Genomic DNA, 144,179 nt, shown 5'->3' on the forward strand with positions numbered 1-144,179 from the left:
CAAATGCTGATTACCTTTTAAAAACATGCTTTAGAGCGGTGACATCGACAATCTTCATTTCAATGCCATACAGCAATAACACTCCCAACTGGATGCCCGTCAAATGCACAACAGCTCCACCTGACCGATATCCTATGTGTGCATACCCGAATCCTGCAAGTGTCACGACTATGTTGCCATTTACAGCCATCTTATAAGTAAATTATTGTATTCTCAGAAGAAAGATGTTGAATTTACGTTATTCAATTTTTAATGTGTAAACTAAAACATATTTATAAGACTCCTGTTTTACTTCTATGACGAATATAACCAAAGTAGTCAACCCACAGGCATACTCCCTGCCTTGTAAGCGTGTACACTAAAGATACAACCTTACCCTTTCTCGCCTGTTAATACTTAAGGTAGTGATTTATAGTTATTTTCTAACTGTTGGGTTTTATTCAGAGTCACTAACCATACAGTTTAGAAAACCTACTCGCCGATACGTCGTCTTGAACTGTTAATCTCGAAGTTTTCGTCTACAATAAATTATTGCGGCTTCTTCCATTGAACAGCACTTGCCCGCGAACAATCTCTTACTGGGATGTTAGCGTATGTTTTTACTTCAGTACATAAGATTGACCTTCAACTCTTATTGATTTCTTGTGGAAAGATGCAAGCCGGTTTAAAACATATTCTTTGTCCTTTGAGACCAGAAACCACACCAGTCCATTTGTCTATTGGAACCACTTGAATCCGATTAACATATACTTGTCACTCTATGGCCCCGCCAATCGATATATGAAACTCTGTACTGCCACATGTCAATTCCTGTCAGATCACCTCTCAATTCAAAACAAATATTTGTTTGAGTTGAAGGATTTTATTAATATTTTAAGTGAAAGAGACACTTATTTTAAGTTAAATTGATTTATATGTAGTTTTAAATGTTTAGAGCACTGTTTCTTGTGAGAAATTTAGAGAGATTTCGAGAGCTTTGTCCCTGCAATTTGTGGCAAGGAGCGTGTCTTAGGCCTAGAGGTAGGCGGAGCTGAATGTTTTTTCTTTTACAAATGGCTGACACAGATAAGTCTTATGGCGACAATGAGATAGGAAAGGGCTAGGAGTGGGAAGAAAACGGCCGTGACCTTGATTAAGGTCCACTCCTAGCATTTGCCTGGTGTAAAAATGGGAAACCATGGACAACCATCTTCAGGGTGACGAGTGTGTTTAAACCCATTATCTCCCGAATGCTGAATGTTGTTTGTGCCGAGTATGCAAATAGCCAACCACTGGCCTTCTCCACTCCGTAAATAACTTATATGTCAACAAGCGACTAGAGCGTTCATTTCTTTCATTTCTACCGAGGTCTATTTTGATAAAGGAGGCAAATTCTGGCATTGTATGTAGCGGTAAGTACATGAATAAGTAGGCTAAGTACAGAAACAGACGGCTACTGTAGGTGTAGGTACGTCGTTACCACTCAATAATTTATCAGACCGCATATTCAATATCCATTCGACCAGTGCTTGTGTTTACCGACATTATGCTGATGAAGGAAATTTTCATTACAATGTTATAGGATATTCGCTTCATAATTAGGTACTTCGGCATATGATGGTGCGATGTGTAATTGTACGTGAAAACTTTCAGATGATGTCCGAAATGCAACGTAAGTCATAAATGTGGGATTATTTAGAAGAGATGCCACATAGCACAGTCCGCTGCGTTGTTTGTTGAAAAGAAAAATAATACGTCAGCAGAAATACTTTTGGGGTGATCCGGCGCTTAGAAACACAGATCACTGAAAGGGAAGTCACAGAGAACACCTCTGGCTCGGCCTGCATCACAAGAAATGACCCTGTTGACAACAACTGCGAGGTATCCAGGTAGGTGCACATCCTATCTGCAGTTATTCTCAAATTATGCAGGGTTATTCAGATAAGATGTCCAACTCAGATAACTCGTGAACTGTTTATGATACTGACATTCTGTTTTCATTTTCGTTAATGTTATTAAGGGGCCTCATAGTTAAACATGCAGTACTTTTTCAGGCTTTTGACAAAATTTATCGGCACACACGTTTCCATATGTGAACGTTATTTATAACCGCTGATGACATACTATCAAGCTTACGCTCGCAGCATAGGAGAATCGGTCTCGAGATCTGTGATGTCAGTCTAGAGAGTTTCGAGCGAAAACATTGCCCATCACAAGGTGTGGGCACTGGGAAAATGCAGGGTTCCCTTTAAAAACTAATTGTTACGACAGTTTAGCTCAGACAAACATTTACAGTAGAGACTCAAAAGAATGTAGTTTACAATCATTGACTTCATATTTACCTTACAGTCTACTGATAAAGAAGAGACCTTTCCCATTTTATACGGAATTAAAGTGACGTTTTCGTATTTGCATGTGTTATTACACAAGGCAATAAAAACTGGGGTAAGTATTGCCTCAGAAATTTTGAGTGGAAAAACCGGGAACGATAGTTCAAAGATTCATTTAACACAACTCCCAGGTTAATGGGACGATTAGTACATTGGCGTGTTTAGTCATCCGTTACTTGGTCGCACGCACCATGCGCTCCCACTCCTGATGTTATGCGTTCACTTTCACTTCGCTCAATTCAGTCTAGTTTAGTGCTGTTATCATCTGATTTTTAAAACTTAACTTCTTTCCTTCGATTCAAACTGCACCGTACCATGCTGCTGCACCATGCAATATTGTATTTCGAAGTGACAGTGAGTCAAGTAATTACAAATAGTAAGAGGTTTCAAGGTGTTGAAAGAATGATAGGAATCCTAACCAGATGATGTCAACATGCATATCAGTGAAAAAGGTGGTGATTTATAATGTCAAACTATATAAGGAAATGTCGTATAATGATACATATATCTGCTAGAATTCAGCAGAAATTTAAGTATGTATGCTCTCAAGCAGAAAGATGTCAGAGTCAGACTATTTCAAACTCTACAGAAAGAAAAAAGAAACACTGATTTGGGCTGATTCATACATACAAAGAAGGCGGGGATCATTACCTTCAAAGATATAGACTATCATTTCCATCTTGACAACTTTAAAACTTCACAAGCTAGAACAAAATGAAGTTAGGCTTACAGGGATCTATACCACGCATGGAGGTCAGCAACATGCGAAGAAAAGGTGGTTTATACGACATATCAAGGTCAGCATCAAGGAGTTAACCCGACAGCGTGGAGTGACGTGTAGCACACATCATGCAGTAGCCGTCTGCTGCTGTGGAGTGACGTGTCTGACACCCATTGCGCCACATCTGCATTGTCATTCGACCTCGCATGTTTCCTTCGAACTATGTCCGAACTCTCTTCACAGCCATCTAGATAAAGCTTCATTCTTTCGTTTCATATATATCTATCAATTCATTTTAATGACTTTTCACCTCGATATCGATGTGTAAAATTCATGGACTATTTGCTTGTGTTGTCGTGTACTCTTCCCGCAATGACGTCGGTAAACAAGGGTAATTTTTCTAGCGATGCTATACAAGGCATATTAAATGAATGTTTTAGTGATTTTGAGGATAGTAGTTATAATTTTGGCGATGATTCTGATGACAGTGATGTTGATATTGGCAAATTAGACCATGATGAGGCTGAAATGATACAGAAGAGACGGTTGTTTCCGACAATATTCATGCTAGATGTGGTAGTGCTGCGTGTAATTTTTTACTGGGATGACATGGATAATTACGTAAGAAATAAACATTCTGTAAGGTCTTTACACCCCAACATTTAACTGTACAACTAGTAAAGTCTTTCAAACTATTTTTTCACTTGAACTCGTCCAGCTGAGTGTAATGGAAACAAATCACTACACTTTTAGAGGTACTGTACATTAAGTCCCAGGAATGTTATTTCCATTTTGATCTAGGGTAAGGGAATTGATTCCTGTCAATTAAAATGAGATGTATGTTATCCTAAGCCCTCTTAACGTTGATGGGAATAGTACAAAACTAAATTTTAGGTCTTACTCTTGAAAAGTTGTACCCCTTATTGATTCATACCTTTAGACGAATTTGAATCCATATGCAAATTACCCGGCTGTTGCCATTTCTTGATGGATGCAGTATTTTTGTATCCGTGTCTTGGCACAGGCCAGAGCAAAGTGTAGCTTCCACCAAAGTCCCAGTCTCATCCATCGCTGTGACAATATGGAAGCTGCTGGGGTATGGGTGGTGCTGAGTACTGACATTTGGAGCACAACTTGTGTCGAGTGTTAGGAAAGGTGTTGCTCATAGGATCAGTCGTGCTACAGTAGCACCTTCTGGTCCAGTGAGGAAAGTAATGCCAAACTACCTCACTCCTCATCTTGCCTAGTATGCCTCATCTGGGCTCTGCCATTGGTTTTTGCGGTTTCCCTATAACTGCATAGCCTTCGGTGGTGCTATTTGAGGATCCAACCAGCCTCTGGGCTGATGACTTAACAGGCAGACAGATGCAAATTACCTCACTTAAACGACGAGACGAAACACACTATATATGCTACACCAAAGCTATTTCCAATATAATCAAAACTGGTTTGAAATTAACAGATATATGATATCATAAAATAGTTTGGTCCACAGGTATGCTAGCTTTTAAATACCCAGTGAAAGCTCCTCCAGCATCCAGTGAAGACTAGATTTTTAAATGCTCTCGCACAAAAGGGTTAATTGTTTAGTCAATCATTGCCATCAGACGATTCAGATTCATCGTTACTTATTTCTTTGTCAATGCCTTTGTAGACAGCATTGTCTTCTGCGCTGTCAAGTGCTTTGGAGATTGATCACCTTTTAAACGCATGACGATTTTTCATGTAATGTTTGGAGACAATGCTAGAATTCCAAAAGCTTCAGTTTCTAGAATTGTTAGCAGAGTTTCTGCAGTGAAAGTATCCATGAGAAGATTACTTAGCATTTCCTTCAGTGGAAGAACGTGAGCAAACTATCCACGACTTCTATGAAATATGCCGCTTTGCTGGTGTTTAAGATGCAATACAAAGTACACTTGCAAGATCTGGAATATCTGCAATCAGAAAGGATACTATTATCTACTAATACTCAAGTGACTAATGAACCTAACCTCCAAATCAAGGCATAGTTATGGCCAGGTTCTATAAACGACACTATAATATTTGGTAACTCCCATATCTGAGCACAGCTTGAAGTGGGGATAAGTTACAAAGGGATCCTCAATAGTGTGGAGAGGATGACAGAGGTCTGTAAAAGATAGTTTCCCATTCGTAGCTGGGGATTGCCATTCAAAATATTCAAATGTTCAGACTTGTTTATGCTGACTTCATGCACCATGTTTTACAGCTGTATTCAAAGACAAACAAAACTGCATCGGAAAGCACTCGAAAGCCGCTTGGTTCCACCACTGTCTTGCAGATTCGCACTGCTTGTAACTCTTGCGAGAGTTAACATGTTATATGGGTAAGATTTTTCAGGAAAAGTTAGAAAAAGGTAAGAATCTTAAAAAAACATTGTTTAATTTTTGACACTGTGTTAAAATGATTGATTGAACTAACAACTTGTATATATTTAACAATTGTTCATGAAACTGGATCTCAATCTACAAGATGGCAAAAATTTACTTATGGCAGCTTCTGGCGTTATTTTTCAGAACTTTTCCTATTGCATAGGTGTTGTCATCTTTACCAGCCGTGTTAATGATGCTGATTCTAAGCTGAGGGGCATTTTTGATGGGAAGAACAGGATATATTCCCACACTCAAAGAACAAGCAAGGAGCTACCTGGCGGGAGACAACAGCTTCTTTGTCCCATCCTCCATCCTGTAAGGCTCAGTCGTCAGTAGAGCTTTGTATTTGTGCTAGTGAGACACATGATTTAGTTGACATGCTAGGAGACTGATTTTAAATGCACAGAAGTAATTATCTATCATGGGTAAGTACACCAGTGAGGGTTTATTTTCAAAATATATCTGTAAAACAAAATCATATGATAGGTGTGTGCAGAAGTATTGCAAACTATTTCCAGAAAGTTCTATACCATCAAAACAATATGTCCATGTTTAGTTTGAAAAGTGGCGTGCAACTAGATCTGTCTTAACACATTGCCAATAGGCCTTGAACGGAGGCTGCTGTTCCATGTAGAGCGGATAGTTCAAGCCGCCGAGAAAGAATTACAATGCTGCACTCAAACTACTGTAACTTGAAAAGTATTCAAGATATCGACCTCTTGGAACATGTACTCACTAGGTTGCTTAATAGTCTGTATGGTGTGATACCTTTCAAAGCAGTACCATTTATGGCTTCATTTAAATGCCCTGTTTGTGCACTTCATGTACTTATTGTATTCAAGTATCCAAGGATTTCTCTCTACTTTTTTTTTTTTTTTTTTTGCTAGTTGCTTTACGTCGCATCGACACAGATAGGTCTTATGGCGACGATGGGACAGGAAAGGGCTAGGAGTGGGAAGTGGCCGTGGCCTTAATTAAGGTACAGCCCCAGCATTTGCCTGGTGTAAAAATGGGAAACCACAGAAAACCATTTTTAGGGCTGCCGACAGTGGGGTTCGAACCTACTATCTCCCGAATACTGGATACTGGCCGCACTTAAGCGACTGCAGCTATCGAGCTTGGTGATTTCTCTTTACGTTTACACCCCGTTCATCATAAGAAATATCCAATTCGCTGTCTCTTGATACCTATGATAACCGATCTGCCCGATCAGCAACTGATGCACCGTGCCATGTTGACATCAGCACTGGAGCTCCAGGGAATAGCTCTACATATCCGATATTATTTTGTTGCTGAGGGTCCAACCAGCCCTACACATGAAAGAAAGAAAGAAAGAAAGAAAGAAAGAAACAAAGAAAGAAAGAAAGAAAGAAGCAGCAATAGCACTAGTTTATACTTCATGACTACACAGTTTGGAACTTGCTCATGATTATATCAATGATCAGGGATATTGTTATCGTCGGTCACTACTCGTTCCCAAGAACAAGTTTTACTCCTGCAATTCTTCTTAAAGTCTGTTGGCTTTGTGGAGATGTCGCTGATGACTGATCAAGCCAATCTTCACATGAAACATGACGCCACACAGGTCAGATCTAAAGGTGGATGGAGGAAGCAGTTGGATCTGACATAGTTTTCGTTTTTCATGGATTTCAATTTCTTGTCTGCGATGTGCGTGCTCAAACAGTGAGACATCTTCTGGAGTAGCTTTGTGACAAAGAACACGGTTTTGTGCAGTTGTTGCCCAGGTGTTAGCATTTATGTTGATGCTATTCATAGTCTTCTTAAGCTGGCATATCTGCCAACTTTACAAAACCAAAAATCAGGAGATTTCGATATGAAAATCAGGAGGTACAATTGGGAAAAACTGATTTTTCTACATGTCTTGCACAATGCAGGAGTACTATGGTATATAACACTTATTGTCTCAAAACCCGAATGTTGGTATACAAGTTTACAAGGCTAAAAAGTACACATCTCTATTCCTTCAAAAGAAGTACGCGAGTGAAACGATCGGTCTCTGATAAGCCTTCTCATGCTCCACGCGTGTGAATCAGTCATGCACTCGGATACCATTACTTAGCAAATGCATAGATTAATATATTACATCACGTGACTGCATGATTATGCGAAGCACAATGCTATTTTTAACAAGTAATAAATTCAAATTCTCCAGAACTGTCTCCAAATGGCTCCTAAAATCTCTAGAAAAATCTTTGAAATTCTGTCACTTAATTATTAAAACAGACTCCAAATCTAGCAACTAGTCTCTATAGAATCGACTAGAATGATGTGAACGAAAACAAACAGAGCACGCGAAATGGAGAGATTTACAATCGATATACGCTTCATGTTATACAGGTTTCAAAAAATACTGCACATTCACACGCACTTCTCGTATTAATAAATGTCGATATATCATTTGAAAGCAGCCATTGAGCGAAGGACTTCTGGCCACTGGTGTACGAAGCTGAAATGGCAGGATTTTAGAACAAAGGTTTGAAGTTCACCAAAAAATAAACTAAAAAAGGAAAAAATAATAGAATAATCGGGGGGGGGGAAACTGTCGAAAATCGGGAGTCTCTCGTCTAAATCAGGAAAGTTGGCAGGTATGAACTGGTCTTTATGAAGTTTCGAAGGAGCACCTTGAGGCCTTTTGCCATGACCAACTGGTCAAGGATATGCGACGTGCATAAAAACAAGAATTCTCGTACCTATTGCCAGTTGAGAAACTATGAGAATTCTCATGGCTCGTCACCCATATGGCACATCAGATAATGAACTTGCTTATAAATGTTGAAATATTTTGTCGTCACACAAGGCATGCTGCCATCTTGACAATTGTCTCCAGGCATGTGTGGAAGATCACCTGTGTATATAGGTTGCTTTCATGATTACTATGATTATACAAGTGGAAAAAACTATCGGCACTAACATCAATGATCGCACTACTCCATGACATGATGGCAAATAGTTCAAACTCTAGCTAACAGACAGTGCAACAAACTGAAAACCAAGCCAGTACATAAAAACGGAGATCGCCGGGGCCGGTCTTCAATGTATTAAATAGAAAAAGGCATTACCTTAAGTGATGATAAGCTTTAAGGTATGCAAGCCAGAATTCAGGTTAGCTCTCCTAAACTGCCCAGCCATTTAGCACAAGAGTGTGATATCTCACCCACCTCAATGACAATATTTTTGTAGTGCACAAGTTAAATGTTGCAGGTCCCGCCATTCATGTTAACTTCTGCTGGTGGGTGCTACTTTTTACAATCTGTTTCACGTTGCACCGACACAGATAGGTCTTATGGCGACAATGGGATAGGAAAGGGCTGGGAGTGGGAAGGAAGCGGCCGTGGCCTTAATTAAGAAACATATGACTTGACTAACCTCCTCCCCTTCACAAGTAAGGAACTAAAAGTTTTAAAGAAATACTCTTTGGCAAGTTTATATCCCTCCCTTTTGAAACAGTTCAGCTGCTTGTATAGGAGTCAGACGGACTACTGCGTATGAATAACTCACAGCTGGATCATTTTCAACAGCTTGCAATTGCTGTTGCCTCCTTTCCATCTTTTCTTTTCTTCTTTTTCCTCACTGCCTCTTCTTCTTCCCCTGCTCCTCTATTGTTTTCCCAACACTTTAAACGTGTTTCTTGAACCTCCGAGTTCTTCACAGATATAACTTCACCCTTAGTGTTTTTCACCCAACCTTTAATCGCTTCTTTGGACAGTATCCAGTCGGCTGACACGGCAGCCTCAGATAAACGTTCTTTTTCACTTCTGTCATCGTCAACTCTCTTCACTGGTTTCAGTCTTTTCTGCTTTTTAGGTGGTTCTTCTTCCACTGAAAGTAGCACTCTGGAAGCTCTCAATAATCTAACACCACCATCTTCTTGGGCTTTCCTAGTGGCTGCCAGTCCTTCATCAGTGGCTGTTACTTCATGAATCTGACTGTAACAAAACAAAACAAAAAATAAAAAAAATAAACACGAGAATATTAGGAGATTTTGAAGAAAATAAGACAAAAAGAAGATTCATCAAAAGTTATAATCAGAGAACAATAACTACAGGCAAATATATTTTAAAAAATCAATAAAATCTGGATGATGATCAGTAGGGCCTGAATTTTTACATAGTATCAAAATTTGAAATATGTAATTAAATAATTAATATTCATAAAACATTAATAAAATATGTAACAGCATTAACTCTTTCCTGCGGGTTTCATAGTAGAGCATAGTCAACTTTCAAGCAGACTTCCTCTGCCATCTGTCTGCTAAATATGTAACTACTTGGAACCAGTGAATTCCATACACTTCCTAGATACAATCAACATGCATGGAATGTTAAAATAAAGTGTTTTTTATACGTTTTCAAAACTTAGGGATGATAATGGACAAAACCTTAGTTGGAACGATCATGTAATAGGTATAGGTCAGTGAGTGTTTTATTCCTTACATTCCCTTAAGAAACTCATGGATTTACTCTGCCAAAATGTAAGAAAACTGCTTATCCAAAGTATGGTAATGCCAATATTCGACTACTGTGATGCAGTATACAGTAACCTGAACGCCTCACTTTCCATCAAGCTCCAAAAGGCACATAACGCATGTCTTCGATTTATTTCAGGTATACCGTATTTCTTCTGCATTTGATAGACTTTCATGGCTCCGCTTAAGAGAGCAATGAAATTTACACACTGTTTCTCTGTTACATCGTATACTGAACCTTAACACTCCTGAATACCTTGCCATACAATTCCATTACCTAGCAACACCTTCTAGTATTCTTACCAGATCATCATCCGCCTCAGTACTAAGCATTCCACTTCACCGCTCAACTAGCTACAGTAGATTGTTTGTAATCACCGCCAGTCGAATTTGGAATTCCCTACCTGCTGAAATTAGGAGCGTGTTAAACCACCTCCGCTTGAAGAAACTCTGCCAAACCTCTTTATCATCATCATTTTACAGTTCCAGTTTCCTGGGTACTGTTGGCGAGCCTCTTTCATTCTGTCTTATTGAGATACATTCTGTTGTTAATGACGTCCTTCAGTGTCCTTCCCCGATCTGCAATGTCCATTTTTATTATGTCCATCCAGTGGGTTCTTGGTCTTCCCACCATCCGTTTCCCTGCCACATGTCACTCCACGTTAACATATGCTGTCCTTGTTGACTCCATCGTCATTACATGCCCAAACCACCTCAGTATGGACATGCTGATCCGATCTAACAATGATGTAAAAATCCCAACTTCCTTCCTAACCACATCATTCCTCAACTTGTCCAGTTTGGTTTTTTGAATTGTGGACCTAAGGAACTTCAACTTGGATGCCTGCAACCTTGATGAGTCTTTCTTAGTGAGGGTGCAGGTTTCAATACCATAGGTTAAATATATGTTGTAATAAACTACAACAATTTTGTATTGAAAAGGTGGACCGTTTTAAGTTTCCTATCTTCCATAGGTTAAGACTGGTATGAAGTACTGACTGAACATCACCAGCTTTGATTTTGTTGGTACTTTGGGATCTCAGAGAAGTGTTCGTACTTGCTGGTAAAAGTGAGAGCTCTTCTGCACTCTATTTGCCACCTCCTTTGTGGCTAGTGTATCTCGAGATATTACACTGCCGAGGTATGTAAAACTATCCAGACTTTCTATTGGATGGTTTCCTAGCATGATGGTCGCTGGTCGTCTCTCTCTGTTTATTGCCATCACTACTGTTTTGAGTTTGCTTATCTTGAGATTGAACTCCTGGAACTTAATCTTCCATTCATTGAGTCTCGACTGTACTTGTTCCTCAGTTTCTCCCCAGAACATAACATCATCAGCAAAGGCCAGAGGTTTTCTTGACGTTCTTCATTATGTCGTCCATGATGGTGACAATAATGGGGACAGTGCACTGCCTTGCTGGACTCCACTTTCAGTCTTGAACCAGGATGAATGTCCGTCACCCAATCGCACACAGCTGGTACAGTTCTCATACAGCATCTGAACTTTCCTCACCAGTCCCTCTGGCACATTCCTTTTTCTCAGGCATTCCCATATCTTCTCTCTTGCAATGCTGTCATAAGCCTTCTCAATATCAAGGAAAACCATAAACAGATCTTTGCCATTTTCCCAATATTTTTCCATTAACATATGGACACTGGAGATTAGGTCTGTTGTGGACCTGTTAGGCCTGAAGCTACACTCACAATCTGTTCTCTAAGATTTTCTCAAGAATCTTAAGCCCATGAGAAATGAGTGTTATTCCCCGGTAGTTGAAGCATTTTCAGCGATTTCCTTTCTTAAACAGGCGGATAATAACACGCTTGCTCCAAATCAGTAGGTATCTAGCCATCTTTCCAAACTGCATTGAGCATTCTGCGTAGCCACTGTAAATCCTGGACTCCTGCTGCTTTAATCATATTCATGCTGAATTCATCGATTCCTGGGGATTTCCCTTGAGGCATCTTCTTGAGGGCTCCTTCTGTTTCTGCCCATGTAATGGGAGGTACCTCTGTGCAGGTTTCAACAGCTGGTTCTTTTGTTCTCTGATCTGCTTCTGTCCTGTTCAATAGGAGATCAAAATTATTCCTCAGAACCTCTCTGATGTCTTCTCCTTTCCAGGCCAGGTTTCCATTAGGATTCTCAATTGCTTTCATGGTTTCAACTTAACTCCTTTTGTTTTTGATCACTCTGAACAATAGTTTCATACTGCCTCTGCTGTCTTCCTTCAGTTTTTGAGTAAATTTCTCTCAGCACTTTATCTTCTCCTCATCTAGTACTCTTTTAACTCTCAATTTCTTGTCCCGGTAAACTTGCTTGAGGTCTCTGATCTTCCCCTGTTCTGGCTTGGATTTCTCTCTATCTCATTCTTTTTGTGCCATGTTCCTTTCCTTTATTGAGGATCTTATTCTCTCATTCCACCAGGGTGTCTCTTTTTCCCTTACTCTTGCACTTGACTTCCCGCAAACCTCTATTGCTTCTTTTATCAAGGTGTTTTTAAATCTTGTCCACTCTACCTCACCACTTTCCACTTCTTTTTTTTTTTTTTTTTTTTTTTTTTTGCTATTGGCTTTACATCGCACCGACACAGATAGGTCTTATGGCGACGATAGGATAGGAAAGGGCGGAGTGGGAAGGAAGCGGCCGTGGCCTTAATTAAGGTACAGCCCCAGCATTTGCTTGGTGTGAAAATGGGAAACAATGGAAAACCATCTTCAGGGCTGCTGACAGTGGGGTTCGAACCCACTATCTCCCGAATACTGGATACTGGCCGCACTTAAGCGACTGCAGCTATCGAGCTCGGTACTTTCCACTTCTTCCGTAGGCAGTTGTCCTCTTATACGGCCCTGATAGACGGTCCTTTTTCCAATTTGTTGTAGTTCCCACACCTTAATCTTAGGTAATTTCCTGGTTGTTATCTTTGGTACATTAATATCTTTCAGATCTGCTATTAATAATCAGTGGTCGCTATTGAGGTTCTCACTTGGAATCACCTTGACATCAGTCACAAGTCTACTTCGTTCTTTATCTGTAATGACATAGTCAATGACCTCTTGCTCTTTCCATCCCGGCTGTAACGGGTAATCTTGTGACTAACTCTTTAGATGAACCAACTGTTTTTAATTTCCAAACAGTTTCTCATGCAGAAGTCTAGGAGATGTTTGCCTTCCAAATTCCTTCTCCCATAGCCATGTGGTCCCATCACCTTGTCATAGCCATTCCTGTCTGTCCCGAGCTGTGCATTGAGGTCCCCGATGATGATTGTACTCTCTTCAATGATGATCTCTTCTAGGTCTTCAAGAAACTTGTTCTTTTCATCTTGACTGCAACCCATCTGAGGGGCATACACTTCCACCAGTGTCAGCTTAACTTTCCCAAGGTAAACTGTTGCCTTTACAATCCTCTCATTGACGTACTGGATCTCTGTAATACCATCTAACTCTTAAGACAATATCAATCCTACTCCATTCCTCATCTCTCTGTTGTTACCATTTCAATAGAGGGTATAGTTTCTCCTCAACTCTTTCTTCCCTTTACTTTTCCATTTAGTTTTCACTCAGCCCTAGGATTGATATTTTCCTTCTCTCCATGATATCCACTAAGTCTTCACATTTCCCAGTCAAACTCAGTACACTGATTGTTCCTATTTGAGTATATTGTCTTCTCTGGTGTTGTTGCACAATCGCAACACCCCATTTATACTTTATTCTTTGTTAAAAACCTCTTATTATGTATATTCCTTGTATTATTAACTATTACCATAACATCTCATGTCACTTGTTATTCTTTAAAATAATATTGTCTTAGGATTTCGCCACAAATGATCTTTGCTTCAATACGGCTGATGATGACCCCTAGATGGGTCGAAACTAGTACCGTATAATTTTGTAAATTTGTGAATATATTGTATTGAAAAGGTGGAAACATTTAAGTTATTATTATTATTACCTATCATCAGGCTGTAAGCCATCATACCTGGCGTGGGTCTGCGGGTGCTGTTGTCTATTCCAAGTTCTTTGTTTGCATCCAAGGCTCGTATAAGTGTTGAAAGCAATTGTAGTTACTCTCCAACTGGCTTGCTAGGCCTAACGTTAAAGAAGATTTTCTGTCAGGGTTATCCCCCTTAGCCTTTAGCAGTCGCCTGCCACATCTGCACAGCAGCAGCTTCCAGTTGAATTAATGTGTCATTTCCTACACAATGGCTTGAACAAGCCTCCTAAGGGTGAACTCCTCTGCCCATAACCATTGGTTCTCCCTTAGTTTGTCAGGTATGGTAATAGCCGCCCAACCCTTGGCCAGACAGTCGCAGGTAGTACCGTCTACTGTCGCATACGGTAGCAGGATGTACGGTTATCACGCTGGCCTTTGGTCCAAAGAGTGCCAGGTTCAATTCCCAACAGGGTCGGGCATTTTAACCTTAATCGGTTAATTCCAATGGCTCAGGGGCTTGATTTGTGTGTTGTCTTAAGCATTAAAAATCATCCTAGGTAAGGCTCCATACTCACAGTTGCACAGGTCACCTATGCGGCATCAACTCGAAATATCTGCACCAGGCCTCGCCGAAGGCCACACACCATTATTATTATTACTTATTCAATCCCATGTATTTTTCACTTAGTCAAGTTTTACAACCTAAAGTTCTTCAACAATATCAGAAGTTAAGAAACTACAAGAAAACAAAACAAACAGTACAAGTTTTGACTCTCTGAGACATCTTCAGCTGCAAGAAATTGAAGAGGAAGTGTACATTCATATTTCAATGAAACAACAAATTTTACTAAAAATTTAAAACACACTTAAAAATTATAAAATGTTCATGTTGTAAAAATTAAAAGATTAAATGTAAAATATTATTTGTTTCTCTCATCTTTTCATTCTTTCTATAATTTTTCTATACAATTTGTACACAAATTTTATATTCATTTCTCTTTTTAGACATTAAGAAAGATGACCATTTGATGTTAACCTATAAGACTCAACATCAATTACATACAGAAGGTAAAATGGACTGTATCATTATTGACTGGGCAGATCATGGGAAATTACTGACAAAAATGACATCTATTGGGCTAGACAAAAAGAGTGGTTGAATTTGTGGCTACATTTCTCGAAAATAGAACTAAGAGAATCAGAGTAGATGAAGCGTTATCTGATTCTGTAATGATTAACGGGGCAGGAGGGGTCTCAAAGGGCAGTATTACTCTGAGTGGCCAAAAGTCACGGGAAGGGGTGTCCCATTAGAAAATGTGCCGTGTATGACCCCTGAGCATTGCGGCTAGCTGAACAGTCTGTCACAAACACCAGTATCATGAAGATGGCAACAGGTCACAAGTAAACCGACTTCGAACGTGGCATGGGTCATAGCATTGCAGAGATTATATGCAAATTCGGGTTTCCGAGGTCAACAGTGTCGAGAGTGGATCTGCAACACCACAGAGAGAATGTTACTACCCGCGCAAACTGCCACACGGGTAGACCACAGGTGTTTAACGAATGGACATCACATCGCCTCTGCAAAACCATACTGGGCACTCGACGGGCTATTGTGCGTCAAATCACTGCCCAATCGAATGCTGGGAGTCAGGAACCCATTTCCACTAGGACTGTAAGGAGGCAACTGCACCACATAGGCTTCAACAGCCGACGATCAACTCGTGTCCCTTTGACGACACCTCGACACAGGGTTCAAAGTGTGCATGACCTCGCGAACATCAACAATGGACCATGGAACAGTGGAGGCGTGTAGTAAGGTCCGATGAATCCTGTTTCCAGCTGTATCGAGCTGATGGGCGAGTGATAGTGTGGCGTATGCCCCATGAAGCTATGGATCCTGTATGTCAACAAGATTGTGTCCAGATGGGACGTGGTTCAGTTCTGGTCTGTGCGGAGTTTTCATGGTCGCAATTAAGCCCCGCTGACCAGCTTCGGGGAGCACTGACAGGTTCACGTTATTTGGACACTCTTTCAGACCATCTGCATCCCTTTCTGGCCCTAGAGTTCACTGATGGAGATGCCATGTTTCAACAAGACAATGTGCCAAGTCACCGCTCTGTGGTGACACACAGATGGCTGGAGGAGCTCTCCAGTGAAGTTACGACCGTGTATTGGCTCTCCAGATCCCCCAATCTTAAGGTTACAGATATTTATGGGATGCTTTTGATGCTGGTGTACGCTCCATGAACCCCGCACCAATTACACAAGACCAATTGTGGGTAGCAGTACATGATGCATGGGTCCAGATCCCTCCAGAACAATTCCAACACCTTGTAGAATAGATGCCTCGCCGTATTGCTGCTGTTTTGAGGGCTCGGGGAGGAGCAACTCGTTAACATCACATTCAGTGTCTTCTCATTACTTTTGGCCACTCAGCGTGTATATATACATATAAGTAAAGAACTGGAATCACATATAAGGGCTTTTTGTGGATGATGTTTTATTGTATAGAGTAGAAAATGAGTTGCAGGATTGTGAGCAACTGCAGGGTGATCTTGACAAAGTTGTGAGATGGAAAGAAGACAATAGGCCTAGTATGATGTTAAACGATTTGAAAAGTCAGATTGTAAGTTTCAATAAGAGGAAACGTCCTTACAATTTTAATTACTACATTGATGGGGTGATAGTAACCCATGGGGATCAATGTAAGTAACTAAATGTCAACTCCTTCCCAGTGTCAGCTAGTAACCCATGGGGATCAATGTAAGTAACTAGATGTCAACTCCTTCCCAGCGTCAGCCGCTTATAAGCATCACGGTAATTATTCGCAAGTTATGTGTACCCCTTCTAAGCGTCATCCAAGTTCGAGTGTTTATTACGGAGTGCGTCAACTGCTTATAAGCGTCAGAAGTTTATTCTGACATCTATTGTCCTTATTTTGCAACAAAGTACTACATTTTATTTTCTTGGAATATCATATTCCATGTAGAATTCATGCGGCTATGCACACGTTTTCCGTGTGGTCAGCAGTTGAAGCAATATGGCTTCCGCGCTAAAATCTACGAGTGTAAACAAACAAAGTAATTTAGCACACAGTGATATGGAGCGAATGTTCTTACTTTATGATGAAAGTGACAATTATTCTTCCAAATCGAGTGATAAATTCCATGACAACAGGCACGAATGTGAAGCAGTTGATAAGTTAATTTGGAGGGCCATGCAACAGATTCGATTTTACTGGCAACAGTGGGATTCTTGCAACTTTGGAGATAATCCTGAACCATTGACAATATTTGAACATTTTCTTAGTAATGAAAAATTATCTGAATTTAAAAAGAAAAAGAAAATATGCAACATATGGAAAATTAATATTCAGTTAAGGAATTCATATAAGGAATGATCTTCACTGGGGTAATCATATTAATGAGGTTGTTAAGAAAGGTTACAATTATCTTCACATTGTTATGAAGGTATTTAGGGGTTATAGTAAGGGTGTAAGGGAGAGAAGCAGAGAGAGACCAAGACGCCGGTGGTTAGATTTTTTAAATTTTATACAATATGCTTTACGTCACACCAACACAGATAGGTCTTACAGTGACAATGGGGTAGGAAAGGACTAGGAGTGGGAAAGAAGCGACTGTGGTCTTAACAAGGTACAGCCCCAGTATTTGCCTGGTGTGAAAATGGGAAACCACGGAAAACCATCTTCAGGGCTGCCGACAGTGGAGTTCGAACCCATAATCAGACTCTGTTTCTAATGAGTAACAGATAAGATGTTTGGAACTAAATAGGGCCATAGAACTAGTTTCAAATAGAGGATTGTGAAGGCGTTTAGTAAATTCACAGAGGCTTGCAGACTGAATGCTTAAAGGCATAACAGTCTATGTATGTAGTCTATTTCAATTATGTATTATTATTCTTTATTCACAACTTTACTGGTAATATAGCTCGTTTTTGATATTTTACATATAAGAAATAGAACTTAAACATAATTTTCTTTCATTTACAATTTATGACTTCATAATTCTTTTCGCTATAGATGTTCCAGCTTTTCCTATAAGTGATCCGTATTGAGCATTCGGGAATGTTCTGACAATATTGCAGATCTTCAAAACTGCAGCCTTTTGTGCCACACTGTGAGTGTAGATGGAGAGCTGTAGTGTCTTTAAGCTTTCTGGAAATGATTTAGGTGTGAAACCAGTGAGAGAAAGGAAAAAAGGAAGAATTGTCACTCTGTCTTGTTGCCAGATTCTGGCTACTTTCATAGCCAAAGGAGTATATTTGTAAATCTTCTCCCTGTATTTTTGTTTCATATTGTGATCATTCAGGATAGCAATGTCAATGAGATATGTGTGTTAAATCCTTTTCTTTGTTAATGTAGAGTTGTGTAGAGTTGTTTCATCTGTTTGTATCGTTCGATCCCAATACAGTTTAAAATTTTCATTTTCCGGTACACTTCGTGGGGAGTATCTGTAGTAAAGCACCCTGTTCTGGATCAAAGATCGGATCAGGACAATTTCTTGATGTATAACTTAGGCTACATCATTATGTCTGTCAGTGTACAATGTTGGCACTAGTAACCTGCAGTTGCTGATGATGTGCTCAATGGTTTCTGGGCTGCTGTTGCATTTCCTGCACTCGTCATTCTTAGTAGAGGGATCATTATTCATTATTATTATTATTATTATTACGCAAGTTCCCAGTCACGTATAAAAAGAAAAATTAACACCATCATCCCTATAAATTTCAATTTGATTATACAATTAAGGCAGAAACATTTCAATGATAAAAATGTTTAATTTCCTGATATTTCAATCACTTACCTATCAATGATCTTCATCAAGTGTTTAGCGACATGTTTCTGAAAGTCAGGTGTAACTCCCAGCACGTTTGGATCATCTTTCTTCCGGTCAGGTCGAAGAGATGGGAGCTTCGGTACTGATGATGGAACTGTCTTTTCACTTACTAGAAAGAAGAAAATGAACTACACATTAGACAGATGTACGATCTTATACACTGAGTGGCCAAAAGTCACAGGAAGGGGTGGGCCATTACAAAATGTACCGTGTAAGACCCCTGAGCGTGCGGCCAGCTGCAGCATAGCTGAGCAGTCTGTCACAGACACCAATGTCATGAAGAAGGCAACACGTCGCGAGTTAATCGACTATGAACGTGGGATAATTATCAGCACATGGGTCATAACATTAAGGAGATTACACGTGAATTCGGGTATCCGAGGTCAACATTGTCAAAGGTGGATCTTTAATATCTCAAGAGAGAATGTTACCTACATAAACCGCCGCACGGGAAGACCACAGATGTTTAACGAATGGATATCACGTTGCGTCCGCAGAACCATATTGGGCGCTCGACGGGCTACTGAGAGTCAGATCACAGCCTAGTTCAACGCTGGGAGTCAGGAACCCATTTCTACCAGGACTGTAAGGAAGCAACTGCACCGCATAGGCTTTATCAGCAGACAACCAACATGTGTCCCTTTGCTGACACCTCGACGCAGAGGTCAACGACTTGCATGGGAGCACGAACATGGAGAATGGACCATGGAACATTTGCGGCGTATAGTATGGTCCGATGAATCCCGGTTCCAGTTATATCGAGCTGATGGGCGTGTGACAGTGTGGCATATGTCCCATGAAGCTATGGGTCCTGCGCGTCAACGAGGATGTATCCCGGCGGGATCTGGTTCAGTTATGGTCTTGGCCGCATTCTTGTAGTTGTAATTAGGCCCCACTGTCCGGTTGCAGGGAACATTGACAGGTGTACATTATGTGGACATTCTTTCAGACCATCTGCATCCCTTTCTGGCCCTAGAGTACCCTGAAGGAGATGCCATGTTTCAACAGGACAATGCGCCATGTCACCACTCCGTGGTGGCACGCAGGTGGTTGGAAGAGCTCTCCAGTGAAGTTATGATCATGGATTGGCCCTCCAGATCCCCTGACCTTAATCCAACCAAGCATTTATGGGATGCCGTTGATGCTGGTGTACGCTCCATGAGCCCTGCACCAACTACACAAGACCAATTGTGGGTAGGAATGCTGGATGCGTGGGACCAGATCCCTCCAGAACGACTCCAACACCTTGTAGAGTCGATGCATCACCATACTGCTGCCATTTTGAGGGCTAGCGGAGGAGAAACTCGTTATTAACATCGCATTCAGTGTCTTCCCACGACTTTTGGCCACTCAATATATTTCCGTTATTAGTGTTTCAGATAAAGTGTTAACAGCTGTTTACAGCCACAATAGGAAGGCAAATGTGATTAGCGATAAAGAACAAGAAAGATGAGAACTAGAACAGTTTAGGACCATGTCACAGTTGTTAGGGCCCTATTTTCGGTATTCATCACGTAACTGAGAAATGTTACATGAGCACTTCAATTACAAGAAATCATATTCCTATTGGTCCGTACTGACTATTTTTTCATAAATAATCTTTTCAGATTATGTATGTGTATGTTCAGTCTTCAGCCCTACGGCTGGTTGGATCCTCAGCAGCTCTTCCATCAGCTGTCATAGTTGGCCTAGGCATCACTGAAGAGGCGTACTAGGGAAATGAGGAGTGAGGTAGTTTCCCGTTGCTTTCCTCTTTCAGATTATAGTGTCGTGTATTCATTAGGTGGTTAAAACTACATGTTTTTCCTCAAGAACACTTGAATGTTAATGGGAGTACGAGGGATGGCAAAAGTCATCGCCACTTTATTTTTTTCTTGCAGATATGTGAGCGGATCACAAACTGCTATTTGTCGCATGGAAGCTATGCGGGCATAGTGTGTGTTCACAACAACAGATGGCTCTGTGATTGCTGGTAGTAGCACAAAGAGCGTTGTGAAATCAGTTGTATAGCGAGCGTCATGAGAGATAGAAGTAACCCGTGTTGAGCAGTGCGCATACATCATAATAGGCGTACTCCGGGGGAGAAATGCGAGATAATGTCACGGTGAATTGGTGGTGGAAGCCCTAGGAAATACTGACCTCCCATACTGTACGGTAGCATGGTGGGTAAGGAAGTTTCTGCAAGGACACGTGGCAACCAGTGATCAACAATGCTCGGGACTACCTGTGTGCTCGGGAGAAACGTCCGGATATTGTGGACAGTACAATCATACTACACGACAACGCAAAACCACATAAAGCAGAGTGTGTACGGCGGCAACTGTGACGCTGGCGATGGGAAGAACTGAAGCACCCACCGTACTCTCCTGACCTTTCGCCCTGTTATTTTTATCTCATACGCAAGGCAAAGAAACAGTGGTGGTTATTGTTTTAAAAGGAAGTACAACTAAGCAATCATCCTCTATTTAACGCTAACTTAATCAGAGAGAAAAAATGGAAGGGATCCAACACTTCGATAAATGAAGATATCGGCCAAAGAAAGACAAGGGCCACGTACGGCATGAAAATGAAAGGCCCCCTAGGCGTCGAGTGCCCTAATACCACTCTCAGTTCAATACGGATCAATTATGAAGTTTTTAACTTTAAATGCTCTAATACCGATGGGGTTGGAAGAGAACAAGAGTTGACCAAGGGAGGTCGGATAGGATAGATGAAAGTGAGGAGCCAGACACAAGTAAGTGGAAGCAATGCCAGGACTCAGCTGAGGGGCCCGTGGTCGCCAACTGACGCTCTGAAGTTAAGAGCCCTTAGGGTAAAGGAACCACTATTTGGTAGGCGGTTTGCGACACGTGAGTGCATTGCCAATGCTGTGGACAACAGATGACCCGATTCACATGTGGCGCGGCAAATGAGGACACAGGCGGTATTCAGTGCCCCCCACATCGTTGGCATTGTGTGGTGAAAGTTGCACGGGACTACTTTGAGGGCCTTTAGACCTAATTTTGTCATGTCAACTGTATGTGTGCTGTGCTGTAATGTAGGAGGTGTGCTTAGCTGTAAACCAGTATTGTCCTGTACACTACCGTAATAAATATGGGAGGTACGATGTTTGCGTGGTTCTTCAATGTCCATACACGTAGTTCCCACCTCGTCCTTTCATCTGTATATGTTGTGTTTTCCAACTGGGCTGGTATCTGCAAGAAAGAAAATGGCTGCAATGACTTTATTCTTTTTCCAAGTTGCATTACGTCGCACCGACGCAGGTAGGTCTTATGGCGATGATGGGACAGGGCTAGGAATGGGAAGGAAGCAGCCGTGACCTTATTTCCTTATTTTAAGGTACAGTCCCAGCACTTGCCTGGTGCAATGACTTTTGCCCCAACCCTCGTACTGATGATGATGATGATGCTTATTGTTTAAAGGGGCCTAACATCTAGGTCACTGGTCCAATGGAAATATTAAAAATGTTCATGGTAACATGGTAATGGGCACATAACAGTACAAACATGACAGACATCATAAGGTCAGGGAAAAGGCCAAGACTTGAAAAGTAGCAGCTGTAGTATTCATTCTGGTAATCACAGTATTTGCCAGGTCTGAAAATGGGAAACCATAGAAAACCCAGCCTCAGGACTGCTGAAGGTGGGGTTCCAACACAAACTCCCAAACGCAAGCTTACAGGTTGGTAAATACTTAGGTTTTCTCTGCCACAAACACACCTGAAACCTGGACAGGAGGCAGACTGAAGCAATGAAAATGTGGGTGTACCGCCGAGTCCTAAGAGTAGCCTATCCTGGACCGAGCATCGGATGAATGCTTCTAGAAGAACTCAAGATCTAGGACAGGCTCGTGAAGAAGATTAGCCAAACCTGTTTGTGATACTTTGGCCACATATCAAGGACGGCTGGAGCTATGGAAAAGCTGATCATAGAGGGCAAAGTGTACGGAACAAGGACCCAAGGAAGAGCTCCAGCAAGGTGGATCGACCAGACAAAGGAAATGGTTGGGAGGTCTCCACATCAAGCAACTCATCTAGCGCCGGAAAAAAGAGCATGGGAAAATCTCTGCAACCACAGCCTGTGAAGGGTACATGGACAGGAGAGAGAGAGTTCAAAATATGATGCCATGCCAGGAATTACTGTTTGATAGGTTCTTTTATTTCTTTACAACTATCTTAACATCTCACTGTTTTTAGGTCTTTTGGCGACGAGGGGGAAAGCGAGGAAGGAAGTGGCTAAGGTCTAATATTCAGCCCCAGCATTTGCCTGATGTGAACATGGGAAACCACAGGTAACCATCTTCAGGGCTGCCGACAATCTCCCAAATGCAAGTTCACAGTTACATGACCCAAACTGTGCAGCCAAACTCGCTTGGTGTTCTGTCCCAGGCACAGTTAGTGTGCTAAATGTATAACTGCTCAGTTAGTCAGTCAGTCCTTGGTATGACAGCGATTCCTTTTGCTCTCATGTTCTTTTATCAGTCATGATCCAAAATTTGCTAGTCCTTGAGTGATCAACATACAGTCCATTCTGAAAATGCCCTATTGTTCTTGCATTTTAAACACACTCAATTTCTTCTCTAAAACTGACCTTGTCCTGTTGATTATGCGAGACTCATGTGATGACGATATTCGGTCCACTGCTGCACCGCTTCTAGTCCCACTGTCATTTATCAATTGTGATAAACAAACATTAGCGCCTCAATGCCCGTGTGCAATAGTATTTTGAAGAGGCCTACATAAACTCCGCTTGTATAAATGCTTACCTTTGGTTTTTATATCACAAATATACGCAGGAGGGAAATACAAACTTGATTTCATTTTACCTCCAGAGTGTTGACAAATTAAATATCTCGTATAAATTCTCACTTTATTAATATAACTTAGAGTAACTCAAATACTAACTCAATAAGGGGTGGGGATTGTTCCCAACGAAATCTGATGGGAAATAGACCTCTGTTAGAAGCGCAGTAAATTATGTATTTCTTTTTCAATTTGCTTTATGTCGCACCGACACAGATAGGTCTTATGATGACGGAGTGGAAAGGAAGCAACCATGGCCTTACTTACGGTACAGCCTCAGCATTTGCCCAGTGTGAAAATGGGAAGCCATCTTCAGGGCTGCTGACATTGGGGTTTGAATCCACTGTCTGCTGAATGCAAGCTGATAGTTATGTGACCCAAACCATATAGCCACTTGGTCGGTGCAATTGTATTTTGAATACATAACAACTCCACGTGTATAAGTGCCTGATTTTCGTTTTCACATCAAAAATTTAAGAAGGGGAACATAATTTATTTCACCTCGTGAGTCTTGACTGATTAAATATCTCTTATAAAATCTCACTTCATTAATAAAACTCAAGTCTTAACTCAATAAGGGGTGGGGATTGTTCCCAATGAAACCTGATGGGAACGTAAGTAAAAAAATGTGCTCACGAGCACAAATGCTCCTGAGGTTCTTCTGGTAAAATGCAAGAAAGTTGTTGTTCAATATTATATGGGCTAACCCCCCTTTCAATTTAATTGGATGTAATCATAAAGGTTATTTAAGATAATAACATGGGTGCTCGTGTGGAATTTAAATTGATATACAGTCAAAATCGGTTATAATGATCCTGGAGGAACCGCCAATTAAAGGTCTTATAACCAATAATCGCACAAACCAATTGCTAAAAATGTAATATATCTAAGTTTTCGGCTGCACACTTACATGGTTAGTCAGTTGTGAGGAACTTCATTGGTTTTTGCTTGAAGAAGAGGTCCACTGCTCGACACATCATTTGTTGTTTTCTGCTTAACCCATCTAAGTCAGGCATCGTCAATCGAGAGCGCAATGCCTTCGGAGCCAGTTTGCTCCCCGCTCTCAAGGAAAGAGAGCAGCTTAGCGAGCAAGTAGGGGAAGTGCATGACGTAGTACGTACCACAGGTCAGTGCCGCAAAGGTATAGCGCTTCTTTCTGGACAGGTTAGATTGTGACGATACGCGTGAACTCATGAGAGGTGACACTAGTGTGTTTCCGTCTTTATCCTCACACCACATGACGTTCAACTCTTGTCAGTTAATGTTGCATTTACTATGGAAGAGATTTCAGCACAGCGTAAACCATCGATGCCAACAAGTTTGAAACCTTCTTGGGAAGAAGAGTATTTAATAGTTTAAGAAAATAACACAGCAAAATATGTAATACTGTATGTAATGAAATATGGAATCACATTTAAAAAACATTAGAAGAATATAAAGAGGTTTTAATGTCACTATGATGGTAGGTCTCACGATATTCAGGCGTTAGAAAAGGATCTGCAGGTGTTCGCTATGCCCTTCTCAGTGGATGAGCAAACTGTTAGACCAGAACTGCAGTTAGAACTGATTGATTTACAGTACGATACATAAATGAAAGGAAGGTTTGCAAACACAAAGAGTTTGACTGAATTTTATCTTCGTTTTCCACGGGAGAGATTTCATAGTGTGTACACATTTAACGCTCATATTGTAAGTATATTCGGATCAACTTATTTATGTGAACATATGTTTGCATTAATAAGATTTGTAAATCTGGACACAGAAGTAGGCTCACCGATGAAAACTTGAAATGTGTTTTGCGACTTGCCAGTACACAAATGATAGTACCAAACATTGACACACTACTATCTAAACGAGCCCAAAGGCAGTGGCGGCCGGTCAGTACGTGCTACCGGGCTCCAGCACGTAGCTTGGAACTGTAAGGAATATTATTTATGTACAGTACAATTATCCTGGTGCCTTTTCGTTGTTTTGAGTACGATATGAATTTGTGTTTTGTGCAAATCAGGACGAGATCTGTCGAACACCTAGCGCCGTTTTCCCGGGGAACAAGGCTCGTGCTCATGTGAAGTGAGCCCTTGCCTGTAGCCTGAAGGAAGCAGTACGCAGGCGCAGCCAAGCTTGCAACACTCCCCCTAGCCGGCGGAGTATACCGTAAACCGGGATCAACTTTCACTGATCCCGTTTGTAGTTACTTCCTCTCCCGCAAGGGGGTAGATTTACTCGATGTCTCCTGCTACCCGGAGCGCAGCGAGGGATCCAGTCGGCCGTGCTTATGTTGAACGTGGTAAGCGAATCTGCCACTAGAGAGTAGCATCGTCTGGGTTCGAAAGTAAAGCGTAAGTGGAGGCAATCTATCTCACACATGCTTATTAAAATATCCATCTTCCTTTTGTGTCAAAAATAAGGAATTCGTAGGTGAGTCAAAGAATCTGTGACTGACCCTAAATGTTATCCCGCATTAAAATGTAATTTACTCTGGTGAAATGAAATAGCGTATGGCTTTTAGTGCCGGAAGTATCCGAGGACATGTTCGACTCGCCAGATGCAGATCTTTTGATTTGACGCCCGTAGGCGAGTCGTGATGAGGATGAAATGATGATGACGACAACACGTACACCCAATGATGGTTAAAATTCCAGACCCTGCCGGGAATCGAACCCGGGATCCCTGTGACCAAAGGCCAGCGCGCTAACCATTTAGCCATGGAGCCGGACATTTACTCTGGTAATAGGGGAGGTCTCAATGAATCAGTTGGCAGCTCTTTCAGTTGCTTTGTGCGGTTTTTAATCTCGCAGTTATATTACTGGTGCGTGTTTTTTCTGTCATTGTGTTAGTGCTAAAGTTTATACGAAGATTTATCAAATTATTTATTAACTGCAGTGTATATAAAGTGAAATTAACTTAGTGTTCTTAGTGGGGATCTATATTCCCACGATTCTATTTGCACTGATGTAAGTTGCGCCATTAGGTTAGTAAAAACAATATTTCTCGAATGAATTATTTATCTCGTAGACAGTTGTCGAAGAATTCATCTGCTTCCAAATTAATGTTGTTTTTGTTTGTTCTGAGTTATAAATTGTGAGAAAAGTTGTATTATTAGCAGTAGTAGTAGTAGTAGTAGTAGCAGCAGTAGTAGTAGTAGTAGTAGTAGTAGTAGTAGTAGTAGTAGTAGTATTACCAAGTTTGAAGTATGCGTTGTTCATCATGGCAATATGCAGATTTAAAACAGCGTATTTAGCTTGTTTTTTGTAGCACGTAGGACGATTTTTTCACGAGCCGCCACTGCCCAAAGGTCCCGTGAAGGAGGAGTACACCACTGATATGTTTCAGTTCGTGTGTTTAATTTGTTGTCATAGTCATAAATGCCATACAAATATTGAAACATATGTTAATGAGAGTGCAAAGAATATGTACAAATCACATAAATTGTATTTTCTTTTGGTAAATGTAGGTGTCCCAAAGCTTCAGTTAATCGTGAAAATGTATTTATTCGGGAAATATTGCACACTGATGTGTATTTCCTTTGTCAATGAATAATTTTCTTGTCCTGTTATACTCCGTAATCTGTGCTCTGTTTGTCTCGTATGATTCATGCTGCAAATTATTATTATTATTATTATTATTATTATTATTATTATTATTATTATTATTAAAACTGTTGTTCATATGGTAACATTTCTGAGCGACAAGTACAGTATAGTCATGGCATGCAACCCGCCTGTCCGCTGCTCTCTTGTTACGTGACCAACACCCGTCCAGAGCGGAGCAAGTAACACTGGCTCCCTAGAGCAACTGCGTGATGACGTCTGATCTAAGTAAAGATTCTTCAATATTTTTGTGACCGGGCGAGTTGGCCATGCAGTTAGGGGCGCGTAGCTGTGAGCATGATGATGTTGCATTTCAGTTTAAAATCCATATGTACCATATTTTATTTCATATTCATCAGTGCAGGTGTTATAGTGTGTTTTAAAGTTGTTATAAAGTTAAATTGTGTTTGCCCGATTTGACTTGTTGGCTGATGATGGCACAAGTTAAGTGCCGAAACCAGTACCTCATGTGAACGATATGTGACTCATTCACGTTAATAAATATCTTTGTACTGAACAGGGGGAACCCTCTTAATTTCAATTATTGTAATCCCACTTCAATACGGATCATAAAATTTCGAAATATCATTGTATAGGATGGGAACTGCCCGCTGCATGCCAAGCCTGGCAATATCTCAACTGACAGGGCTCAAGGGTACAGAGGTTTAAATCCCATGCAAGTAATGTTTTTTGTTTTGTTTTTGTTCTTTTACTGCCACTTGTCTGGGATGTGTCAAGGTTGCATACTTAATAGTTTCCACAGACTGATTTGTTTATGTGTGGCCCTGTAAAAAACTGATAGTGTTGGTGCAACGTTACACCTCTAGCAAGGGGGTGTGGAGGTAGGAAGAGGGAAAGCAACTCTGCTTCCTCTGAAAATCTGATATTGCTTCTTCGAAAACTGGAAATTCTATCAGCTTCTTGAACAAGCTATAGTTATGTACCAGCATTAAAGTAGGCCTAACTGAAGAAAGAGTAAACCATATTTAGTTTGTTTAAAAAAAAATTATCATTAGTCCAGCCCGGGAGGCACTCACTCGTAGCGACTGTCGTTTGTTTCCTCGCTCGCGGCCTACTCGGAAAGGATGTTCTCTAGCAGTGCTCAGTGCTGCCAACCTCTGTACTTAGGAACAATGCTTGCTTCGATAGTTGGTAGTGGTGGTGGTGGTGATTATTAGTTTGATTCTTGCCGTGGACAAGACCATTGGTCTGGATAGTTAGGATTCTTGCCGTGGACAAGACTATTGGTCTGGATAGTTAGGATTCTTGCCGTGGACAAGACCATTGGTTTGGACGGTTAGAAGCCGCGAAGCGGCGTTAGGCCCCTAGTTTCGTGAGGAAAGACGATTGGTCTGGACACTTAGAATTCTTGCCGTGGAGAAAACCATTGGTCTGGATAGTTAAGATTCTTGCCGTGGACAAGGCCATTGGTCTGGACGGTTAGAAGCCGCGAAGCGGCGTTAGGCCCCTAGTTTCGTGAGGAAAGACGATTGGTCTGGACGGTTAGGATTCTTGCCGTGGAGAAAACCATTGGTCTGGATAGTTAGGATTCTTGCCGTGGACAAGACCATTGGTCTGGACGATTAGAAGCCGCGAAGCGGCGTTAGGTGCCTAGTTTCGTGAGAAAAGACGATTGGTCTGGACGGTTAGGATCTTGCCGTGGAGAAAACCATTGGTTGGGATAGTTAGGATTCTTGCCGTGGACAAGACCACTGGTCTGGACGGTTAGAAGCCGCAAAGCGGCGTTAGGTCCCTAGTTTCGTGAGGAAAGACGATTGGTCTGGACGGTTAGGATTCTTGCCGTGGAGAAAACCATTGGTCTGGATAGTTAGGATTCTTGCCGTGGACAAGACCATTGGTCTGAACGGTTAGAAGCCGCGAAGCGGCGTTAGGCCCCTGGTTTCCTGAGCGCGGCCCTAGTCCTCTTCTGTCGTGGTGCGCTTTTATTGTGCTGCGGTTGGTAATGCATTATGATGAAGTTCCTCCTCGGGAAGGAGATCACGTGCCTATTTACATTGGCCAATAGGAATACAGGAAGCTACTTGAGAAATGAATATGGCGTGTAATAATCTTACTTAGGTTATAAAAGTAAATGTACTTTTTGGGGCGGGTTGGTGGGTTCCTGGACATCGCAATGAACACATCTCGCCTCTCGGACGCTCTCCAAGTAAGATTGCATTAATTTCCACTCACTTATAACATTACAAATGTAGTGCCTCCCGGGCTGGATTAATACCTTTGAATGAACTTCTTTGGCATAAATCTACTATATTTTATAATCAATTAATTCGTACCTTTCTTCTCCTTGCCTTTGAACATAGAATCATTGAGAAACTGATTATCTGCAGCTTCTCGCAGAAGATCTGCGTTATCTTCATCGGAAGAATCTGTTCCAGACATTGGTCACAGAATGAAAAAGTGAGGTTATACTACAGCAGAGGCCAAAATAAGTGTATTTCTATTACGATAATGGCAGTCTTACAACTATATGCACTAGAAGCGCGTGAGTAAATTTAACTGCAATGTTCGCTACAGATTGTAAATATCACAACATCGAATAATTCAATTGCACATAACGGCATGGTACAACACGCTGTTCGAAACATAAACAACATGATCTCTGACCAATCCCTGACGACTGTGTCCCAGTGGCACCAACATTATGTTCTTTTATTGTCCAAAATGTATAATAATATTATAATAATACGGAAATTGGTGAATTGTCCAGATACATACGGTACACTCCCACCTGTATATTTCTAAGTTTCTAAAAGACAAAAGACATTGTAAGTCGTGAGTTAATTACACAATTATGTATTCAAAGTCAACAACTGGTTGAGGAGGGAAATTCTATTCACATTATTGTATTTGCTTACGAAAACTTGTTGATGCAAGCGCATCGAATCGAAAAAAAAAAAAAACAAAAAAAAAAAAAAAACAACAGGGTCATTCAATTGCACTCAAAATGTTATGATTCTAGAAATAAGGTGTTAAGTGCCATCAAGGTCCTTTAAAATATTCTAAATTAGTACCGTAATACTTGTTTAATTGTCTTAGTTAACAGAAAAAAAATGCTCTCTTTGAATTTTTCCCATTCTAGGTTGAGTTGCTCAGGCGGTTACAGTGCTGGCTTTCCAAGCCCAAATTGACAGGTTCGATCCTAACTCAGTTTGGTGCTATTTTTTAGTGCTCATATTCACTGATCACCTGTCGGTAGATTTACCCATAAGGTTAAGGAACTCCTGCAGAACAAATTTCTGGCACCTCGCATCTCCGAAAACCGTAAAAGTAGTGAGCAGGACGTAAATACAGAAAATTGATATATGGCATATGAAACGAGGCCCACTTCCGGAAACGTACTATTTCTGATTCCTCAGAAGAAATTTGGTCACGTCTACATGTGTACGAATGCATAGTGAGATGGAGATTGGACTATTATGGCACGGCCGACTAGATCCCTCGCTTCGCTCCTTATACCGGCCTTGACAATCGCTCGGGAAGCCCAGCATATAAAGCTGTACCGGTAATTGGAAAGTTTCCAGTGGCGTATACTGAGGTCTACCAAGGCTATCAGTGAAGCCCAAACCTCAATTGAGAATGATGGTAGTCTAAAGCACATTATAATATAAGCATCTGATACATTGTTCCACTTACAAAACTTGAAAGAAGTGAGAACAAACGTCGCAACTATTTCTGAGCAGTAGCGGCGACTAAGGGGGCCAGTCGCCCCTCTACTTTGTAGAGAAAGCATTACAATATTTTTTCATTTTAACCGGCTGAAACAAGGAATTATAGGAATTATTTAAAAAATTGTGCAAACTTTTAATGATTAACAAAATTATTATCGAAAATACGCACAAAATATCGTTCGTCGCGGCTAACCGATTTGTATAGCGCCACAGCAAGTAGTGGAGACTTCGCAAAAGCTATGAGGGAGGGTAACAGGGGTATGAAGGGCGTGGACACTGAGGTACGATTCACCTGCTTGCCGCGTGCATTCGTCAGTCTGGCAGTCTTTAATATGGTCTGTTAGTTCCTTAGAGTGTAGTCGAATACCGTACTACATGATTTTTAAATTTATAATCACGCCGTACTTCTATTTAATTGTAATACGTGTGTAATATTCTTTCTTTGGTGAAAGTATTCTATAGCATTGGATCAAAATCTCAAAAAACTATTATTTCTGCACTTTAGTTAGTAAACTGTCAACTATTGCCTCTCTGTCGAAATTCGCTCAAAGAGCATCAAAAACTTACCATTTTGTATTTTTTTTTTTTTTTTTCAGTTCTGATGTGTATAAACTCCCCTCCGCGCCCGCTATATCCCTCAACCCGGCTACTTTCTGTTGTCTTTTTTTTTTTTGCCTCCCCACTTCTAATTCCCAATCGCCGCTACTGTTTCTGAGAGCAAGGCATCGGAGACTGATATTCCAGCCCAGACTCTCGTCCCTCTGCCCTCGGCACGCCACACACGGCGTGCTGCTGTATATCAGATGGGAGTGCGGACAGGGAGCAATAGGTGTGCTAGGCTTCGGTCCGTCACATCGCCACTGCTAAGTAACTTTTTATTTTATTTTATTTATTTTTCTTTTTGCTAGGGGCTTTACGTCGCACCGACACAGATAGGTCTTATGGGGACGGTGGAATAGGAAAGGCCTAGGAGTTGGAAGGAAGCGGCCGTGGCCTTAATTAAGGTACAGCCCCAGCATTTGCCTGGTGTGAAAATGGGAAACCACGGAAAACCATCTTCAGGGCTGCCGATAGTGGGATTCGAACCTACTATCTCCCGGATGCAAGCTCACAGCCGTGCGCCTCTATGCGCACGGCCAAATCGCCCGGTCTGCTAAGTAACAACCATGCGTTACTCATCGTATATACTTCCTCATCTCGTACTTCTGACTTAATTATATACATACCATAGTGCTGGTATTTCATTCTCGTTTCCTTCTACAGTCCGGCTCGTGGGTAGCGTGCTGGTCTTTGGTCACAGGGATCCCGGGTTCGATTCCCGGCAGGGTCGGGAATTTTAACCATAACTGGTTAATTTCGCTGACACAGGGGCTGGGTGTATGTGTCGTCTTCATCATCATTTCATCCTCATCGCGATGCGCAGGTCGCCTACGGGAGTCAAATCAAAAGACTTGCATCTGGCGAGCCGAACTTGTCATCGGACACTCCCGGCACTAAAAAGGCATACGTAATTTCATTCTTTTTCCTTCTACATCGTTGTGGGAAGAAACTGCAGGGCTGCTTGTTATAGGAGCAATATCGTTTTCTTTTTATTGGTAGATCAGCTAAAATGAAATGCAATCTTTCAGGTTTAGTGTTCTCTTTTGTTGGTTGGAATCGAACTCGTGATCATGGGTCGGACACCACCACCGATCTCCTGAGGTAGCTAATTAACCAGTGGACGCTGAGTACGACCACTGTAAAATTCAACATTTTTAATAATAATAATAATAATAATAATAATAATAATAATAATAATAATAATAATTGTACCGGGCGGTACACCTCCGCTCCGCTAATTCAAACATTGCGCCAGTTGGAACTCCTCTACTGGAGGAAACCTGAACTTTAACAACCATGTTAATTCTAAAGGGTATCAGAAGATGTCGCTATCTGTAAATTTTGAAGAGTTCTGAACTGTGTCTTTTTCGGTTTATTTTTGTTTTCTCTGTAGTGAGAAGTGTGAACATTCTCTTCTAGATGGCACTACATAAAAACTATAACTGTGCACCCTGGTGCGAAGTGAACGAACTGTTTTTGAAGAAATTTTGTATCCATAAGTTTGTTCTTTGTTAAATTTCTTTCTTTCATTTTTTGGGTTGGCAATATTGATCTCTGTTTCCGCCAGTTTTAAATTCAGCCAATCCTAAATTTTCGTAATTAATTTTCCACCAATAAGGGGTTTCTTCCTCGTCTTGTGTATTAGTTTTGCTGTTGGCCAATAAAAGTTTGTGGGCGGGTTGTTATCATTCATGAAAGGTCTCGAATGTTCCGCGAGGGTATATAAACTGCTGATTTTCGGGTCCCTGCGCCACTTCAGTAACATCTATCATTGTGTAAATTATGTAGCAGGGGGCGGGAAGCGCCTCTTTCGTCGGGCAGCGGTTCACCAATAAGGTAATGGCCTTTTAATAACTTCTTTTCTTGCTAGCTCAGCAGTTTAACTCTCGGGGCAGGTTCGATACCTTTTATAATGTAACTTTCCTCTAAAATGTAATAGACTCTTGGTATAAATTCTATCTCTTTAATCTACAAATTGGGATAGAGAGGGCCTAACTCTCTCGAGCTCCCTTTCATATTGTTTTTGAGGTGACTACGTTTTCTCAACCATTTTTCTTCGTTTCGTAATGTAATAAGTTTTCCTATCGTGTCACCTCTTTAGTATGGGATTAGCCCTTGCATATGCGGCCTAGTGCCAAATAGGTTTTAAATGAAATGTATTAAGAGTGCAGTTTCGCCTCCTCTCAAGTTGGTATTTTGGAGGCCATGTAATTGACCTGTTTCTTTGCTTAATAGGCCTCAGTAGGTTGGGTATTTTTACCCCTGTTTTCATGTACTTGGAGGACAGCTTGAAAGTAGAGTTTGGTGTGGCCTTTGATAGGCTTGAACTTTGAGAGCGAGTTGCTCTTTCTTAAATTTGGTTTCTGTGTGCCTCGAGCAGGCTTTATTGAGTAATAGGGAGCGAGTGCTCCTGGGCAGGATTGGGGTTTTTCTGCCCCTTTGTTAAACCTTGTGTATAAGTAAAGTTGGGCTCATTGCTCAGGGATTGTGTTTCTGGAACTCAAAGCCCAATATACCATTAATAAACTGTAAATGTACATTCTTATTTTGTTGCTGTATAACCAAGTTCCTGTTGTACTTGTTATTTCTTGATCTCGAAAAGAAAATATAACCTTGTTGAATTTTAAATTAACTTTAATTTCGTAAGTTGAGACCTGTTCATCCCAGCACCTTCTTTCACCTCTGCTAATCCACCAAACCACGGTAACAATAATAATAATAATAATAAATGGTCATGGCATCTATATAGGCTTGTTGTTGAACTAATGGGGATAAAATGAATGGCGAAGATGTCATAAACACCATTCCCCAAGCCAGCGGAATTAACAGTATTAGGGGTTTGATTCTGGAAACTGAGCCGGGGCCATCGGACCAAAGGCAAACGTTCTACCCATTCAGCCACAAAGCCGGACTTGAATTTGCTAAACCTTAGGCTACCATCTCCACTGATCAGGGGTTGAGCATTGGCAGTAGCAGAGGCCGGGGTGGTAGCTTGTGAAACAGCACTGACAACAGAACAGGCTACTCCGTTGGCTATTGGCTGCAGCACAAAACGCTGAAGTCTTGACGTTCACTAAACCAACTATCGAAAAGGGGTAACCTAAGTCTAGTGGTAGCCCACGTCTTGATCCTAGCATACGCCACTGAAAGTTTCACTATACTGCCGGTGCAGCACTGGCCTCCTAAAGTCACTGACAGGTAGCTCTATACCGCAAATTACCGAATTCCAGTTTCATTTGTATTGTATTGCTGTTGTAAGTGTTGGCAATGTGTTCGCAATGAGGTGTTTGTTGACTTGTTATTGAAAATTGATAGTTGTGTGCTAATTAGTTTATTTTTTATTGTGTAGTGTGGTGATTTGTTTTTTACAATTGTGTTTACAAATCTTGGAATATGCGATATTGTTGTGCGCTTTTTGTACTTCAAACATAAATTTTCTGCAAACAAGAAAAAATGTAATGAGTGGTTCAAAGCGATTTCTCGCCGTAACCTCGTCCTCAAAAAGAATTCTAATTTATGCGCTAATACTTTTTCTTTTTATTGTGTAGTGTAGTGATTTGTTTTTCTTTAACTGTGCTTGGTAATATTCGAACATATGTCCGATTCCATGGATAAATGGTTAGCGTGCTGACCTTTGGTTCAAGGGTCCCCGGGTTCGATTCCCTGCCGGATCGGGGATTTTAACCTTAACTGGTTATTTCCACTGGCTCGGGGAAAGAATGAAAAAGATAAGAAAAGAAACATCAGTAATTAACAAAAAATAAAAAATAAACATATTGCCGTGATGCCTTTGCTGGTAGGAAATAGTGTTTACAGTGCACTATGTCTTCTGGTATGGGCTAGAGCAATTTTGTTATTTTCATTGATCTGTCTCTGTCTTATCCTTGGCTTTGACAATATGAAAGTGACTGAGGTATGAGCGATGCTAGTAATGCCATTCCTTATGCAGCCAGTCCCTGCTATGAATGGTGTAAAAATGTTGCTCATAGGGTCGGTTGGTGCATGCATTTCAGTGGGCTTGGCAGACTGACTGTAATAGCAACTTCTGGCTCGGTGAGGAAAGCAACGGGAAACTACCTCACTCCTCATTTCCCTAGTACGCCTCTTCAGTGATGCCTAGGCCATCTATGACAGCTGATGGCAGAGCTGTTGAGGATCCAACCAGCCTTAGGGCTGAAGACTGAATATACACATACATATTGCCGTGTGCCTTTTTGTATTCCGAACAGGAGAAAGACCAATTCCCTGTAGACCAGGACAAAACTAAGGAGTGTTTCAAAGCAATTTCTCGCGACAACTTTGTCCCTAACACTAATTCTGCTTCTTCTGTTGTTTGTAGTCATCATTTCAGGAAATCACTTGAAAGTTTTTGAATTTTCAAAAATCACTTATTGTCTTCCACTACAACTAACAAGCTGAGAACACTGCGTTGAAATCTATGACAAAATAATCCGATGAATTCTGGTATTCATTTTCAAATGTCAGTCTCACTGTAGAACAACTAGCATAAAGTGGAGATATGCCAGAAGCAGAAATGACGTTACAAGCACAAGGATGACTGAAACACCTAAGTTTGTATTATAGCTCCCTGCAACTACGCTTGAATGAGCACTTTCATCTTAAACTTCCGTTTCTATTTTCGGGTATTTAGTAGCTCTACATTTTCATCCATTGAATAATATTTTAGTTGGAGTCATATTTACCATATGACACCAACACACCACATTTTTTTTCTTCAAGATAGCCTAATGTGAATTTTAACATTTAAACACTGCCAAGTAGGAACCCTTACTGTTATGACAATAAGGACAACGTATGAAGCTAAGTGTTACCTGTACAATGAACAGTTTGCCAAGTATTTACTCAAAATACTTTTCTCTCATTGAATTTTTATTGGAAATTCTAGTGCAAGGTATGAATGAAATGCAATCTGAAGCTATGAAAATTCACAGCCTGTTTCCAAACATTCGACCGGATCAGGAATGGAATGAATGAAGCCCCCATCTAACGGCGAGGATAGGAAATGTGCCACCGAGCTCGATAGCTGCAGTCGCTTAAGTGCGGCCAGTATTCAGTAATCGGGAGATAGTGGGTTCGAGCCCCACTGTCGGCAGCCCTGAAGATGGTTTTCCGTGGTTTCTCATTTTTACACCAGGCAAATGCTGGGGCTGTACCTTAATTAAGGCCACGGCCGCTTCCTTCCCACTCCTAGGCCTTTCCTATCCCATCTTCGCCATAAGACCTGTCTGTGTTGGTGCGACGTAAAGCAACTAGCAAAAGAAAAAGGAAATGTACCGGCTGCCGAAGCCTGTCGCACCCCTCTGGGGCAATGATAAATGATTGACAGATGAAATGAAATTGGAGAGTGTTGCTGGAATGAAAGATGACGGGGAAAACCGGAGTGCCCGGAGAAAAACCTGTCTCGCCTCCGCTTGGTCCAGCACAAATCTCACATGGAGCGACCGGGATTTGAACCACGGTATTCAGCGGTGAGAGGCCGGCCCGCTGCCGCCTGAGCCACGGAGGCTACAATGCGAAACTATATATATTGAAATAAAAATATATTTCAGTCAACATTTTTATGTTATACATACACTGAATATTTAAGTAGAAAAATATAACACTTTTATGTTTTGCTGGAATGAAGAAATTGAAGAATTTTAAAGCTCTAATTGAACGATGACTTTGAATCTCAAAATTAACACCAGAAGACAAAAGTATTGTAGTTCTTCTATGTATCTAAATGTTATGGATAATAAAAGTAATTACTATTATTCCTCACAGTCAAGGAACGACAGTAGTAGGGCAATAGCGGTTCTCGACCGTGGCGTCGGCATATTTCTGCTGAGTCAGCACCCGAGGTCACTGACCCTATGATGTCATGACCACGTGACCGTGACGTCACGACCACGTGCTATTGTTTACAAACAAAGCCACGTGCGTTTTGACAGCTGCCAAGATGACTGCTGTCATCTTGACGGGCCCTAACCTCACTTTTTCGAACAAGTGAGCATCGCTAACTCATTGCTACCATCAACCCATTAATACCCAGAAAATATTTTTTTTCGAGTTTCCTTGTACTTTTTTCAACATTACATCTATAACTGATCCTTGAAGCATGGATACTAAAAAAATCTGAATATTTCAATTTTAAGGACCATTTTTCTGGCGTATGATATATCTTACGCTGGGCAGTGGGGGTAACATATTACACCAAACATAGTTATGATTTACTAATAACAAAAGTAATTTATTGTAACATAAATTAAAACTAAAAACAGAATATTGATCTTATAGATGGAATTTAAATAATTCAGAACCCTCTGGGGCAAGGAATACTCGTGGGGAAAGTCCCTACTTCCCACCTATCATATGATGTGTTAGCATGATCTGAAACAAATTTTGAAGCCTACTGTTTTTTTTTTTGTGATACAACAGAAACTTATTAGTAACAGTAACCATAGAAAAACATTGTATTGTTTGTTTTCAGGATTCTCCCCATCACCATTTAGTAATCACTTCATCATACGGAACAGAACAAAGCACTGGAGTGAACTTACTGACGCTCCACTCCTGAACGCATGATAGTTCTGGCACATCTCTCTTTGTAAACTTGACTGACTTCCTAAGTTCCTTATTTACATAATTTCTTACTTTCTTTTGTGGATTCATGGATTTATTCCATTCGGAAGACACATCAATGGATTCTGTAGTTGTAGGAGCCTTCTGTAATGGTATTTGATTTTCATCAGCTGCAGAAAATACACTCTCTGAATTTTCAGAAATGCATATATCGAGTCACTCTTCTAAGCTACACGGAGATTTCTTTACACCTCTGACCTCGATTTCCTGTCTAAGTACACCCTTCCCTACGTCCCAAGCTGTAGCACAATCATCATCATCATCACTAGGCCCATCGTCTTGATCACTGTCATTGCCATCAGCAGCTCCCATAAGCACCAATCCTATTTCATCTGCTTCTGAAAACGGGTCATCATCACAATAATCATTTTATAAGCTGTCTAGAATGTACAGATTGGCCTCCCCATCTGCTATTGTATTTTATCTGAAATTGAAAAATTTCATCTTGCGAATGCCCAGCGTATGATATTGCATACGTTAAAAGATATTTGTGTTTGAATGCCATCTCGATCAGTGAAGATAGTAACTATCATACGAGGTCAAATCCTCATACTATTCTCGTAACAAATATACCGAAATATGATTAATTTTCCATAGCTCAATTCCACAATAATTATAAATACCCACCGGCGCGTCATTTTTGTCAGCCTGCTGCGCTACCCGCTCTTTCTTGCCAACTATCGTCGTAACAGGAGGAAAACAACAATGCCATTAGCTAGGAAACATTATTTGCGTCCCTGATGCGCCAAATGATGCCTTTTAAAAATTCAAAACAGTTACGGTGACGGAGATATAACGCAATTTGGAAAGCACGTTTTGCGTATGATATATCATACGGTGGGCATTAGTGGGTTAACAGGGTTTAACCTCATTGTTGCCACCTTATGAACATGGTGGCGCGCAATTTAAAATCCACGTGCTTTTGACAGCTGTGATGATGACAGGTCCTAACTACGTGGGCGCGGAATTTAATCACGTGAACGTCGCTAACCTCATTGCTACCATCTTAACAGGGTCTAACCTCACTGCTGCCATCTTAACGACGTAGAGGGCGCGTAATTTAAAATCAACGTGCTTTTGACAGCTGTTAAGATGACAGGCCCTAACCACGTGGGCGTGGATTTTAAGAACGTGGTTAACCTCAGTACTGCCATCTTAAACGTGCGTAACCTCACTGCTGCCATCTTAACCATGTAAGGCGCGCGGAATTTAAAATCCACGTGTTTCTGACGTCTGCCATCTTGACAGATCCTATCCACGTGGGCGAGGATTTTGAACAAGTAAACGTGAATAACCTCACTGCTATCGTCTTAACAGACCCTAACCTCACTGCTACCATCTTAACCATGTGAGAAGCGCGGAATTTGAAAACGTGACAGGTCTTAACCATGTGCACTTGTTTTGCCGCGGAATTTTGATCGATCGCTATAACCTCACTTGACTTGGGACTTAGCCACGTGCAGACGCGGAATTTTTGAAAAACTGAACGATCCTAAAGCCAGGGGGCCTAACCTTAGTGGATTAAGGCAAGCTGTCCTTCTCGACATGTTCCTTCCCGACATAGTTTTAATGAAAGCTGCCCTTTTCGACAAGACCCTTCCGGACATAGTTTTCATGCAAGCTGCCCTTCTCGAGCAAGCTGCCTTTCTCGACATGACACCATCTTCCTATAAATCATAATTTTCTTATTAAAGAACTAACTGATGTCGATCTCCCAGTCCGGTTTGCAAAGAATACCGGATAAGAGGTCTAGTCAAATATTACCTTTTACCAAATATGCTTACGTTATTAAAGTTGAAAGCATAGTGTAGTGTTGTCCTCTTGTTCTTGTGTGTTGCATAAGTTTTTTACTTACCCTTTATCTTTTTACCCTTTTCGAGAGAGGATTATAGTTTTAAATCAAGCTACCCTTTTCGACATAGTCCCTCCCCGACACCATTTTCATCGTGTTCTGAACAGAAAAACTTACCTTGATTATAACGCAAACACAATAGTTACCGTAACAGAATTTAAAAAAATCGTGGGAGTCGAACTCTGTTCCCTTTCTATTATGAAAAATCTCAAATACATGCATTATGGGATTCGGACACTAATCTCTTTGTTTAAAACAGGCTTTACATGATAACAAACGCACTTCCTTAAGTTATATATGCAATGAGTACACACACAAAACTATAGAATTGATTGTAGGACAAGCAAATGCTGTATGTCTCCATCCGACAAGACATAACATGTTGACAGATTCAATCCTGTTACGGAAGACATAGAATATACTGTTGTTATATTCCAGTAAAGAATAGGATTCGAACGCTGTTCCCTTTCTATTTAGCATTAGAAAAACCCTCCAATACATGCGTTATGGGATTCGAACACTAATCTCTTTGTTTAAAACAGACTATACATGAAAACAAACGCACTTCTTTAAGTTATATATGCAATTAGCACACACGCAAAAAATATATAATTGAATGAAGGACAAGCAAATGCTGTACGTCTCCATCCGGCAAGACAAAAACATTTTGACAGGTTCAATCCTGTTACAGAGGACACAGAACACACTGTTGTTATCTTTGAGTAAAGATTTGAACAGACAGTGTTCATTATTACTCTACAGCTGCACAATCCTAACCGCATAGCCAATTCGCTCGGTATAGGTTTGTTGAAATGACATTACCACATAGTGCTACTAGTACTTTACATTATAAAAATATGTTTATTATTACTCTACACATCTCTAACCGCGTAGCCAATTCGCTCGGCATAGGCGCGGAAGTAAGACAAGCAAATGCTGTATGTTTCCATCCGACAAGACAAACCATGATGACAGGTTAAATCCTGTTACAGAGGACAGTCGTTATCTTACAGTAAAGATCTGAATAGTCATTATTCATTTGCTATCGTGTTCTGAACAGAAAAACTGACCTTGACTATAATACAAACACAATAGTTACCGTAACAGAACAAACAATCGTGGGAGTTGAACTCTGTTCCCTTTATATTAGAAAAAAATATCTAATACATGCAATATGGGATTCGAACACTAATCTCTCTGTTGAAAACAGGCTATATATGATAAAAAACGCATTTCTTTAAATTATACTGTATATGCAATCAGCGCACACACAAAATATGGAATTGATTGTAGGACAAGCAAGTGCTGTATGTCTCCATCCGACGTACAGTTGTACTTCCTCTTAAATCAATAATCACTACCACTGTGCAGATAAAATGATTTTGCGCTTTTAGTTACTACTTAGCAGGGGATACCATAAAAATCTTTATCCTATCTATAATTCTACATCGTATTATGTTAAGGAGATGAATTTGCGGGGGATTCGAACACTAGCACATGCAACAGAAAAGTCAGTATTACAGATATAGATTTCGAACTCTGATTTAGTTACTGTAACAGAATAAAAAATCATGGATTCAAACCCTGCTCTCTTAACGCAAATACAATAGTTACCGTCACAGAATAAAAAATCATGGGATTCGAACTTTGACTCCTTTCTATTAGATACACTGACGCATGCAACAGAAAAAATGTCTGTATTACAGATATAGATTTCGAACTATTATTTAGTTACTATAACAGAATAAAAAATCATGGATTCAAACCCTGTTCTCTTATCGCAAACACAATAGTTACCGTAACAGAATAAAAAATCATGGAATTCGAACTTTGATCTATTGACTGTTAGAAAAATCTGTAATACATGCGTTATGGGATTCGAACGCTAATTTCTCTATTGAAAACAGGTTATACATGATAACAAACGCACTTCTTTAAGTTATACATGCAATTTTGTCCTACCTATAATTCTACATCGTATTGTGTTAAGGAGATGGATTTGCGGGATTCTAGTTTTATATTTCCTCTTAAATCAATAATCACTAACACCATGCAGATAAAATGATTTTTTGTCAGCTGTGAGAGGGGGAGAGGGATCGGAAATGTATTTATATATTGTTAACTTACCTTATTTATAAAATTATTTTTACCCTTTTTTTTAGTATCTACTTGCGTCAGGCAGGGGAGTTACCGCAACCTAATCTAGCTATAAATCGGACATAGTCACACAAAAAGTTAATCTGTTACGCTGAATAGCTCGGACGGCTACTCAGGCGACACCCTTTTAGTCGACACTTACAACAGGTATTTAGTGTTTAGAACACTGAATTTTTGATTGTAACATTTTAATCTTATAGAATTGAACACTAGAGACATTTAATTGTCTACTGTAATATTGATATTACGTGGTGAAAAAAATAGGAAACCACGTAAATCTATATTCATGGCTGACGAACCACATAAATCTATACTCATGGCTGACGAACCCCATAAATCTATATTCATGACTGACGAACCACATAAATCTATATTCATGGCGAGGAACCACGTAAATGTATATTCATGGCTGACGAACCACATAAATCTATATTCATGGCTGACGACATAGGACAGTATAAAAAATATGATTATTATTATTACTCTACAAATACGCCAAGGTACAGCCCCCAGCATTTGCCTGGTGTGAAAATGAGAAAACACGGAAACTATACTATACTATACTATACTATACTATACTATACTATACTATACTATACTATACTATACTAGGAAATGTCCCGGCATTCGCCTTAGTGTAGGAGAACTGAAACCGAGCTGGATAGCTGCAGTCGCTTAAGTGCGGCCAGTATCCAATATTCGGGAGATTGTAGGTTCGAATCCCACTGTCGGCAGCCCTGAAAATGGTTTTCCGTGGTTTCCCATTTTCACACCAGGCAAATGCTGGGGCTGTACCTTAATTAAGGCCACGGCCGCTTCCTTCCCACTCCTAGTCCTTTCCTGTCCTATGGTCGCCATAACGCCTATCTGAGTCGGTGCGACGTAAAGCAACTAGCAAAAAAAGGAGAACTGAAAACCACGGAAAACCATTCTTAGGACAGCCGACAGTGGGGACCAGCCCTTCTCCATCTCCCGAATGCAGAGGCGTAGAGCCACGGTAGAGCCGTGATCACCGCTCCTCTGCCCGGTTGACCAGTCGAAGTGCAGAGCTATCAGACCACGGACCAGCCGTGGCCTTTTGTGGGTGGATACCCACTCTGTAATCGCCCGTTGAGACACCACTGCAAGCCTCCTCTGTAGAACAATGCAGTGACGATGAACCAGGGGAGGTGTATGCTTCCACTTGTATAAGTGTCTGCCTTTGGCCGTTTTATAAAAAAAAGTATTTCACAGAAGGAAGCCATAATTTACAGTGAAACCTCGATATCTCGAATCACCTCGAGTTATCGAAATTTCGAGATATCGAATATTATACTGAATACCTTATTTTTACACATTATTTCAAAATATACAAACAAACTCTATTTTTTTTTGGCATCACTTTAATTATAACCCTTATTATGGTAACATTTTAGAAGACATGACATACAATAGTGAAACAAGAAGCATACCTCGGTTAACACCTGTGGAAAACATCCGTTAGTCTCTTCTCTATCTTACTATAAACCTTTTCTCCATTCACGTTGAAACTTCTCGTCAATACCACGCAGCCGAGATTCGTAAATGGAGTTTGTTTTCCGCGACTTCAGGGGTTGCTTTCGTATGTCACACCCGAGAAACAGCGAGGCTTCAACGATTTTCCGATCATTAGAAGTTTTCGTTTTTTGGTCCCCATCATATTAGTTCCCAGCATCACTGTAAACCTTTCTTTACTTGTTAACTGTGCCTCACAAAGCACAAATGCCGTATTGGACAGTTAATTTTACACAAAATTCGATTTACAACGTATTTTTTGTTTCAAGGGAGGAAATGTTTGCTTCGAGAAATACGTGTAACCGAATTTCGAGTATGTCTGCCTCTGTGGTGTAGTGGTTAGTGTGATTAGCTGCCACCCCCGGTGGCCCAGGTTCGATTCCCGGCTCAGCCACGAAATTTGAAAAGTGGTACGAGGGCTGGAACGGGGTCTACTCAGCCTCGAGAGGTCAACTGAGTAGAGGTGGGTTCGATTCCCTCCTCAGCCATCCTGGACGTGGTTTTCCGTGGTTTCCCACTTCTCCTCCAGGCAAATGCCGGGATGGTACCTAACTTAAAGCCACGGCTGCTTCCTTCCCTCTTCCTTGTCTGTCCCTTCCAATCTTTCCATCCCTCGCAAGGCCCCTGTTCAGCATAGCAGGTGAGGCCGCCTGGGCGAGGTACTGGTCATTCTCCCCAGTTGTATCCCCGACCCAATGTCTCATGCTCCAGGACACTGCCCTTGAGGTGGTAGAGGTGGGATCCCTCACTGAGTCCGAGGGAGAAACCGACCCTGGAGGGAAAACAGATTACGAACGAACGAACGAACGAACGAATTTCGAGTAATAGAGAAATAAATACTCTGAAGAATAGGGCTAACGTCCGGGAAATTTAAGTTACTTCGAGATACTGAAAATTCGAGTAATGGAGGTTCGAGATATCGAAGTTCGACTGTAAATTCATTGATTGCAAATGTTAAAATCATTCAAGCTCTTCAGGTCTTTTCGGTTGTGAAATTAACAGTGCGTCCCTCCAGTGTAGCAGTGGGCTCATCGGTTAGATTAACAGACCTTTCCAAGTTGCTGGCGGCTAGTGCGCTGTTGAGGCACACAGCACCGTCTCGTTGGTATTTTAGTCTACCGGCTTATTGAGATCTTGAATGTTGGTTCTTAAGATATTTAAAGTAGCGACTGGATTGTTTTTGGTAAGGTGGTACTTATTTAGTTGATCGTAATTTCCAATTGGTCAGGGTTCGACCTGGCGCCTTTTCATCGTATGGGACGGGGGGTGTAGGGGATCACGACCTTAGATCTCTTGTGAAGGAGGCCATCGGTTTCATAATTCTCAAGCTCCCTAATAGGAAGGGTCCTGGTACCATATAGTTTATTATGCGCTCTGTAATGGGAGCATTATTGTCCTCTTAGTGGAGATATGAATTTCTCGTGCATCAGGGCGTCCTGTAAATAAAGCGCAGCGCTTTGTTCTGAACTCGATGCACTTTCACAGATAGGAATGGTATACTTTAAGGGGTCTGGCGAATGGTCTTTTATGCAGGAGTCTGCTTTCTCTAGTGAGCCCAGTTTCGGCTTTCATTAGCGGGAATAATTTAGAAAGGTATTATTCTATTAAAATGTTTTCATTCCTCCCCTGAAGGGGGAGGCGGGCCTCTTAGACGGTGACGCCGTCTCCCAGGCCGGGAGATTTGTATCGAAGAAGGAGATGTGCGGAGAAAGTGAGAAGGTTCGCGGCCTTGGCTTATATTAGGAACTGTCCCGGCATTCGTCTTAGTGCAGGAGAATGGAAAACCACGGAAAACCATTTTCAGGACAGCCGACGGTGGAAACCAGCCCCCTCCATCTCCCGAATACAGAGGCGTAGAGCCACGGTAGAGCAGTGGCCACCCCTCCTCTGCTCCGTTGGCCAGTCGGAGTACAAAGCTGTTGGACCACGGACCAGCCGTGGCCACTTGTGGGTTGGAAATCCACTCTGCATCCACCGACCCTTAGAAAGTTGACTGCATGCCTCCTATGTGGGACAATACAGTGACGATGCACTAGGTGTAGTATAGGCTATACCTCCATTTGTATAAACGCCTGCCTTTGGCCAGATCTCCGTTAGTAGGTGAATGGCTGGATTTTAATTTTTTTTTTCGGGTAAACACCAAATTTCTCACCAGATATGATTTACATGCCAACTTTGTGTCACATTGAGTACCAAAATGACTTTTTCCATCTGCAAAAATCTAACTACTTTTGCTGGGTTCGAACCCGCGATCTTGAACTTCAGAGGACGACCCTCTATCACTGGCTGTACACAGGGATCTATGTATCCTTCAGCAATACTGAAACAGTTCAACAGAAATAAATTATAGAATGTGTGGTACATTTTCAATGTGTTTATTTACATCAATCGTTTAGGCTACAGAACTCCATTCCTGGTCTCTCGAGGGACGAACTGAATTCCATCGTGGCCTCTAGAACCATTAGAATGGTTCTCCAACGGGCTTGATAATGATTTCATGAATCTGTAACGAAATGACAGATTAGCAACGTTATGATATTCTCTGCTCATAAGAATATGGTCAGGTGTGTAAAATCAAATCTCAGTACCTGTACATGAGGAGGTGTCGAGATGGCGTAGGTGACTGCGTCGGCGACATCTTCCGCGTTCAGATTTGGAAGGCTATAAAACATACTTGCGTCGACTCTGGAAGTAGTGTTAGCAATATCTGTATGCACTACTCCTGGGCTCACACTCTGGAATCAAAAGAAATGAAATATTGATGAATGAAGAAGGGTTTCTGGACTCTGGTACGGAGAGAGATTTATCATTAAGCACTAATATGCATTTATGCCCAGGTGTCAGATGCCCATTAATTGTTTACCTCGTCTATCCTTAAATCATTTCAAACATTTATAAATCTATCGAACACCTCCTTTGGTAAATTATTTCAATCCCTAATTCTTCTTCCTATAAACGATTATTTACCCCAATTTGTCCTCTTCAATTCCAACTTTATCTCCATATTATTACAATATATCTTCTTTCTTAATCTGTTTACCCTCCACGATTGGTTAATTCCCTCGGCCTCAACGAAGGATCCCAACTCTACCGCCTCAAGGACAGTGTCCTGGAGCGTGAGACATTGGGTCATGGGATACAACTGGGGAGGAGGACCAGTATCCCATCCAGGCTGCCTCATCTGCTATACTGAAGAGGTGCCTGGTAGGGGGATGGGAGGATGGGAAGGGATAGACAGGCATGAGGAAGGAGGCGGCCGTGGCCTTAAGTTAGGTACCATTCCGGTATTTGGCTGGACAAGAAGTGGGAAACCACGGAAAACCACTTCGAGGATGGCTGAGGTGGAAATCGAACCCTCCTCTACTCAGTTGAGTTCCCGAGGCTGAGTGGACCCCGTTGCAGACCTCGTACCATTTTGCAAATTTAGTGGCAGAGCCGGCAATCGAACCCGGGCCTCTGGAGGTGGCAGCTAATCACGCTAACCACCTACACCACAGAGGCGGACTACGATATATCCTAATTTTATTCGTCTACTAATGTCATTCCACGCTATCTTTTCTCTGACAGCTCGGAACATACCTCTTAGTCGAGCAGCTCGTCTCCTCACTTCCAAGTCTTTCCAGCCCAAACGTCGCAACATTTTCGGAACACTATCTTTTGTCGAAAATCACCCAGAACAAAATCGCGCTGCTTTCCTTTGGATTCTTCCAGTTCTCGAATCAAGTAATCCTGGCGAGGGATTCTTACACTGGAACTGTACTCTAATTATGGTCTTACCAATCACTTGTACACGCATGCAGAAAAATGGTGGCCCGATATAAACAAAGCTTCTTGCTTAACCCATTGCTACAGGTAGACAGTCCGCTACAAGACTGTTGTGATAGAAATGGGCGCAGTGGTGGATACAGAGCAATACACACTGTGCCTTCTTTCAGCACTACCCGTTCACTCCTTTCTCCTCCTTTTTCGTACTGAAGTGGCCTTCAGCACTATCCCTTCACCCCGTCGCCTCCTTTTTGGTGTTGGAGTGGGGTAATGTTGACTTTTTTTAAATGTCGAGACAACAATTTCTTTGCATGCTTCTACACCCTGTGTGGACTAATGATCCAAACAACACAACAACAATAATATTAATACTAATAATAATAGTGCGTCTCTGTGGTGTAGTGGTTAGTGTGATTACCTGCCACCCCCCAAAGATCCGGGTTCAATTCCTGGATCTGCCACGAAATTTGAAAAGTGGTATGAGGGCTGGAACAGCGTCCACTCAGCCTCGGGAGGTCAACTGAGTAGAGGGGTGTTCGATTCCCTCCTCAGCCATCCTCGAAATGGTTTTCTGTGGTTTCCCATTTCTCCTCCAGGCAAATGCTCGGATGGTACCTAACTTAAGGCCACGTCCGCTTCCTTCACCTCTTCCTTGCCTATCCCTTCCAATCTTTCCATTCCCCACAAGGCTCCTGTTCAGCATGCAGGTGAGGCCACCTGGAAGAGGTACTGGTCATTCTCCCCAGTTGTATCCCCAACCCAATATCTCACGCTTCAGGACACTGCCCTTGAGACGGTAGAGGTGGGATCCCTCGCCGAGTCCGAGGGAAAAACCGACCTTGGAGGGTAAAGAGATTACGAAAGAAAAAAGAAAGAAAGAAAGAAAGAAAGAAAGAAGAATAACAATAATAATATACCTTTGAGGTCACTCTAAAATAATTATAGAAATTGAAAAGCAAGAAGGGAAATTTCTCCGGAAAATTCATGGTCCCACGAAAGAAAATGGAATGTGGATTAAGAGGAGAACAGCGGACCCGAACTTCAATCAATCAATACTGATCTGCATTTAGGGCAGTCGCCCATGTGGCAGATTCCCTATCTGTTGTTTTCCTAGCCTTTTCCTAAATGATTTCAAAGAAATTGGAAATTTATTGAACGTCTCCCTTGGTAAGTTATTCCGATCCCTAACTCCCCTTCCTATAAATGAATATTTTTCCCAGTTTGTCCTCTTGAATTCCAACTTTATCTTCATATTGTGATCTTTCCTACTTTTAGAAACGCCATTCAAACTTATTCGTCTACTAATGTCATTCCACGCCATCTCTCCGCTGACTTTTTAACTGACAGGTTCACTTATGCCGTACTCAAGAGATGCCTGAAATTCCTTGGCCATATCGGTAGAATGGACAGCGACAGACTCACCAAAAGATTCTTTAAAGTAATTAACTCAAAGGAGGTCACAATAAACTGGCTAGAAGAAGCTAAGGCGGACCTCCAAGAAGTGAATATCACGGACCACATCATAGAAGATCGTGGAGCCTTTAGCACAATAGTAGCCACGCACAAACTCATGGAGAAACCTAAAAGAAAACTGGTAGGAAGTGGTCCACAGAGCGCAAGATGCAACACAGTGCATTCATTAAGATATTTTGGGAGGATAAGAAAGCGAAAACCATCAAGCTAACGATCAAATTCAAACGCGCTCGTTGAATGGACATACCCAAGAAATAATAATAATAGGCCTAGATGAGAAGACCACCGGACTGGTCCAAGCTACCTTGACGAACACCACCTCCAAAGTCAAGTTCAGGAGTGAGCTTTCTCATCCAGACAGGGAGATGGTCTCTCTTGCATCCTCTTCAACTGTGTACTAGAGAAGATCATCAGGGAATGGACTGCCACATTGCCATCAGAAGCAGGACTAATGCTTGGGCACAAGAAAGACAACCTCAGTGTACCCTGTCTAGCCTTTGCTGATGATCTCACCCTACTGGCCAAAAGCATGGTAGAGGCTACTCACCAACTACAGAGCCTCTACAGTACTGCAGCAAAAACCGGCTTGAGGGTCAACGTACAGAAGACGGAGTTTATCACTAATATAAAGCAGGCTCCTTCTACAATCCCACTAGGAAACAACACCGTAAGTAAAGTTCCTGCAGTCAAGTACAGTATGCGCCAAAATATACAGTACTGGAAATTGTTAGTCTTATTGTCATTACCTTACTTATCGAGATGATAGTGTAAATGTTCAAAATGTGCTCCATTGCGCTGTAGGCAGTGTTCATAACGATCACGCAGATTTTCCAACATATTCTGGAACATAGGTTGCTGCAGAGTCCCGAAGAACGAGACGATCTTCTGACGTAATGCAGGCGCAGTTTTGGGTGGATCTGGACAATTGAAAATTTGCTCCTTTAACATTCCCCACACGTAAGCATCAGATGGTGTGAGATCGGAGGAATGTGACGGGTAGGAGAACTCAGCCCCGCGGGAAATTACTCGTCCTGGAAAAGTTTCTTGCAGCATAGCCGTAGTCTGTCGAGCGGTGTGGCAGGTCGCCCCGTCTTGTTAGAACCACTGGCTATTCATCTGCATGTTCCTGGCACGACAAAACCTTCTTAGATCCTGAATAAATGGCCTGATCACCATGTTCCTATAGCGTTCCTGGTTAACAGTAAGAGGTGCACCACCATCATTCTCTATGAAATACGGACCTAGCACACCGTTTCCTGACACTGCACACCAAATCGTCACACGCACGCTATGTAGCGGTTTCTGGACTACGGTGTCTGGCCTCTCGATACCAAAAAAGAGAGTTTTTGGCGATTGATAAAACCGTCCAAGTGAATGTGACTTTCGTCGGAGAACCACACGTTGAACAAGAAATCTGGATCCTCGTACACCATAGCCAAAAATCGTGCACAATATTCCACCGTGACATGCTCCGTCAATCGTTGCCCAACCTGTATTCGGTACGGAAATCCACCTATGTCTCTAAACAATCGTCGAATTGACGTAGGGCTTATGTTTAATTTCAGAGCTTTTCGCCGAAGACTTCACGTTGGAGACTGCAACACCTGATTGATGACACGTCCATGATTTTCATTTGTGGACACAGTTACTGGCCTACCAGACTTTCCCTTGCGTTGACACAATACACAACGCGTACGACGAAATTTTTTAACAATAGACAGCATAACTGTGTTGCTAGGTGCTGGCTTATTGAAGTGTTCACGATCTTGTTTCGCCACTAACTTTAAACTCGGCCCACTTTGATAACCGTTTCCGCACGAGCGAAAATAATACTCCACTATAAAAACTTTTTCCTCCGTCGCGAGACCCATTGTCACTTCCAATCACAGAGCACAACGTTCTTTACACAATTAACAATTCATCATGGCGATGTAACAACACGCAGACGCTCAGGCGTGCACATGCGCACTGCGCGAAAATGAATACTGTATATTTTGGCGCATACCGTACTTAGGAGAATGGATCTCAGCAACAAACGAGAGCGAAACTTTGGCCATAGACACGAAGTGCACCAAGTCAGAGAGGGCCTATCATTCCTGTAAAAGCATTTACACCTCCAAGAACCTTAAGCTGAAGCACAGTAACTCAGTAGTAATACCCTCTGTACTGTACGCCTCTGAGTGCCTCTTGATGGATCTGAAGGGCCCACTCAGGAAACTAGAACTTAAAGAGAGGAAGATCTTGAGGAAGATACTAGGACCCATAGGAGAGGAATATGGAGCCTACAGGATCAGGCTCAACAACGAGCTCTATGAGCATCAGGAAGACATAGTCACATGTATGAGGAAAAGGCGACTGACATTCTACGGGCACATGAGCCGCCTGAACCCTGCAGGTTCACCAACAGAATCTTCACAGTGACAATAGTATGGGAAAGGATTCTAAGATCAGTAAAATCAAACCTAGAGGAACTACAGATCCCATTAGAGACCACAGAGAACCGATCTCAGTACCGACAGCTCATCCTACAGGGAGCCTTCCCACTGTCCCTCACAAGCAAAGAGTACAGGGACCACCAGACCTGAGTGGACGGATGGAAGGAAGCAGGCACACACAGCCAGAACATGATAGCGTACTGGGCCAAGAAAAAGCACAAGATCTTAGCGAAGAGTTAAGACGAGCCCCGTGGTCCCTAGTAGGTGAAAACGAACTAAAATAATAATAATCGTATCAATGATAACGGGGGTAACTTTGAACATTTCATGTGGCATGCTGCTGCGTTCTGTTCCTGTGAGTTTCTCAAGATTAATGTAGCACGAAGAGTTGTAGATAAAGAATTCTAACGTGGAAGTAAGGCGTTTCTGGACCCGTGAACATATATACTTTCTTCTTATACCAGCGAGGAATGAATCCTGAAAATTTGGCATACCTTATTCTTACATTCTGTATAGTGTAAGTTTCTAGATGTTTCATTTGGACAAGTCTTGTACATATATACGAGGGTGAGTCAATAAATAAGTCGCAAACACGTGTGTGCCTTATACCATTTGAAATTACGCGCGCAAGTTTTGCCAGCAGATGACAGCATATATATGCTTGTCGTACATCTCGCAGGCACCCAGTCAGTCAGAGGCTGTTAGTGCACGATGGCACATGTGTTGCATGACTGTACACGAGAAGAACAGCGTGCAGTTGTGCGTTTTTTGTGGGCCAAAGGACTGTCCACAGAAAAGTACATCGCGAAATGCATCCCGTCTACGGTGAAAACTGTTCCTCACGGAAAGCTGTGTTCAATTGGATCCAGAAGTTTAACCATGGAAGGAAAAGCATCAGAGATCGGGAGCGCTTCGAACATCCACCGTACAGTCCTGACTTATCCCCCAGTGATTTTCATCTGTTTTGGCCCCTAAAAATTTATTTTGGTGGCCGTCATTTTGATACAGATGATGCCGTAATCTATGAGGTTACACGTTGGCTGCGACAGCAACCAAAGGACTTCTTTGCTACTGGCTTTCAAGGACTTGTAACGAGATGGGATAAGTGCCTGAATTTACAGGATGAATATGTCGGAAAGTTACTTTGATTAGTATTTCCTCAATTCAGTTTTGCGACTTATTTATTGGCTCGGGTTACGTGAATGATGTTGATCCACGAAATTTCACTGTAATATTTGTCACAAATGGAAGATAGTAATTACTTTTACTCAAATAAAGTCTCAAATCCCAAGTTGATTAAGAAATAATACGAATTTTAGTGAATACATACTTTACTGCCTTACAACAACTATTTCTGCTACGTCGCAGCGCTTCCGTAAGTGTTTTGTTTGTCCAACACTGTCGTCTGTGATGTCTTTGCTCACTGAAGTTCTTTGGTGTCGTTTTATTGATTTTTTTCATTCGATGTACTTGGATGGGCTGTCACTTCATGTGCATTAACTGATTCATTAAACGATTTATTGGTCCAGGGATCATGCTATTTTTCAACAAAATACCCGCACTCCCATTCGCTAGAAAGAGAGCTCGTTGGTGCCAGCCCTGGACCTCAAGAAAAAAAAAAAAAAAAAAAAAACGACGGCGCGAGCAGCGGAATGCAAGACATATGGGCAAAGATAACAAAAATCGCAGACATAGCACTCCCATTCATCGGTGCCAGCCCTGGACCTCAAGAAAGAAACAAAAGACGGCGCAAGCAGCGGAATGCAACACCATGGACTCCTATTTACAGCCAGTAAATACATATACATATTTCTTGCTAGTAACGACGGTATTTCTTAATCAACCTGGGATTTGAGACTTTATTTGTGTAAATCAATGATTACCTTTCGTTTGTGACAAATATTACAGTGATATTTCGTGGATCAACATCGTTCACGTAACCATTGGCTCGTATAAATCCTTCAAAGATTCGACATTGCATGTGGAGCAGACTGATGCAAGCTTTCAAATTATTTTGCACTAGCACATGTATCCGTTCTTCGCACGGGAATGGGTCATGGATTACACGATCCCTTCAAGAATTTATGCGAAGTTACATGTCCTGTATTCAAACGTCTAATACGGCATGTTAAACTGATATTTTTTCTACGAAAGCACGTGGCAGTAACGTGAAATATGATAAAGCTGAGGAAAAATCGAGGCAGAATGAGGACAGTCACAGAATTTATTGAACGGCAGGGGCGGTTTCTCCATAAGGTTGCAGGTTTGCGCTACCCCCATTAAATTTTTATGTTTATTTTAGGTAAAGTTTTATCATTTGGATTACTCAACTACTGTATTTTCATTCAACAAGACCAACGTTTCAAGAGCTTGAAAGAGCAAATATTGACTACAGGGTACTTTACAAGCCGGTACTCTTAAGGGCCCCATACACGCGCAGACTTAGTCGGAGGTAAGTCTGCGCAAACCAGTCTCTTCAGACATGGCTCTGTGTGTATGGCCGATAAGTCTGCCGACAAAATGTCCGCAGGCAAGTCTCTGACATTCTGGCGCTGCTTGAATTCAGCTGGAGACTTTGCGACGAAAGCGCTATCTCAGAGTTGCGGCAATAAATGTAAACGTGGTAACCTACAAATATGAAAACTGAAATAATTTTTTGAGCGTCTTCTTCGTGCAGAGCGCTACATTATGTCCAAATAACAACTCATCTTCTATACCGACTATCTAATTAATTTCGATCCGTATATATTTTTCAACCATCCGAAGTGCATAATCTTAAACAGAAAACAGCTGAGCGTGTCGTATTCAACCTCCTCGGTAAATAATCATTTAGTCTGAGCGTGTGTGGGCAACTGCATACCTCCGACTTACCTCCCAGAGGCAAGTCTGTGCAGGTAAGTATTCCAGAAGTCTGCGCGTGTATGGGGCCCTTTAGATGTTCACTGCAGGAACCGACAAGTTTGCAGCGGGAAGTCAACCTATGGTAGGATGAAATCTGGGCTGCTCGAGGGGTGCACGGGGCTGCTAGAAGTGTGCTTTTAGGCTGCTAGAGGGGTGCGCGGGGAGAGGAAAAGATAGGCGTGGCTTCTTATACATTGCTTAAATGGAAGTTTATCAACCTGGCTCCTCCTACCACGGCCGATTGGATCCCCCGCTGCGCTAAGGAGCTACCTAGAGCGACGCATCAAATCGGCCGTGCTCCTACGTAACCAACTACTAGCGAAGTCGCTACCGACCGTTGCTGCTCAATGTGAGATTCTGTTATAGAACAGGAGTGTCATTTAGCGACACTGGATGGAAGTTCATCTGCTGGATCACGGCCGGTTGGATCCCTCGCTGCGCTCCGTAAGGAGCTAGCTAGAGCTATTCGTCCTGGCTAGAGCGACGCATCAAGTCGGCCGTGGCTGGATATATAACTAATGTCTCTAAATTTGATCATAAACACCGCCATTTCTTTCAGTATAGTCGTGAACTTTGTTATGTGCGTACAAGCTAAGTAACTTATTGATTTCATTGTTTAAACATTCGTGTCAGCATGTGTGTTTTTATTATTGTGCGTTTTTATCAGTTAGTGGTATTTTGCAAGATCATGAACTCGGTGCAGTCTTTAATGTCTAGGCCGTTTCCGCAACGGACTGCCGAGGTACAATCCGAGGTGAAACGAATGGGAAGGCCCACGCGACGTTTAATTTCGAACTAGATACATTACAAAAGGATATTTTTTCAATACCGGAATTAGGCTACCTCAAAGTGTTTCATTTCAGTATGGTAAAAGAGATTTTAAATGAAAAAAATGTTAATGCGTTATAGTAATATTCCTGAAAATAGAAATATAAAATGTTTGTTTTATTTTTAATAATAAAAAGGTATTGTTGATGTATCTAGATTTGAAAATTAGCCTGTAATCATATTATATCATTGGTAAAAACTGTGCACCACTGAACTTTTAAACCACCAGCCGCCGCTATTGAACGGTACAGTGTCTGGTCCGAAGTTGTGTGAAATTCTCCCTAATCCTCGGATATATTGTAGTTTATCTGAAGCCTGGAGTGGCGCTATGGCTGAAGTCTCATGAAACATTTCTTATTTCAGTTCTATCGAAAAGACTTAAAACCGTCCGTTAATGATATCTCCATTATTAATCCTCCTATCGAAAAGATGCACATGAGAAAAAAAGTTTTAGAAATTGATTTCCATTAAGGTTTGTCATGTATATTGTGTGGGAGGGTAAAATCACTTTTTCGATCTTGCTATAAACCCCCAGTCCATTCAGAGATTTATAAATGATATTGACCCTAAAACCTATCAAAGGTCAGGTGGATTCTATACATGAAGTTTGGTAGAAATATATCCAGTAGTTTTTAAATTATAAGAACTCCAAAGACAAACCGACAAAGACACCAAAGTAAAAAAAATACGCAGATGGTCATTATCACACCTAAAATGGATAATTGTATAAAAATTTCGCCAAAATATTCAATGTGCAGACACACGGTCTTACGACTTTATTTATATAGACTAGACGACTTCGCTTGGTTGACCAGACTGCAGGCCCCCACTCCTCGATTTGGAGCAATAGCGCTGTGTCTCTCTTTCTCCACGCCTGTCTCTCTCGCTCCCCCTGTCTCCCTCTTCCTCACTCGTTCCGTAGCGCTCCACATCCGAGCCGAGCTGAGCCGAACTTAGCCGAGTAGCCCAGAGACGAAGCGTTGGTCCGAGGCGAGCCGAGCGGGACCGATGCACTGTGCACAGGAACGCTGCGCCGCTGTATGCACGCGTGAGATTTTGGGCATTTGAGAGGCCCTGGACTAGACCATGCTTCAGTTGTCCAGGGATGTCATAACTTACCGTGATCTTGATGTTCTCCTTGTGTTCCACGAAGTCCTTCCTCAGTCCCTCCGTGAGTGCCCTCACGGCGTGTTTGGATGCAGAATACATGGCAGAATCGCCAGAAAAAGGAGGCATATGACCAGCAACGCTGTAAAGAAAACACACATAAGAAAATACAATAACCGAAGGTGGACTCGTGACTTTGATTACGAGAGGTTGTATTGGTAGTTGCTGTGGAAAGAGGAGGTAGAATGGGAAAACCATTCCCTGTAAAACACACTGCTCAAAAAGTAAACTTGGTCACTATTTTATGCACTACTGGATCAAAATCATCCGCATATCCTCATGTAATGAGGAATTTGAATGCTAGATGTCACGAGAAACGGAGGGGCCCACCAATATAAAAGGATGCGGGGAGCATTGCGCGAGGATGACCCGCAAAATCGTGAAGCGTTCCACATTTTTCAAGCAGGAACCTCAGCCACTCACACCACAATCCCATAAGCCATACATACCAACGTACAACCAGCCGCACCACCACCTGTTCAGTCAGCACCCTCACTGGTCCATAACACAAATCAAGCCAACACCTATATCAGGGTGCGAACTCGAACCACTCCCAGAAAACCTAACGTCCAACAGTCTCTGCTAATAATGTGCTATAACTGCTTTCAGATGAACCACTCAGCTGCTGAATGTCAGAACGCCACCCGCTGTAACCATTGTGGTGATCACCACTCCGTCTTGCAAGGTACCGAGGGACCAGGCGAAATGTGGGAACTGTCTCAGCTATCACGTAGCTTCGTACCCTGGCTGCCGCTTCTTCAAGAACGCTATTAAGGCGCAGTATACCCGCCGTCGACTAAATTTAAGACTTCAACTACTCTCTTAATAACCCTCGTCTCAGCTAAGCCTCAAACTCACTCCCAACCTCCAGTAGCGACAAACCAAGTCACACAGCCTCACCCTACCATAGAACTTTTAAAGTTACTACTTTCTCTCCTGACAAACTCGTACTAATTCCAGGCCCCTACCTCCCCTTCTCTTTAAACACGGGATGCCTATACAAACGCGGCATTCCACGCAGTCTCTCATAGCCCTCATAAACGGACCAGTAGCCTACAGATGGCCCATTCCTTCATGCGCCATGTTCTAAAGCCCCAATAGCCCCTTCTCCTCTAACAATCTCGTCACGATCATTGGTAGAAATTCACCTCCAACACAATATCTCAATTACTCCACGCACATCGCACCTCCTACCCTTCCAAATCACCGCAAGCTAAAGACAAAACTTCGACACCATCGAGATGGTAAATTCGCCAGAACTTCAACCAATGAAACAAGCAATCATCCAACCCGTCGTCGTTGGATATAGGATCCTTTTTTGAGGTCGGCGGTCTCAACATTTATTACACGAGTTTGGATTTGGATGTGTTGTCAGTAGAGAAGCAATAACAGCAGAAGGGGTCGGTCAGGAGAGCTCATTGTCTTCGAACGTGGACTAGTCATTGGATGTCACCTAAGTAACAAATCCGTCAGGAGCTAATGAAGGAGCATTCGACGGAAATTAAGGATATGAGGAGGACAGTGGAGGAGAAAATGGACAAGTTGAGAATGAAGACGGAAGATAACGCTGAAGAAGTAGTGGTTTTGAGAAAGAACATGAAAGCTTTGGAAGAGGAGCTGGAGAAGGTGAAGAGAGAAGAGGCAATAAGATGCCAGGAACGAGCGATGAAAAATATCTTCATCTACGGTTTACAGGAGGGAGACAGGAAAATACAGTGGATATAGTGTACAAGTGGCGGATGTGATACAGAACAAAATGAAAATTAATTTTAGTGAAGTGGATATAGACGATGTGGAAAGAGTGGGTAAAGTGAAAGGATATAGGCCAGTCTCGATCGCTGTGGCGATACCCGACTTTGAAATGGAGGCAAACAATAATGAAAGAAAGAGGACAGAAATCCACGTTACCAACATTTCACTGAGTAATTGAGGAGAGCTTCGAACGTCACCGCTCCATATCCCTCTCAAGTGTGTTCGCTCCCTCGCCTCGCTGTGACGTATGCTTGCTACGTAAGCTGCCCGCATTTACAGTATGTGTCTCTGTTATTCGTACAGGCTTCAGTTTCTTATCGAGTCTCGTATATTCACATTAACGACTGGAAAATTGAAATAAAACCTACTTTACGGGTAAAAACATAGTTTGTCAATGATAATTCGTTAGTGAAAACCATACTTATTTCCATACAGGCAAGAATATTTTATATGAATGTGCCGGTATCGACAAATGCGTGTACCAGTTGTATTCGTACACATGGAGAGGATGATGCCCACTGTTTGTTTGCGATGCACGGAAAAGTCTCAGTGACGGCATACGTCTGCTCAAGTGCGTTTCTTTCCTTCCTAGTGTATCTGTGGTGGACATGGGTACGAGTGCAGAGTTAAGTACGGAGCTTAAGAACACTGTACATAAACAGGCACTTAAAGGATTTTCATTACGAAAGATTGGGCAGCTAGCCAATAGAACACATTCTACGGTGCAATATGTGGTTGATAAACTTAAATACAAAGGCACTGTTAAGAACAAGCCAAGGAAACCCAGGAGAAAGTGTTAAACCGAAAGGGAAGAACGATTTGTTGTTCGGCTGATAAAGACAGATTCCAAATTAAGTGCACCATTATTGACACAATTCACGGAGGAACGAACTGGAAAGAATATCAACAACTCCACTATCCGTCGGATCCTGTATCGGCATGGGTACTATGGAAGAATCCCTCGGAAAAGGCCATATGTAAGTAGAAAAAACAGACGTCTTAGACTGGCATTCGCAAAGGAGCATATAAAAAAGGAAAACGAATTCTGGAATGATGTTATCTGGTCTGATGAGACAAAAATAAACCTATTTGAGTCAGATGGCATCCACAGAATATGGAGAAAAATTGGTACGGACAATGATGTGGCGAATACACTCCCAACTGTAAAATACTGTGGCCTGTATGTAATGCTTTGGGGCTGTATTGAACCCATAATTCTACGGTGAGAAATATTTTTTTCTCAATATTTATTTGGTATCAACAAGCTACTTTTATTTTTGAGGGCAGTCATGTTGCGCTCCTAAGAGCCCCGATGACGCGTGGGAATGATCTCACTCACGGCAAGCTCGTGAAATACCGTGACACCTCGGCGAACCTCGAGTGCCCGATAATTCTTTAAATTCATGGAATTCTATATAACGAGGGATTTTGGCAATACAGTAAATAAAGAAATAAATAAGTTAAATTATTCGTAAACCCTACGTGAAGACAGAGCCCCCAGGGAAAATCATAAATGCAGTTAAGCCTAAGTACATGTTAGTGTCAGATCAGTGAACTAGCTACACGTGCCAAGGTCAAGGGATGAAGAAAACGCGCGAAACGCACGGGCAGAAATAATTTATTTCCCCTGTTGTGAGTGTGGTAAAATTATAAGAATAACATCTAAAATAATTACAAGCCTGTCCGGAAGTCTCGAACAAGTCTCATAAAAATCGGTCTATTGGACGCAAAATTGGCGGATTACGCAATCAAGCTTAATAGTGTGGGTAGCGTCCCTCCTGGGATTATAAAAGGAACCCCCCACCGTATATTTTTCAGTGTCGATCTGGGTCTTGAAGCCGCGGGAGCTTACGCCCGTCGTCAGTGGAAAATTGCGCCAGATTGATCTACAAATAACTAAATACATGTCCGTGGCTGAGGTCCACATACTCGGTTAGCCAGAGAAGGTGATTGAAAGTTCTGAACGTTTGCCGACGAACTATGAAAGTGTAGGCGTTTGTTAAAATATACACAGTAGATTTTATTATATCATCTCATGTACGTTTGAAAGTGGTAAGAGAGTTGGGGGAAGCTATTCAGAGTAGTTCTGCTCCCTTTATCTGTTGAACACCTGTTTTATTGGAGTAACAGAGAGAGACAACTCTGGGAACGAGCCAGACAGTCGCAGTTGACTGAAGAACGAGGGAAGTTCGTGGTGTAAATTATAGAGAAAGTGCGTGATTTGTGTGGTAATTTTTGTATCCTGTGAAAAAGGCAGTGTTTGTAAGAGTGAGATGTTGGAAATGATAATGTTATTTGTGAAAATGTACGGCTAAGAGCAAGAGGTCAGCTGGCGACGATGTAGCCAGAATACTGGGAATGACTCTATTGTGCAGGTCTGTCTATATTTGTATTATGTCGTAGTTAGATGTTATTGTTCTGTCCCAACAAATTTTTCAAGATGATTGTCGGGTTGATATTGGTAATTGTCAGGCGAAAGGCGTTGTAATTTTTGGTCAGCATGTGAAAATTTCAGTGTGCAAATTTCACGTCAAGAAACTATAAAATGCGACGTTTAAAATTTGGTGTTAATGTTCAGTGAGATATTGTCCAAAGCGTGGAATTTTGGAAAGTCACAAGTGTAAATTAGTCGTGACGAATATCTAAATTTCAAAGATCAGTTGAATTCGGAAATGTTTAATATAATAATAATAATAATAATAATAATAATAATAATAATAATAATAATAATAATAATAATAATAATAATAATGTCTACCGCGGGATAAAGAAATTTTTCTATGTTAAAAGTGCATTTAACCTGTATGTTTTACAAGGATCGCAGGCATTCAGAGAAAATTTCAGTGAAATTCGATAGAGTTACATTTATTCATGGGAAGTAAAATTTCGAGACATCGTGTATATCAATGATACGAACAATCGCGGTGTGGTCTTGGATTCTCGAGGTCCGAAAGTCATAATAACAGTAAAGTAAGAGGTGTGTTTTATAGTGGTTGTTGTTTTCACCGGAGGATTGAATGATGAAAAAGGGTCTTGGAAATATAAGAAAAGGGATTGGGAGCGAAGAATTTATATGTATGTGGAGATGAGAGGGATAGGAATATTGAAGATGAAATGAAGCCTGGATTTTAAGTGATACCGCTGGAATAAGGCGAGGAGAATGAGTTTGAGACAGGCTATATTTTACCGAGGAAGTATTTAGGAAACAGGCTGTGTTGAGACAGGCTGTAGTGTTTTCCGCTACCAATCCGAAATTTGAGACGACTACTGTGTGAAGCACCGTAGATTTCTAGTAAGATCCCAAGTGAAAACAACTCTAGTAAAAGGTTAAAAATCTTGGTAGTAAACGTCCAGTGATTTGTTACTTAAAGCCCGTATGGATATTAAGATAATGTGACCTCAAGGATAAAAGAGCATTTAGGACACACGGTTGGTGTTGTATTGAATTTCGTTCACTGGATATGTCATTGATATAAATATTTGGAATTGACGATAGGCGATTTGAGAGTTTCTAATGCGGTAGTGATGATTATTATTTTGAAGGCATCCACTATGGTAGACGTGTGTTGGGAATTATCATTGCTTCCCTAAAACTTCAGTGCACAGGCTGAGATTGTGTTTGAGGTGGAGAATTGTTCGTCACGTATATTTATTTTCGAGTTCACGTATTGTAACGATATAGAGACTTACTGTATTTTTCGACTTGCATTCGTTTAATAGTAAGAGACGTTGTTCCGTTGTGTGTTATTGGTCTGACCAGGTTTAGTATTGAAATGTCAGAGTTTGTTTGAAATTGCTAGTTCGCCTGATATGTTAAGGGATGCGTAGTACGACCCATTTTTGACGCCCGACGATAGATTTAGGACGTCACATGTTATCCTTGGAGTTACTGATGATGAGACGTCCTAGTTCACGCCCGACGATAGAATTTGGAAGGTATCATGTACATAGAGATTAGTGTTAGGATGTACAGATTTTAAGTGAGCCCGACGATAGGTCTGGGATGTCAGCTGTACACACTCAAGTCTCAGATTAGATGTTTCTTTTGTTTTTGCGAAGTGGCCTGAACGAAGGTAGCACCTACAGTAAAATATGTGATACGAAGAGGGTCAGATCGGTTATGATGAGGCCAACTAGTACGTAGCTCCAACAGCTGTTGGTGTTCCGTAAGATAACGAGGCCGCTATCGGCGATTGAGGGTTGCCCAAATGTTGGATATCGACCCGATGGAGATTAAATATTTTTACTGTAATTCTCCGTGCGTGTTGAGCTTTAATGACTTCGATATGTTAATTTATTTTACGGACTTAATTGTTTGTCGTTTTGACGTCCGTTTCGTTTTGATAGTGTGCATATTGACACTCAATGTATTAGTGTGAGACTTGAGTTGCGAATGCGGTTTCGATTCGTCAGCCAGTAACACTCTTTTATTTTCAATCTTTGTCGTACTTTCATTTTTTCGTAGTTGAATTTAATTAAGTAATCACTTTATAAGTAGTGTGTTGGGACAGACAATAAATAGATAGATCTGTAATGGTAGTAATTGTTTTTCAAGGGAAAGAATTCCTTAAAGTTGTAATATTTTTCGATGTGGACTGGTAATTTTATTAAGCGTAACAAAACCATTTCTAACCTGAAAATCGGTTAAATAATAATACTTTTCAAGTGACTTTCCACTTTTTAATTAAATTCAATGTTTGGCATTTCTTCTAAATGCATGATGAATAAGTGTTTCCTGTATTTCGCAGTTTTGTTCCTTTAGAACGACATAACGTAAGATCCTCACGGATCATGTTGTTGTTGGTTCCTTCCGAACAGCTGTTTTGGGTGATGCACATTTAGCATCGGGATTACCTTATCACTTAAGGGTGTCATGAATGACAAATACATGGTGGAATTTTATTTCAATTGTGAATGACGCTGTTAACTCGTAGTGAACACCATGCTTTCCCATAATATTTCGCAACCTATCTAAAGCAACTGAGAGTCAATTTGGTTCGATTAAGGGTCCATTCCGCGGGTGTTCCGTATCCGTAAAGGGTATTCGACTGGTGGATAACCTTAATTGAGAGAAAATCAGGCGTTCTACTTGTCGAAAGTCAGATTTTCCACGGATCGTGTGGATTAACTCTCAGTTCTCGTTTGGATAATAGGTGCCCGGTTTTCAGGTCTTCCCTTTTTCAGTTTTTCAGTTTCGCTGTCCACTAATGTACTAACTTCTCCGAAGCAACTCTTCGATATTGTAAGAAATAAATCAGCGCTATGCAATGTGACTGTGTTTGAAACATTCAAAAATAAATAATTCATTTTTTTTAATTTTCAAGATTGTATATTAAATTAATAATGTTGTCTTGCTATTTCGATCTAATAAAAGTTAGTAAGCACATTTTGCTCCTCATTTCAAGTAGTTAGGCTCTCTTCTGAACCCCATCGTTTGGTTAAGATCGCGACCGAATTTATTCCCGCAACGACCCATGATTTAAGAGTTCTAGATTGTTTTACTGTAGCAGCCGTGGCCGACCAACGATGGAATGGTAAGTTCAAGGGTTCAGTATGTCGGCCAGAGGTGTGGGTAACATACATTTCATTGACGGAATAATGAACAAGGAGGGCTATAATGCAATCCTGGGGGGAAACGTGAAGCAGGGTGCGGAAAAAATGGGGATGCCACTTGCTTACATGTTCCAGCATGATAATGACCCAAAACACACTGCTGATATTAATAAGACATGGTTGATCTGGAACATTCCTTAGCAGCTTAGAACACCTCCCCAGTCTCCGGATTTAAATCCCATCGAACATCATTTGACTACGTTGAAGAGGAATATACGTAGGCAACGTGTGCGTACGAAGGGGAACTTAAAAGTGTGATTCATCAGGAATGGCAGAAAATCAGCCCAGACACGTGCAAAAAATAGTGTATTCTATGCGGCGATGATGTCAGGCACTTATAAAGGCTAGGGGACATTCTACTAGATATTAACATGTTCCAGGAACCTTTCATTTTTTGTTTATTTCAAGTGTTCAATTTGCTTGTACGAATAGAAAAGATACAAGATTATGGGCGCGCTATTCTTAATTATAAACTGTATATTTTGTTAACATGATTGCAAACAAATACAGTAGATATATGTTTTATGAAGGCTTTGTTGAATATATATTCAGAGAATAAAATCCTTTTCAGTTTATCATTTTCTGGCAGTGCGTTGAAGTACTAAAGCAAACAGCCCGTACGAATAGAATTGGTACATTCTGTACGTCACGCCAGCCCGGCCGCACTGGGCTAGCCACAACTGGCGCCCTTTTGATCACCTCTGATCTATCCTATCCGACCTCCCTTGGCCAACTCTTGTTCTTTTCCGATCCGTATGCTATTAGAGCTTTCGAGGCGTAGGGAGTCGTTCATTTTTCTTCCTTTGGCCGATAGGTTAATTTTTCGAAATATTAAATCCCTTCTATTTTTCTCTTTAATTATTGTTAATAGAGGATAGTTGCACAGTTGTACTTCCTCTCAAAAGAATAATCATCAACATCACCTGTACGCTATATACTAATGCATATTGTAGCAAAGAAAAGAGTGATGAACCAGAATATGTTAAACATTTTTGTGCACTGCAGATGGGCCATGAAGGACAGCGTCAACCTGAAAGACTTCCCAGACCCCTCAAACTCATTCCGTCAGGGCCGGAAGAGTAATGGAGTTGGCCAAGGAAGGTCAAATATAACGGATGAAAGTGCAGGCATTTTGATGTGATTTTGGCTGCCTTCGCATTAATTTCGACGATCCCTTTTACTCTATTAGATAGCAGATCAAACCGCATCTCTGTATGAAGGTCTGTTGCTGAATTTTAATTAATTTTACCGGGTAAACACCAAATTTTTCACTGGCATCTTACGACATGGAAAGGCGATTGGGCTTCTCCCCCCCCCCCCTTCAAAAATCCGACTACCTCTGCAGGGTTTGAACTCGGGAACTCTACCACTGATCCCCCCCCCCACCTACTCAGTTGACCTCCCGAGGCTGAGTGGACCCCGTTCCAGCCCTCGTACCACATTTCAAACTTCGTGGCAGAGCCGGGAATCGAACTCGCCCTCCCGGGGAAGCAACTAATCACACTACCCCACAGTGGCGGACGGATTTTAACCTCGTTTTGTTAATTCCGATGGTTCGGGGACGGGGTGTTTGTGTTCCATCCTCAGCATTAAAATTCATGATAGAGTAGATAGGGCCCCATCCTCAAAGGCGCGCAGGTCGCCTATGGATGTCAACTAGAAATACCTGCACTAGTCCTCTTTGGAGGTCACACGCAATTAATTATTCGTATTAAATAATTATTATTTTGTCCGACTCGGCTGAATTTTCAGCGTACTAACCTTCGGTTCAGAGCGACCCGAGTTCGATTCCCGGCCGGGTCGGGGATTTTAATCGCTTCTGATTAATTCTCCTGGCTCGGGGACTGGGTGTTTGTGTCCGTCTCAACAATCTCCTCTTCATATTCACACAACACACCACACTACCAACCACCACAGAAACACGCAATAGTGATTACATCCCTCATTATAGGGTTGGCGGCAGGAAGGGCATCCGGCCATAAACAGGGTCAGATCCACATGTGCGACGCAGTTCACAGCTGCGACCCCACATGTGTGGGAAAAGCGGTAGGAAAAGAAGAGGAAGATTAAATTATTATTATTATTATTATTATTATTATTATTATTATTATTATTATTATTATTATTATTATTATTTTACCTGCTCCACAAAGGACTATCTCCTACAATGCGAAGGAAAGAAAAAATTTAAGGAAGACCCTCAGATCGGAGGTAAGAACAGATGGTGCGTAAAGGAAGAGAAGAATGGATTATTGGTAGAGAATCGAACTCCGGAATCCAAGACACCGAGTTTAAACCGGGCAGATTTGGTCGTATTTTTAAAGGGCAGAAAAATGTCCATTCGACACTCCATGTCGTACGATGTCGGCATGTAAAAAAATCTCTGGTGAACATTTGGTGTTTACCGGACAAAATTAATTAAATCTCAGCCATAGACGCCCAAGAAAGATTCGGTTTACTCGGCCTGCCATCTAGTGGGCCTAAAGTATTACGGAACGTCGAAATTGACGAGCAGACAGCCAGGTGGAGTTAAATTAAAATGTTTGCACACGGTAGCTGAGGCCATACGATTATTATTATTATTATTATTATTATTATTATTATTATTATTATTATTATTATTATTATTATTATTATTATTATTATTATTATTATTATTATTATTGAAAATGAAAAATGAAAACCTACAACCTGTTTTCCAGTCTTTGACCGGGTCAGGGATGTAATGAATGAATCACATATAGGCTGTTATTACGATGGGGTCGCCACTCCCAAAGTGATTTATATTAATGAGTGATAGATGCTATGAAATGAGAATGGAGAGTGTTGCTGGAATGAAAGATGACAGGGAAAACCGGAGTACCCGGAGAAAAACCTGTCCCGCCTCCGCTTTGTCCAGCACAAATCTCACATGGAGTGACCGGGATTTGAACCACGGTATCCAGCGGTAAGAGGCCGACGCGCTGCCGTCTGAGCCACGGAGGCTCTATTATTATTATTATTATTATTATTATTATTATTATTATTATTATTATTATTATTATTATTATTAACTTACCTGCTGATGTGTACAATGTGACCATCATTCACTCCTTTTGATCTCATGATTTTCACAGCTTCTCGAGTACAAATACTGAGTCCCAGGACGTTGGTATTCAGGATACGAGTCCATTCTTCTGTGGTGGTGTCTGTTGAGAGACACGAATAACTGTGTAATATAGACACTACATGACCAATGCAGTTCAGAAAGAACTGAGGCTACCTCTGATACAGCAGTGAAATTAAGTCAGGACAATAAATGGAGAATGCTAATTTATTTTATTGAGAATGTTTAATTGAAGCGATAAACCAAACATCTGCGCTTCGATAAATTCAAAAAAGCAGCGTAGGTGGTAGCATCGTCCTGTAAGAACATTTCTGTGCATACAGCGTTCTTTGTTAATGTAGCAAATTCTCGTATGCTAAAAATGTTTTATCATGTCGTCGCTGCCGGGACAAGACCTCCTATATGAAATATTTTAGCTTAGAATTTTGGCATGTAAAGTTCTGTAATCTAACGTGCAATATTGTATGAATATTGTCCAGGCATTCTCGCTCTTCATGTAAAGTTCTGTAATCTAACGTGCAATATTGAATGAATATTGTCCAGGCATTCTCGCTCTTCATAATGCATGTGCTGCGGGTCAGAATATCTCCAAAAATATTATCACAGAGGAGGTTTAATCCCGGTAACGACGATATGCCTGTTGTACACCATCAAATGTTTCTTTCAGTTGAATACTTCGCAAGAATAATTTTCAAACCTTGTCAAAGTTTGTTCAACATTGCTGAAGGTTTGCCTAGGTTTGGCAAGACTTGATAGCATTTTGTTTTAAAGGTGGAGGAAAGGCAAGCAGCAATTCTGGTTCTTGAACTAACAGTGTGATATATTCTCAAAAAAGAATAGAAACGCGCAAAAAAGCATAATTTACATGGGCAAAATATTAATGTGATTTAGCTTCAACATACTCGTAATTCTTGCGATGTATTAGCTGCCATAATACTGTATCATTTGCAGATGTGAGCTTCGTTTTTATCAGCACCGATACCATGCCAAAAAGAAAATCGTCGTTGTCTCAAAATACTTCTAAAGCAGTGAAAGACAAACTTAGTTGTCTTCAGGAAACGAGAGAAGATCAACAATCTTCGATGTTCCAATGTTTATCAAAACAATTCACAGTTCTATCCCTTCAGCCAAGCAACTCATTATTGAAAACATCCTAGCGATATGAGCTACGAATTTTATTTTAGGTAAATAAAATGTAATAAAGTATGAGAATATATTCTTTATTTATTCCGAGAAATACAATCCTTTTCTTAATCATCGTCATCCGGTCGATCAGATTAGCAGTTTTCCTTTTTCTACCACTACAAGCGCTAATGTGAGTCAGTGCAGAGTTTCAATTAAGCCCTATAGCTACATTCGGAGTGAACATTTTTCAAAAATAAAAAAAACGCCTGAGGGCATTGAACCAAGGAACACGTTACAGAAAGAATGATGTAAATTAGTTTAATTTGCCTAGCATTCGAAAAAAAAAACGAGTAAGGAAATTTGCAATTTTAGGCTTCTTTCCGGATTTGCATTTGGACCGAAAGTAATTTCCGAAATTTGTTCTTTTAGTTCGATAGAGCTATCCAAGACTCACAATTTCAAACATTTCTGGACCCTTTAGCCCTCCAACTTTCGGTACAATTGAGGAAATTGCTTAATTTTATGTTTTTCATAGTATGGAGACCCTCACTTTGCTATCCCCCTGTGGGTTGGGGCGGTAGAATAACACCCACGGTATCCCCTGCCTGTCGTAAGAGGCGACTAAAAGAGGCCCCGGGGGCTCTGAACTTCGAAGCGTGGGTTGGCGACCACGGGGTCCTCAGCTGAGTCCTGGCATTGCTTCCACTTACTTGTGCCAGGCTCCTCACTTTCATCTATTCTATCTGACCTCACTTGGTCAACTCTTGTTCTTTTTCGACCCCGACGCTATTCAGTTTGCGAGGGCTAGGGAGTCTTTCATTTTCACGCCCTTCGTGGCCCTTGTATTTCTTTGACCGATACCTTCATTTTTCAAAGTATCGGATCCCTTCCATTTCCCTCTCTGATTAGTGTTATATAGAGGATGGTTGCCTAGTTGTACTTCCTCTTAAAACAATAATCACCACCACCACCACCTCACTTTGCTACGAAATGTTTTCAACATACAAACTGCTGACACATTTGAATACAATTCCCAGTTCATCAATATTATGTGTACCGGGAGGTAGCCTACACCCCAACGCCGCGCATTTAAATCTAGCGCCTGAAAGAACTCCTCTACTGGTGAAACCGGGAAATTGAAACTAGACCAACTTATAAACTTACTCAGAAGATGTCACCACTAAAATATGATATAATTTTGTTATTGTGAAGTTTCCTGAACTGTGTGAATTTCTACTTGTTTTGTTTTCCTTTCATCAAGAAGTTTGGACTTTCTTCCATAGATGTCACTACAAAAAAACTATGATCATGCATCCTGGTGTGAAGTGAAATAACTTTCGATTTAAAGAAATTTTGTATTCATTACTAATTGATGTTCATTTATTTTTGGGTTGGCAATATTTACCTTTTCTTTCCACCAGTTTTGAATCCTGCCAATCCCTAATTTCTGTAATTAATTTTCTACCAATCACACTCTTCTTCTTCTTCTTCTTCTTCTTCTTCTTCTTCTTCGGTTTTCAGTGTAACTTTTAAATGAACCAATAAAATTGAGAGGGTGTGGCTAGTTAATCTTGAATGGTCTCGAACTTTCCCAGAGGGTTTATAAACTGCGGATTTTCTCGTCTCTTGGCCAATTGATCGTCGTCTGACCTAGTGTGTGTGTCAAGCAGGAGGCGGGCGGCGCCTCTTTCATCAGGCAACAGTACTCCGACAAGGTAATGGTCACATAATATCTTTATTTCTTGCTAGCTCCGCAGTTTAACCTGAGGGAAAGGTCCGAATCATTAACTATGTAACCTAGTTTTCCTAAAAATGTAACTTTCAGCCGGCTAATGTAAAAACTTCATAAAATCTTTAACTGTAAATCGGGGATAGAGAGTGATGTACCCTCTCGAGCTCCCCTTCATATTGGTTTGAGGTGACTACGTTTGGTAACTGGTTTTCTTCCTTTCCGTAATGTTCTAATCTATTCTTATACGAGTCACCTCCATAGTTTGGGAATAGCCCCTGTTTCATCGGCATAGTGCCCTTTAGGTTTTAAGTGTTCATATCTAGGAGTGCAAGGTATTCGCCTCCATTCATTTTGTGTTCGGGCCATTCATTTAACCGTTTTTCCTTTTACATTAAGGCCCAGTAGGTTGGGTATTAAATACCCCCTGTATAATCATTTTCCTATTGTAAGTTGTGCCTTCAGAGGCCAGAATTTGTAAGTTGATGTCACCTTGAATAAGCTTGCAAAACTGAGAGCCTGTTAGCTCTTTTTCAAAGTAAGATTACTGTATACCTCTTGAAGGCTAGATGATGTATTTTGGGAGCAAGTGCTCCAGGAATTTAGGGAATTTCTGCCCTTTGAACAAATTTATGCTCGTCTGTAAAATTTGAGCTGGGAGCTCAAAAAATGGTAAACTATGGGCTAGTAGCCCAAGAGTGTTAAAGTTCTGAAATCTTGGATTTTTCTGAGTCTTGTTTCTCAATTGCTATTTTGTACCTGAGATGTCATTGTTATCTCACTAAGTGAAAAGTTGTAAAGTTTGTTGTTTTTCAAAAATATAACCTTTAGTTACGTTTTAAATTCAATTCTTGACATTGTAGTTAGACCCATTCACCCCGGCACCTTCTTTCACCTCTGCTTCCCACGATAAACCCCGGAACATTATGAATGGCCGAAAAAAGACAAATTCCACTGGTGAGATCGTGCTACTCACCTGTTATTGGTCCTTCTCCGATCACTCCAGCATTATTCACCAGTATGTCTACTTTCCCGAGTGTATCGGCCACCCATTTGAATGTAGCCAGTATATCTTCTTCCTTCTGAACGTCACATTTTCGAGGATACAACTTGCCTGCAGGCACTTTACTAGGGTGATAGCTGTTACGAGTCTTGGCTCCCTCCCTAGCCTTAGACACAGCCTCCTGAAACAGAATACATAGCAATGTTGTATGGGAACACTATAGGGCATATAACAAGGAACAGAAAGTATAATTGAATCAGTCATCTGGTAAATGGCATACCTCTAATTTTTAAACCATCTTTTGTTAAGTGTTTGTAATTTAAATGTACACTCCAGTGGCGTATGCTGGGATCAAGACGTGGGTTACCACCAGACTTAAGTTACCCCTTTTCGATAGTTGGTTTACTGAACTTCAAGCCTTAAGCGTCTTGAGCTGCAGCCAATAGCCAACGAAGTAGCCTGCTGTGTTGTCAAGGCTGCTTCATAAGATACTGCCCTGGCCTCTGCCACTGCCAATACTCAACACCTGATCAGTCGAGATGGAAGCCTAAGGTTGAGCAAATTGAAGTCCGGCTTTTTGGCTAAATGGATAGAATGCTCGCCTTTGATCCAATGGCCCCGGTTCAATTTTCAGAATCAATCCCCTCATACTATTAATTCCCCTGGCTTGGGGATTGTGTATTTATGACGTCTTCGCCATTCATTTTATCCTCATTAGGTCACCAACGCTGTCATTTCTTGATGGATACAGTACTTTTTCATTCATCTCTTGGCACAGGCCAGAGCAAAGTGTAGCTTCCACCGAAGTCCCAGTCAACATCCATGGCTGTGACAATATGGAAGTTGCTGGGGTATGGGTGGTGCTGAGTAATGGCAGTCATCTGAGTGTTATGAAAGGTGCTGCGCATAGGGTCAGTCATGCTGCATCGATAGCTGCAGTCGCTTAAGTGCGGCCAGTATCCAGTATTCGGGAGATAGTAGGTCGAACCCCACTGTCGGCAGCCCTGAAAATGGTTTTCCGTGATTTCCCATTTTCACACCAGGCAAATGATGGGGCTGTACCTTAATTAAGGCCACGGCCGCTTCCTTCCCAGTCCTAGCCCTTTCCTCTCCCATCGTCGCCATAAGACCTATCTGTGTCGGTAGGACGTAAAGCAACTAGCAAAAAAAAAAAAAGTCATGCTGCAATAGTACTTTCTGACCCAGTGAGAAAAGCAATGGCAAACTACCTCACTCCTCATCTTGCCCAGTACGCCTCATTTTGGTGCTGCCATTGGTTTTTGGGGTTTCCTTATAACCGCATAACCTTTGGTGGTGCTATTTGAGGATCCAACCAGCCTCTGGGCTGATGACCTAACAGACAGACAGGTCACCACCAAGCCTATACCGATGCCATATATTATTATTATTATTATTATTATTATTAAATAAAAACGTTGAATTTTACAGCGGTCGTACCCGTCGTGCACTGGTTAATTGGTTTCTTCAGGAGATCAGTGGTGGTGTCCGATCCATGATCATGGGTTCTATTCCAATCAACAAGAGAGAACACTAAACCTGAAAGGTTGCATTTCATTTTAGCAGATCTGCCTATAAGAATAAAACTATATTACTCCTATAACAACAGCCCTGCAGTGTCTTCCTACAAAGATGTACATTGTGGAAATAAAAGGGAGTGAAATACCAGCACTCTTGTTATCTATATAATTAAATCATGATGATGATGACGATGATGATGCTTGCTGTTTAAAGGGGCCTAATATCTAGGTCATCGGCCCCTAATGGTACACACCGAGCACGATAGCTGCGTCGCTTAAGTGCGGCCAGTATCCAGTATTCGAGAGATAGTGGGTTCGAACCCCACTGTCGGCAGCCTTGAAGATGGTTTTCCGTGGTTTCCCATTTTCACACCAGGCAAATGCTGGGGCTGTACCTTAATTAAGGCCACGGGCGCTTCCTTCCCACTCCTAGACTTTTCCTATCCCATCGTCGTCATAAGACCTATCTGTGTCGATGCGACGTAAAGCAAAAAAAAAAAAAAAAAAAACCTAATGGTACGAAATGAGACGAAATGTTATGACAATTTAAGAATCCATAAACCTCCACTGACTAGAATTCGAAAACGTGAGGACGAAGAATGAATGGATGGATATGAAGTTAAAACAACAATCAGAGGATCCGACCCGCAATGCCCCACATTCCCACAAACTAGCGTTAAACAATAGTATTACTGACCAAGGGACTGCGTCTAAAGCACAATACTGAATCGATGATGCTTGTAGTCGAAACGAATCCAAAAGCCAGGTCATCGGCCCCTCATAATGGTACTTATCGCTAGGAAATAGAACCATGCTATTTGTCATGTTGTGGTACTAATCAAAAGTAGCGTAGACTCGCAGTATTCCACACATTATGGTACTACTCACGGGTCAAGGTAGTTTGAGTAAGAGGTAGGGATCACGCGCAGGTCTCCCCACCACGCTTGGCCGTCGATGACGTCACGTGAACCCTCAGCGCCTTGTGTTCTGCATGAGGTAGGCTAATACACAGCTGTAAGCTATTCTGTTTTAGCCACAAGTTAGAGATAAGAGAACTTCAATGATATTTAACATCACCTCAAAAAAGGCACTGCACTTCACTATTACAGTAGAGTAATAATAGGAGATCAAATACAGTGTGAATCCAGCTGCGTTTCTGAAGTATTTCGATCTGTATAAAAGGTTGTAACAATGCTAAGACTGTGATCGCAGTGGAATGACCATTCCATATGTCCATGTTCTCAACACCTATGATAACAATAACAAGGGGCTCTAATTGTTACAGTTACAGACGCGAACATTAAAGCTTGATGACTGCAAGAAATTTCGTTGTTACAAGCAATATTGGGAAACTATATACACTATCAACAATACTAACAGCAAATGTTAGGAAACTGTCCACAACACAAACAGTGCAGTAAATGTTCTCCTCCAAGTGCCAGGCACTGACAAACTCCACGTTAACATTAGATATGCCATATAAATTAATGAGCCTGCATATTAACATTCTTAGCACTGGTTTCATATAAAACATAATAAATTGCCTTTCATAAAAAATAACAGGTTATTTATACACAAAGTGTAATGCTGATATTTAAAAAAAAAGAATATCAAACACACTTATCCCTAGCATCAATGAATTTCTTTGCTTTTCTTCTTTCTATATCGGTATTTTATTAACTGAAAGCCGGTCTCTTGAATGTCCTACTTTTGTTTAAAGCGCCCATTCGAATAAAAGAACAGCTTCTCACGAAGCAACTTGCAAACTCATAAATTTCGGGGAATTCCTTCTTCAGGATATCCGTAAGGTTTGTGATGATGTTAGAACCCTCTTTCAGTTCTTTCCCGTGGTAAAATTGAAACTACCGAGCTTGATAACTGCAGTCGCTTAAGTGCGGCCAGTATTCAGTATTCGGGAGATAGTGGGTTCGAACCCCACTGTCGGCAGCCCTGAAGATGGTTTCCCGTGGTTTCCCATTTTCACACCAAGCAAATGTTGGGGCTGTACTTTAATTAAGGCCACGGACGCTTCCTTCCCACTCCTAGCCCTTTCCTGTCCAATCGTCGCCATAAGACCTATCTTTGTCGGTGCGACGTAAAGCATATTGCAAAAAAAAAAAAAAAAAAAAAAAAAAAGACCTCTTTTTGAAATCTAATTTCCACCCCTTGTAGTTTGACCTGTTTTCTCTCCGTGATTGTTTTCTATATCGAGGTTCTTCTTCTTTACCCTAAAAGCTACAATATAGCCTGTGAAGTTTTCAAGCAGCTCATCACGATCCTTGGTTTCGCGACTGTCTTGGAGCTGTTTTACTAGCTCTTCAAGGGCTTTAACGAACCCTTGCTCATCCTCCGGTAAAAAATAGGATGTTGTGGGCTCAACGCTGGCCTTAGACTGGCACACGATATCCGAGTTTTGATCGAGTTCATCAGTAGCATGTAACATATTTGGGCGTAATGTTTCATAATCTTCCGGAGAACAGATGGAATTTCTTATCGCCTCGGAAGCATTGAGGCTAAGAAGCAATGATCTCACCTTTCGCGTCACAGCTGTCGGAAGAGGATGGTCATAAAGCCTTCCGAACCTTCGAAGCTGAGAAAGATAGCTTTCGATAATGACTTGATTACTTCTGTCACCACTCATTTAGGTCAGTGGCTTTAAGGAATACATGAAAGTGTATGTTTCGTTCCTTAGCGTGTCTGTTATGATGTGGGCACCCTGCAATGACATGATAAAGCATATTGAAAAGTGTACCCTATTACTGCTTTTTACGTTTTATCACATAAAATAAACACACACGGTTTCTTATACACCACAGATATGTTACTATCGTGTATAATTAGCACCTAGCTTCTGCGTGTACAGCGAATCTTATTCGAACTACCTCTACCTCATTCAGAGCAGATTCAACGCGAGGGTCCTGCGTGACGTCACAGCTCTGCTTGCTACTGCGCACTTCTCTCGTGATCCCTACCTTGTATTCTACGTACCTTGCTCACGGGTAATGAAATTCGCACACGTAACACAGACCTATGGTGTTTCCCACACTGCGGTGCTATTTACAGGCAACGCAAACCTATGGCGTTCCTCACATAAGCGGACCAACCACAGGGACCGATACTGGTTTTCCCTCATTTTCCCTCATTTCGACTATTGTGACGCGATTTATAGAGACGCTCGAGGCAAGTTATTGAGCAGATTACAACGTGGTCAAAATGCTTGTGTGAGATACGCCTGTAACCTACGGTACTATGACCACGTAACTCCTTCATATAACCATCTACCCGTCGCACTGTGCCATCTCCATAAAATCCTTCATTCTTCACAACCATTTTACCTTACTTCATATTTCAAATACTTATCCTCTTATCACAGTCTTAACACCAGATCCACTAATAATTCCATCCTTGCTTTACCTACCCATAGAACTGCCATCTATGATAAATCATTCACAGTAATTGCCTGCCGTGAGTGGAACCTCCTTCCCGAAAATATCAGGGGGTTAAAGCGCTATTCGCACTTTCAAGGAAGCACTTTGGAGACATTTTATGCACCAGTAAGGATCATCTGTAAACTTGATGCTGCAGTGGCGTATTCTGGAATCTCCACTGAGGCATGCAACTAGTAACCATGCAGTTAACACAACGTATTAAGTAAATTTCAATTCTACTCACCCTAATTACATGTAGGTGAACTCGAGCCAAACAGTTTTACTGTAAGTTTCTGGATTGAACGTGCGTACACAATTCTTGTTTTCTGTTTTTAAATTTACGAGGGTCCGCCTCTGTGGTGTAGTGGTTAGTGTAATTAGCTGCCACCCCCGGAGGCCCGGGTTCGATTCCCGGCTCTGCCACGAAATTTGAAAAGTGGTACGAGGGCTGGAACGGAGACCACTCAGCCTCCCGAGGTCAACTGAGTAGAGGTGGGTTCGATTCCCACCTCAGCCATTCTCGAAGTGGTTTTCCGTGGTTTCCCACTTCTCCTCCAGGCAAATGTCGGGATGGTACCTAACTTCAGGCCACGGCCGCTTCCTTCCCTCTTCCTTGTCTATCCCTTCCAATCTTCCCATCCCCCGCAAGGCCCCTGTTCAGCACAGCAGGTTAGGCGAGGTACTGGTCATCCTCCCCAGTTGTATCCCCCGACCCAGAGTCTGAAGCTCCAGTACACTGCCCTTGAGGAGGTAGAGGAGGGATCCCTCACTGAGTCCGAGGGAAAAGCCAAGGGTCTCCCGGCTTTTCAAACTGATTTACAATTATATACGTTTTAGACTCATCCATCGTTAATACCACATCTGCGCAAGATATAATAAAACACCGAAAATACAATGAATTAACTCACTAGTTAGCCACAACTCAAGCACTGGAGGTAAGTCACCCCAGTGGCATTGGTCAGTTTCGTCACGTTGGGTTCTCGCTGGGGGGTAATCTGTGGGTCCCGTTCGCTGTAAAGATGCCGACTTTCTCCAAGTTGCTAACAGATGGCAGAGGGTAGCACGGATATAGGGTGACGAATTCTGACCAAGTTTCAATTGCAGCGACATCGTTCGGAGGGTTTCAGAACTACGTCTGCCACCGAATGCAATTTTAAGATTGAATGCCTTTCTTCCTGAACTCGTCCATTCGCTGTCTCTTTCTTCCTAGAGTGGTGTAGACGGCGAGACTACACCAGCACCACACGTAGTCAAGCAACGGAACCAGTACAGTTGCGCGGACCTTTTGAACTTCTGAGAGATGAAGTCGTTAATATTCGACTTGAAACAACCTAAAATCGTACACCAGACAGTTCTTTGTGTTATCATAACGCATGCAATGAATGCCTTGCATTCAAGGAGAATACGCCCCTGTGATGCTGCTACTTACAACCATTCTATTGTTATGGATGTCCTGGTAGAGAGTCTAAAATTTTTATCCGATTTGTCTTTAAAATCAAATTTTATGTACTGCCTTATTTTTTTTACATGTAGGATATTAGTTTTAAGAATTTATCCCTTTTTATATCTGATTTATTTAATCTTAATTTAATCTTAATTTATTAATTTAATCTTTACTCATTTCATCTTAATGTAATCTCACCATTCTTGTATTATTATTAATTTAATTTGTATTAGATCTAGTTATTGTAAGTAATACAATGCAATATATGTATATTTCAGTTCCTGGTTAGATGGAAGAGAAGGCCAGGTAAAATAAAACATTACTAAACTAAACTAAACTATCCCGCAGTGTTCCTCACATAACGGGTACTAAGGATAGGCAAGGCAGAACCATACTGTCGCTCACCCCATGGTGTTGCTCATATAGGGGTACGAATCACAGGCACTATAAAATGCATCTTGAGCCACAAACTGTCGCTACTAATCACAAACCTGTTGTGTACCTAACATTGTGGTACTACGCGCAAGTAAAAGCGTCCATGGTGTTCCCTGCGTGATGGCACTAATTACAAGTAGTCTCATGGTTCTAATTTGATCATCCCTTGGTCGCCCCTTTTAGTCGCCTCTTACGACAGGCTGGGGATACCGTGGGTGTATTCTTCGTCTGCTTCCCCCGCCCACAGGGGGTTGTGTGTTTGGTCCGCGAGAGGTATTTTATTTTCCTCAAGTCCGCCGGCAAGCCGGATAGGACCCCTCTTATCTGCCACCTAGGACGCGCCACGTGGGAGTATCACCTCTCCCCCTGCTACGCCAGCGTAGTAGGTTCGTGGATAATTAAGTCAGAAGAATGAGGTGAGGAAGTATATACGATGAATAATGGATGGTTGATAGCATTGGCGATCTGACGGAACGAAGCCTATCCGTTGCCTACGAGATATACAAGGCCGGGACATAGCTACTACTTTGCCGCTGAAAAGACGGCCCGACCGTGTTCACGGCTTGGCCGCTAGATGCCAGGTTTCTGTTCTGCTCTTAGCAGACTTTAACATTGTGACGTACGGAGTAATTGCGATGTTGTGTTGATTTTATGCAATTTATTGTGCATATTGCTTCTGTCGGTGAGTGTCCGTGAGGTTGAAAAGCATGGTGCACTGTTGTGTACCTCTAAGTACTTCAGATACCGCTAAAAAGCAAGAAAATGTGACGTTCCATAATTTTCATTCGGAGTGCGGTTTAAGAGAGAAGTGCAGACAAGCTATTTCGAGGCACGAGTATGTACGTAGCTCGCATTTTAATACATCTGAATTCAGTGTAAGCATATCAATCAAGCGAATTCTCCCCATCGAAGTTCCTTCTATTTTTAGTGTATGTTCTGTTCACAACAGAAAGGTGTCAAACGCAGAAAGGCTCCAGCTCCAAGAAATGACGTATTGGCACCAAGATTTAATAAAATGTCTGATTCAGATAACGATGAGCATACCATATCTTCAGCATATAACTGATCTACGTCACCTACAAACAAAAAAGAAGTACCTACAAGTCTCGTTTCTATGTCAAGGAAAGGCTACAAGTAGAGGCGGACATTACGATATTTACTACTTTTAAAAGGTCCAAAGTTCCAACTTTGTGGTGTAGTGGTTACTGTGATTACCTGCCATCCCCGGAGGCCCGGGATCGATTCCCGGCTCTGCCACTAAATATGAAAAATGGTACGAGGGCTGGAACGGGGTCCACTCAGCCTCGGGAGGTAAACTGAGTAGAGGTGGGTTCGATTCTCACCTCAGCCATCCTCGAAGTGGTTTTCCGTGGTGTCCCACTTCTCCTCCAGACAAATGCCGGGATGGTACCTAACTTAAGGTCACGCCGCTTCTTTCCCTCTTCCTTGCCTGTCCGTTGCTTCTTCCCATACCCCACCAAGGCCTCTGTTCAGCATAGCAGGTGGGGCCGCCTGGGCGAGATACTGGCCATTCTCCCCAGTTGTATCCCCCAACCCAATGTCTCACGCTCCAGGACACTGCCCTTGAGGCGGTAGAGGTGGGATCCCTCGCTGAGTCCGAGGGAAAAACCAACCTTGGAGGGTAAACGGATTAAGAAGGAAAGAAAGAAATGAAAAACGTGTAGCAGAAAAAAAACCCGTGAAAAATGAGTTCTGATTAGGAGAGGGGACGGGGTTGGGGCGGGGGAGGGGAGGGGTGCGAAAAGAATGGTGTATTTCGATAGGATTGACGGTACGAGAGTAAAGAGAAGTAGAAATAATAGTAACAGGTATATGTAGGTTATGAAGGTATGACACATAGCACAAAGCCTAGGGTGAACGGGCCGTGAAAGTATCAATCTAAAATATCAAGTTTTAATCAGAGGTGTCATGATATCACATGCGTGTGTGCTCTATTTCAGACACTACACTCAAGATAAACAGGGCGATTCAGCTAAAATGTTCACCTCAGATAACTCGCAATCCGTCAAAGATATCAACTCTTCTTCTACTTTATCTGTTTACTCTCCAGGGTCGGTTTTTCCCTCGGACTCAGCGAGAGATACCACCTCTACCGCCTCAAGGACAGTGTCCTGGATCTTCAGACTCTGGGCCGGGGGATACAACTGGGGAGGATGACCATTACCTCGCTCAGGCGGCCTCACCTGCTATGCTGAACAGGGGCCTTGTGGGGGGATGGGAAGATTGGAAGGGATAAGCAAGGAAGAGGGAAAGAAGCGGCCGTGGTCTTAAGTTAGGTACCATCCCGGCATTTGCTCGGAGGAGAAGTGGGTTCAAGTGGGAAACCATGGAAAACCCACTTCGAGGATGGCTGCGGTGGGAATCGAACCCACCTCTACTCAGTTGACCTCCCGAGGCTGAGTGGACCCCGTTCCAGCCCTCGTGCCACTTTTCAAATTTCGTGGCAGAACCGGGAATCGAACCCGGGCCTCCGGAGGTGGCAGCTAATCACACTAACACTACACCACAGAGGCGGTCAAGGTATCAACTCACTTCTTGTTATGTTACCAAGGTGCTTATAGTCGAGCTTTTTCATGAATAACGGTACTAACTTTCAAAGTCGAATGCAAGATTACCTAAAGGGAGGGGCTAACTTAAAAAAAAATACCACAAAACAAAAACGAGTAATCGGGACATTTTACTTCGGTAGTGATTAAATTTTCCAAATTTATTTTAAGGAAGTTGTTACAGTATAGTAAACGCTAGTTAAGGAAATGTGATATTTATTTCACCACAAAATTCCAGTACATAATGTTTACAGTATTACCGGTATCTCAACTTCACTATGTACATTTATGTATTAGCAGTTCACCATTTGACCAGTTATAAATATGCAATCCTTAATCTGGTTTTCTTCCATTGTACTTGTAGGTTTTCAGCACTTACGTAGGGACTTCTCTCTATGGAGGCTTTTGAGACTGGCGGGCTAGCAAATATTGGGCGAATATTGGGAAAGAAATCTCCTTTACATTGAGCTAATATATGCAACTTTTTGGCCTTCTATTTTCTTCTGGTCGAGACGTTTTTACAATTATCTATCCATAGAGTGATATTTTAGCTCTTAATTCAGCCCTGGATTCGGCGGTCGCTGCCGAGTTGTAGCCTGGATCTGCCTCTGCTAACTTTATTTTTATAAGTGGAACTACATCGTTCCTACATCTATCGTTGGATATATGCGCTTTCAAATAAATAAATAAATAAATAAATAAATAAATAAATAAATAAATAAATAAATAAATAAATAAATAAATAAATTGACTAACATAAACGGAGTCCCACCTACTCTGCCACTGGAAAACACCACCATTCGTAAGGTTCCTGCAGTGAAGTATCTAGGGGAGTGGATTTCAGCAACCGAGAATGAGACATTAGCAATAGACACCAGATGCACCAAGTTGGAAAGGATCTACCATACCTGTAAGAGCATCTATACATCCAAGTGCCTCTCTAAGAACCTTAAACTCCAACATTACAATTCACTAGTAAGACCGTCCGTACTGTACGCCTCTAAGTGTCTTCTGATGAACAGAAAAGGTCCACTGAGGAAGCTAGAGCTCAAGGAACGAAACATACTAAGGAGGATTTTAGGACCAATAAGAGAAGGGGATGGTACTTACAGGATAAGGCACAACAAAGAGATCTATGACCATCAAGAAGACATAGTTACATCCATGAGGAAGAGGCGATTGACTTTCTATGGGCATTTGACTCGTATGAGCACTTACAGACTTACCATCAAGATCTTTATCACTACAGGCAGAGGGAAAGCGTCCAAAAATAAGTGGATCACCACAGTGAAGTCCGACTTAGAACAGCTGGGGATTTCAGAACAAACCATACAGGATCGTGTATTATACCGGCAGTTAACCTTTCAAGGTGTCTTTCCAGAGTCTCTCACCAGCAGAGTACAGGCACCACCCGACCGAAGTGGACCGAGGAAAGGAAACAAGCACACAGCCAGAAGATGAAAGCTTTCTGGGCAAAGAAAAAAAAGAATTTCCATACAAGGAGTCGAAACGAGCCCCGTGGTCCTCAGTAGGTCCAAACGACAAGAAGAAGAAGAAGCAGAAGAAGAAGAAGAAGCAGAAGAAGAAGAAATAAATTCATTAATAAACCACAACTGATCTGTATTTAGAGCAGTCGCATAACAGTCTATAAAGAAGATGTGTATATTATTATTATTATTATTATTATTATTATTATTATTATTATTATTATTATTATTATTATTATTATTATTATTATTATTAGGCCTATTATTATTATTGCTCATATGGTAACATCACAGTCTAAGCTCGTTGAAATCGGTTGGACGCAGGGTCTGGCCTATCGTTGTAAGTGTCGGATCTCTTCCATTTATTTCTCTGATTTGTATCAAGAGAGCTCCGCCTCTGTCGTGTGGTGGTTAGTGTGATTAGCTGCTACCCCCGGAGGCCCGGCTTCGATTCCCGGTTCTGCCACGAAATTTGAAAAGTGATACGAGGGCTGGGACGGGGTCCACTCAGCCTCAGGAGGTCAATTGAGTAGTGGTAGAGGGTGGTTCGATTCCCACCTCAGCCATCATGTACGTGGTTTTCCGTGGTTTCCCACTTCTCCTCCAGGCAAATGTCGGGATGGTACCTAACTTAAGACCACGGCCGCTTCTTTCCCTCTTCCTTGCCTATCCCTTTCACCCCCCCCCCCCCTTACAAGGCTCCTGTTCAGCATAGCAGTTGAGGCCACCTGAGCGAAGCAATGGTCCTCCTTCCTAGTTGTATCCCAAGACCCAAAATTTCACGCTCCAGCACACTGCCCTTGAGACGGTAGAGGTGGAATACCTCGCGTAGTCTGAGGGAAAAACCAACGCTGGAAGGTAAACGGATAAAGGAAGAAAGAAAGAATTATTAAGAGAATTTGGTTGCCCAATTGTACTTTCTCTTAAAGCACTACCACATCATTTCGATATTTTTCGCCCCCAGACTGTCCGAAGTGAGTTAGCAGCACATTCTTTACGCTCGGATGCCGAAGCAGTATCCAAGGCCTTCTGTACTTACCTGCACTTTCTCCTGTCTCCTCGCCAGCGCTACGACGTGCAGACCATGATCCTGAAGCTGATACGCTATAGCGGCTCCTATACCGGAACTTGCTCCAGTGACTACAGCAACACGTCCTGTCCAACGTTCCATCTTTCGTAGCGTACGGCTCGTAGAAAACAAACAGCAACAACCGACCATTTAAAATAAAACAAACAGCAACAACCGACCATTTAAAATATGGTGAAGTACTACTCGAGAGGTACAAATATTCAGCCTATTTATCAGTCTTATCATATCAGCGCCACTGAGATAAGAGTAAAGCTAATAATTTTTCCACGAACTCTCAACAACAAGACTGCAAGGAACACTCATCAACCTGACACAATGATTATGAAGAAACATCGTAAGTTAAATCATTTAAGGTTCAGGAGATGACTACATTTTGGGCGTGATGCCAGTTGCGGTTCGCGGTATATTTATAGGTGGTTGCAGCAGTGGCGGCTCGTGAGTTTGAAAGAGGTTATTATTATTATTATTATTATTATTATTATTATTATTATTATTATTATTATTATTATTATTATTATTATTATTATTATTATTATTTCTTTCGTTCTTTCTTATTTTGCTTACCCTGAAGAGTTAGATTTTCCCTCGCACTTAGCGAGGGATCCCACCTCTACCGCAGCAAGGGCAGTGTCCTGGAACGTGAGACTATGGGTCGGGGGATACAACTGGGAAGAAGGGCCATTACCTCGCCCAGGCGGCCTCACCTGCTATGCTGATGAGGGGCCTTGTGGTGGGGGGGGGGGGAACTGGAGGGATAGCCAAGGAAGAGGGAAAGAAGCGGCCGTGGCCTTAAGTTAGCTACCACCCCAGCATTTGCCTGGAGGACAATTGGGAAACCACGGGAAACCGCTTGGAGGATGGCTGAGGTGGGAATCGAACCACCTCTACTCAATTGACCTCTCGACGCTGAGTGGACCCCGTTCCAATCCTCGCACCAGTTTTCAAATTTCGTGGCAGAGCCGGGAATCTAACCCGGACCTCCGAGGATAACAGCTAATCACGCTAACCACTACACCACAGAGGTGCACATAATAATAATAATAATAATAATAATAATAATAATAATAATAATAATAATAGTACCGGGCGGTACACCACCACGCCGCGAATTCAAATATTGCGCCAGTTTAAACTCCTCTACAGGAGAAGTTTGGTACTCTTGTAGTGTTCTGAACTGTGTCTATTTTGATTTGTATTTGTTTGCTCTGTAGCAAGAAGTGTGGACATTCTCTTCTAGATAGCACTACTTAAGAACTATAATTGTGCACCCTAGTGCGAAGTGAAGGAACTGTTTTTTTTAAGAAATTTGGTATTCATAAGTTTGTTCTTTGTTAAATTTCTTTCAGTCATTTTTTGGGTTGGCAGTATAACCCTTCTCTTTCCGCTTGTTTTGAATTTAGCCAATCCCGAATTTTTCTAATCAATTTTTTACCAATAACGTATGTCTACTCCGATATGGAGATGTTGTTTTAAGCTATCCAATAAAGTTGAGGGGGGTGTGGGTACTCATTCTTGAAAGGTCTCGAATGTTCCACGAGGGTATTTAAACTGCTGCTTTTCTTGTCTCGGTGCCACTTCATCGACATCTTGCTTAGTGTGTGATTATGTAGCAGGGGGCGGGAAGCGCCTCTTTCTTCGAGCAGCAGTTCATCCACAAGGTAATGGCCGTTTAATAACTTTATTTCTTGCTAGCTCAGCAGTTTAACCCTCGGGGCAGGTTCGAAACTTTTCTCATGTAACCTATCTTTAAAATATAATAGACATTTGGTAAAATTTCGTCTCTTTAACTATAAATTGGGATAGAGAGTGCCTAACCCTCTCGAGCTCCCACTCATATTGTTTTGAGGTGACTACGTTTTCATAACCGTTTTTCTTCTCTTCGTAATGTAATAAAGTTTTCTTATCGTGTCACCTCCTTAGTGTGGGATTAGCCCTTGCGTAAGCGGCCTAGTGCCAAGTAGGTTTCAAAGGTGTATTAGGAGTGCAAGCTTCGCCTCCATTCTATTTTGTATTATGGGCCAGTAACTTAACCTGATGTTTTATTTTCCTCATGCAAAGGCCCTGTAGGTTGGGTATCAAGTACCCCTGTTTCGTGGTGCGCCTTAAGGGCAGATAGAAATGAAGTTTGTTGTAACCTTGGATAGGCTTGTAAAATTGAGAGCGGGTCTGCTCTTTCCCTCTTCACGTTGTAATTAGGAGCAAGTGCTCCTTGTACTTAGGGGTTTTCTGCCCTTTAGCTATTGTGGTGGTGAGCTGAGAGCTCAGAAATTAATCTTGGGGCTCGAAGCCCAAATCTTGTAACTATTGTGATTTCTTAAATTATTTTCCTGCTACTTGGTACCTGTTACTCTGTTGTTGTTATCTGTTGATTTTGAAAAGAAAATATAACCTTTGTTAAAATTTTAAATTAACTTTAATTTCGTACGTTGAGACCTATTCCACCCAGCACCTTCTTTCACCTCTGCAAATCCACAAAACATCGTAACAAGTGGTAGCAGAGCGTGGTTGAATGGGTCTCAATTTAGCCCCTTTTGATGGCTAAACATTGTTTTCGTTTCGAACTCTAACAATTTTCTCAGTTGCTGGAATTTTTTTTATTTTTCTAAAAGTTTTCTGTCATCATGTCCGGCTTTCGCGACGTCCTCCATCCCGGCTATTTGCGCAAGGAGGAATTGATCTATGAATTAACGATCAGGAATGTTCAATCTGGAGGCACGGTTGCGATAGACACCAATAAGTTAAAAGATTCCCTTGATTTGCCTATTACCATCCCGACTTTGGGAGAAAAAGAGATCGATGACGCTCTCTCCACGATCACTGATAATGCTACTGAGCTAGCATCTGTAGTTAGTTTTTTGAAGTAGGTGATCCATCTCCTAATCAACTCAAAAGAGTACAGGCCAGATTGTACCACTTTTATAATAGGGTATGCGATCTATTGTCTCTGAAGTTAAATGACCTTCAGGGTAAGGAAGCTAGTGCTGTTGCTGAAAACCTGTCTAAAATGTCTAGTAAAGTTAGCCATTTGTTATCTGGATCTGCTATTCCAAAGACCGACCAGCCTATGGTAGTAAATATCGTAAGTGGGGAGGATCCCTCTAAGGAGGAAGGAGGTAGTACTGCGGAGGCTACCCAACGAACATCTGCCCCATTAGAAACTGTGTCCGATCGTCGCACGTCCATTCCACCCTTCGTGTTAAATAATCCTCCTTCTGAATCTGCTTCTCCGCCACTTAGGCCCCTTCCTACTATGTCCCCGGGTTTCAGCAGCTTGCCCCATCCTTTAGCAATGTTGCTCAGATATATTTCTAAGTTTTCTGTTAACTCTACCAGTGACGTAATTTCATTCTTAAGGTTTTTTGTTGAGTTTCAGGACCATGCCCTTGTTTTTTCTCTTTCTCCGTGTCAAATTTTGCAGATCATTTATCCCTATGCAATTGGTGTTCTCTCCGATAAGATAGTTAGGGCAATTGCTGAACAGTCATCCATAGAAGACTTCCATGCCCATCTGTTGGCAAATTTTATCCCCGCCCGAGCTAGGTCATCGCTCATTCAAAAGTACTACTACCGAGTACAACGGTTGGATGAAAATTTGGCAGACTTCATCCAAGATATTAAGTTTTACACTAGGGTATTTGTTCTACATTTCCCTGAAGATCAAATTGTACAGGCTATTGTGGAAGGAATTTCACCACCTTACAGATCATACTTGTGTTTTGCGTCGCGTCCGCGAACTTTCGCTGAGTTATTGCTATGGCTGTCTCAGCCGAAGGAGTTAGATACGCCGATACCTTGCGTGTCGCGAAAGAACCCCCTCCATCCTCTAGTAGTTTTCGGCCTCCACCTCGCCGACCCATCACACCCCGTGAATGTTACACTTGCGGGTCGCCTGACCATCTTCGCAATTTCCGTGGTTTCCCATTTTCACACCAGGCAAATGCTGGGGCTGTACCTTAATTAAGGCCACGGCCGCTTCCTTCCAACTCCTAGGCCTTTCCTATCCCATCGTCGCCATAAGACCTGTCTGTGTCGGTGCGACGTAAAGCCCCTAGCAAAAAAAAAAAAAAAGCATCTTCGCAATAAATGTCCAGTGATCAAATCTAGTAGGACAAATAATGGAGCAGGTTCATCCCAAGGCTGCTTTAAATGCGGCGCGTTTTCACATATTGCCAAGAACTTCCCTAATGCTAGCAGCACCCCCTCCTGCTCAACTTCTGGTGCAACTTCCACCAAGGCCCATAATAATAAGTGACTAGTGGCTTCGGCTGAGTCGGCGAACCCATCTTCCCGAGGCTCCGCTCCAAGTAAACATGTCGAAATTTCAGAGAAAACTCAGTCTTCAAATTTATCTTTTGAAGGTCCCAAAGAATGTCTTAGGATTGCGGCGGATACCCCCGCACCTGTTCCTTTTCTCAAAATTGAATTGAATAATGAGCCCGTAACTGCTCTTTTAGATTCAGGTAGTGTTTGTTCAATTATTTCGGCTGAGTGGTATTCCAAATTAAAATCTATTTGTAAACTTCCTGATCTTTGCTCGTCTTCGGTTCAATATGTTTCGGCTAATTCTTCTAAATGCCAAAATTCGTATTTCTAAATTTACTTGGAAAGTTAAATTGTTTGTGGCAAAGCACTTGTCATGCCCCATTATATTGGGAGCCGACTTCATGTCCCATACTGGTCTAGTGCTCGACCTTCAGAGGAAGTCGTGCACATAAATTTGCTTCTAATTGTAAAATCCCTTTACTTAAATGTAGTTCTGTGTCATACTCATCTGTTTCGCCTACCCAGGATGAGATGTTGTTAGATCTTAGACATCTACCTGAGGAGCAGGCTGATAGTATTCGTAAGTTGTGTCAGTCATTTCCTGAGGTTTTCTCGGATACTCTTGGTGTTACTGACCTTATTGAATACAAGATTGAGGTTACGGATTCGATTCCAGTCCGGTTTCCGCCTTATATGCTGTCTCCTCCGAAAATGAAGGCTCTGAAGGAGATCATTGATCAGATGTTGAAGGATGGCATTATACGGCCCTCTAAGTCGGCGTATTCATCGCCTATTTTCCTTGTTCCGAAACCGCAAGGTGGCTTCAGGCCTGTGATTGATTATAGGGCTCTCAATCGGAAGGTGGTGTTACAATCTGTGCCCCTTTCTGACCTTCATTCTTGCTTTTCCTGGTTTCGTAAAGCTAAGTTCTTCACTATCTTGGACCTCAACCAGGCTTATAACCAGACACCATTAGCAGAGGAATCCAAGCACCTGACTGCGTTTGCCACGGATTGGAATTTGTATGAATACAACCGCGTGCCTTTTAGGCTCCCCACGGGAGCAGCGGTACTCACTAGACTGCTAGACAGGGTCTTCTCCGACATTAAGTTTGAGTACTTGTACCACTATCTTGATGATGTCGTCGTATTTTCGGAGACCTTCGAAGAACACCTAGATCATCTGAGAGAAGTTCTCAATCGCCTTCGGAAGGCTGGGTTAACTGTGAAGTTGTCCAAGGTCGCCTTCGCTAAGCCCTCCATGTCATTCCTAGGGCATATTGTGTCGCCCGATGGTGTTGCAGTCGATCACTCTAGAACACAGGCCATCCGTGATTTCAAGCCTCCCAAGGACATGAGGGGTATTGCTAGGTTCATTGGTATGGTGAATTTCTTCAGGAAATTTATTCCAAATTTCGCCAATAGAGCGGCGCCCTTGAACTTACTACGTAGGAAAGGCGTCAAATTTGAGTGGGGGCCACTTTCGAAGACCTCACATTAGCTCTCTGTAATGCCCCTGTCCTTGCTATGCCCGATTTCTCTAAGAAATTCATCGTCCAAACCGACGCGTCGTCGTCGGCTGTGGCTGCGGTCCTTCTTCAAGAGACCGAACTAGGGAGGCGACCCATCGCCTATGCATCTAGGACACTTTCGGCTCAAGCCAAGTATTCCATCTATGAACTCGAGGGTTTGGCTGTCTTGTTTGCACTCGAAAAGTTCCGCCTTTATCTAGAACATGTCAAGTTCGATTTGGAGACTGATAATCAAGCCATAAGCTGGGTCTCAGGTAGGCCGCGTAGGTAGGCCCGGTGGGCCATCCGAATTTCTGCCTTCCAATTTGATGTTAGGAGTAGTATAATTGGACAGTTCTGCCGCCGCCACCGCCACCGGGCTCCCAGAGGCCACCTCCACCACCACCACAGCCAGAGGCCTCCCAGATGCCTCCTCCACCACCACCACAGCCAGAGGCCTCCCAGAGGCCTCCTCCACCACCCGCGGAAAATTTGAATTTGTAAACAAAGCCACGTGCTTTTTGACAGCTGTCATCGACAACAACGCATCGCTAACCTCAGTACTGCCATCTTGACGGGCCTAAAGTCAGTAGTGCCAACTTAACCTAACTAGCGCGAGATAAACAGAGCCACGTGTTTTTTGACAGCCACGTGCTTTTTGACAGACAACAACGCATCGCTAACCTCAGTACTGCCATCTTGACGGGCCTAAACCTCAGTAGTACCAACTTAACCTAACTAGCGCGTGGTAAACAAAGCCACGTGCTTTTTGACAACCACGTGCTTTTTTGACAGCTGCCATCCGCCATCTTTAAACCACAGAGCACTGTGCTGCCCTCTTTAGCGTAGTAGATGTAAAATTCGTCACCTGTCATCGGCAGTGCTGCCATCTTGGCGGGCCTAAACCTTAGTGCTACCAACTTAACCTCACTAGCGTGAGATAAACAAATCCACGTGCAGCTGACATCCGCCATCTTTAATCTATAGAGCACAGTGCTGCCCTCTTTAGCTACTTGCCTTCCACGTGCAGCTGTCATCCGCCATCTTTAATCTACAGAACACCGTGCTGCCCTCTTTAGCTACTTACCTTTGAAATGTGGTGGCGGATAATTTGAAAAATGCTTTTTGACAGCAGCCATCTTTGAGCACCGTGCTGCCCTCTTTAGCTAGATACCTGTGGTGGTAGACAATTCCTCGTGACAGCAGTCATCTTTGAGCACCGTGCTGTCCTCTATGTGGTGGCGGCAAATTCTGCATGCTCTTGTTTGGAAACAAACTCACGCGCTTTTTTGACAGCTGTCAACCGCCATCTTTAATCACCGTGCTGCCCCTCTTTAGCTACTCACCTTTGAAATGTGGTGGCGGTAAATTCCACGTGCTCTTGTTTGGAAACAAAGCCATGTGCTTTTTTGACAGCTATCATCCGCCATCTTTAATCAACAGAGCACCGTGCTGCAATCATGCGGGCAATTTCATCAGCTGTCATCCGCCATCTTTAATCTACAGAACACCGTGCTGCCCTCTTTATGGCTACTACCTTAAGCACGTAGTAGCGGGCAATTTGAAAAGTTCTGTTAGCTATCATCCGCCATCTTTAATCAACAGAGCACAGTGCTGCCCTCTTTAGCTACATACCTTTGAAATGTGGTGGCGGCAAATTCCACGTGCTCTTGTTTGGAAACAAAGCCATGTGCTTTTTTGACGGCTGTCATCCGCCATCTTTAATCAACAGAGCACCGTGCTGCTATCATACGAGCAATTTCATCAGCTGTCATCCGCCATATTTAATCTACAGAACACCGTGCTGCCCTCTTTATGGCTACTACCTTAAGCACGTAGTAGCGGGCAATTTGAAAAGTTCTGTTAGCTATCATCCGCCATCTTTAATCAAGAGAGCACAGTGCTGCCCTCTTTAGCTAGATACCTTTGAAATGTGGCGGCGGCAAATTCTACATTCTCTTGTTTGGAAACAAACCTATGCGCTGTCATCCACCATCTTTAAACTACAGAACACCGTGCTGCCCTCTTGCGTCAGCTGTCATCCGCCATATTTAAACTATAGAGCACCGTGCTGCACTCTCGCGTCAGCTGTCACTCAAGGGATACCTTTGTTCTAAGAAGATATTACAAGAGAAGTGATTAAGAATATAATCGAACACGGTACTCGATACAACATATGATTAGAACATCGGTTGATGTGTTTACAACATATCTAGCGTATACCTTTGTTCTAAGAGAAAAAGTAAGACAAAAATTTTGAACAGCTTACGTAAGATAGCAACTCTTATAACTTCCTTTACTTTGCTAAGGCATAGCTTTATCGAACGCAATCTTGCACATATCGCGTACCTGCATGTTTATACTTGAACACATACTGCTGTTCATAGTTCGATATTGTAGAACACTGCATTGCAAGACTAGAATCAAACACTTTTGAAAAAAAATTCTGTTCTCGACATACTTACCGAACTAGACGATAACATACTTACGAATTTAATCAACATCTTCTTTCTTGCTCTTATTCTTCTTCGAGAGGAAGGAGTAGGAGGAGAAGGTAATACCTAATCTAAAATAAAAGAATATGCCAATTCTACATTATTTATTTACATCTTGTATGTACAAGTTTTATCTCGAATCGTTTTACCGTAGTGATGTTTGCGTACTTCTCGATGCAATTCTTGAATGTACAAGTTTAAACTTGCCGTACTACGCTCTCAGCGTACCTCTCCCTACAATATGTACAGTGAATTGTGATGTAAGACAGCGTAACGTATGTACACACCTCTAGCATAATGTTTACACACACATCTGCTTTATGTAAAGTAGTACCTATCAATACTACTATGCCCCCAGGCTAGAGTGTTGGTAGAATTTGGAATGACAAACCGTTTGCAATCATCGCTATTAAGGGCTACCTTACTAATTAAATGAGTGTACAACTGGTGCTTCTTGCTTCTAATGACAGGCATTTACTTATGCAAAACAGGTGGATTACTTTTAATGCAATTGTTATAGTTTTCAAAAGTTAGCTGATTCTGAACGACATTCTTTTTAATCCCCTTCAATCTCTTTATTTGTAACTCATTTAAGAGTTTTATGCAATATGACTTGGATTTAGTACCTACAAATGAATCGATAATATTCCCAGCACATTCATCTTTCATTTTACCTAGAACCTTTTTGTTCACTAGCGGTAGATGATATTGATTATTTGCAGGATAGTTACTTGTATCAAACCTACCCAAGTCTGGCTTTATATCATTGTAATAGTCATCAGTTTTGATTTGATAAATAAACGAATCGGTATCTGTGTAGAGCAATTGCGAATTATGCGCGTACTTCTTCATCATATAATCGTAATGGAATTCATACATGAGTGTTTTAGCCAATTCAAGTACTGCAAAGCCGACGTAGGTAGGTTTGTCATACTTAACCTTAACACGATTCATCTGTATAATAACTAAATTCTCATGTATGATGGTGCAGCTGTGGAAATTTGGTTTACTTATTAAATAGTTAGCACCATGCCTTTTCTTAATATTTTCCCAGTTTGTAATCAATTTTACATCAACGCGTTTGTCAACATTTTCCATAGTCTTACCAATCACACTGTTATTCATGAGCTTGTAGAAATCTTTTTCAAACTCGTTAACCGCATTCGTTCTTAAATTATTGTTCAGATCGATATATGGCTTTAGCCACGGTGACTGATTAAATTCTAGTACGCGATGAATTTTGGATAACTTCAAACCATGCTGCAAACACTGTTTTAAATTTCGGTAATGAATGATATACTTAGATTTATCGCATAAATTAGCAATTAGAATTTTCGTCGTTGATGCGATGCACGGGGGCTTCATATTTTTAGGGCAAAACGGTAGGTCATTATGAGAAATGTGTAACTGTTTAGGATACTGTAAGTCAACTTCGAGGAAATAGCCTTTATCAGCTTCATCGCCTAGGGCGTGCAGCTGTAAAGCATCAATTTCGCACTGCGTTAGCCAGCGGAAACCACTCACCGGTAGATGCTGACTCATCGCCCACCCATACTGATTATTAGCATCGAGATAAACGATATACTGAGATTCCTGACTAGAATCGAAACTCGGCATGTACTTATTATTTGCCTTGGAATACCGCCCGCTGCACTGACTTATACCGCCTCGAATAGATGATTTTATAAAGTGCACCATATCAATATCAGCAGTTCCAAATTCACCTGCGTGTATTTTAACATCGCGTCCCAACTTAACCCAGGCGCAGTAAAATACTGACATGGGTCAAGGCTGTAGGTTTTCTTGCAAACACAGCGAAAATTTTCAAAAACATCAGCTAACAAAAGTACATCTGTCTTTAAATATAAATCGGAGTATTCACCCAGCGTTTGAATGTGGAACTGCTCCCAGATATGTTGTGCATGTAAATAGTCATCATCACTAATATCTGCTGAATTCAGCGAGCTGTAAAAGGATTGTTTCGATGGTAAGGCACGTTCTTCGAGGCGTTCTAAGCAGTCAAGATATTCATAACAAAAAACACCCTTACGCCGAAGTAAATTAAACTGCGCTTCTTCGGAAAAAACGCGTCGAATTTCCGTAAATTGTTCAGGCTGTAAATGACTAGAAAGTTTATCGAGCCTACTCGCCATAAAGCGAAACGAGTCAAGGAATCTCAGTTTTATAGAATGCTCAGCATCTACTTTTACAGACTTTGCAAACGCAATGTACCGCTCTTTATTCTGAGGGATTATATCTACTTTTTCATCTGAAGCTCCAAATTGTGAAATGATGAAATAAGAGTCGTAACCAGTTAAGTTATGAAAAATTACAGGGATAAATTTAGGAACTCTATACTTAAGATTACAGCTATAATGAACGGCACATCTGTAGAAACCAGTTAAATGATCATGATCAAAAACTTTAGGGTCATTTTCGGAAAATTCCCCATCACAAATGCTACACTTTGTAGCACGTTTATGATCATTTAACTGAATTTCGGTGAGTGGCTTCATAGGAATATTACTATTTAGAATACGACCAAGACGAACTGCATCACTTTCAAGTCTTTCTAAAAATACTTTAGCAGCATCATGTCCTCGATACAGCTCTAACTTGTTAAGCGTACTATCATAACTACACTTGATGTAATACGCGAAGCTATACGGGGCATGCATGTGCGTAGTATTAGTGAAAGAGTTGTCAGGATTAGGTGAGCATGTGTTGCATGGCGTGAGGATGGCTTCAAAGTCTGCATAAATCACGAACGGTACCCACATCTGCTTGTTAAAATTTGTAAATTTTAAAACATTATTGTCCGTAGTAGGTATCTCTGTACGTACATGATTGCAGTCATTCTTGGAATGCTTCGTTAACTGATCTTCAGTTCTAAAATACTGCAAGCATCCATCACATAGCCACTTTTTACCATCATGTTTTGACAACTGACTACCAACAAGTCTACTCAGATTTTTAATCCAGCAAAAGTGGCTATTTTCACTGTTTTCAATATAGAGTAAGTTAACATGAGTACTCTTCTTATGACATGTATAATACAGAGGACCTACTACAGACTTTTTCTCTACACCATACACATTAATGCTAATGTTATTTAGTTCCTCAAAGCGCTTAATATCCTTTATCTGCACAGGAAATTCTATACTATCAAAATTTAGCTGTGTTGAATAGTGTGGATACGATGATGTTCTCTTAGCTACGTCTGATTTAGCAGGATTTAAAGCCGACATCACCTCGCATGCAAAACATGCTTCGTCAATGTTTTGGATGTTTACAACAGCTTCTTTTCGCTGAATCCATGTTGGCAGCTCGATGTACGATGAACCTCGCATGAGATTGTACTTATTGATGTTAACTTCTAGATACATTATTTCAACTAAAGCCCACCCTGATTCCTTTTCCTGAAATTCCTCGCTCTTAGTTGAAATAATGTTAGAGACATCCCTAAGTACATCACCAAAATTAGTCGACTCACTTATGACAAAATTCTTCGTATTAAATGATTTAATGTCCGTTATTTCGGATTCATCCCTGCTTTTAATGTACAAGGCGAAAAGTTCAAAATTAACTTTAAATAAACTATGATTGGACAAAGATTTAGCAAGAAGCTGTTGTACATCCGGTTGAACACAATTTAAGAAGTTTGAAGTGCTATGAAACTTTTGACTGGTGCGAATTCGGTAACTAGCAATGCTACTTTTAAATGCTGTATTAATTTCCTATAGTTTGCGTTACTACCACTTCTACACGCATTATTTTTATGTGCATTACTCCGTAAGTGTCCCTGAAAATGCGAAGATGGTACATCAGTATTACAGTGCTCGCAGTGAATAGTTTGAAGTTCATTTTTCCTAGGTTTTTTAGTACTAGTACTTTCTACAGCTACATCGGTAGCTGCACGCTTTTTCCCTACTACTACCTGAGGGCAAGTAGATATTTGATGTACCTCTACTAAGTGAGCCTGGTATTGCTCTACATTAGCGAAATACACCCCACAAACTTCACATAAAGCGGATGTTATGCTAGGGTGTTTTACTTTTTTATGTCGCGTAAGGGCATCTACCCTCGTAAACGATGCCTCACACTGCTCGCAGGTGAACGTATCAGACGCCTCACGATGTTTCGATTTTTATGACGCGTAAGGGTATCTCGTCTTGTAAAAGTTACATCGCACTGCGAGCAGGGGAACATCTGAAAAGAGAACAACCAATAGAGATTAGGTGAAAGTTACGATGTTCGGAAGAAACCACGTTTCAACATATAGAGGTCGGACATAGCTGTGAGTTTGAAATTATAAGATTAACCTCGTCTATAGCATGAGGATTGAAGAGAACAACTATTTATCAATAGACTAAAGTTACGATGTTCGGAAGAAACCAAGTTTCAACGTATAGAGGTCGGACATTGCTGTGAGTTTGAAATTATAAGATTAACCTCGTCTATAGCATGAGGATTGAAGAGAACAACTATTTATGTTTAGCTTAAAGTTAAGATGTTCGGAAGAAACCAAGTTACAACGTATAGAGGTCGGACATTGCTGTGAGTTTGAAATTATAAGATTATCCTCTTCTATGACATGCAGATTAAAGAAAATAACTATTTATCAATAGACTAAAGTTACGATGTTGTAGAAGAAACCAAGTTTCAGCCTGTTGAGGTCAGACATAGCTATGTGTGTGTTTGAAATTATAAAATTAACCTCGTCTATAACATGAGGATTGAAGAGAACGACTATTTATCAATAGACTCAAGTTACGATAATTTAGAAGGAACCAAGTTTCAACGTATAGAGGTCGGACATTGCTGTGAGTTTGAAATTATAAGATTAACCTCGTCTATGACATGCAGATTAAAGAAAATAACTATTTATAGACTAAGATTACGATGTTTTAGAAGAAACCAAGTTTCAGCCTGTGGAGGTCAGACATAGCTATGTGTGTGTTTGAAATTATAAAATTAACCTCGTCTATGACATGCAGATTAAAGAAAATGACTATTTATAGACTAAAATTACGATGTTTTAGAAGAAACCAAGTTTCAGCCTGTTGAGGTCAGACATAACTATGTGTGTGTTTGAAATTATAAAATTAACCTCGTCTATAGCATGAGGATTGAAGAGAACGACTATTTATCAATAGACTAAAGTTACGATGTTTTAGAAGAAACCAAGTTTCAACGTATAGAGGTCGGACATTGCTGTGAGTTTGAAATTATAAGATTAACCTCGTCTATAGCATGAGGATTGAAGAGAACAACTATTTATGATTAGCTTAAAGTTACGATGTTCGGAAGAAACCAAGTTTCAACGTATAGAGGGCGGACATTGCTGTGAGTTTGAAATTATAAGATTAACCTCGTCTATAGCATGAGGATTGAAGAGAACAACTATTTATCAATAGACTAAAGTTACGATGTTTTAAAAGAAACCAAGTTTCAGCCTGTTGAGGTCAGACATAGCTATGTGTGTGTTTGAAATTATAAAATTAACCTCGTCTATAGCATGAGGATTGGAGAGAACGACTATTTATCAATAGACTAAAGTTACGATAATTTAGAAGAAACCAAGTTTTAGCCTGTTGAGGACAGACATAGCTATGTGCGTGTTTGAAATTATAAATTTAACCTCGTCTATAGCATGAGGATTGAAGAGAACAACTATTTATGATTAGCTTAAAGTTACGATGTTCGGAAGAAACCAAGTTTCAACGAATAGAGGTCAGACATACCTTAAAATCTTCGCGCTGCAAACTGTTACTCGGATGAATAAAATGTGTGCGTTCAAGCCTGAAACTCGAATGATAATATTCTGGTCGAATCTAAAAAGAAAAGAACAAACATATATGAATGTAGTGTAGGGTACATCAGGTAGCCTACCTATCTTTACAACTCAAAGTTCGAAAACATACCTTAAAATGCATGTGCTGCAGACTGTTACTCGGATAAATAAAATGCGTACATTCAAGCCTGAAACTCGAATGATAATATTCTGGTCGAATCTAAAAAGAAAAGAACAAACATATATGAATGTAGTGTAGGGTGTATCAGCTAGCCTAGCTATCTTTACAACTCAAAGTTCGAAAACATACCTTAAAAATGCACGTGCTGCAGACTGTTACTCGGTGAATAAAATGCGTACTTTGAAGCCTGTAACTCGAACGGTACCTAAAAAAAGAAAAGAACAAACATATATGAATGTAGATGTCTATTACCTAGCGTAGAAGTTGCTTTGCAAACAGTAACTAACAGTTCTAGCTTACCTTAAGATAAAGGCTGAAGAATAATATTCACAGCAGACAGTACTTAGACGGGAGATGTGTACGTAATAAACGCATACGGAGAACTGTGAGCGCTTCACGCAGACAGCAGCGAGTCAATATGCTGCTTGTTACCAAGCGGATGTGAAAATCGCTGACAACTGCAGTACAGTCGGAACTAAATGTTTATACAACAAGAGCTCTCCTGAAGGTCTTACGCTGAGTCCCGCAGGCTGACATATTTAAGCCGGGATCGAACTTGCTGTTGATGCCGAGGTGTCAGAATTTAAGAGTTCTGCCGCGGATCGAGCCTTGGAAAGTTAGCACGCGATCCTCGACTTCTGGACATAAACGGGAGGGTACTAAGCTACATCCGCGGTATTCCTTACCTGAAGGCACTTAAAGGTATTGAGCTAAAACTACATTTAGCTAGATCATGTAATTACACGTTATGACGATCGCGCAGGTCCCTCGCCTAGCATTTGCTATTTTTTTACGGCTTCCAACAGTAGGAGTTCGAACCTGCTATCTCCCGAAGTAGCTGGAATGATTGCGGGTACAAGAGTGTTGAGGGTGATTCATTTGTCGGATGGAGGCGTTAAGCTGTGTGCAGGCTTCTTCGGTAGTAGTAGGCTATGTGCCGGCACTGGGATATCTAGTTATAAAACCCGCTACAACAAATTTATCGCGTATACTGCGATTTAAAATCCTAGTCAGGAAGGGTAACCGGTCGTAAAACTATGGTGTATGATCTAAGAGGCGGGGTGTGCAAAAAAGCCAGCATTAAGTAAGGGCTGTTGATAGGGGGCGTTAAACTTTGTGCAAGCTCCTTCGAAAATGATTTTGAGTACAAGACGTTGATGGTGATTCATCTGTCGGATGGAGGCAATAAGCCTTGTGCAGGCTTCTTCGGTAGGAGTAGGCTATGTGCCGGTACCGGGATATCTAGTTATAAAACCCGCTATAACAAATTTATCGCGTATACTGCGATTTAAAATCCTAGTCAGGAAGGGTAACCGGTCGTAAAACTATGGTGTATGATCTAAGAAGCGGGGTGTGCAAAAAAGCCAGCATTAAGTAAGGGCTGTTGATAGGGGGCGTTAAACCTTATGCAGACTCCTTCGAAAATGATTGTGAGTACAAGAGTGTTGAGGGTGATTCATTTGTCGGATGGAGGCGTTAAGCTGTGTGCAGGCTTCTTCGGTAGGAGTAGGCTATGTGCCGGCACCGGGTTTTACCCTCTCCCTACTATTGTATATTACATTCTTAGGTAGTTTCGAGGGCGTGCAAAAAAAAGCCAGCATTAAGTAAGGGCTGTTGATAGAGGGGTGTTAAACCTTGTACAGGCTCCTTCGAAAATGATTATGAGTATAAGATGTTGAGGGTGATTTATCTGTCGGATGGAGGCGTTAAGCCTTGTGCAGGCTTCTTCGGTAGGAGTAGTCTATGTGCCGGCACCGGGTTTTACCCTCTCCCTACGGCAGTATATTACATTCTTAGGTAGTTTCGAGGGCGTGCAAAAAGCCAGCGTTAAGTAAGGGCTGTTGATGGAGGGGTGTTAAACCTTGTACAGGCTCCTTCAACAGGAGTAGCCTACATGCCGGCGTCGTGCAGGCTCTTTCGATATTAGTGGGCTATATGCTGGCACTGTGTTTTAACCTCTCCGTGCAATCATGATATTTTATGTTAGGAACTTACACGAGCTACGTGAGTTACAAGTGGCTTATCAGCACACAGTGTCTTCGTTCAAGGTTACTACAGCCGGAAGATGAGTGTACAATTTCAGCCAACACATACATTCCGTACCTCGCTCTGAATGACTGTGCCGATACAACTTCAAAGATAGTGTTCTATGCAGTAGAACAAAAATGTAACCCATAACCCGTTCCTAAAGCTTAAAACTGTAAATGTTTGAAGCTCCTGTTTTTACAGCTAGATGTGGTTCCTAACGTAGCAGGGCCGGGATTAAAAATATGTTTTAAAGCCGAGTGCCTCCTCCTGACGCAGGAGTTTAAATCGTAAGAATTTGTTTTACGACCGGTTGCCCTTCCTGACGCGAGATTTTAAATCACAAGAATCCGTTTTACAACAGGATGCCCTTCTAGGATTTTAAAAAGCAGTATCTAGCCTCTTACATCATACACTATTGTTTTACGGTACGACCGGTTGCCCTTCCTGACGCGAGATTTTAAATCACAAGAATCTGTCTTACAACTGGATGCTCTCCTAGGATTTTAAATGGCAGTATCTAGCCTCTTACAGCATACAGTATTGTTTTCGACCGGTTGCCCTTCCTGACGTCAAAGAACTGGGATTAAGAATCTGTTTTACAACTAGATGCTCTTTTTAACACGAGAATCGGGGTTTTACAGCTAGATGCTCTTCTTAGTGCAGGAACTAAGATTTTAAATAGCTGTATCACGAACTATTGTTTTACTGCCGGATGCCCTTCCTGACGCAAAACTAAGATTTTAAATCGCAATAATTTGTTTTAAGACTAGTTGCCCTTCCTGACGCAAAACTGGCCGTATCTAGCCTCTTACATCATACACTATTGTTTTCGACCAGTTGCCCTTCCTGACGTTAAAGAACTGGGATTAAGAATCTGTTTTACAACTAGATGCTCTTTTTAACACGAGAATCAGGGTTTTACAGCTAGATGCACTTCTTAGATTTTAAATCGCTGAATCATGAACTATTGTTTTACAGCCGGATGCCCTTCCTGACGCAAAACTAAGATTTTAAATCGCAAGAATTTGTTTTAAGACTAGTTGCCCTTCCTGACGCAAAACTGGCAGTATCTAGCCTCTTACATCATACACTATTGTTTTCGACTGGTTGCTCTTCCTGACGTCAGAGAACTGGGATTAAGAATCTGTTTTACAACTAGATGCTCTTTTAACACGAGAATCGGGGATTTACAGCTAGATGCACTTCTTAGATTTTAAATCGCTGTATCACGAACTATTGTTTTACAGCCGGATGCCCTTCCTGACGCAAAACTAAGATTTTAAATCAGAAGAATTTGTTTTAAGACTAGTTGCCCTTCCTGACGCAAAACTGGCAGTATCTAGCCTCTTACATCATACACTATTGTTTTCGACTGGTTGCTCTTCCTGACGTCAAAGAACTGGGATTAATAATCTGTTTTACAACTAGATGCTCTTTTTAACACGAGAATCGGGGTTTTACAGCTAGATGCTCTTCTTAGATTTTATAAAAAGCAGTATCTAGCCTCTTACATCATACACTATTGTTTCACGGTATGGCCGGTTGCCCTTCCTGACGCTGAAAGACCGGGATTTAGCCAGTTACCCTTCCTGATACAACAAGACTCGGATTTTTTTTTTAGACTGCACTTGGCTATAAATAGCCACACGAAATTATTATATAGAAAGAGAATTGCTGGGCGGATGACGGCTGACGCGAGAATGCGGCACGGTGCTCTATAGTTTAAAGATGGCGGATGACAGCTGACGCAAGAGGGCAGCACGGTGTTCTGTAGTTTAAAGATGGTGATGACAGCGCATAGGTTTGTTTCCAAACAGGAGAATGTAGAATTTGCCGCCGCCACATTTCAAAGGTATCTAGCTAAAGACGGCAGCACTGTGCTCTCTTGATTAAAGATGGCGGATGATAGCTAACAGAACTTTTCAAATTGCTCGCTACTATGTGCTTAAGGTAGTAGCCATAAAGAGGGCAGCACGGTGTTCTGTAGATTAAAGATGGCGGATGACAGCTGATGAAATTGCTCGCATGATAGCAGCACGGTGCTCTGTTGATTAAAGATGGCGGATGACAGCTGTCAAAAAAGCACATGGCTTTGTTTCCAAACAAGAGCACGTGGAATTTGCCGCCACCACATTTCAAAGGTATGTAGCTAAAGAGGGCAGCACTGTGCTCTGTTGATTAAAGATGGCGGATGATAGCTAACAGAACTTTTCAAATTGCCCGCTACTACGTGCTTAAGGTAGTAGCCATAAAGAGGGCAGCACGGTGTTCTGTAGATTAAAGATGGCGGATGACAGCTGATGAAATTGCCCGCATGATAGCAGCACGGTGCTCTGTTGATTAAAGATGGCGGATGACAGCTGTCAAAAAAGCACATGGCTTTGTTTCCAAACAAGAGCACGTGGAATTTGCCGCCACCACATTTCAAAGGTATGTAGCTAAAGAGGGCAGCACTGTGCTCTGTTGATTAAAGATGGCGGATGATAGCTAACAGAACTTTTCAAATTGCCCGCTACTACGTGCTTAAGGTAGTAGCCATAAAGAGGGCAGCACGGTGTTCTGTAGATTAAAGATGGCGGATGACAGCTGATGAAATTGCCCGCATGATAGCAGCACGGTGCTCTGTTGATTAAAGATGGCGGATGACAGCTGTCAAAAAAGCACATGGCTTTGTTTCCAAACAAGAGCACGTGGAATTTACCGCCACCACATTTCAAAGGTGGGTAGCTAAAGAGGGGCAGCACGGTGATTAAAGATGGCGGTTGACAGCTGTCAAAAAAGCGCGTGAGTTTGTTTCCAAACAAGAGCATGTAGAATTTGCCGCCACCACATAGAGGACAGCACGGTGCTCAAAGATGACTGCTGTCACGTGGAATTGTCTACCACCACAGGTATCTAGCTAAAGAGGGCAGCACGGTGCTCAAAGATGGCTGCTGTCAAAAAGCATTTTTCAAATTATCCGCCACCACATTTCAAAGGTAAGTAGCTAAAGAGGGCAGCACGGTGTTCTGTAGATTAAAGATGGCGAATGACAGCTGCACGTGGAAGGTAAGTAGCTAAAGAGGGCAGCACTGTGCTCTACAGAATAAAGATGGCGGATGTCAGCTGCACGTGGATTTGTTTATCTCACGCTAGTGAGGTTAAGTTGGTAGCACTAAGGTTTAGGCCCGCCAAGATGGCAGCACTGCCGATGACAGGTGACGAATTTTACATCTACTACGATAAAGAGGGCAGCACAGTGCTCTGTGGTTTAAAGGTGGCGGATGGCAGCTGTCAAAAATAGCACGTGGTTGTCAAAAAGCACGTGGCTTTGTTTACCACGCGCTAGTTAGGTTAAGTTGGTACTACTGAGGTTTAGGCCCGTCAAGATGGCAGTACTGAGGTTAGCGATGCGTTGTTGTCTGTCAAAAAGCACGTGGCTGTCAAAAACACGTGGCTTTGTTTATCTCGCGCTAGTTAGGTTAAGTTGGCACTACTGAGGTTTAGGCCCGTCAAGATCTCAGTACTGAGGTTAGCGATGCGTTGTTGTCGATAACAGCCGTCAAAAAGCACGTGGCTTTGTTTACAAATTCAAATTTCCTGCGGGTGGTGGAGGAGGCCTCTGGGAGGCCTCTGGCTGTGGTGGTGGTGGTGGAGGAGGCATCTGGGAGGCCTCTGGCTGTGGTGGTGGTGGAGGTGGCCTCTGGGAGCCCGGTGGCGGTGGCGGCGGCAGAACTGTCCAATTATACTACTGTTAGGCATATAAGAGGTACTGAAAATGTTGTAGCAGACGGACTAAGCCGTATGTTTTCGAATGATGTAGAGCCCCTTGAACAGGTTCATAGTTCTTCACCTCCCGAGTCCATACTACCTGAGGTTAATGCCATTCTGACTGATGATCCCATGTTATTTAGGGATATTGAAAAATATCAACGTGAAGATCCAGTGCTGGCTCTCATTATGGAAACCCTTTCTTCTGGGGAACATGCCGTCCCTTATGTATTGAGGAATGGTGTTCTATGTTGCCCGTCGGGGCATGATAAGATGGTGAAAGTAGTGGTTCCAGCGGTTCTTGTGCCCATGATCTTTAAGTACTATTATGAAACCCCATTGGGGGAAGGGGGCATTTAGGCATCTTCAAAACTCGTGAAAAGATCCGTGAAAGGTTCATCTGGAAAGGTATGGACGGTGAAATTCGTGAACTAGTAAAGGCTTGTAAATCTTGCTTGCTTAGTAAACCCACCATGTCCACCAAGTTAGGCCTATTGTCTTCTCATCAAGCATCGTGCCCAATGGAACGTCTGTATATCGACTACGTCGGACCCTTCCCCCAGTCAAAGGGGAATGCCAACAAATTCGTCCTGGTGTGTGTAGACGGCTTCACTAGATTCTCATGGTTGTTTCCGACTAAGCTGGCTACCGCTCAGTCCACCATTTCCTGTTTAAATTCTATCTTTGCTTCTTTTGGTCCGTGTCAATATATTGTGTCCGATAATGCGAAAGCTTTCACATCCAATCTCTTTCGTAAATTTTGTTTCGATCTAGCTATCTCTCATGTAACAACTTCTGCTTACTATCCTCAACCATCTCTGGCTGAACGGGTCAATCGTAATCTGAGGTCGGCGCTGATTGCATATCATCATGAAGATCATTCTAGGTGGGACACGACCTTGCATTGGTTAGCTTTTGCTTTGAATTCGGCGGTTCATGAATCTCATAAGTTTACTCCAGCTTCCTTGATGTTCAAGTTTGTTCCCAACACGCCGCTCTCTAACCTTTGGTCTCTTAGTGATATTCTACCTGAGACAATAGACCCGGATAACATTAAATATCTTTGGAAGAAGGCTAATGCCAATCTTAAAGTGTCTCATGAAAAGGTTAGGGAAAGATATGACGGTGGACAGAGACCCACCAGTTTGAAGGTAGGCGACCAGGTTATGGTCAAGAATTTTGTTCCCGCGGGCAAGCTTTCCCCCAGATTTCATGGACCGTGTGTCATTTTAGATTTCCTTACCCCGGTGACCATGTGACTAAGCAATCCAGCCACCGAGAGGATCTTTAGGGTTCACCTGTCGCAGGTAAAACCTGTGTAATTTCAGTGCTAACTTGCTCCGTATAATTATGAAATAAATCTGAAGGTTATATTTTTGGTTTCATTTTGAGGCCTTCTGCCCTTGGAATTATGTTCTTTGTTTTTAAATATTCATTGTACAACCTCCCCCGCCAGTTAAACTGCTGTCCTGTCCACCTAGGTCATTACCAAGCTCCCGTCTCCTGCTCAAAACACACCAGTGGCTAATTAAAATGAAATAAAAACTTCAACGCCGCTGGCCCCTCAGCCTCACCACAAAGACTGTACCCTAAAATCATTATGGTCCAACAAAATTCTGCCGCCGAGATCTTAATGTTTCAGTGCCCCCGCAGCCGTGCGGCGCCGTACCGCCACTGTGGTGGAGTACGGGCCCGCTCTACTCCAGTGAGGTCAACCAGTGTACGGCGAGTCGGAGCCCTCCTTCCGGCCAAGGCTGATGTGCGGCGCACCACCTGCTAACTGCCTGCGGACTGTAAACAATCGCCGCGTGTGCGGCGTGCTTCACCACCACTACCCCTCTCATAGTAGCGGGAGAGGTGTATCTCAGAGTACTTGAGGGGTCCGAGCGAACTCCTCTGGACACAAGCAGCGGCGGCTGGTCTGGCCGTCAAAGTAATCAGCAACTAATGCACTTATTCAGCTACATGGACATTCCATATCCACAATTACGGCGTTTTTGGATTCAACATCAACATCTGGTGGACTTGAAATTTTTTTTTCAATTCTTCCAAGAATTAAAGTTTTCCTTTGGAATTCAACTACTACAACCATAGAGACCTTTCATCAAAAGCTACTACTAAGAAATTCCAAAACTTCTGAGACCTTCGACTACTGCAAAATTAGATTTCTCTCTTCTAAATTCTGCAACTCATCAGCAAAACTTGGACCTTTTTGTAACAAATTTTGTTTTCTTCTGTGTCACCCCTTGGAAGGACTTTTGGTGGGGGGGGGGGGGGAGGTCTGTACCAGGTGGTACACCTCCACGCCGCGAATTCAAATATTGCGCCAGTTTAAACTCCTCTACAGGAGAAGTTTGGAACCTTGAAAACTGAACTAATTCTATTTCTTAAAAGATGTCACTACTGTAAATTTGGTACTCTTGTAGTGTTCTGAACTGTGTCTATTTTGATTTGTATTTGTTTGCTCTGTAGCAAGAAGTGTGGACATTCTCTTCTAGATAGCACTACTTAAGAACTATAATTGTGCACCCTAGTGCGAAGTGAAGGAACTGTTTTTTTTAAGAAATTTGGTATTCATAAGTTTGTTCTTTGTTAAATTTCTTTCAGTCATTTTTTGGGTTGGCAGTATAACCCTTCTCTTTCCGCTTGTTTTGAATTTAGCCAATCCCGAATTTCTCTAATTAATTTTTGACCAATAACGTATGTCTTCTCCGATATGGAGCAGTTGAGGGGGGTGTGGGTACTCATTCTTGAAAGGTCCCGAATGTTCCACGAGGGTATTTAAACTGCTGCTTTTCTTGTCTCGGTGTCACTTCATCGACATCTTGCTTAGTGTGTGATTATGTAGCAGGGGGCGGGAAGCGCCTCTTTCTTCGGGCAGCAGTTCATCCACAAGGTAATGGCCTTTTAATAACTTTAATTCTTGCTAGCTCTGCAGTTTAACCCTCGGGGCAGGTTCGAAACTTTTCTCATGTAACCTATCTTTAAAATGTAATAGACATTTGGTAAAATTTCGTCTCTTTAACTATAAATTGGGATAGAGAGTGCCTAACCCTCTCGAGCTCCCACTCATATTGTTTTGAGGTGACTACGTTTTCATAACCGTTTTTCTTCTCTTCGTAATGTAATAAAGTTTTCTTATCGTGTCACCTCCTTAGTATGGGATTAGCCCTTGCGTAAGCGGCCTAGTGCCAAGTAGGTTTCAAAGGTGTATTAGGAGTGCAAGCTTCGCCTCCATTCTATTTTGTATTATGGGCCAGTAACTTAACCTGATGTTTTATTTTCCTCATGTAAAGGCCCTGTAGGTTGGGTATCAAGTACCCCTGTTTCATGGTGCGCCTTAAGGGCAGATAGAAATGAAGTTTGTTGTAACCTTGGATAGGCTTGTAAAATTGAGAGCGGGTCTGCTCTTTCCCTCTTCACGTTGTAATTAGGAGCAAGTGCTCCTTGTACTTAGGGGTTTTCTGCCCTTTAGCTATTGTGGTGGTGAGCTGAGAGCTCAGAAATTAATCTTGGGGCTCGAAGCCCAAATCTTGTAACTATTGTAATTTCTTAAATTATTTTCCTGCTACTTGGTACCTGTTACTCTGTTGTTGTTATCTGTTGATTTTGAAAAGAAAATATAACCTTTGTTAAAATTTTAAATTAACTTTAATTTCGTACGTTGAGACCTATTCCACACAGCACCTTCTTTCACCTCTGCAAGTCCACAAAACATCGTAACAATAATAATAATAATGATAATAATAATAATGATAATAATAATAATAATACCGAGCTCGGTAGCTGCAGTCGCTTAAGTGCGGCCAGTATCCAGTATTCGGGAGATCGTGGGTTCGAACCCCACTGTCGGCAGCCCTGAAGATGGTTTTCCGTGGTTTCCCATTTTCACACCAGGCAAATGCTGGGGCTGTACCTTAATTAAGGCCACGGCCGCTTCCATCCCACTCCTAGCCCCTTCCAGCCTCATCGTCGCCATAAGACCTATCTGTGTCGGTGCGGCGTAAAGCAAATAACAAAAATAACAATAATAAAAAATATATATATGATATAATATAATATATTATTATTATTATTATTATTATCATTATTATTATTTACTATAAATCCTATAGAATTCATGGAGGGCCTAGTGAAAACGAGCAGTACATTAGATGCTCCACCGTTGCTGGTGATTTTGATTTTAAGAGGAAGTGCAACTAGATAATCATTCCTGATCAAATTAAATTAAGTGGAAAGTTAAATTAAAATAAAGCAAAATAATTTGTTCAACGAAGGAATTTCAAAATGAATTTCAAAATGCATTACAAAATAAAACATAATTGATTGTATTAAGCCAAAAACGTCACAAACAAAACAAAAGGGAACGTAAGTTACCTGAGGAACATAACACTTGAAATTTACACGCTGTTGATTAATCCACTCTCATACATAAAGCAAATGACGGGATCAACAGTAGTCGCGTCATCGGCTAGTGTGAGTTCTAGTGTCTCCTTGCAAGCCGGTGTTCCGTCTTAGGCGTACTCTGGGAGGATATAAGGGCCACGGTGAAGTCAGCACCACAATAACACACTGCGGGGGTCTTCCCTCTTAATGTGATAAGAGTGCGTAGATCGACCATCACCAGTCCTCAGCCTACAAAAAACTATGGTCTCTCTCCTTGAAGGCCGAAAAGAGGACCGCCACACGGCAGTTGTCTTCTTATTTGCTGTCAGCTTGTTGGGAGTTCGGGGTAACTAGCCACTCCGATTCCCAGGACGCCAAGATGATCCGATATAGCTGAGAACAAATATCCCTAGCAGGTACATTCACTGGTCTAGGAGGTAAAAGTGCCGCTTCCTTTGCAGCTTCATCCGCAAAATCATTTCCCGCAATCCCAACGTGGCTTGAAGCTGCGCGAAAGTGATTCTGGTGCCAATGGCTAGGTCATGAATCTACTGTACTAGTGGGTGTTGAGGGAAACAGGTGTCGATAGACTACGAGACGGTACACAGGAGAAAGTTATTTCTTACGTCACCCAATGCAAAACGCAGAGCTGCTAAGACGACAAAATCTCCGCAGTATGCACGCTACAGACACGAGGAGGTTCAATGAGATTCATCTTGTCTCTTAATACTTTTGAAACAAATGTATTCCGATTTTGGTCCAGTTGCTATCTTTCTCCTCAAATGGAAAGTAGTACAGTCTATTCCTTATGCAGGTTCGGTAAAGAAACGGACCATCGCTAATTCGGTATTATAATTGTTTTAAAGTACTAGGCGAATTGCGAGCCTCCGTGGCTCAGGTAACAGCGCGGTGGCCTCTCACCGCTGTGGTCCGTTGTTCAAATCCCGGTCACTTTTACCTCTTAGACCAGTGAATGTACCTGCTAGGGATATTTGTTCTCAGCCATGTCGGATCATCTTGGCGTCCTGGGAATCGGAGTGACTAGTTACCCCGAACTCCCAACAAGCTGAGAGCAATAAAGAAGTGCCAGACAAAGTGGAGGCGGGACAGGTTTTACTCCAGGCAGTGCTGTTTTCCTTGTCATCTTTCATTCCAGCAACACACTCTAATATCATTTCATTTCATTATCAGTCAGTCATACAATAATCGCCCCAGAGGAGTACGACTGCAATCAATCAATCAATCAATCAATCAATCAATCAATCAATCAATCAATCAATCAATCAATCAATCAATCAATACTGATCTGCATTTAGGGCAGTCGCCCAAGTGGCAAATTCCCTATCTGTAGTTGTCCTAGCCTTTTCTTAAATGATTTCAAAGAAATTAGAAATTTATTGAACATCTCCCTTGGTAAGTTATTCCAATCCCTAACTCCCCTTCCTATAAATGAGTATTTGCCCCAGTCTGTAATCTTGTATTCCAACTTTATCTTCATATTGTGATCTTTCCTAATTTTAAAGACGCCACTCAAACTTATTCGTCTACTGATGTCATTCTACGCCATCTCTCCGCTGACAGCTCGGAACATACCACTTAGTCGAGCTGGCTTCGGCAGCCGGCACAATTCCTATCCTCGCCGCTAGATGGGATTTCTTTCATTCCACCCCTGACCCGGACGAATGACTGGAAACAGGCTGTGGATGTTTTTTTTTCACTAGGCGAATTGTACCATGTCCAAAAATAAAATAGATTTGAAAATCATGAATGTTCTTCATTTCTATGGAATAGCAATTTTCGAAGCGTGGCGAAGGAAATGGTAAGTTAGCCATGTTTATGACGTCGCACATCACAGGGTTAATAGACCTATATCAGGCTACATAAAAGAAAGTCATCCATATTGTTGTACGACGTCACACACAAATAGACCGGGCTCGACAGCTGCAGTCGCTTAAGTGCGGCCAGTATCCAGTAATCGGGAGATAGTGGGTTCGAGCCCCACTGTCGGGATCCCTGAAGATGGTTTTCCGTGGTTTCCCATTTTCACACCAGGCAAGTGCTGGGTCTGTACCTTAATTAAGGCTACGGCCGCTTCCTTCCCGTTCCTAGCCCTTTCCTGTCCCATCGTCGCCATAAGACCTATCTGTGTCGGTGCGACGTAAATCAAATAGCAAAAAAAAACAAAACAAAAAAACACAAATAGCTAAATGTAAAAGTAGGCACTGAATATAAAACAGGATAAAGCGAGCGAGTTGGCCGTGCGGTTAGGGGCACGCAGCTGTGAGCTTGCATTCGGGAGATAGTGGGTTCGAACCCCACTGTCGGCTGCCCTGATGATGGTTTTCCATGGTTTATCATTTTCGTGCCAGACAAATGATGGAGCTGTATCTTAATTAAAGCCACGGTCGCTTCCATCCTTGTTAAATCTTGTCAAAGATTGTTCAACATTGCTGAAGGTTTGAAAAAGATTTGAAAAGATACGGCAAGGTTTGATAGCATTTTGTTTTAACATGAAGGAAAGGCAGTGTGATACATTCTTAAAAAGAAGAGAAACAATAAACCATAATTTACATGGGGAAAATGATGTGGTTTATCTTCAACATAATCTTTAAAATGTATTTACTGGCATTACGTCATTTGCAGTGGTTACGTTATATTGCATTATCTCTGTCGGTGCGACATAAAGTAAACTTGTAAAAGAAACAAGGTAAATGCTTTTTTTAAGCAATTAAATCTCACATATAATCCTCTACAATAATGTCGTAACACTAGAAAGTCGTACAGAAACACTGATAATCCGACACATTTAGAACAGTCCAATTTTTAACACTTGAAAACTTGGAACATTACTACTTATGATTTTCATACTTAACACTGTTAGAAACGACTCAGATTAAGAACATCACTTCAGTTCTACAGGCAGGAGAACAAGATTATTATTATTATTATTATTATTATTATTATTATTATTATTATTATTATTATTATTATTATTATTATTATTATTATTATTATTATTATTATTATTATTATTATTATTATTATTTAGTTTGTTTCTACCCATAAATGATCACATAAAGCAAATTATGATTTGTTGTTGTTATTTTTCTTGTTCTTCCCGAATTCTTTCATCATGTCGCTATGTTTAGCTCGACGTTCGTCAGTCCATTTTCTCCTAGAGCTGCTGGACTTACCTTCTGAATCAACTTTCCAAGTGTAGATCTAATGTCTGAATGCTTTGCGGTCTCCGATATCTGTAGGTGTGATGTTGGCGTTATTGAAATCAGTTTGGACTTGTTTGATCCAAACCGTTGTCGTCTTTAATGTTTGTGAGTAGATCAATATTTTCTCTGTTAGTCGCTTGTCATGTAGGCTCACGAAGTGTGCATAAAATTTCAATCCAGTCGTCGTTTACAGAAATTTGTTTCAATGTTTGAGCATTTTTCTGTGATCTTATGTGATTGTAAGATGATCTCTTCCATCTGTAATTTTTGGCCCAAGGATTTTTCAGATGATTTTCTTTTCAGCTTTCTTGATATTTTCGAGATCGCCTTGTAATTGAGATTTAAGGTCTGACTGGCTTAGAGTGTTTCAGGTTTGGCGACCGTCGTGTAATGTGGAGTTTTTGTATTAATGCTCATGCATTTGTTGTAGTAGATATTCTTCTTCTTCTTTATCTGTTCGGTTTTTCCCTCGGACTCAGCAAGGGATCCCACCTCTATTGCCTCAAGGGCAGTATCCTGCAGCTTCAGACTATGGATCGGGGGATACAACTGGGGAGGATGACCAGTACCTCACCCAGGCAGCCTCATCTGCTATGCTGAACAGGCGCCTTGCGGGGGGATGGGAAGATTGGAAAGGATAGACAAGGAAGAGGGAAGGAAGCGGCCGTGGCCTTAAGTTAGGTGCCATCCCGGCATTTGCCTGGAGGAGAATTGGGAAACCACGGAAAACCACTTCGAGGATGGCTGAGGTGGGAATCGAACCCACCTCTACTCAGTTTACCTCCCGAGGCTGAGTGGACCCCGTTCCAGCCCTCGAACCACTCTTCAAATTTCATGGCAGAGCCGGGAATCGAACCCGGACCTCCGGGTGGTGACAATTAATCACACTGACCACTACACCACAGAAGCGGATGTTGTAAATTTTAGCGGTTTATTATTATTATTATTATTATTATTATTATTATTATTATTATTATTATTATTAGCCCGCCCTGTGTTGTAGAGATAGTGTGCCTGTCTCTTATTCCAAGACCCTGGGTTCGTTCTCCGGCCAGTTCGAGGATTTTAATTCTGGACTGAAGAGTAGAATGGGTTCAATAGATACGACATTTTCTCAAACTCTTAGTTACAGGGAGAAAGCGCACTGTGAGAAGATGACGCTACTGACCTGGTTGCCATGGTTACAATCGTGTGGGAAACTGATGATGCAGATTTCAGATAGACCCGGAGCCCAAATATATATTCATCTGAATACCTATGATTATACTTTATATAGTTAATATAAGTAGCGGCGATTGGGAATTACAAGTGCGGGGGCAAAAAAAAAAATAATAATAATAATTACAGACAACAAATAGTACCGGGTTTTTGGGATGTAGCGGACGTGGTGGTGGGTGGGGTTATACATCAAAACTGAAGTCGGGCTGAGTGTCTCAGACGGTTGAGGCACTGGCCTTCTGACTCCAACATGGCAGGTTTGATCCTGGCTCAGTCTGGTGGTATTTGAAGGTGCTCAAATACGTCAGCCTATTGTCGGTAGATTTACTGGCACCTCGGCATCTCCGAAAACCGTACCAGAATTTAGAGGGACGTAAAGTCAATAACAATATTATAATTCAAAACTGAAGAAAATAAGCTACAAAATGGTAAGTTTTTATGCTTTCTCAACGAATTTCGACAGAGAGGAAAAGGTTGACAGTTTACCAATTTAAATGCGGTAATAATACATTTTTTGAGGTTTTGATTCAATACTACACAATAAAACTATCGCGAAAGGAACAATATTACACATTTATTACAATTAAAATGAAATACGGCGAGATAATACAGTTAAAAATAATTTAGTGCTTGACTATACACTAGTCCTCCTCTGCGGTGTAGTGGTTAGTGTGATCAGCAGCCATCCCCGGAGACTCTGGTTCGATTCCCGGCTCTGCCACGAAATTTGAAAAGTAGTACGAGGGCTGGAACGGGGTCCACTCAGCCTCGGGAGGTCAGCTGAGTAGAGTGGGGGGTTCGATTCCCTCCTCAGCCATCTTCGAAGTGGTTTTCCGTGGTTTCTCAATTCTCCTCCAGGCAAATGCCGGGATGGTACCTAACTTAAGGCCACGGCCGTTTCCTTCCCTCTTCCTTGTCTATCCCTTCCAATATTCCTATCCTCCGACAAGGCCCCTGTTCAGCATAGCAGGTGAGGCCACCTGGGCGAGGTACTGGTCGTTCTCCCGATTTGTATCCCCCGACCCAATGTCTCACGCTCCAGGACACTGCCCTTGAGGCGGTAGAGATGGGATTCCTCGCCGAGTCCGAGGGAAAAACCAACGCTGGAGGGTAAACAGATTAAGAAAGAAGAAGAAGAAGACTACACACTAAGAAACTAACATACACTACAGAGACTGCCAGACTGACGAATGCGCGCGGTAAGCGGGTGAATTAGACCTCAATTTCCATTACCTTAGCAAAAAAGGTATAAGATACCTCCATGGGCGCCCGTATGAGAGTTTCTAGAGGGGGGCGCAGACCTGGGGGTACGTAGTCATTTTAATATTTTGGAAGATTAATGGCGATTTCTATTCTGCAGTAGAATAACCCACGGTATCCCCTGCCTGTTGGTGGGGGACGGTACAACTGCTTTTACGTAATACTGACTTTTAAGTCATTTTCTTGACAGGAAAACTCGTGACTACACTAGATTTTTGCCTTTCCGTGAGAGCCAGAGAGGGGCCGCGGCCCCACCTTGCCTCCGGGTATGGGCGCCCTTGTATACCTCTGCTGCCTTTCCTCACAGCACACGCAAAGTCTCCACTACTTGCTGTAGCGCTATACAAATCGGTTCGACGGTTCGAACGATGTTTTGTGCATATTTCCGCTAACAATTGTGTTAATAATTAAAGAAAATAAAGGAAAGAATTTGATAATAAGACAGACAGGGCTTGTACAAATTGCTTTGTTCATTGATTCCTATAATTCCTACTTTCAGCGGGCTAAAATGGAATACAAATGTAACATTTTCTCAAAAAACGTTGGGGCGCCCCTCTAATCACTGCTACTGGTTAATGCAACTTAATGTAGGTTTCCATGCCTCGTCAAAGACATTTTCATCTCCTCTATTTCTAGTATTACTGTATCACGTGATTATGTTGGACTTTTTTCATAGTCACAGCCTTCTATACGTGCCGCTACTAGTTGTTCGTACTAATAGGAAATAAAGTAGTCAGTTTATCCATGGCCTTCTGTACTCACCTCTATCTTCTCAACCCTCCGTGCCAAAGCTACGACGTTCACTCCATTATCCAATAGCTGGTACGTTATCGCAGCTCCAATTCCGGAACTAGTTCCTGTAACAACTGCAATACGACCCTCCCAGCGCTGCATTGTATTAAAGAATGTTACAGCTGGGTGTTGATATAACTACTGAGAACTTGGTCTGCACAAAGCTCTTAAAAACTGACCATGACAATGCGATTTTCACACTCTCTCCACACGACCTTCAGATTGCTTCCTGCTTGACTCACACCATTACGGCTAGTCATGTTTCCTGCACTCGCTATTTTGAAAGTGTTAATTCAAGAGCTATGAGATGTTAAAGTTATGCCCGTGGTTCAGAACTTTATTTATTCGAATCCCGGACACATCGTTATCATCATCATCTGTTTACCCTCCAGGTTCGGTTTTTCCCTCGGACTCAGCGAGGGATGCCACCTCTACCGCCTCAAGGCCAGTGTCCTGGAGCTTCAGACTCTTGGTCGGTGGATACAAATGGGGAGAATGACCAGTACCTCGCCCAGGCGGCCTCACCTGCTATGCTGAACAGGGGCCTTGTAGGGGGATGGGAAGTTTGGAAGGGATAGACAAGGAAGAGGGAAGGAAGCGGCCGTGGCCTTAAGTTAGGTGCCATCCCGGCATTTGCCTGGAGGAGAAGTGGGAAACCACGGAAAACCACTTCCAGGATGGCTGAGGTGGGAATCGAACCCACCTCTACTCAGTTGACCTCCCGAGGCTGAGTGGACCCCGTTCCAGCCCTCGTACCACTTTTCAAATTTGGTGGCAGAGCTGGGAATCGAACCCGGACCTCCGGGGGTGGCAGCTAATCACGCTAACCACTACACCACAGAAGCGGCTCCGGACACATCGTACCACATATATTTCTTACCCCTTGACCGGCTGATTACCACTTGTGAGTGGGAAGTATTCCGGGTGCATTACGGCTGTATTATAACATCAATATGCGTTTACAGTATAGGCCGGCCTGCTATTCAGCACGTAAGTCTATACACCAAAAAGCAAATACCGTTGACCTATTCTCTATTTTTTTAATGGCTCATCACTGCTGCCAACTTGACTAGTTACATATTGATATCACGAGACATAGGCAACAAACTAACCTCAGCATAAGTATCAATATTGGAGGTTCCCATAACCAAGTAAGTGATCGATCAAGATATTCATAAGTCGGTTTAAAAGCTTGTGACTTCCCCTTTCGGAGAACAATCATTGAACGAGAAATGCAACCATGCAAGCTAAGGGCGCCAATCTTTAAGTTGATGACTTAAAGATAAAAATTTATAATCAAGCTTGGACGGACTCTTATCACAGGGGTGGGGTGATAGTGCACTAATCATTAAGCAGGAGAATTAGAAATCAAAAGGCTAATTAAGGCAGATTGATTAAAGTGAACTAGGAAAATACTATTTATTATATTGAATATAAATGACGACGGTTTAACGAGAACTGAATTTAAAATAGGACATGAATTTAACAAAAAGTTGAATGACTCTACTTCGCGAAAACTTGCAATATTTTTAACTCGCTTGCTCACCATGTAGTCTTGTTCTGCTGGTCCTTGGAAAGCTTCCATCCTTGTAGCTGGAACATCACCGGTCGTCTTTGAGATATCTTCATCTGCAGCTAAGTACCATTCCTGCCTTGCTAAGTGCACCGACCACTAATTGGAAGATGGCTTCGACACTAACACTCCCTATTATGCTCTATTTCATATATTGGAGATGAGCCCTAAGTCATAGTTAGAAAAACCTCCTTGGGTTATGTGGAGAGGATACTCAATTAATAATCCTTCCAACTTTACTGAAAATGTGCCCTGAAGTTTCATTTCTATCTAGTTTAATACTACCTATTGTCTTAGACTGGTACAAACCGGTCTAGTAGCCGAGCTGTACGTACTTCCTGATGAGAGTGGCTATACACCCCTCATTCAGAAATTCCTAAGTACCACGTCGTGGTAATGACGTAATTAATGTAGAAGTGATAAACTATCACACTAGTCCACTATGGTACAACAACCATAAGACAAGTTCTCAGACCTAAAGCGAAATACAAGATAGAAGAATCAAGAAGATTAATGATGCCAAGAGCTCCAACACGCCCTTTTATAACCTTCTCTGGCTCTAATTACAGGTCGCTACACGTGGTCCAATCAGTTGACACGTCTCTCCCCACTCCAGATATTAGAGTTGATGGGTCCCAACCAAGATATCAACTGTTCTTCTATTAGCCCTTTCACTCAGTATCCATGGCAACATGACGCTCCTTTGAAAATATAGGCGGTGATCAGTTTGAATTATTCTGGTCGAAATACGGTAGCTGTCGTTACAACGCTTGAACACGTGCTCGCTTTTCCCAGAATTTGATGTCTAAATTTGTCCTTCCTTCTTCCTCGGTGATGTGGCAAGATAGAGGAAATCTACTGCAAGTTAAATTTAAACGAATGTCGCAAGAATCTAAGTGAATATTAGGATATTCAGCCCTCGTTTACAAGTCGTAGTTACAAAGTAATGAAATGATAGTGAGCAAATGATCAACCATGAATTATAATACAATTACATACCAAGATAAATATCATGACGTTAAATTCCTGAATTAATCACACATAATAAAATTAACATAATTACACTGTGACGTCTGGAACGTTACATACGCCCCCATGAGTTCTTAACAAATATTACATGAGTTGAGAACTCACACACTTACTCCCACATTGACATGAAATACCTCTATTACCTGCCCATTACGAGCGACATTATTTTCATACAATTAATTATATCTCACTGTCTCCATATCTCTCTTAGACTGCTTACCATTGCGAATGTCTGTTATTTCAGTTCATCTTGAGGTTTAGATACTAAATTATGCCCAACATGAGCAACTTTCCATTTTTTAAAACAAGATTATCTTTGAGAATATAACATAATATATATACAATTCAGATTACAAACTCTCCCGAGTATCTATTAGTCCTTTTACTCTCCATCTTTCCGACATTCTTTGCTAGATAGCAGTAATACGTTCTCTTCCAATCTTTTACATTAAAACCATAGAAAACAAATGATACAACCAATTTACACCTTAATCACTCTCTCGAATGTTTCAACCTTATCTTGAAGCAGGATGCAATACACTTCACACGAATACACACGCGATTTAAGCTCACGGTAAAATAATTGCAAGTTAGAAATGCACATACGGGAAAATTAATTATTTGCCGTCGTCAGCTTTAATTAGCCTTCGGTAACATCTCAGAAAACAGATAAGATATAAAATTTCATGGCCTCACATACAGAAAACAGATGATCTATCGTCAATGAACGAGCGTAAATCTACCGCTACACACAAACACCTCCCTTGTTTACAAACACAACTAGGAAATACCACCACAATTGAGAGGCAAACTCATTCCGCTCGTAGTCTGACATAACAGGTAGCAACTTTCCCGAGTTACTGACCTATATCTCACAATCCGGTTCAGCCACCTCACACGACAGGTATCTCCGCAAACTACTAATGTTATATGAACCATTCATTACGCTCTCGCATTCAATACACAGACGTATTGATCCATCAGACTTAGGCACGACAATTAAGGGATTAACGTATTGACTGTTTGATAATTCAATCACATCGTCTGCTAACATAGCTTGAATTTGATCCTCTACGGCTATGGCATATTTGTGTGGTATCGGATACCGCGGTCCGCTGAATAGACTCTTATCCAGCACAGAAAAAGAATATTCGTAGAGATGGGTAACACCAGGTTTCTCAGAGAAAATCTCCATGTGTTCATATAACACTTCAAATAACTTGTCCTTCTGGACTTCATTTAACTGATTTCTACCTACGGCTTCTTTCAAGCCACATATTTTATCCTCATTAATCCTCAACTGGCACAACTTCAGGCCCTCACTAGCCTCTTCATTAACTTTAGAAACCTCTCTCATTCTCCACACTGTACTAACTTCCGTTTTCCTTTGAATTTCCTCCTCAACTTGACCTTGATATCCTCATTATTCCACCTCAAATTTAGCTCTGAATCATTGTAATTTAACTGAGCCAATTTTAACGTTAACCAGTCAGATCCCAAGATAAGATCAAATATCAAATGCGGAATTACCAAACATACTGAACGCTAATAAAATTATTAATACAGATCGGAACAGCTACTTGTTTACAAATTTGCTTAGACCTCTTTCCAACAGCCGTAATGATGAAAGTAGACTTCACAGGCATTTCCTCCAACTGAATACCCTGTTTCACTAATGACTCATACCACTGAGAACTAATACATGAGATTTGGCTACCAGAATCAATCAAAACTTTAACCCACGCCCCCCAAACTTTCAATTTAACAACGGTATTGACTACTTTATTACTTGAATCTCCATTATTCTGCTCGGGTTCATACAACAAATCGTCTCTAACATCTAGGTCATATGGTAACACTTTCATGACAAGACACTTCGCTACCTTCGTACTAGGCTGGAATTCTGACCTAAGATTACAGCCTCTAGTTAGTATAAGGCCTGTTTTCACATGTAGGACTGTGCTGCGACTGTGCTTCGACCGTGCTGTGTCGTCCGCAATCGCCAAACGGTATAAAGCATTCCATTTGCATTGAACAGCAGTTGAGTATTTTCACATGTAGGACTGTGTCCCTACCGTGTTGGTACCGTGCTGTCATGGATCGCCAAGCAGAGCGATTACGGCCCACACAGTCGTCGCCTGGTCTCAGCACAGTACCACATGTGAAAATTAGAAACGGTCGCCCTAGTGTCGTCAAGCCGGACTTCCGTCTTATTTCGGTGGTAATCGGAAGCACTCGGTCGCACGTGATCCAGAGATAAACGAGGACAGAATAACATAGAGTGCGTAGTACGCTGTCTGAGTACTGTGCTCGTTGGTTGAGATACATTGTGTGATAGTTTGCAGTAATAGGTGTGGCGCAGTTGTCTTCCTTAAAGATGGAAGAACAAGTGATAATTTTAGTTCAACAACATGAATGCCTTTATAATTTGCAGCATAGAGACTATGACAACAACCATTTAAAAGACAAAATATGGAAGGATATTGCAGTGCAACTCAACATCACTGGTAAGTTTCTTCTAGAAGCCTGTTATTGTGCAGGAAGATATCGTTTAGGCCAAACTGAAGTGATTATTTTGTACTTCCCCGCTATTTTCAGCTGAAGAATGCAAAAATAAATGGACTTTGCTGAGATCTTACTATAGAAGAGCCTTGAACAGGAGAAGAACTGTGAGTGGCCAGGCTGCCAAGAAAATTAAAAGATGGAGGTTTGAAATGCAAATGGAATTTCTCAAACCTTTTCTACAGGAGCGAGAGTAAGTTCAAGTGTTTCTTAGGTTATCCGTAAAAATTACAAACAATTATTCTTATTCTTCTTCTTCTTCTTATTTATTTTTTTCAGAACTCACACAAATTTGGACGAAGAACGGGAGGAATGTGAGGGCACATACGAGTCTGCTGATAATAATGCTGATAATTCAACACCACGATCTACTCCGTCCCCAGCGGTTTCAACGGTGTCAATAAAGCGTAAAAGAGCAGCATCACAGGAGTCATCTACACGTACATCTGATTTAGCGACAACGTTAAATCAGTTTATTTCATCCAGAACCACAGCTCAGCAAATGTTGGACCCAGCCAAAAGGAAACTGATGACGTTCTTCGACGACATATCCGAAACAATGCTGAAATTTAATGAACTCGAACAGGCAGAAATTAAGCGGGAAATTTTCAACATTGTTAACAACAAGGAATTAGAAATTCTTCGAAAGGAAGCAATGCAGAGAAACAGCAATATAGTGGGATATAATTTAGTTAATATGAATACTGGAAACAGGACCCATCACGTTTCCGCACATGGCAATCTCCCTCATCTCAGCTTGTATGATCCTGGCACAAGTACTCCAGCCATAATACCGAGTCAAGAAACTCATTACCAGTAGCCTAGGATGAAGGACAGAATATAACATTAACATTTTATTTTTTTACTAGTGTCATTTAGTAACAGAGCATATGTATCATGTATTGTGCTGAAAATACAGTGAATAAAATACAATGAAGCAAACTGTACACGTACGTCTTTGTGTTATCAGTTATTAATCACACCTTCCTTCCATCACAATATCCCTTGTCTAGGGACCCAATTTGTCATTCATGAAATATTCTCGAAATGTTTCCCTGACTTTTGTAGCCTCAAAACTTCCATGAACCCCAACATGTGGTAACGCAGTAAACAATGATTGCTCAGAACGTATTCTGTTGTCTTCGTAATCGTTTACTACTGGCAGGTCACTGAGTAAATAGTTGTGTAATACACAGACTGCCAACACTACTTTTTCAGCATTTTCTGGGTGCATATGGAGTCTTCCATAGAGTACCCTATGTCTCTGGACAGCAATGCCAAAGGCATTCTCCACTACTCGTCGTGTTCTCGACTGCCGGAAATTATAATTCGCCTGCCTTTCATCACTGCGAGCTGTGGATCCGGGGTACGGACGCATCAGATACGTTTTCAGTGGGAAAGCTTCATCACCAAGTATTACATAAGGCACAACAGGTTCATTACAATTTGGCAACGGTTTAGGACCTGGTATATTTAACGTTTTGTTTTCCAAAGATCTTCCTAAAACTGATCTTGAGAATAGTCCTCCGTCACTGGACTTGCCATAACCTCCTACATCAACAGCAATGAATCTGTATTTGGCATCCACTAATGCCAAAAGAACGATAGAGAAAGTATGTTTATAGTTATAAAAGAGAGACCCGCTGCTTGGGGGCGCTTGAATAACAACGTGTTTTCCGTCTAAAGCTCCTATACAGTTCGGAAAACGCCACAGATCATAGAATTCTTCAGATATTTTCTTCCACATTTCCTCAGTAGGTTGGGGCATTTCTTGTGGAGACAAAATGTCCCAAATAGCCTCACATGTGGAGACTATTATAGAGTGAACAGCTGTCGGGGAAATTCTGTAACTGAAACTCATGGAGATCTGCGAATTTCCAGATGCGAGATACCTGGAAAATTTGTAAAAATTAATATTAATATCTACTCAGTGTACATTTCAATGTTAATTAACTGCATATATATGCGTATAATGCTAGTGGACATGCGAGTGCCAAATTTACACCAAACGTACACTGATGTACGATCCAAATACTTCAGTACATATGAATATTATTTACCGTAATGTTAATGCTAGTCTCTCTTCTGCACTAATGGATTTCCTCCATTTTGAATTCTTCTTCGTGAGATGTGGTTTCAGTTGTTGAAGCAAATTGTCAAACTTGGAGTAACTCATTCGAAAATATTTTACGAATTTTTCTTGGTCATTTCGTAGCCGACCGAAAATTGTGTGAAACTTTCCTTCTTCTTCTCTCGTTGTAAACAATTTATGAACCCAGTCTCGTTTCTTATTTTTCTTCTTCTTTTGTTGTAATACAATAGATAGATAGATAGATAAGAAATGGGTGAGCCCTGTTTTTGCAGAGCTCCACACGTAGGTCTATGAAGACCCTTTGTGCCCCTTGAACGGGTTTGCCTAGTCCAGACCTAGTGCTCCTATAAAGGATACTAGTGTCCGGATTTTGGCGTTCCTGATGTCCTCCATGCTCACAAAATGTGAGCCCAGGTATCGATGTCTAGTGCTTGCAAAAGCCTCGCACTGACATAACACATGCGCGGAGGTCTCCTCCTCCTTGCCGCATCTTCTACACATCGGATCCTGGGTGATTTTCATGATGTGTAGGTGTCTCTGTAAGGTATTGTGGCCTGTTAACAGTCCAACTACCATTCTCATTCTGGTCCTATTCAAATTCATTAGGACCTTTTTATAGCTTTGACTAGGCCCTTTGATAAGTTCACGTGCCTGTCTTGCTATGGTTAACCTCTTCCAAATATCTAGGTGAGACTGGTTTATCCATTGGGATATTGCCAGTCTCACACTTCGGAGTGACACTCCCAGGAAGGGCTCTGGTCCTGTGAAGGAACCCATTGAGCCTGTTTCGCTAGTTTGTCAGCTTCTTTTGTAATACAATGTACGCTGCACAGGCGATAACTACGTCTTCTTCGTTCGGATCCATGTCTCCAACCTGTGAGCACAGATGCAATGAACAAGGACCACACGACCACAACACAGTCGCAGCACAGTCCTACATGTGAAAACAGGCCTTTAAAGGTTCCCTTTGTGTATTGACGTTGGACTCATTAGTACATTGCTCTGGCCCCCGTTGGGAATTTCTTGTCCTATATTCAGGTGCTCCGCTCCTACTGTTATGCTGAGGTCTGAACTGATTGCGAGCTTCGTGATTCTGTGTTCTTCCGTTATGTCTCATTCCGTTGTGATGACTAAAGTTCTGAATATTTTCCGTTCTACTCCTAAGGTTACCTAAAGCATCAAAACTGCCTAGTAGGTTCTCCATCTCCTGAATAGTACCAACTCTTTGCATGCAGGCCGCTTCTCTCACCCTGTCCGGAAAATGTCTCAAAAGTAGTCTAACTACATCAGACCCCTCGGTTATACCATCTAAGTTCTGACAAATCATGACATGGGCCAGGAAGTATTCGGTCATAGTGACTCCCTCATGCTGTTTGTACCTCCCAAATACCACCCTTTCTCTCTCCCGAGCTTGTATCGCTTCATTCCAGAATTTCTCTCTAAACTTATTTCTGAATTCTTTCAGGTTCGTCATCGTTTGCCTATATACCATGAACCAAGACCGAGTTTCTCCTACAAAAGCATGGTCAATATTTTTCATAACGTCTTCCCAGTCCATAGACCCTTCCTCTAGACGCTTTTCAAATCGTTTTTCTATCATCTTAAGGAAATCTAGCGGGTTCATTTGTTTCCCATTAAATTTAGGTAGTTCAATTTCCCTAATGTAGCTATTTCCTAGACATTGCTTTCCCGTGAAAACCTGTTTATCCTTTGCCACCTGTTTTAACTGATTTTCTGCTTTCTCCATCCGGCATTCTACATCTTTGTCTCTCCTATCAATTTCGCTCTCCTAATTAACCTGCTTCTCTTTCAGTGTCCTAATTTCAATCTTATTCTCTTCAGCTATCGCAAACCTTTCTTCACTTGCCCGGGTCTCATCTTCTATTCTAAGCTTTACTGTGTCAATCTCTTGTTGGACGTGGTCTTTGAATACCCGTATTTCCCCTCTTTGAGTCTCAACTCTGTTATCAATACTAGTGACCTGCCTCATTACTTCCTCCCTAGTAGAGTTGTTTCCCTTCCCCATTAATTCCAGGAATTTACTTCTCTGCTCCGCAAACTTTTCTTCTACCTCTTTCCCTTGCCGTTCACATTCACTTTACTGTTCCTCTAATCGCTTATTAAAATGTTCATTTTTTACCACCAGATCGCGTAACTGCCTACTGTGTTCGTCCATTCTCCGATTCGCTTCCTCCTTATTTTCCCTCATCTCCCTGCTTAATTCAGCTTTAGTTTGCTCTAACTGCTCTTTAAGTTCATATTTAATATTCTCAATTTTAGTGTTAGTTTGTTCTAATTCACTTTTAAGCTCAGATTTAGTTTGTTCTACATCACTTTTAAGCTCAGATTTAGTTTGCTTTAATTCCTCTAACATTATTCGCATCATTCCCATTAACTGATCATTATTATTACTTTCATTGTTAGTGTTTACTTCCGCTTCGCCCCCCATCCTACTATCATCTGACTCCATACTGACTTCTTTCTGTTTGCCTTCACTCTCCATACTACTTACACTTCTATCTTCCATTTCCTCTACTAGACTACACCACTCTTCCTCTGAACTCAATACGTTATTGCCTTTTATCGCCCGTCCACTGCGCAACATCCTCTCCTCTTTCGTCTGATCAGCCATGACCCTCCACACAATCAAACACTCCTAATGCAACGTGGATATCCAAATTTTGCCCATAATACGAATTCTGATATCGTTACTGTCATTAACTGCTCCGTACTTAATGATTTTCTCGCCCCACGTTGGAGCGGCATTTATGTGACTTCCCCTTTCGGAGAACAATCATTGAACGAGAAATGCAACCATGCAAGCTAAGGGCGCCAATCTTTAAGTTGATGACTTAAAGATAAAAATTTATAATCAAGCTTGGACGGACTCTTATCACAGGGGTGGGGTGATAGTGCACTAATCATTAAAGAGGAGAATTAGAAATCAAAAGGCTAATTAAGGCAGATTGATTAAAGTGAACTAGGAAAATACTATTTATTATATTGAATATAAATGACGACGGTTTAACGAGAACTGAATTTAAAATAGGACATGAATTTAACAAAAAGTTGAATGACTCTACTTCGCGAAAACTTGCAATATTTTTAACTCGCTTGCTCACCATGTAGTCTTGTTCTGCTGGTCCTTGGAAAGCTTCCATCCTTGTAGCTGGAACATCACCGGTCGTCTTTGAGATATCTTCATCTGCAGCTAAGTACCATTCCTGCCTTGCTAAGTGCACCGACCACTGATTGGAAGATGGCTTCGACACTAACACTCCCTATTATGCTCTATCCCATATATTAGAGATGAGCCCTAAGTCATAGTTAGAAAAACCTCCTTGGGTTATGTGGAGAGGATACTCAATTAATAATCCTTCCAACTTTACTGAAAATGTGCCCTGAAGTTTCATTTCTATCTAGTTTAATACTACCTATTGTCTTAGACTGGTACAAACCGGTCTAGTAGCCGAGCTGTACGTACTTCCTGATGAGAGTGGCTATACACCCCTCATTCAGAAATTCCTAAGTACCACGTCGTGGTAACGAAGTAATTAATGTAGAAGTGATAAACTATCACACTAGTCCACTATGGTACAACAACCATAAGACAAGTTCTCAGACCTAAAGCGAAATACAAGATAGAAGAATCAAGAAGATTAATGATGCCAAGAGCTCCAACACGCCCTTTTATAACCTTCTCTGGCTCTAATTACAGGTCGCTACACGTGGTCCAATCAGTTGACACGTCTCTCCCCACTCCAGATATTAGAGTTGATGGGTCCCAACCAAGATATCAACTGTTCTTCTATTAGCCCTTTCACTCAGTATCCATGGCAACATGACGCTCCTTTGAAAATATAGGCGGTGATCAGTTTGAATTATTCTGGTCGAAATACGGTAGCTGTCGTTACAACGCTTGAACACGTGCTCGCTTTTCCCAGAATTTGATGTCTAAATTTGTCCTTCCTTCTTCCTCGGTGATGTGGCAAGATAGAGGAAATCTACTGCAAGTTAAATTTAAACGAATGTCGCAAGAATCGAAGTGAATATTAGGATATTCAGCCCTCGTTTACAAGTCGTAGTTACAAAGTAATGAAATGATAGTGAGCAAATGATCAACCATGAATTATAATACAGTTACATACCAAGATATATATTATGACGTTAAATTCCTGAATTAATCACACATAATAAAATTAACATAATTACACTGTGACGTCTGGAACGTTACAAGCTCAATGAGGAATTAAGGAAATAAACACTCTCTCACCCTTTCTCAATTTAATGTTAAAATTTCTGCCATTATTTTGATATAGGCAGTACTAGAGGCGACAAACTGTCGATAGTAATCGCCATCGATATTTCCCGATATTACGAGCTCTACTATCGATAGTAATCGATAGTTTTCAAAAAGTGGAACGAATCATATCATTATGCCCGAAAATAGAACATTTATTGAACACAATCCACAAAAAATCAGTAGAAAGCACAACTATTGCATGCTATGTAATTTTTGAGATTCAAATCGAGATTCTCTAGCTGCACGCGCTTGCCCATTACGTGACCGCCCGAGAAATTCTCGTTCAGCTGCAGTGTTCATTTTGCGATCACCCGACATTTTCTTGGGTATTGTAATATCTCTGGAAAAGTGTTTTACAGCATTCTCAACAGATAGCAGGAGAGTTTTCAGTTGCTTTCATGAAGTCTTTGACCTAAAAAGTGCCTTGTTTTCTCTCGCCTACTTACAGTCTCTGACAACATATAAATATCCTTTTTTTGGCCCGTATTGGCATCAACTCAACTAAGGTTATGTTGAATGGAGAATTCCACCTTCCAAAATGCTAAATATATATATATATATATCGTTGACTATCGATAATAGGCAACTGACCGTCGATGTATGACGATAGTGGTCGCTAATGATAACTATCGATAGCGCTATCAATAGTTTTCTGCCTCTTAGGCAGTACTATAACCACAGTCTAATATATACAGTCGCGAAGCTCTGATGATATTTTTCATCCGATGCGACTACAGCTCTCCAAGCGGCGAGGTAGAGGCAACTTGCTAGCAGACAACAGGGAACGAATTACCACTACAGTCTAAAATGGTCATAACTTCTGAACCATTCATGCAAATAATGTCCTGACAAGGTTATTGCAATCCTTATGAAATAGTGGAGGAGGTCAAATAATTTATTTCGATGAGGAGTTCGAGGATAATATCGAAATATTTATTTAATCTATAGGAATTATTTTTCTTTACCGCGGACTATAATATAAAATCGCTTCTAGAGGGCAACCGGTTCGAAATAGGTATATACTATCCCGGACTTTTTTGTAGAGGTTTCTATGCTCTACATTTCTTACGCTTACACTTGGGGTCTATCGTTGACGGTTCACGCAGCGTAAGCCAAGAAAGCAAGCGACCGACCGACATCAAACCTGCCAAGTTGGGCTAAGAAGGTCAGCACAGCGCTCTACCATGGTCGTGTAAGCGTAAGCGTAAAAAATGTAGAGCATAGAAACCTCTACAAAAAAGCCCGCGATGGTATATACCTATTTCGAACCGGTTGCCCTCTAGAAGCGATTTTATGTTATAGTCCGCGGTAAAAAAACATAACTCCTTAAGATTAAATACATATTTCGATATTATCCTCGAACTCCTGATCGAAATAAATTGTTTGACCTCCTCCACTATTTCATAAGGATTACAGTAACCTTGTCAGGACATTATTTGTATGAATGGTTCAGAAGTTATGACCATTTTAGACTGTAGTGGTAATTTGTTCCCTGTTGTTTGCTAGCAAGTTGCCTCTACCTCGCCGCTAGAGGTGCTAGTGTCGCTCCAGCTGTCAAGTGGATGAACCTTCCTCTTATTAGAGCTTCGCGACTGTATATATTAGATTGTGTTATAACCGTATTCTTCTGTGTTTGCCTGGTGTAAATAATGTCATCTTCCTTCTTGAAATTTGTTAGTGCTTTTCGGACTGAAGTGATACCACGCTGTAATAATACACACAAGCAAATACACTGATTTAGCAAACGTCATGGGATAGTCACCTAATAGCGTGTGGGGGCCTCCTCTGAGCCTGCGAACTGCACTGAGACGCCGTGGAAGTGAGTCGACAAGTCCCTGGTAGTCTTCTGGACTCAACTGACACCAAATCGTTTGCAGAGCGGCCGCCAATGCTGGTCTGTTCGTGGGTGCAGGATCCATAGCACGGAGCCTGCGTTCCAGGACGTCCCAGATATGCTCGATAGGGTTCATATCGGGGCTCCTGGGTGGCTTAGTAGTCGTTGGACCTCCGCTGCATGTTCCTGGAACCATTCCCGGGTGACGTGAGAGATGTGGCGGCGCGTTATCATCTTGAAACACCGCAGAACGGCCTGGGCGCTGAAAGGCCAAAAATGGGTGGAGATGGTCTCCGAGCAGCTCAACATACCGCGTACCATCAAAGTCTCTTCCCGAACAACTAGGGAGCCCATTCCATACCAGGAAAATGCACCCCAGACCATAACAGAGTCACCAGCGCCCTGGACCACACCTTCGAGGCAGGCGGGATCCATCGCTTCATGTGGTCTGCTCCATACACGGTGCCTCCCATCGGCATGGTGCAGTTGAAATCGTGATTCGTCCGACCATATCACGTTATGCCATTGTTCCAGTGTCCATCCCTGGTGACTGGCGACAAATGTGCGTCGTTGTGCCCGATGACGTTGGGTTAACAGTGGCACCAGTGTGCGGCGCCGGCTCCCATACCCCATAGAACCCATGTTCCTCCGGATTGTCCACTGGGAGACGTGCCTAGCACGGCCTGTGTTGAATTGAGCCGTGTTGTTGCACGTTTGCCCGTCTGTCACTATTGACAATCCGTCTCAGAAGTCGCCGGTCACGGTCATCGAGGGTAGGCCGGACGGCCGGTCGTTCGTCTGTTGTGGACGGTGACACCCGCATTCAACCATTCACGATACACCCTGGACGCGGTTGATCGTGTGAAGCCGAATTCCCGCACCACTTCCGAAATCGCACTTCCCATCCGTCGGGCACCGACCACCATACCCCGTTCGATCGTTGTCATCTCACGGCGACGTTCCATGTTACACCTGTCACATGCACAGCCAATGCTCACAAGGTCTCCTATACAACTGCCGCTGACACAACACCTACTCACTCACACCCCTCACTCCAGTAAAATACCTGCCAAGTCAATTCAACTTCTCATCCCAAGTTAAGTCCAAATCAGCACCCCCTTTTCATCCCAGCATTAGCCGTTCCAAAACTAACCCCTTCAACTGACCAACCTACCTCAGTCTGACCACAGCACTACTTAATATAAAGCGTCATGAAAACAAAGCAACATTGGGCGTGGTCACCATCTGGCTGGGTGACCCTCCGCCTGACATTGCTCCACTCATCACTCAGAAATCCTTGGAATCGCTAAGGAGGTGCAAGGTCATCTTCGCATAGGTGCCCTGAAGGGCGCAGGTCACATTCTGACCAGTAAGGATTGAAGAATAAACACCGGCCACCAAACTACAACGTCATTGCCTGGAAAGAAGATCATCATCGTCAAGCATTAGCACTCAAAGCCTAATAGAAGCTGACGGGCTAAAATCCTCACGATACAGGCCTCACTAGTGAGACGGTCCTGCTGCTTGTAGTGTGATTGCTGTCTGGTAGACTGATTACCTCGAACCGAGTAGGGGTATTTCAGTAGCCTTGACAAAGAATACTGCAATACATTCGAAACGTCGGAAAACTGTAGGTAATGTACGGAAAACAACAACACGGTTCTACCCGGAAAATAAACTAATTAATATTCGTACATATTTGAACTGTTTATTTAAGTCATAAATCTTCATTATTATCAGCATAATTGCCTCAATTACATTGGAGGTTAAATGTTTAGCTTGACTGTCACGTAATGTAGTGCACGATAGGTGTCTGGATTAACGTGGAATAGCATCCGAGCACTCGATTCCACATGACGTGACAAACCCGTATGTCACTCCACAGTAGAGTTGGGCACTATGTCCCTGTTTCGGCACACTGTGCTGGTGGATAGTTATGTTTCGCTGTTCCGGAACACGGAGCGTCAGTTGTTCCGAAACATTCTCAAGCAAGACCGAGACAGTGACTTGTTGTCGTCGTGTCGAAATATTATCAAAAAGGACCTGCATCTGTATCCTTACAAATTTACTGTTGTACATACAGACGAATCTTCGCGTGTTGAGTTCTGCCGATGGTTTCTGAGTGACGTGGAGTCAGCACTTTTGGATCTTCAGTTTTTCATTTCTTCAGGTGAGACCATTTCCAGCATCTTCTGTGATTTTCATTAACAAGGGTCAATCCCGCTTCAGTCCTTTCTAGAAAACGATTCGTTAGATGCAAATAAATTAACCGTTATCAATTGGAGCATATTGAAAGGCATATAATATATAAAGAGGTAAAGTTAGTTTGTATGTAATGGCTACTCTCAGGAACTACTGGACCGATTCTAAAAATGATTTTACTAATGTAAATATACATTATCCCTAAAGAACATGGGCAGTATTTTATTTTCAAAACAATTCGAGGGCGGGGTCGACGGGGAAAAGAAAAATACTAGGCTAATATAGGCGAACTATTGAATTTGTCATACAAGGACGAGACAAAGCTCATTTTAAAACCCTTGACGCAAAGAACAAACCTCGGTAAGCCCTACGGGCCCGAAAGCCATGTTTAAGACCCTAATACTAAACGTTATGGAGATATTGGCACCACACTGCCCATGGTCTAGGAATAGGATAAAGAAATAAACTGCCGTAACCATGGCAACGTCAGCACCAGGATTCTACAGCAGCGAGATTATGCATGTACGTTTGGCCTAATCTACCAACCAAAATTGGTACACACATGATTTACTCTCTGGAAAAAATATACTGTTGTGTAAGACACCCACAGGGCTCCTTTGAGCAGGGATGGATAGGGGGTGAAGTAAAAAAATAATAGAAAAAGACTTTCATTAATGTAGAATCCTTAGTTTTTGGGTCGCTGAGGTGAATAGTCATACTCCAGATGTAATTTGTCCAAGATCAGCTCCATTGGCACTGCGGTGAGAAAGGGTCGAAAATAATATGTCCAAAATAAAGAGACGAAATTTTGGGGATATATTTACATCACAGTGTAATTGTTCACTAAGGAAGGATTTTTGGATATTACGTCGATAAGAGGGCGAAAAGGCGGGTGGGAGGTCCATTTTTTAAAATGGGTATATCCCAAAAACTTAACAGCTTAGAGACATAAAAATTGGTGTTTGGAATCTCCATATAAATGAAGAAACACGTATTTCTTTGTTTTCGGAAGATCCACACTTATGGGGGTTAAAAATAAGTGAAAAGGGGGTTAAATCCTCTTCATGAGGATACTTATGTCTCAAAAACTGAAGTAGTTATAGGAGTTAAAATTGGTACGTTGTATCTCCTTTAAAAAAGAAGCACGCATTTTTTTTCGTGAAAACACTCAAGAGGGATTTGAAAGAAGTGAAAAAGGGGATGAATTTTTAAAATGAGTATCTCTCAGACATTTATCATGTTACAGACGTGGAAATTGTTACTTGGTCTCTCCTTTAAACATGAAACAAGAATCTTTTTTATTCGTAAAGCCACTAGAGGGGGTGAAAAGGACTGGGAAAGTGGTTAAATCCTTTAATTGGATTTAATATCTCAAAAACTGAGTGTGTTACATGCGTGAAAATTTTTATATGGAATCTCCTTTAAAAATAAAGAAATACGTACTATTTATTTTCAGAGAATACAATTAAGGGGGGTGAAAAGTTTTGAAAAAAGTGGGTACATTTTTAAAATGAGTATATCTAAAAAACGTAACATGTTCCAGACGTGAAAATTGGTATTTGCATTATTCATTCAAAAGAAACACGTACTGTTTTGTTTTAGGAAAATCCACTTAAGGGGGTGGCAAGGACTGAGAAAGGGGTTTAATCCTTTTAATCCTTTGATTACAGATGTGAAGATTGGTATTTGGAATCTCTTTTAAAATGGAAAACACGTACTTTTTCCATTTTTTCTCACATTTACAGTTCTATGTCCCATGTTCCAGAATTCCAGAGTTAGATCTGAAACTCAATTTTTAAGTACTTTTTATATTTTAAGAATTTTCGTATAATGTCTTAGTACAGTATCGGTGAAGATTGCTTTTTTCAAAATTCGAAATACATGCGAGCGAAGCCGCGCTAACAGCTTATATATATATATATATATATATTGCTATTTGTTTTACTTCACACAGACACAGATAGGTCTTATGGCAACGATGGGATAGGAAAAGCCTAGGAATGGGAAGGAAGCGGCCGTGGTCTTGGTTAAGGTACAGTCCCAGGATTTGACTGATGTGAAAATGGGAAACCACGGAAAACCATCTTCAGGGCTGCCGACATCGATGTTCAAACCCACTATCTCCCGGATGCAAGCTCACAGCTGCGGGCCCCTAACCGCACGGGAAACTCACCTGGTAAGGCATATTTATGGTCATTTTATTTTCTAAAGGGAAATATGACACCTTTTCTTCCCATTGACGGGACTCGAACCAGCTAACCACGATGCCAAAGAGCTGACGCGTTAAACATCATAGCCACGACGTGGGCTACCTTCAATAATACTGAAACAGTACAACGGAAATGAATGATAGAATGGATTGTACATTTTCAATTTGTTTATTTTCATCAATCGTTTAGGCTACAGAATTCCATTCAGGGTCTCTCATAGGACGAACTGGATTCCACCATGCCTCTAGCACCATTAGAATGGTTCTCCAACGGGCTTAATGATGATTTCATGAATCTGTAACGAAATGACAGATTAGCATTGCTATCACGTTCTCTACGCATAAGAATATGATCAGGTTTCTAAAAGTAAATCTCAATACCTGTACATGAGGAGGCGTCGAGATGGCGTAGGTGACTGCGTCGGCAACGTCTTCAGAGTTCAGATATGGGAGGCTAAGGAAGAACTCTCGGTCGATTCTGGGGGAAGTATTAACAATATCTGTATGCACTACTCCTGGGCTCACGCTCTGGAATCAAAAGAAGCGAAAAATTATTGAGAGGAGAGGTATTTATCTGTCATCACTGATATTACAGCTCGGATTTTTATGCATTAATAGGTTTTGAATACAAACTTCCTGAAGGGAGTAACAAGTATAGACTACCTTCACAACGACTATGCTACGGGGTTTGCATAAATATTAGGGGTACGGCCTATCAGAGCCCCTATAATTTATATTAATCTTGCTACATTATGGAAGAGCGGGAGGCCGACACTTCCTACTAACCAAATTAGTTTGCAATCTAACCTGTTACTGCATAAAAATCCGGGCCTTACGGGTATGCATTTAGTGATATCGCCTAGGTGGCGGGTTCCCTTTCAGAAATTTACTTAGAATATTCGTAATCATTTCAAAGGGCAAGCGCAGGCATTTATACAAGTGGAGGCATGCTTTCCCTAGTGCACCATCACAGCATTGTCCTACATAGGATGCTTGTAGTGATCTCTCAATGGTGCACAAGCTGCCAGCGCCTTGGGAGGGTATAGCAATCCAGCTGATGAGCCCACTGCTACACTTGGGCGATACGCTGGTAATTTCACGATTGAAAAGGCCTAAGATCTTAAATGCTTTTAACATTTGCATTCGATGAAATTAAATTATGGTTTTCTTCTGGGAACGTAATTTTTTATATAAAGGCCAAAGGCAGACATTCATACAAGTGAAGACACATGCTTGCCCTTGTGCAGCGTCACTGCATTATCCTACACAGGAGGCTTGTAGAGGTGTCTCAAGTATTACCATCAATCCGCCAAACATCACTGGCCACCCTGCACCAACCATCCAGTAACACTGTATTTAAAAAAAATCAGCAACCCCCTAGACATATGAAGTCATATATTCACCGATGTTACCCCCTTTTAACACTTTCGCAACTCATCTCCCATACTTTAAACACATCAATAAAACTAAAAATAAAAGCTGCTGAAATGTAATATTCGTCTAACACTCACCCAAAAGGCCCATCCTATATCCACGCATCCAATTACCCGCCTCCAGAATCCTTCATTCCTTCTGACCATGCCAGAATCTCCTGGCCAGAGAGAAGGCTTTACCTTCTAGGTGGCCCGCCCTCTCCCCTCAGGGAGGGGAATTATTATTATTTCGTGCCAGCGCGTTGATAAAACACAAATATACACGCATACAAATATACATAAACATACACGTTACAATTATACAAAATACATGGCTCTTTACAGATATATATTTCGCGCGGTCACATCGAGTTCATCCAATAATCAGCAATATTCCCTGTTTGGTTGTTTTGACGAGGTCTTGAAGTGTACACTGGACAGGGCATTGTTGATAGTTTTACGGTATGTGTGTGTGTGTGGGGCAGTTTGTATTTCCCCTCAGTCACAGAGTTCTGCTTGTTTTTCCAAATACGCCCACCTCTTGAGGTTGTCTCTATAGATCTTCCAGTACAACTCCTCAAACGATTAAGTGATCTCCAAGTAGCCTAGCTGAGCTGATGTCCAGGTGGTGGTGATTCATGAGGTATCATACACTCCGAAATGTGTTGTATTCTTCTTTGCCACAAGTCTCTGAGCACTGTTGGTGGTGATTTGTTTAAAGTAGCGGAGACGCCGAGAAAGCTCTTTCTTGATTTTAATCTTTAGCGAGGCGGTCAAGGACCAAATAGTGGATAACTCCTGTTGTTCTCCACCTTTTTTCTCTCATATCTTGCCGCCATTTGCCAGGAAGGGTGATGAAAACGTTCTTGTGAATGATGATGTCTCTCAAAGGCGCACTAGCCGCCAGCGTCCTGGAGTGCTACAATCCAACTGACGAGCCCACTGCTACACTAGGGCAAAACGCTGGCAATTTCACGATTGAAAAGGCCTAAGAGCTTAAATGTTTTTAACATTTCAAAGAAGTTGGAAATTCATCGAACATCTCTATCAGAAATCATTTCATTTCCTTTCTTACTAAGAACGAATATTTGCCCCAGTTTGTCCTCTTGAATTCCAACTTTATCTTCATATTATGAGATTCCGCTGCCTACCTCCCAGATGCTCGAGAGTCATACTGTTGTGTGTGGGGTCACATTAAATACCTGGTGTATGAAACTCCAGTTGAAAGAGAGGAGGACCTACTCATGTGGATCGTTGAAGCTACACATCGTGTCCGGTAGGCCAGTCAGTGTTGGGTGGATGTGAATATTGTGCCGCCAGGTTGGAGAGAGGCATTTGGAACTTCTACTCTGAGGTACTGTACGTTTGTCCACGCTACGTGCGTGGTACATTTATGCTCGACACCTGAGAGTTTGGTAGTCGATCGTCTTACTTAAACGCTTGTAGCGCCGAAACTAATCACCGCAGACTTATGGTTTCTATGTTCATAAAACTTGTGTTTGAACCCTCTAACACCTCTTTAATTTACGAAACAGTTTTTCTACACCCTATATACAGCCTCAAGATGGAAGCTGGTCGATATACCAGGATCTTTCCAAACTGCCGCACAGGCGTGATTGGTAAGCTTTTCCAGGTTGTTAATGTCGTTAACCAGAGTAGCGTACATCGCAAGTTTCCACTGATACAAGCCGAGTAGATCAAGGTCAGGAGATCAGATAGGCCAATGCACAGGCATTGGACGCCCGATCTACTGTCCAGAGAGAGTGCTGACCAAATACTGCATACGTACAAACGTTTAGACACCAGTCCATGTTTCATTTGAACAGTGCTCACGTAAATAAATAAATAAATAAATAAATAAATAAATAAATAAATAAATAAATAAATAAATAAATAAATAAATAAATAAATAAATAAATAAATAAATACTTCAGAGATCAACACATCAAGTGGAACGGATGGGGGTAGACTATCAAATTCGTTTGGACTAACCATGCGTCAGTCATCCAGGGGAGTCAGAACTTACCGTAATCTTGATGTTTTCCTTGTGTTCAACGAAGTCCTTTCTCAGACCTTCCGTGAGCGCCCTGACGGCGTGTTTGGATGCCGCGTACATGGCACCTTTGCCAGACATAGTAGGCAAATGACCAGCAACGCTGTAAAGAAAACGTAGATAAGAAAATACAAAATTCGGAGGTGAAGTTTGTTTTTGATTACGATTGCTTGCGGTGTTGGTTTACAGTGTAAAGACAAGGCATAATTGAAGAATCAACCCCCATAAGCTCATAAAATTGATCAGTAATAACATTACATTGATAATTGTTTGTTGTAATGTGCTTTGTCTCTTCTTCTGCTACTCATTTCCTATATATGGGATTGCTGCTGTGTCCCGAGTGAAACAGCTTGCCTGAATATTGGCGGAAAGTAGCTGGGGAGTTAGATGTCGTTGCATGTGCTGTATCGGAGGTCCGGTACTCAGCTGGCCGCCCGCTTATGATAGTAAATGCGGGCAGCTTACGTAGCAAGCATACGTCACAGTGAAGCGAAGAGTGAACATACTTAGGGGAGAAATGGAGTGATGATGTTCGATTGTGACTACGAAGCTCTCCTGCACTACTCAGCGAAATGTATTTAAAAAACCCGCTATAGTCGCAAGAAAACCGGCCTTTTCAATATATTGTTGTTTGATTTATACTGCACTCGATATAAATAATTCCAACGGCCGTAGCCGTGTTGAAACACCGTGAGATCTTCGAAGTTAAGCAACATTGGGCGTGGCCAAGATTTGGATGGGTTGCCACGCGCTGTTGGTGGGGAGGGGGGTAAGTGAATGGAGGAGCGGAAAGGAACTGCCCACCCTACCGTACGTAAACTCCGCCTTAGGCACACCTTTGCGGAGTTTCGGACCTGCCTTCGGTCAGAATACACCCTTACCTTACCGATATAAAGAATCAGTTTTATTTCTTTATATTAATACACCCAAAGAAAATTGACATGTAATAATTTTTGTGTACAATTTAGAAAGATACGGGTTTTAAGTGTATAAGCTATGATCTGTAATTCCTTGGATGGGAATGGCAGGATTTCCATTTAAAATGTACATGAAATGTCGTATGGCTTTTAGTGCCGGGATATCCCAGGACGGATTCGGCTCGCCAGGTGCAGGTCTTTCTATTTAACTCCAGTAGGCGACCTGCGCATCATGATGAGGATGAAATGATGATGAATACAAAACATACACCCAGCCCCCGTGCCGTAGGAATTAACCAATTAAGGTTAAAATACCCGACCCGGCCGGGAATCGAACCCGGAACCCTCTGAACTGAAGGCCAGTACGCTGACCGTTCAGCCAACGAGTCGGACATTACAGATATACAGTACATCTTCAAATAAATAATCTAACTGATGTTATTCCCGGTAAGCATGATTGGATTGTCGGTGAGTTTATTAGATAATTTAAACCCACAGTTTGTAGTCCGTACTGTAGTAGAAAGGTTTCTGAAGTAGCTCTTAAAATAAAATAGTGAAAATTGTAATTCATTACATACAGTACAAAAACGTTTGAGGTTGTATCTCTTTATTGAATCCGGCGAAGATACATAAACTGCAATGACTGCAAGTCAACTACGCTACACCAGAGTCCGTATACAGGAGTTGATTCCTCCGCGACCAATCACGTGGGGAGACCTGTAGCAACAATCCAATGGGTCTAAAACTTTGATCGTTTACGTACCTACATGGCATCGTTCCATATCTTGAAAATCAACAGAAACGACCAATGCCTTCATGGTGTTGCAATTTCCATTTTCTTACGCGTATATAACAAAAAAATTCTTATCCTGGAAGACAAAAGTGAGACACTACCAAACAATAGTCAGACCTGAAAATTTATATGCGGCAGAAGCACTTAAACTAACAAGAACTGAAGATCTCGAAAAACTAGAGAAGGTTGAAAGAAGAATTTTGAGAAAAATACAGGGAGCTAAAGGAAATTATAATGCAGACCAAACAGAGAGCTATATTTGAAAATTGAAAAACTAACTGACGTTTACACGTTCACGGAATAGATGAAAACAGACTAACCAAGCGCGTCTTCAACTTTCTGAATAGTTACAAATCTAAACCCACATGGTTCATTGACATTGAGAACGACATGAAAAATGCTGGAATTAAAACAGATAAATCAAAAACAGAACATTTTTTAGAGAAGCAGTTCAAAAGGCAGCGTTTCAGGAACGGAATAAATCAACGACTAGAAGAAAGTGGACTCAAGAAGAGAAGGAACGACACTCTCGAAGGATGAAGGAAATAGGTTATTTGAAAGAAGAAGAAGAAGAAGAAGAAGAAACGTCGTAGGTCGATAAAGGAAAGTGCGACATACTTCGAGGACTACGACGACAATGATTTTTCAGACACATTTTAGATTATCTAATGCTTCGACACGGTCAGTGTGATTCATGATCGAACATAACCTGTAGTTCCGAACACATACGTAGGCCTAAAATGAATTCTTGATTATATCTTTTACGGTACGCGACTGAATGACTTCTTAAAGAGAAGCTAAGGAAGACTGCCTTATGTTTTGAGTGAATATATACAATGTATAGACTCTCATTTATCTTCTTATTCTAGATGATGTTAATGCTTTCTGCCACCAAATACAGTAACAGTTTATTCTCTTGGAAATTCATATTAGGCTTCCTTCTTCGTTTCTGGTCAAGAGCGAACATAATTTATGATAAATTATTTGCAAATCCTGAATGGAATCAAAACTCGTTTACATTTCGATAGTGGCGGCGTTAGTAGGAAAAATTTAAGGTTCAAATTCAGTTTGAAACGAAAACTTAGTTTTGGTAAACGGAGATAGTAAATTCTGTGGTGAATACAGAAGGGAGTGTTATCCGAGATAACATTATCCAAGTTTTGGAAATCTAAGATAACAGTGCAAGTAACTGATGTTGGTGTTTACGGGCCTCCTAAGGGAACAACCTTACTCTTTCTCCTCTATTAATACTGAAGAGAGGCGGAAAACTATCGATAGTGCTAGTTATAGTTATCGATAGCGACCACTATCGTCTGACATCGATAGTCAGTTGCCTATTATCGATAGTCAGCGATAGTTTTTTTTTCCTTATTGGCTTATTTTTCGCACTAACAGAAATTGCACAGCTGTTTCACGCTTTGGCAGTAACTTTAATATACCAGTTTAAAATTGTAAACTTCATATCAATATGCCCAAAAGCAAGACACCTGTCGTTTGGAAGTGGTTTAGGCGTTTTGAGGATAAAAAGTTAGCTAAGTCCAATGAGTGTGGAAAAAGTTCGAAACTGTCAATCGCACTCACCTCCGGTAATACTGTAATACAACCCCCTGCACCAGAATATCCCGTAAATTGAATTATATTAAATCGTTCAGTATTTATAGGCTTACATTTTTTCCACACGAATGTATGATCTACACCTACCATCATCATTGTTTCCGACAAAATAACTTCCTCACATTCATTAGAAATACCAGGTCATCATGCGAAAAATCATTATCACTACTATAAGAATCACCAATATCATTTAGAGATTCATCTTTGATGTAGGCGAGTCCCTTATTTTGTCATCAGACAAACATTTCTTCCGTTTCGCGCTCGCCATGTCTGTTTACCCTGTCAACTGGCGAGTCAGAGACTGTATAAGTTATAGGTGAGAGAAGATAAGGCAAATTTTAGGCCAAAAGCTTCACGAAAGCAACTGAAAACTCTCCTGACATCCATTGTGAATGCTGTAAAACATTTTTCCAAAGATATTACTATACCCGAGAAAATGTCGGTCCATCGCAAAATGAACACTGCAGCTGAACGAGAATTTCTCGGGCGGCCACGTTATGGACAAGCGCGTGCAGCTCGAGAATGTCTCGGACGTGCCACTGAAGGGATTTATGAGTGATTCCGATTTGAATTTCAGAAATTACAATAGCATGAAATAGTTGTAATTTCTACTGATTTTTTTGTGGATTGTGTTCAATGAATGTTCTATTTTCATGCATAATGATATGATTCGTTCCACTTTTTGAAAACTATCGATTACTATCGATACTAGAGCTCATAATATCGGAAAATATCGATGGCGATTACTATCGATAGTTTGCCGCCTCTAATACTGAAGGTAGTGTTTTATATAATCATTTTATAACTGTTGGGTTCAATTCAGTGTCGACAACCATACATGCCAATACGACATCTATACAATTACCGTTCATCTCGCCTGTTGGCACTATGTAGTCCTTTTTTTTTGTGTGTGACTTGTGAGATTATACGTACAGCCGGGAGATAGTAGGTTCGAATCCCACTATCGGCAGCCCTGAAGATGGTTTTCCGTGGTTTCCCATTTTCACACCAGGCAAATGCTGGGGCTGTACCTTAATTAAGGCCACGGCCGCTTCCTTCCAACTCCTAGGCCTTTCCTATCCCATCGTCGCCATAAGACCTATCTGTGTCGGTGCGACGTAAAGCCCATAGCAAAAAAAATACGTACAGCCAGTGCCGTGTTGTGAAAATACCTACTGTTAAATGTGCGAGAATAAGGAAAGCATATTTTTCTATTTGCATAATACCAGGTAATTAGAATTGTGGCATATTCGAATAATGCATTTAATAATGTAGTTTGGTGTGAAATGGCGAACGCAGCATTTTATTAATATGGTCTTATTTCGTCCGATTCTTCCTTTTTGCTTATTGAAGAGAGACGAAAACATTCACGGAAAGGAAAGGGAAGATATTGAGAAGTTCTGGAACTTTTGAAAATCACATTACAAAGATTTATTAAATAAACTGCATCGTTCAAGGCGTATTTCTCGTTTCAAGAATACGGTTATAGTAGCGCTTATATCGAAATAAAGGCAGAAATGTATAACATTATATTAAGTGAGGGTGAGAGCATGTGTTTCTTTCCTTAATTCCTCATTGAGCTTGAAAACAGACGTGATTATGAATATATTGATGTATTGCATCTTAACTTTCATGATTTACTTGAGTAAGGGAACCTCAAGTTTGATGATTACTTAATGGCTTGTTTATTATGGTTATGTCTGGTGATTTTAATATGTAACCAGTCAAGTAGGCAGCAGTGATGAGCTATTAAAGAAAAGAGAGTAGGACGGCGATATTATTTGCTTTTTAGTGACTAGCCTTATGTGCCGAAGACTATATAAACAATCCATTAAACTGCTTTCAGCGCTGCTATTCTAAGGTCAACAGCATTAGCCTTATCATATTCTGTTGCTGAATACTTCTGTCCCACTTGGATCTATATTGTTCACACTAAGAAGATTGATGTGCAACTCTATCAGGCAATGCGCATAATCACAGGATGCATTCGGAGCACGAACACGCTATGACTTCCTGTTCTCAGCAACATTCCACCTCCAGCCCTAAGACGATAAGCTCTCCTAAAGGTTTGGAAAAACATTGAGCAGAACCCCTCAACTACCCATCCATCAAGATATTACAAACAATGAACATCAACGACTGAAATCAAGGAAACCACCCTGGCGTACAGCAACAGATCTTGAAAAAATCTCTTTTCATGTTAACAGTTTATGGAAAGCTCAGTGGGATCAGTCTTCAGTAATCAACAAACATCTAGTTGAGAACCCTTCTAAACGTGTACAAGGATTTGATCTTCCAAGGCGACAGTGGAGAATCATCAATCGGATAAGAACTGGAGAAGGCAGATGTGGTTATCTATTGTGCAAATGAGTTGGACTACAGTTGGGCCCACGAGAGTTGAAGTCTGACATTTGAGCGGCGAAAGCGATAACTACGAAGTAAGCTGCGTTGTCGTAGTTACCTCAATCTGCGGCATATCACTCTTTCATACAGGCTGTATATTTAATCAACTATGTTGACCTAATGCAATTCATTAAATTTTGACCCGTTCCTAAGCTCATGTTAATAATTCCGGCATTTATGACAGAACACGTCAATGCTTGATAAATACGGGATTTCATATTCACTAACCTGACAATAACTCCAACAAATGTACATATCAAATAGAGAATAGAACTGTACAACTAGCCACTAATTAACTTACAATAAAATATAACAACGAAAATAATATTCAGGAAATAAACATGTCAATAATTACATAAACCAGCAACAACTAACGCATGCACAACTCGGGCTTTCAAAGGAAAGCTGATGGACATTCACCACACATCGGATGAAGCAGTTGATTAGGTCAAAAAACTAGACCTAGACTTGTAGTATTGTACACTCATTCATCATACGATAAATAAAGAAGCCCTACTGTATGAAGTCTTTGGAAGTAAATGGGTCCCATGACACAGATTTTCTGTACCAGCACCTTTTAAATGTGATCATATTTAGGTAAACAAGGAATTAGAGGCTACATTAAATTGATAGACAGGCGGAACGAAAGGGAAATAACATTTAGTTTACGAACATCAGATTAAACATCTACACGCTGATTTGGGTAACCAAGATGAAAATGATGTTGGATGGAATAGGAATGGGAGAAAATTGGGACAAAAGAAATTATTCTCCTTAGGACGTCGTTGGTTGGCGATTCAATTGATTAACATGTCTCGTGAAATAGCGGTTCAGTTTCGTCCTTACCAAATTCCCTTATGACTTTTTTATCATTATTAATGTATTATTATTATTATTATTATTATTATTATTATTATTATTATTATTATTATTATTATAACAAACATACCCGATCCTACAATACCATGTGTTTATCCATTCCTGTACACAGAACAACAATCCACATGAAATCATTCACCGTTACCGCATTGTGCACTCTTGTTTCTATAGCTGTTCTTTTCTTTTGTGTCATTCGTTATCCACTCTCCTAAGCATTTAAAGCAATTTGTTTTACACATTGTGTTATCATGAATTGTCATACTTTGCGGGGCATCACTAATGTTTGTCATGAACTTCCCGACAATGGAATCTCTTACCATTGGACGTCAGAAGCATGTCCAGCAGCTCAGCTTTTAATCCTGCCTCTGTCGAAATACTAGGTAAACATTCATGAATCATCAAGTTTTGACCTGGAAACGCCTCCTCCTACTTCCTCTTCATCGTTATTTTCCTCTACCTTTCACAGAACTTTCTAATCCTTCTCTTCACCTCTCAATTGAAGGCGATATCTCGGTATCTTCTTGAAACTTTCTTTATGTTTTATATGTAGTATTTATCTAGTCTATTCTAATCTATCTTATATCTAATATAAAAAATGAATATTTGTTTGTTCGTCTCGACTGGACTAAAAACCTAGTGGCCCGATTTCGCTGAAAATTTCGCAATTAGTTTTTATTACTCTTGAGAGGATTTAGGAACTGGTTTGAACGAAATCCGATGCTTAGCTTTTTATAATGAGTACTTTTATGTAATTAATTTCATTACAAAACCGCATCAAGAGTGGATCAACTTGATGGACAGACTGTCGAAAGGCGACAGTGACTTACTATGCATCGTGATAGTCCAGTAAGAAATGCTGTATATAGGAAGATGGGAACACGCCGCCATGTTTTATGAAGTACCTTTCCACATCTCCTAAACCACTGGACTACTTTCAACCAAACTTGGTACACTTATGAATTCCTACCCTACTGTAGGGGTAAGCCATCCCTAGCACCCCTAGTTATTCATATATTTTAATGTATTCTACGTATTATGTATATTAAATTGATGATATGATTTGTTTTTATGTACGATATTATCCTTATAGACATGATACTGCGAAACGTAAATAATTTCACCTTATTTTCTTGACACGGGCCGTGAAAGCATCAATGGCAATGCTATCCTTCTTTTTTAATATCACTACGTTTGTTTATTTGATTAATACTATTACTGCTTTTATTGTTAAAATTGTAAAAGTGTAAGAAAGGGAGTAAATCCCAACTTTGCCAGCATAAATAAAATATATTATTATTATTAACTTACCTACTGATATGAACAATATGGCCATCATTCACTCCTTTTGACCTCATGATTTTCACAGCTTCTCGGGTACAAATACTGAGTCCCAGGACGTTGGTATTCAGGATACGAGTCCATTCTTCTGTAGGGCATTCTATTGAGACATACGAGAAAATATAGGGTTAGGTATTATACAAGACAAGACAGCAAACTGAACCAACGACACGGATATGGGGTAGTTGCGTTTCACATTTCTGAAAGAAACCTCTGCAAACACAGCAAGAACATCATACCGTGTTTGAAACTTTAAAAAAAAGGTGTTCAAACTGTCGATATTCTACTTAAATACCGAGCCGGATTCGGTAAAGAAGCGGACCATCGCCAATTAGGGTTTCAAAATTTTTTAAAAATTAAAGGTGATTTCTACCATGTTAAAAAATAAACTTAGATGCGAAAATCGTGAATTTTCTCGATTTCTATCACACTTAGAAGTATCTCATATCACATGGCTAACCTACCTACACCAGCTTACATGCAAGAGAGGCAGCCATATTGTTCCGTGGCGACACACATAAATACGAAATGTCGAAGTACACTACTGAATATAAAACATGGTAAAAGCATTTTTAAACAATTAAATCTCACACATAATCCTTTACAGACATGCTGTGGCACCAGAAAAACGTGCAGAAATAATGCTAATCTGATATATTCAGAACAGTCCAAGTTTTAACACTTGAAATCTTGGTACCGAGCTCGATAGCTGCAGTCGCTTAAGTGCGGCCAGTGTCCAGTATTCGGGAGATAGTAGGTTCGAACCCCACTGTCGGCAGCCCTGAAAATGGTTTTCCGTGGTTTCCCATTTTCACACCAGGCAAATGCTGGGGCTGTACCTTAATTAAGGCCACGGCCGCTTCCTTCCCACTCCTAGCCCTTTCCTGTCCCATCGTCGCCATAAGACCTATCTGTGTCGGTGCGACGTAAAGCAACTAGCAAAAAAAAAAAAAAAAAAAAAAATCTTGGAACATTACACTAGTAAAATACTTCCTTTTTATTTCACATGCACTCTGAATGAATTACTCCACACAAAGTTACGTATTTACATGAAAATTCCACAAGATGTCAATTCTAACACCACATATTGACTAACCACATGTTTGAATTGCAAAAACTTTAAAATTTGAAAACATGACAAACGGACATGCATAGAATAGTATCGACCGTACCGGGCGAGTTGGCCGTGCGCGTAGAGGCGCGCGGCTGTGAGCTTGCATCCGGGAGATAGTAAGTTCGAATCCCACTATCGGCAGCCCTGAAGATGGTTTTCCGTGTTTTCCCATTTTCACACCAGGCAAATGCTGGGGCTGTACCTTAATTAAGACCACGGCCGCTTCCTTCCAACTCCTAGGCCTTTCCTATCCCATCGTCGCCATAAGACCTATCTGTGTCGGTGCGACGTAAAGACCCTAGCAAAAAAAAAAAGTATCGACCGTAGAGCCAAGAGTATTCAACAACACATTACATGTTTTCGTGGTATTTCAGTCTTTAATTTTAACCGAGTATCGTGTTTATGAAGCATATCAATATAAATTGCCAACTGCTGAGTTTGCAAACAT

General features: G+C 41.5%; 4 protein-coding genes across 6 annotated transcripts in view; all 4 read right to left on the minus strand.

The window, feature by feature from the left end:
• Positions 1–8,674: 8,674 nt before the first annotated feature.
• On the minus strand, positions 8,675–29,779 carry LOC136886448 (protein CUSTOS). Its single transcript, XM_067159231.2, has 3 exons — positions 29,439–29,779; positions 18,721–18,862; positions 8,675–9,427 (listed from the first exon to the last, which is right to left on the minus strand). The coding sequence occupies exons 1-3, from the start codon at positions 29,542–29,544 to the stop codon at positions 9,013–9,015; spliced, it is 663 nt and encodes a 220-aa protein (XP_067015332.2). The 5' UTR covers positions 29,545–29,779; the 3' UTR covers positions 8,675–9,012.
• Positions 29,780–45,976: 16,197 nt separating this feature from the next.
• Positions 45,977–113,545, minus strand: LOC136886825 (farnesol dehydrogenase). Of its 2 annotated transcripts, none has more exons than XM_067159665.2 (6): positions 113,375–113,545; positions 70,488–70,695; positions 66,610–66,739; positions 56,139–56,268; positions 46,206–46,352; positions 45,977–46,120 (listed from the first exon to the last, which is right to left on the minus strand). In XM_067159665.2, exons 1-6 carry the CDS (start codon positions 113,504–113,506, stop codon positions 46,079–46,081), a joined length of 789 nt encoding a protein of 262 aa, XP_067015766.1. In that variant the 5' UTR covers positions 113,507–113,545; the 3' UTR covers positions 45,977–46,078. The 2 variants fall into 2 exon arrangements, with proteins under 2 accessions (XP_067015766.1, XP_067015765.1); XM_067159664.2 differs by lacking the exon at positions 113,375–113,545 and adding an exon at positions 82,453–82,695.
• Positions 113,546–119,577: 6,032 nt separating this feature from the next.
• On the minus strand, positions 119,578–121,525 carry LOC137503370 (putative nuclease HARBI1). Its single transcript, XM_068230938.1, has 3 exons — positions 121,454–121,525; positions 120,629–120,870; positions 119,578–120,460 (listed from the first exon to the last, which is right to left on the minus strand). Exons 1-3 carry the CDS (start codon positions 121,523–121,525, stop codon positions 119,578–119,580), a joined length of 1,197 nt encoding a protein of 398 aa, XP_068087039.1.
• Positions 121,526–131,358: 9,833 nt separating this feature from the next.
• The window catches only part of LOC136886828 (farnesol dehydrogenase-like), a 56,911-nt gene continuing 44,090 nt past the window's right edge, over positions 131,359–144,179 (minus strand). For both annotated transcript variants that reach the window (XM_068230585.1, XM_068230584.1), the window contains exons 3-6: positions 142,588–142,717; positions 134,647–134,776; positions 131,590–131,736; positions 131,359–131,504 (exon numbers count right to left, since the gene is read on the minus strand). In XM_068230585.1, coding sequence (XP_068086686.1) covers positions 131,463–131,504; positions 131,590–131,736; positions 134,647–134,776; positions 142,588–142,717 — 449 coding nt within the window. In that variant the 3' untranslated portion in view covers positions 131,359–131,462. The remainder of the gene's footprint in view (positions 131,505–131,589; positions 131,737–134,646; positions 134,777–142,587; positions 142,718–144,179) is intronic.

Source organism: Anabrus simplex, chromosome X, assembly GCF_040414725.1.
Source record: "Anabrus simplex isolate iqAnaSimp1 chromosome X, ASM4041472v1, whole genome shotgun sequence".
NCBI classification, from domain to species: domain Eukaryota; kingdom Metazoa; phylum Arthropoda; class Insecta; order Orthoptera; family Tettigoniidae; genus Anabrus; species Anabrus simplex.

Coding starts and splice junctions, on each gene's coding strand:
- LOC136886448 (XM_067159231.2), bottom strand. CDS start 29,544: ATGTCTGGAACAGATTCTTCCGATGAAGATAACGCAGATCTTCTGCGA. Junction 18,863..29,438: donor CAAAGGCAAGGAGAAGAAAG/GTACGAATTAAT, acceptor TCTTCTTTCTAG/TAAGTGAAAAGACAGTTCCA. Junction 9,428..18,720: donor TTGATGAAGATCATTGATAG/GTAAGTGATTGA, acceptor GTTTTGTTACAG/TCAGATTCATGAAGTAACAG.
- LOC136886825 (XM_067159664.2), bottom strand. CDS start 82,632: ATGGTCGGTTGTTGCTGTTTGTTTTCTACGAGCCGTACGCTACGAAAG. Junction 66,740..70,487: donor CGGAGAAGGACCAATAACAG/GTGAGTAGCACG, acceptor GTCTCTCAACAG/ACACCACCACAGAAGAATGG. Junction 56,269..66,609: donor CACATTGTACACATCAGCAG/GTAAGTTAATAA, acceptor TTTTCTTTACAG/CGTTGCTGGTCATATGCCTC.
- LOC137503370 (XM_068230938.1), bottom strand. CDS start 121,525: ATGGATCCGAACGAAGAAGACGTAGTTATCGCCTGTGCAGCGTACATT. Junction 120,871..121,453: donor TACAAAAGAAGCTGACAAAC/TAGCGAAACAGG, acceptor TTACAACAAAAG/AAGAAGAAAAATAAGAAACG. Junction 120,461..120,628: donor AGACTAGCATTAACATTACG/GTAAATAATATT, acceptor CAAATTTTCCAG/GTATCTCGCATCTGGAAATT.